The sequence below is a fragment of the Daphnia pulicaria genome, chromosome 1, assembly GCF_021234035.1.
Source record: "Daphnia pulicaria isolate SC F1-1A chromosome 1, SC_F0-13Bv2, whole genome shotgun sequence".
In the NCBI taxonomy this organism is placed as follows: Eukaryota; Metazoa; Arthropoda; class Branchiopoda; order Diplostraca; family Daphniidae; genus Daphnia; species Daphnia pulicaria.
In genome coordinates, this window is record NC_060913.1 from 5,956,845 (window position 1) to 6,095,047 (window position 138,203).

General features: G+C 39.3%; 17 protein-coding genes, 5 long non-coding RNA genes and 1 other non-coding gene across 31 annotated transcripts in view; 17 read left to right on the forward strand and 6 right to left on the reverse strand.

Annotated features, from left to right (window-relative positions):
- Positions 1-534, forward strand: part of LOC124328831 (ribonuclease 3-like) — a 757-nt gene extending 223 nt beyond the window's left edge. Inside the window, exons 2-3 of the mRNA XM_046787673.1 lie at positions 11-103; positions 380-534. Coding sequence (XP_046643629.1) covers positions 11-103; positions 380-534 — 248 coding nt within the window. The remainder of the gene's footprint in view (positions 1-10; positions 104-379) is intronic.
- An 11,733-nt stretch (positions 535-12,267) lies between these two features.
- LOC124326561 lies at positions 12,268-14,742 on the forward strand. 2 transcript variants are annotated; one of them, XR_006915572.1, is made up of 8 exons: positions 12,268-12,452; positions 12,513-12,632; positions 12,701-13,187; positions 13,264-13,655; positions 13,725-14,107; positions 14,183-14,332; positions 14,400-14,566; positions 14,634-14,742. It is a non-coding gene; the product is annotated as an uncharacterized LOC124326561 (long non-coding RNA). The 2 variants fall into 2 exon arrangements; XR_006915571.1 differs by having other exon boundaries at positions 12,268-12,398.
- Positions 14,743-14,827: 85 nt separating this feature from the next.
- Positions 14,828-15,875, reverse strand: LOC124326533. Its single transcript, XM_046785436.1, has 2 exons — positions 15,543-15,875; positions 14,828-15,476 (listed from the first exon to the last, which is right to left on the reverse strand). Exons 1-2 carry the CDS (start codon positions 15,653-15,655, stop codon positions 14,906-14,908), a joined length of 684 nt encoding a protein of 227 aa, XP_046641392.1. The 5' UTR covers positions 15,656-15,875; the 3' UTR covers positions 14,828-14,905.
- Positions 15,876-19,759: 3,884 nt separating this feature from the next.
- On the forward strand, positions 19,760-20,193 carry LOC124326579. Its single transcript, XR_006915577.1, has 3 exons — positions 19,760-19,861; positions 19,929-20,047; positions 20,106-20,193. It is a non-coding gene; the product is annotated as an uncharacterized LOC124326579 (long non-coding RNA).
- Positions 20,194-20,931: 738 nt separating this feature from the next.
- On the forward strand, positions 20,932-26,421 carry LOC124328908. The gene is made up of 4 exons (XM_046787783.1): positions 20,932-21,121; positions 21,188-22,111; positions 22,157-24,543; positions 24,646-26,421. Exons 1-4 carry the CDS (start codon positions 20,932-20,934, stop codon positions 26,419-26,421), a joined length of 5,277 nt encoding a protein of 1,758 aa, XP_046643739.1.
- Positions 26,422-26,459: 38 nt separating this feature from the next.
- On the forward strand, positions 26,460-27,841 carry LOC124326570. 2 transcript variants are annotated; one of them, XR_006915576.1, is made up of 5 exons: positions 26,460-26,561; positions 26,629-26,747; positions 26,806-26,895; positions 26,954-27,152; positions 27,248-27,841. It is a non-coding gene; the product is annotated as an uncharacterized LOC124326570 (long non-coding RNA). The 2 variants fall into 2 exon arrangements; XR_006915575.1 differs by having other exon boundaries at positions 26,954-27,841.
- A 52-nt stretch (positions 27,842-27,893) lies between these two features.
- LOC124326544 lies at positions 27,894-29,436 on the reverse strand. Of its 3 annotated transcripts, none has more exons than XR_006915570.1 (5): positions 28,988-29,436; positions 28,741-28,923; positions 28,562-28,680; positions 28,365-28,494; positions 27,894-28,248 (listed from the first exon to the last, which is right to left on the reverse strand). XR_006915570.1 is itself a non-coding variant. In XM_046785448.1 (5 exons), exons 3-5 carry the CDS (start codon positions 28,619-28,621, stop codon positions 28,067-28,069), a joined length of 372 nt encoding a protein of 123 aa, XP_046641404.1. In that variant the 5' UTR covers positions 28,622-28,680; positions 28,795-28,923; positions 28,988-29,425; the 3' UTR covers positions 27,894-28,066. The 3 variants fall into 3 exon arrangements, 1 of the variants encoding a protein (XP_046641404.1); XR_006915569.1 differs by having other exon boundaries at positions 28,795-28,923; positions 28,992-29,427; XM_046785448.1 differs by having other exon boundaries at positions 28,795-28,923; positions 28,988-29,425.
- Positions 29,437-31,453: 2,017 nt separating this feature from the next.
- Positions 31,454-33,677, reverse strand: LOC124313102 (protein AATF-like). Its single transcript, XM_046777835.1, has 6 exons — positions 33,472-33,677; positions 32,598-33,409; positions 32,470-32,537; positions 32,008-32,404; positions 31,785-31,936; positions 31,454-31,722 (listed from the first exon to the last, which is right to left on the reverse strand). Exons 1-6 carry the CDS (start codon positions 33,560-33,562, stop codon positions 31,521-31,523), a joined length of 1,722 nt encoding a protein of 573 aa, XP_046633791.1. The 5' UTR covers positions 33,563-33,677; the 3' UTR covers positions 31,454-31,520.
- Positions 33,678-33,773: 96 nt separating this feature from the next.
- On the forward strand, positions 33,774-43,951 carry LOC124313111 (sorting nexin lst-4-like). The gene is made up of 11 exons (XM_046777848.1): positions 33,774-33,910; positions 40,884-40,923; positions 41,080-41,241; positions 41,392-41,499; positions 41,566-41,926; positions 42,005-42,157; positions 42,223-42,457; positions 42,524-42,667; positions 42,731-42,926; positions 42,980-43,186; positions 43,265-43,951. The coding sequence occupies exons 2-11, from the start codon at positions 40,912-40,914 to the stop codon at positions 43,310-43,312; spliced, it is 1,626 nt and encodes a 541-aa protein (XP_046633804.1). The 5' UTR covers positions 33,774-33,910; positions 40,884-40,911; the 3' UTR covers positions 43,313-43,951.
- On the reverse strand, positions 34,732-39,391 carry LOC124313126. The gene is made up of 9 exons (XM_046777870.1): positions 39,300-39,391; positions 38,820-39,203; positions 36,220-36,279; positions 35,954-36,140; positions 35,743-35,893; positions 35,554-35,672; positions 35,347-35,484; positions 35,128-35,239; positions 34,732-35,057 (listed from the first exon to the last, which is right to left on the reverse strand). The coding sequence occupies exons 3-8, from the start codon at positions 36,261-36,263 to the stop codon at positions 35,237-35,239; spliced, it is 642 nt and encodes a 213-aa protein (XP_046633826.1). The 5' UTR covers positions 36,264-36,279; positions 38,820-39,203; positions 39,300-39,391; the 3' UTR covers positions 34,732-35,057; positions 35,128-35,236.
- On the reverse strand, positions 39,756-40,733 carry LOC124313134. Its single transcript, XR_006910675.1, has 5 exons — positions 40,668-40,733; positions 40,414-40,509; positions 40,205-40,345; positions 39,968-40,136; positions 39,756-39,896 (listed from the first exon to the last, which is right to left on the reverse strand). It is a non-coding gene; the product is annotated as an uncharacterized LOC124313134 (long non-coding RNA).
- An 18-nt stretch (positions 43,952-43,969) lies between the features above and the next one.
- LOC124313117 (very-long-chain 3-oxoacyl-CoA reductase-B-like) lies at positions 43,970-47,063 on the reverse strand. Its single transcript, XM_046777858.1, has 6 exons — positions 46,654-47,063; positions 46,205-46,251; positions 46,052-46,127; positions 45,302-45,639; positions 44,406-44,618; positions 43,970-44,324 (listed from the first exon to the last, which is right to left on the reverse strand). The coding sequence occupies exons 1-6, from the start codon at positions 46,799-46,801 to the stop codon at positions 44,142-44,144; spliced, it is 1,005 nt and encodes a 334-aa protein (XP_046633814.1). The 5' UTR covers positions 46,802-47,063; the 3' UTR covers positions 43,970-44,141.
- A 4,423-nt stretch (positions 47,064-51,486) lies between these two features.
- Positions 51,487-58,002, forward strand: LOC124320543 (cytosolic 10-formyltetrahydrofolate dehydrogenase-like). Its single transcript, XM_046783405.1, has 18 exons — positions 51,487-51,658; positions 52,204-52,342; positions 53,668-53,902; positions 53,983-54,037; positions 54,105-54,215; positions 54,753-54,857; positions 54,992-55,246; positions 55,308-55,808; positions 55,881-55,996; positions 56,077-56,207; positions 56,273-56,363; positions 56,442-56,468; positions 56,540-56,706; positions 56,769-56,962; positions 57,031-57,150; positions 57,217-57,467; positions 57,534-57,733; positions 57,804-58,002. Exons 1-18 carry the CDS (start codon positions 51,650-51,652, stop codon positions 57,857-57,859), a joined length of 2,763 nt encoding a protein of 920 aa, XP_046639361.1. The 5' UTR covers positions 51,487-51,649; the 3' UTR covers positions 57,860-58,002.
- Positions 52,571-52,642, forward strand: Trnad-guc. Its single transcript has one exon. It is a non-coding gene; the product is annotated as a tRNA-Asp (tRNA).
- A 117-nt stretch (positions 58,003-58,119) lies between the features above and the next one.
- LOC124320624 (ETS domain-containing protein Elk-1-like) lies at positions 58,120-63,290 on the forward strand. 5 transcript variants are annotated; one of them, XM_046783790.1, is made up of 6 exons: positions 58,120-58,430; positions 59,591-59,918; positions 60,130-60,362; positions 60,427-60,672; positions 60,742-60,974; positions 61,044-63,290. In XM_046783790.1, the coding sequence occupies exons 2-6, from the start codon at positions 59,614-59,616 to the stop codon at positions 61,911-61,913; spliced, it is 1,887 nt and encodes a 628-aa protein (XP_046639746.1). In that variant the 5' UTR covers positions 58,120-58,430; positions 59,591-59,613; the 3' UTR covers positions 61,914-63,290. The 5 variants fall into 5 exon arrangements, with proteins under 5 accessions (XP_046639746.1, XP_046639677.1, XP_046639468.1 ...); XM_046783721.1 differs by lacking the exon at positions 58,120-58,430 and adding an exon at positions 58,669-58,794; XM_046783512.1 differs by lacking the exon at positions 58,120-58,430 and adding an exon at positions 58,862-59,100.
- A 1,124-nt stretch (positions 63,291-64,414) lies between these two features.
- Positions 64,415-69,003, forward strand: LOC124320446 (calcium-activated chloride channel regulator 3A-1-like). The gene is made up of 16 exons (XM_046783349.1): positions 64,415-64,678; positions 64,792-64,910; positions 64,985-65,172; positions 65,311-65,488; positions 65,575-65,719; positions 65,780-66,010; positions 66,082-66,249; positions 66,349-66,765; positions 66,835-67,077; positions 67,147-67,318; positions 67,383-67,544; positions 67,632-67,793; positions 67,861-67,961; positions 68,041-68,146; positions 68,247-68,464; positions 68,554-69,003. Exons 1-16 carry the CDS (start codon positions 64,496-64,498, stop codon positions 68,623-68,625), a joined length of 2,865 nt encoding a protein of 954 aa, XP_046639305.1. The 5' UTR covers positions 64,415-64,495; the 3' UTR covers positions 68,626-69,003.
- Positions 69,004-69,176: 173 nt separating this feature from the next.
- Positions 69,177-70,782, forward strand: LOC124328990 (PR domain zinc finger protein 2-like). Its single transcript, XM_046787908.1, has 3 exons — positions 69,177-69,276; positions 69,324-69,556; positions 69,629-70,782. The coding sequence occupies exons 1-3, from the start codon at positions 69,177-69,179 to the stop codon at positions 70,493-70,495; spliced, it is 1,200 nt and encodes a 399-aa protein (XP_046643864.1). The 3' UTR covers positions 70,496-70,782.
- A 2,213-nt stretch (positions 70,783-72,995) lies between these two features.
- On the forward strand, positions 72,996-78,527 carry LOC124320359 (calcium-activated chloride channel regulator 3A-1-like). Its single transcript, XM_046783257.1, has 16 exons — positions 72,996-73,261; positions 73,375-73,493; positions 73,568-73,755; positions 73,894-74,071; positions 74,159-74,303; positions 74,364-74,594; positions 74,664-74,831; positions 74,936-75,346; positions 75,416-75,658; positions 75,728-75,899; positions 75,964-76,125; positions 76,213-76,374; positions 76,442-76,542; positions 76,619-76,724; positions 77,759-77,985; positions 78,075-78,527. The coding sequence occupies exons 1-16, from the start codon at positions 73,079-73,081 to the stop codon at positions 78,372-78,374; spliced, it is 3,096 nt and encodes a 1,031-aa protein (XP_046639213.1). The 5' UTR covers positions 72,996-73,078; the 3' UTR covers positions 78,375-78,527.
- Positions 78,528-78,614: 87 nt separating this feature from the next.
- Positions 78,615-79,904, forward strand: LOC124320948 (protein XRP2-like). The gene is made up of 4 exons (XM_046783893.1): positions 78,615-78,821; positions 78,895-79,360; positions 79,428-79,587; positions 79,660-79,904. The coding sequence occupies exons 2-4, from the start codon at positions 79,132-79,134 to the stop codon at positions 79,823-79,825; spliced, it is 555 nt and encodes a 184-aa protein (XP_046639849.1). The 5' UTR covers positions 78,615-78,821; positions 78,895-79,131; the 3' UTR covers positions 79,826-79,904.
- A 17,957-nt stretch (positions 79,905-97,861) lies between these two features.
- On the forward strand, positions 97,862-102,586 carry LOC124320282 (calcium-activated chloride channel regulator 3A-1-like). The gene is made up of 16 exons (XM_046783129.1): positions 97,862-98,136; positions 98,250-98,368; positions 98,443-98,630; positions 98,769-98,946; positions 99,034-99,178; positions 99,239-99,469; positions 99,539-99,706; positions 99,782-100,192; positions 100,262-100,504; positions 100,575-100,746; positions 100,811-100,972; positions 101,068-101,232; positions 101,300-101,400; positions 101,480-101,585; positions 101,679-101,905; positions 101,993-102,586. Exons 1-16 carry the CDS (start codon positions 97,945-97,947, stop codon positions 102,404-102,406), a joined length of 3,222 nt encoding a protein of 1,073 aa, XP_046639085.1. The 5' UTR covers positions 97,862-97,944; the 3' UTR covers positions 102,407-102,586.
- A 264-nt stretch (positions 102,587-102,850) lies between these two features.
- On the forward strand, positions 102,851-103,549 carry LOC124329050 (protein XRP2-like; the record flags this gene model as incomplete). The annotated part of the gene is made up of 3 exons (XM_046788041.1): positions 102,851-103,113; positions 103,198-103,370; positions 103,437-103,549. Coding segments are annotated over exons 1-3 (519 nt in total), but the record flags the coding sequence as incomplete, so codon positions are not given.
- Position 103,550: 1 nt separating this feature from the next.
- LOC124321046 lies at positions 103,551-104,524 on the forward strand. Its single transcript, XR_006914124.1, has 3 exons — positions 103,551-103,596; positions 103,669-104,180; positions 104,286-104,524. It is a non-coding gene; the product is annotated as an uncharacterized LOC124321046 (long non-coding RNA).
- A 33,434-nt stretch (positions 104,525-137,958) lies between these two features.
- The window catches only part of LOC124329195, a 762-nt gene continuing 517 nt past the window's right edge, over positions 137,959-138,203 (forward strand). Inside the window, exon 1 of the mRNA XM_046788285.1 lies at positions 137,959-138,203. This exon is cut by the window's right edge and continues 517 nt beyond it. Coding sequence (XP_046644241.1) covers positions 137,959-138,203 — 245 coding nt within the window.

A 138,203-nucleotide genomic window follows, 5' to 3' on the forward strand; every position in this document is an offset into this window, starting at 1 on the left:
TTTTAAATAGTAGGCGCCATGATCATGGTAAAATACTACAAAACATATCCTACTTATGGGGCAGAAGAATTGGCTAATCTTACGTCAATGATCACCTGTAACGGTACGTTCGCGGTGCTAGCAGTAAAAATGGGACTGCATGGCCACTTAAACCATAACATGAATCCATCAAATGTGCTGGCTTTAAATTAATTTGTTCGACGTCGAAACCTAAACGGACATCTGTATCCGCACGAATACGTAAGATTTTTGAATTTTTAGCGGAAAGGATATTATAACATATTTTAATCATATTTGATATATATTTTACTAAATAAATATAAATATATAATGTGTACCATGATTAAAAATTAATTGATCTTAATACATATGTATTTAGGTTCCTGCAGTAATCCAAACAACCATTCCAGAAGAAGGATTGCAATTGGGATTGATTATCCGAAGGTTTACGCTGATCTTTTCGTGGCGGTTGCAGCGTCTATTTACGTTGACTGCAATGAAGACTTTAATACTTTTCGCCGTGTCTTTTTTTAAATCATGAGAGAAACTATATGTAAATATTTTATGTCGTTAAAGTGACATTCACTCTAAGAGGTTTCGATTAACTTCAAATATATTATGAATTTAATAACCCTTTTTTAGATAACTTCATGACCAACAATCTGAGATGCCCTGTAAGCCTAAGTTTTGCAAATGCACGCGGAAAAAAAATCATTTATAAGTAATAGCAATGAATTAAAAGTAAGTAAAAGTAAAGTAAAGTAAGTAAAGTAAAAGATATTATTGTTTTATTTTTTATGTTAAATGTTCCATTTTTCACAACAGCACCAAAAAACCACTGGCGGATGGAAGAACCTGTGTTTTTGATGAAAATCGGAAAAAAATTCTTCAAAGGAACCGGGCCAACATTCAAATCGGCAAAAATTGCGGCCACTTAATTTGCCCTGGCTTCCTTGCCCTGAATGAAGTGTGTTCAAGAAAACGAACCCAAAGAGAAGCAGTACCGAGTACTAGTGGGTCGGAGGAAAATCTCAAAAGGTCAAGGAACAAAAGTGGATGTTAAAAGTGTAATTTTTTTATACTCCTTCACAAAATTCACTGACAAATGTAAAACAAATTATCGAAATTTATGAGGCAGTTGCACAAAAATCTCCGACAGAGGTCCGAAAAATCACTTATATTCTGAATTTGTGAAGGGAAAATAAAAATAAGAAAACTCTACGCCAAATCTAAAACATTCAACTCTTTCTTTCTGGAAAAAAACAACAACTAATCTCTCTCATTGTGCTGCGAGGAAAAACACAAACACACACACAAATTCGAGCGCTTGCGTGTGTGATGATAAATTTTTTTGGGGTGGAAAAAATTTTCCCTCACAAAATCAGTCGAAAGAAAAGACAATCAGTGTTTTTTTGTGTTTTTTTTTCTCCTGTGTGTGCATAACTTCAATGGGATACGCGATTCGAGATAATAATACCTGACTGTCTCTCAAACGTTCAGTACCCTACAAAAAAATCCGAACAGCGAATTTTGTTTTAAGCCACCTATCCATACATCTGGAAACTGTGTTTGGCTTTTTTAAATAAATTTAGGGGGCTAGGAACAAGGCGAAAGGTGGGAAGAAAGTAATGTATGGAATAGCCTTAGGCTCGTTGTTAATTTTTGGCTTTTGACGAGAAAACCTAAAAGCTGCGGGAATAGTTCGTTGTTCATTTTTTCACGCCATGACAATTCCAGACAGCCTGTCTGATTTTGTTCATATTTTTTGGGGGGATGGGGTGGTGACATGGCCATGGGCTAATTTAGCCTATAACTCCTTTTTTCATTCTTCCCAGTTCCACCATTCGCTTTGTTCCTTCCCTTCCGAATTTAAGTCTAAAGCCAAACACAGTTTCCCGAAATATGGATAGGTGGCTCAAAAAAAAAATCGCCGTTCGGATTTTTTTGTAGGATACTGTACTACCAATGAGGCATACAAATATCGGTACACCAATATTATGCTTTACAATGTTAGAAAAAGAAAACAAACAAACGAGGCAAATTAAAGATAGCATTTTATTGGTGTTCGACACACGTTACTTCACATAAACTGCCTAATCTCATCTTTTTCAGCAAGAATCTTGGCTAATGCTGCTTTTCTCCTTGCCGTTTCAGCTTTCGCACTTTTACCCCTCCATTCTCATAGGCAGCATTGTCGAAAACCGCAGAACCCATTTCTTTCTAAATGGTTTCTTCGGTGAGATCCTCATCTTTTGCGCCAGACCAAACCCGAATGATGTCTGAAGAATAAAAGAGAATTATTACACCATGAACTTCTAAATTTATTGAATGAGACCTTACTGAGAACTAATTTAGAGAAGAGTTTATGTTAAATGAAAACATTTTTGCCTTTGTTGGCCTTTCTCACCACGTAAGTGGTTCGTAGATTTTTGCTCATTAGATTTCGCATAACAGCTCTTATGACAGATTTTAGATTCTTTTTGCTGCCAACAAGGCTTAAAGAAGCCTTCAGTTCAGTTGGTAAAGCAGGATTGTTGTGTAAATTTGTTTCTAGTTTACACATCGCTTCATGTGTTTAACCGGCAAGTCAAAATCGAAAATTGACGCGGCAGCATCAACGGAGGGCTGATTTCCAGCTTTTTGGTCTAAAATGGCCTGTGCTGTAATGCCCAACTGCTCTGCTGGCTTCCCGTCTCTGCCGTATACAGCAACTGCAGTGGCAGGGTTAAGTGTGCTAAGCAATTAAATTTCTCTTCTCACATCTTCTGCTTTATCATTCCATTGTCTCGGTTATTTTCAGTTTATTTCTTCTTCTTTTTCTTCCTCTCTGTATTTTTCTTTCTCTTCCTCTTCGTTTGTGTCTTCGTCATTATGTTCTACATTTTCTTCGTCTGTGTCTTCATCTTCGGTCTCTTTTTTTCTTCGTCATCAACTGCTGAATTGATAAATGCTGTTGTTACACTAATAGGGCTGAATGGTGAACTTCTGGACCATTGCTATCTTGACTGTTGTAATTAACGCCCTTAGAAAATGTAGGCAGTGGTGCTTTATAAACTGAAGTTTTCTCACTGGCACGAGCAACGGACTGTGAGGCTGGATTTTTTTGAGCTTTAGTTTTCCCTTCTAAATAAAATAAATATAATATAGATACAGTGTCATAATTACTCAATATTGTAGCTGGAAACGTGTGAAAATTTCTCTCTCCTTTACCGTCTGCTTCTACAGTGCGGCATACTCAAATTTAGCAAATAACTAACGTAATTAAAGTCGCCATTTCATTTCAGTCAACTTCACGATTTCATGACATGTCCAACAGAATTGAATAGAGACGTAACTTACCACGAATCACATTAGCAACATCTCGGCAAAACACGAAGAAAAAGTAAGCTGATTGCGTAATTTTTACTGGAAAAACCTAAGCGAAAATTCAACTAGCGTGCCGCATTCCAGACGTGGGAATTATTCCATTAACTAAGAACAATCACCAGCCTACCCAACAAAGGCAAGATTGCTTTAGCCTTTAAAAAACCTGAAGTTATTTGCATACACATAGGATGCAGATTCTTGAGTCCGATTCAACTGACAGGTTGACACGGGTCAGAAAGATTTCCCTGTCAGTGTACCTATGTGGATATTAATTTCTCGTATTTAGTTCAGATCCCTGCTTATAGTAATCAAATGAAAACTTTCTCTTGCAATTTACTAGGACGAGAGAGGTCTGATATGTATACTCTGCAATGAATTTGTTTCTACTACTTTGAAAGTATGTTGCTTAAGAGGGCCACATTTTACATTGGGACGTAAAACTAACGGCATAACTCCCCGAAATAGCCACCCCCATCTAAGAGAAAATATTTTTTGGCAGCACTTCTTTAGAATGATTTGTTTTAAACGTACCATTTATTTCACCAATTGCGCCGATGTAGGGGGGTGGGGTTGAAAAGGTTGAGATATTTGTGAATGTTTTCGAAAAGGCATTGCAAGTCTTCTAATGAAAGATTGAGCGTGATAGATCCTTAATGACTTCTTTATTTTCAGATAGCCGTAAAAGCCGACAGCAAAAAGTAGGTCAAAGTGCTGAGACTGTGACCATTTCAGTGTTCAAGAACCCAATCAGTCACTCAATTTCTGTTGACTTTCTGACGTCCTTTTGTAACTGCAACACCAGGGATATCCCTCCAAAGCAATCACAGCTATACCAAAACTACCAAATAAAAATAACGCGTTAGGTGCAATGTCAATTCAACTTGTGGACGACGCCTGAAAAACTTAATTAACTGGCAGAGATCACTACGCAAAATGCGGGACGTGAGGTAAAGCTAGGCAAATCTTGTAGAATGTAGTAAAAGACAGAGAGTAAGTAAGTAAGTAAGAGAGTGGGAAACTTGCCAAGAGGAAAACAGACGACAGGTATTTCAGCTTGCGAATCAAGCAGAGTGTTATGAGAAATATCGTTATGATTGCAATGAAGGATGAATACTGAGCATGGCACTGGGCATGTTGTGAGCCACCACCTGAACAGGATCAAACTAATCAGCTGTTTAGATTGATTGCCTTTACAGGAGATTTAAATTCACGTTTTTAAAATTCGTTGCTGCCAAAAACATGTAAACACAACACTCCAAATTGTGTAATGCATGGGAAAGAATTGGTTGAATAGGGCAACTGACTACATAGATCCAAAATTGGACCTCACTCTTTACGACGTTTATATGGTAGTATAGTATGAGCAAATGAGCCAACATTCGTTTGCAACGAGATAAGAAGTATGTACTTTTCAATACAACTTTGAACCAATATTTGCCAGATGAGTGGCCATATATTGCAGTCGAGATACGATTGCTAATATCGCAAATTTATTGGGCAAGACTGAAAATGCGTTTAGAAACTCAGTAAATTCTCAATTCAGTTCAAAACTTGTAGAGAAAATATCCATTTACTTGTAGGGTAATAGATTGTTCAATGATGGTGGCCTTTGGTGAAATATAGTTAGATTAACAAGCATTTCACAAACCAAAGCTTATGTCTGATATGATGAAATAAGTGTTAATATTTACCTTTGACAGTTTAGATAGCGATGAAATACTCATCCATGTCTCAATATTCAATATTCAATTCAATGTCCGTTGTGTATCTCAATATGAAAATTGGAGGATAGAGGGGACTTTGTTTATGTTCCCAGTCTAACGGTACAAAAATAGGTGCAAAACTATTAATAAAAAAAATAATGGTAAGCCTATAAAGATTCACAGTGAGATAACAAAGCGTTATAAGGGGAAATATATAATGGATATATAATGCATTATACGAAACATCACGGTGTTGAATTTTACTATCTTGTTCAATACTTCCTTAATGGGAGCAGTCTGCTATTGGTGAATATCCAAAAATTGAAGACGATTTTACGTTGGGTAGCAGATACGAGTCCGACGTAGTGTAACTATTCTCTTTCTATCAAATTTGCTTCTTTATATCAGATTCCGTCTAACCTGGCTTTCAGCTATTGGTGGCGTTCCGTAAATTAAATGGTGGTTGCGTATTCGATATTACTTTTACAACCGTATCGTTTCTCTGAGATACTTTCAACTTTGGCTCATTGTTATTCTTGAAGCGTGAAATCAATACATTTCACAATGCAATATGTTTTTGTGGACCAATGAAAATTTTAATCTGATATAGAATGTTAGAATGTCGAATAAGTTAGAATACTGGCACAGTTACGGACTTACCGATGCAAAACCAAACAGAAAAATTGAAATTGTTTCCATAATGGAGCAATATTGGCAATATGTTAATGGGTTGTGATATGTTGTGATACATAGCGTGGGAACTGAAATTTTGAAAATTGAATAACAGCCTTGTACCGAGAAAAAGCTGAAGCTGACATTTAAAGAAAACATTCCAAATATTGGCCCCTCCATGGTACAAAAACATATTCTTAATACATGAAATTCATCATTAACCCGATTTTCAACAACATTGGCTTAAAAAGCTCTATCAAATGGCGTTAAGTTTGATTAGATTTTAGATTCCGTGCTACTCTAGGTTACATAAATGATATTTCGTTTGTTATTTTTGTATGTTAAGGTTGTGCTTAAATAAATTTTTTTAAATGTAATATCACATTAAAAATCACAAAATCAATGTCCGTCTCGCTAAATTCGTCAATCATTACTTAAAAGGAAAGATTGATAACGTCAAATATTTCTTTTAAAATTTTGATAAGTAAATAATGCCCTTGCCTAATCAAAAATGCCCAATTTACAATATAACATTTGTTTACTTTATTTTACTTTTTATCCATACAACACTATTTTAAATTATATATTTGTATTAGAGATAATTAAGCATATTCATATAAAATTACATACAGAAAAATTACCTATGATAAGGTCTTAAACCAAACTAACACGAGAATCTTTTAATAAAAGTGGGAAGGGGGTAATTTCAACTAAAATATCTGTAACACTATCATTTTTAAATCCGAAAAATTTTTAGCAGTCAAGATAATTACAAAAAAATGACAACAACGATTATCACAACTTCTCCAAGAAATAATAATCAGTAACCTCCTCAATCATTTGTGTCAATTAAAACATAAAACATCTAACAGCATATACAGCAAAAATGAGGAAGCTGCTGATGCTCGTGCCAGTACTAAGGCTGTTGCTGATGCTAACTTCAATTCGAGACGTTCTTTCGTCAAAGCAAACAAAAAATACAACACTTTAGTTATTGGACAAAATTCCTTACAAGAAGTAATTTGACAAAGTAAGAACCAAGGTTTAATGTACAATTTTTATAATTCACTTTTGACTTGTTTCTTAACTTGATTTGTTCTGTGCACCTAACTAGGCTTATGTCAATTTTCTGAAAATGTCTAATGTGATAGACGAAAGCACTTTCCAGTCCAATTTTGAGGGACTCGTCGCTTATCTTAGACGTTACATACTTTCAGCTAAAGGCTAAAATTATGTAGAAGTAAATCAAGGAACTATTTTACTCCTTATGGATATAAAAGAGTTGTGTGCATCTAAGCAGGGAGCAAAGGGCATCACGTCATTATTGTGCGAAGAATTGGTACGTCTAGATTGATTACTTACAAAAAAAAGTAAGAAGAAGTAAGAGTAAACTCGGTTGTTTACTTTTCAGAAAGGACACCCGATCACTGTAAATTATTCTAGGTTGAACCCCAGTGCTGTATTGATTATTCACTCTGAAAAGAAAAATCTTCGTTCCAGGTTAATGGTAAATGGAGAAGTGATCAACTACAAAAACATCAGGGTAATTTGTCAAGCAACGATGAACTTGCTCAGCATATATTACGTATTTGATCGTAACTACCCTGCAAGATACGGCTTGCTGCTGTTGCTGGAATAATACTGCCTTATCAGAACGGGAACTCCTGCTGCTGCTAAAGGAGGAAGAAAAGCGATCCAGGAAATTTCAAGAAACCCGTCAACAATTTCGAAGATTATTTACTAGTACCATTACAAGTAAACAATCCTATAATACATTGTGTAGTTTTCAAACACTGATTTGACAACTTTTATTTCTAAAATTGATAACAGTGAAGGGGATATTTTTATATTTAATCCGATGGAAATTCAAGGCAAATTTATAATTATTATTTTTCCAATGTTTCTCTAGCTTTTCCCATAGCTTCACGTTTTGAAATGGATTAGTTGTACCTTTTTATAAAAATATATATCTTTTAACTTATAAAATGAACAGTTGCAGTACAATTTTTTTTTATTTACGTACAGAAGTACAGCATGTTTCCTTATATATCAACTAAGAAATAATGAATGAAAAGATGTATTTTCAAATACTTCTAGCAGATATTTATAAGACACCAGTACATAAACTTCTAAATAAGATGTCTAAAGAAGGACTCAAAGATATCTTAGCTAAGCAAACACAATAGCAAGACAAATTGATATCTTTAAGATGTCCAAAAGATAGCATGTTCTACTAGGGTAGTCGTCTAGTTTTTTATTGTTCTTTTTTCACTTGAACTTGAATTTTGTGGAATTTTTACCCATTATAGACCAGTTGCCACTTTCGTAAAAACCTTTCAAAAACTTATTCTAGCGTGCAGCAAAAAAGTCCTTATCTTAGGTTCTGGTCGCAGACGACTAGTCCATAAGTTGCGACAAATGGCGCCGTCACTTTCTAGTAGTGGATGTTGATGCTTTTTCACTAGTCGATGCCTATAGACTAGACGATGAGAATAGGCTAGTCAATGCCCGGGAGCTGCGGTAAAACTTACTTTACGCAGCTTTACAATTAATGTACAAAGGACGCATTAAAAAACCCTGAAGTAAGATAAGAAAATTACAAAAAAACCGGAATTTGTAAACATAAATTGACGACTAAAGCCTCATTTTTCTACTACTGGGTCAACTTCATACAAAGGTTCGCACTTATAGATCATTATTTTTGTCAACATGATACATTTTTCATGGAGTAAAATTGTTTAACTCTTTTGTTTACTGTTTCGTGTCTTGCTAGAATGTTTTTTTTATCTGATCTCCGTTGGGATTTACAAAACAATTATTATCTCGGTAGCTCGATCTTTTCAGCCAGGGCATTTTCGCCAATTTCAAGATGATTGATGAAAGAATCACGAGATAATCTCAAATCAGGCCATTCGACGAAATGGTATCCACCGGGGCCCAAACAATATTCCCCGTTCTTATGCAAAGTCCAATTTCATAGCGAAGGTCAGGTCCTCTGAATATATGCGAAAACCAATTTTAGTCGAATTCTGTGGGCTCCAATATTGGAAAGTTGTGCAGTCAAGAGAAACTAACGTAGTGGTGCCAGCAGGCACGTGTTCAAGACGCTTTTCGAAATTAAGCTAATAAATTTAAGTAAAAATATATTTTTATCTCTGAATGTGTAAACATTTTTTAAAAATCGTTACCACGGGAAGATTGGCTATAATTTGAATATAAAGTAGGCACCAAAAGTATACGGACACCCGAGAGAACCTTATAGGAAAACGCTGTTTTAGCAATGCGAAAAAGTACTCAAATTTTCATCCAATTTGAATGAAACTTTTTTTGTAGGTTTTCTCTAGTGCCAGGAACAATCCTAATTTGTTTTTGTTTTTTTTTTATTTTAAAATAATGTTCGAGGCAAAAGTATCCGGACAGAAGAGAGGCCCATATGGAAATGGGCTTACTTTAAGTTAAAATTGTGACTCACTGAGAAATGCTAGAGAAACGCAAACGGTCATAAAAACAATTGTTTTTTTACAATTAGAATTCTTTTTGGACCCACTTCAAAATTGATTCCGTTAAGATATCTGGTTATAAGAGCCATGCAATGCTGCCGGGTCTACGGAATTGTCTACTCTCCCCCCAGTCCCTACTAACCCCTTTGTTTCAGAAAAACGTGGGGGGGGGGGGGGAGTAAGCAATTCCGTAATTCCTACTTTTCTTTTTATTCCAAGAAACATGATCCAACTCACAATTGAATTGAATATCATATACACTTTAATTAATTGAACACTTTAATGCCAATGAATAGCTGAATTGTTAGTGATAGAAAAAAGCTGTCGTTTTGATGCTAAGCGTCAATTTCCGAAACGTGGCATTTATCACATTAACCATCACGATTTTCGTTCTTTGGTTTACAAAACATGTGAATATGAATGCAATTTGTGTAACAACAACCAATTTAATTCGTTGCAAACTTATCTGGTTAACTGCTTGAAGGTTTAAAAAAAAGTTTTAATCATTGGTCGATTGAAATCATAGTGACAATCAGAAATATTATTTTTATCGTTAAATTCTGCGTAGTCTTTTGATAAATCTGAGCATCTTTTTGGTAATGAGACATTCAGTTTAAATCAAATAATTGATAACATTGCTGACCGTTAGATGGTACTAATAATGGGAAAGCTTCCGCTAAGCAGTCTCCGCTTAAGCTCAAAGCTCGCGTTTTTTTTAATAGAGCGGTTTATTGCTTGTCGCTCAGTGAAAATCACGAGCCATATTTTTTCGCAGAAGCGTAGAGCAGTGCAACAAAAGCTCAAAAGTATTGGTTTGGATCTTTTTAGTTTAGCAGTCAGCCAGAGGGTAGAATACAGGGGGAAGAAAGTTTTTTTTTTCAAACGGCATCGTCTTTCTGATCTTTCCTCTTATATTAAACCGTCGACAGAATAGAACCTCTCCGTATAGAACTCCCATCAAGCAGGCTATGGTTGAGGTAACCAGGGAATATTGGATAACATGGACTTTTGAGAAATATTGTGAACTGGTTTGCAGAGATGGGAATGTCTTGTCAGTCAACCATGATGCCTTATATTTATCGAACAGATCAGCAATGACGGCATATCTGGTGTACCTGCAACTCGTGTCACGAATATATCAAATATTTTAAGAATGCTTAGAAATGTTTGTGTTTTATCAACATTATTATATAAAAAGATCTCTGAGTTTATTGCATATTTCAATTTCAAAGATGTATGTTTTTCTTGTTGAGTTAGTTGTGTAATACTTATTTTTCAGATCAAATGAGACGAGATAAGACTGCATTGATTTAATGTTATCTTTATGAGACGAAAACTGCTTATAAATATCCTGCATTATGGAAAACTCCTATCCACTAACTCAATTCTACTTTAATTTATTTCATTTTATTTTCTTTACAACTATATGATCAAATGACGCTTTAGGTAGTGAATGCCGGGTTATGTTGGACGTGTCCAAGGTATGACAAACCAATTTATTATAAAACTAGTAGGAATTAATTATTTTAAAAAATATAGGTGTGTTAGAATTTATATTTTTAGTAAGTAATCTCCAATAATAAAAAGTGTGGCTTTCTTTCGAAGAATATTTTTTTACATTATTTTGGTATAGATTAGGGGAACTTCCGAAGTTGCCAGTTCTATTAAAGCCACCCTAAAAATTTGTGCACTAACTGGAAGTTGGTCTTGCAAGGCGGCTTATGGAGTTTTCGCCGGTTTCGAAGAAAAATTCAGTTTGTAGTATTGGTTGATTCTGTCTAGAAACGTCTGCTACAGGAAGCAACAACAAAACCATTCACAAACAAAAATTAAATAAAAATTAACTAGATTGAGTTTGGGCTCGAAATAAAAATAAGATAATAATGAAATGAATAAAGTATTCACTGTTAGGAGAAAAAGGGGGTAAAATCAAAGTTATATATAAGAAAACAACTTTTTAACGAGAAGAAGTTTGTTTCTCCATAAGACGCTGTAGGCGACACAGACCAACTCGAACACCAATTTGATTTTCGCATTCGCGGAGAATGCACAACGCAGGATGTCCAACTGCTCCGTGGATTTCCAATTTCATCTCCTTTAAAATTTACGATGAAATTATTCAGGTGTTTGAGTAGTAGGTTCTGAGCTCTGAGGGATGTAGCCTACCGATGTAGCCTACCGTAGAATAAACGAAGAAAATTCCTTTATTATTATTATTAATTATATCGTTAATATTAATATTAAGAAAATTTATTTCTATTTTTTTCCAATTTCATCTCCTTTAAAAATTAAGATGAAATGATTCAGTTTTTAGTAGGGGGCTCTGAGCTCTGAGGCATGTAGCCTACCGAAGAATAAGCGAAGAAAATTTCCGTGGTTGGGGCAAGAAAAGGGAATTTTTGCATGTAGTTCTATATTTGACCGCTAGATGGCGCGCAACTTTTTTTTACCCTTTCGGCGTGCCATAAATGTCTACATGCCCAAATTCAGTTGATTCTAGGCCATCTAGTTGCCACTTAACAACAGAATACGAATTACAACAGTTTATTTCGGAACAAGAATTTCGGAACCGTGCTGTGCTGGACTCAAAGACCTAAGTAAGATATTTTCTGGAGTATCCCCTTTGATGGCGTGGAATAATGTGATTCAGTGGATGGATTTTCCCAGCCTGAAACAAATTCACTTCGTTCAATCCACAATGGTAAAAAATTATGGTCCAGCATCTTCTGGTCTCTCGAACTCCACGAACATAACCATTTTCTTTCTGCTATTACGCTTCAAAATCGAGAAGTCCCTCAAATGGATCCAAAATTTTTAGAACGAAATAAACTGTGCTGGGCAGTACAGTACCTTTAAAAAAACGACTCGCGTCAGCTGTTCTGAATAATTTCTTGGTCTTGGCACCAGGTGGCCAAATCCTATCTTTCTTTCTTTGCCGAAAAGAAGAAGCGGAATTCCCATATTTTACTGTTCTGCATTTTAGTGCCCAATGTTGTTCTCGTTGTCAGTTTGTGGTGGGTCGGCCGTGTTATTGGACGATATCGAGATAACATTTCAGAACTGCAGACTGCATATAGAGATGAAATTGCAATGTGAAGCAAATGTGGACATTGCTGGCCTCCATGACCAGACTAGCAGGAAAAGTGCCAACACCCCCGTAAGATATTTTAAAGATCTAAATTGTGTAGCATTATTGAACTAAAGTCTTTCAGTACGAAACATTATTGAATTCAACTACATTGCTTTCAACCCCTTTTTTAAATTTTTCTAGGTTGAGGTTTGCCCCTAAATTGGGATTCATTGTTTGACGTGCCAAATGTGTGAGAAACACATGCAGGACCTTGAGGCTTCAGGTGGACTGTAGATTATCGATCACACTTCACCTCCTACTGTAAGGGCACTGTTGAGTTTACATCCCTTCTACATTTGCTAAAGCAACTTTCTTTGGGCTATTTGCAGATCCACTGTATTTCCCTAAGACATCGCTATGACTATGGCGGGTGTCAAGCCGACGACGGCTCACAACAACAGCCCACAACAACGGCCCACAACAACGGCGATGGCAGAGGAGGCAACAATCACAGCAATGGTAGGACGGTCGTCAAAAGAAATGCGAAAATGCCGTGCGGGCCATCCAGTCGACTCGCTCGTTTTGAGAAAAGCCCAACGAACCGATTAACGACATGTCTTACGTATTTTGAATGCTTGGACACGATCATGGAGAAATCTAAGAGCCCGGGCGATGGAATGACCGGCATCGCTAACAATGCCAAGAAATCCGAACACGAGCCATTTGGCGAAGCTGTCAAAGACGTTTCGAATGCCATTACTGGACTTGTCGAGGCTGCTCTAACAAGCCGCGTACCTAGTTGGTGTCTCTGATCCGTCAAGCGTAGCCGGAGGATCTGGTTTGGTCGATCAAACAGCCTTTGCCAGAGCTTCACAGGTAAAGATTCTTGAATATTTTCCATGACAATTGCATTTTTTAATTTTTTTATTATTGCAATTTTGTATCAATTTAGGCCATTCAGTCAGCCTGTCACGCACTGTCCACGTCCAGTCCCAGCAGCACACAGCAACAAGTTCTGTCTGCCGCTACGGTTATCACCAAGCACACCAGTTCTCTGTGCCACGCCTGCAGAGTGGCCAAAGACGACAAATCCGGTGGCCAAAAAACACTTCGTCCAATCAGCCAAGGATGGGGCCAATTCGACGGCTAAATTGGTCAAGGAAATCAAAGCCCTGGACCAGGATTACAGCCAGCGCAATCGCGATAACTGCGCCGCTGCAACTCAGCCTCTCATCGGAGTGGTCGAGAATTTGTGCACGTTCGTCAACTCACCCGACTTTGCCTCCATCCCGGCTAAAATTTCACCAACCGCCTGCCAGGCCCAAGAACCCATTACTTCAGCCGGTAAAATAATTTTTAAATGCCTTGCCAAGTTTTTCCTGATATTTATCTCTTTGTATGTTTTTATTCCAGGCAAATCCATCATTGACGGTTCCTGCTCGATGATTTCGGCAGCCAAGTCGCTGGCCCTCAACCCCAAAGATCCACCCACTTGGCAAGCTTTGGCCAATCACAGCAAGAGCGTCTCCGATTCGATCAATAAACTGGTATCTTCCATCCATGATAAGTTGCCAGGATAGAAGGAGTGCGATGATGGCATCTCCATCATGTCGAATTGTGTCCATCAGCTGGATCAAGCTTCGCTGTCTGCCATATCTCAGAACCTGAGCCCCCGTCGAGAGAAATCGGCCCAGGCCTTTGCTGAACAGACAACCAACTGCGCTATGGAAATCGCGGATCGCATCGACAGCGTCCGCTCTGCCGCTAAAGGAGAAGCCAAAAAACTTGGTCACGCGGTAAGCATTTCCAGTCATTCCAAGTACAAATTCTTAAAGATCCATTTCAACCACGGAAAACTTAATCTACGTTAGGTCACCCAAATATCCCATTACTTTAAGCCGATGGTGATCGCCGCCACTGGATCTGCACAGCAAATGATGATGCTTGATCAATCCAAGACAGTCAGTGAATGCGCCGTTCAGCTTGTTCTCGTCGCCAAGGAAGCCGGAGGAAATCCCAAAGTAATTTTTTTTCGGCTGTTTTTAGTGATTATGTGACGCGAATTAACTAAAATGTGCGTTTGTGAAGGCTGTTCAAGTTAATACGGATCTTGACGAATCTGCCGAGTCCATGAAGGAGGATCAACGCGACTTGCTGTCGACAGTCGAGACGGTGGCCACCGAGGCCGGTGTGATTTCTGGGCTCGTATACTCAATTACCGTTCCATGAATCAAATGGAGAGCCGGGCGCAAACGGTAATCCAATTATCCGGTCATTCAAGCCTCGTGTTTCAAATATCTTGAATTGTGCTCCTAATTTTAGGGCTCTTCTGGGGATGAAGCCGACGGTACTAGTTTTGTTGATTACCAAACACGAATGGTTCAGGCCACCAAAGAAATTGCTCGACTATCCATATAGACACCGTTATGACTTTTTATATTATAAATTCTATAAAATTTCACTGTCAATTCAATGTATTTCTTGTTGTCATGTAATACAAATGTTTCATTTAAAATTAAAATTAAACGAGTTACTGAAACAAAAAACCAAACAGAATGCGCCTTCGACATGATAAACAAACAGAAAAAATAACACTAATAAGGCACCTGATTGTAGTAATTGGCCATCATTTCTCCCTCCATTCTTTCGCCACGTAAAGCAGCGATAACCCGCAATTTTCTCTGCATATTGAAGATTGCACCTCTCCAATATACGGGTCTGTCGCTCATTCTCCCCCACACCATTTCAATCAGGTTCCACAGCTCTACCGGATCTTCTGGCTGGAAACGCTGGATTCTAATAGTTTTATCTATTCTGTGCCATACAGTGAAGAACGGGGAAAGATGGCTAGAATTGCATGGCCATTTGATTTCTTTAATGTTGATTTTGCTCTCCAATTTCTTGAAACACTCGAACGACGATGTTGTCAAGGCACAGCCACTGTCGTCCACGAACCTGAGTGGACCAATCCCGAAAAGAGCTGCTGCTTTCGCAACGAGATAGTTGTCCACCAGGTCTGTGATGTCTGCATCGTCGTCAAGGAGGGCGATTTCTCTAGCACCATGAATAGAAAACCAGGCCCAAACGCGGATGCTCCCGACTGTTTTTTTAGGTGCACTCATGCGGTTGTTGGACCCGAGAAACACGTAACCTGCCTGGTGAATACTGATGATGAAAAAATGGGAATTTAAAATTGAAACAGTGAAAATAAATAAATAAAACAACTCTCACCTGAATATTTGGATGTCGACAAAAATTACGTCGTCCCAGGAACGACAGGAATGTTCCGTAGCGAAAGAAAAGCGCTTCTCTACTTCGTACTTGTTTAAAAACCACGAGGCCATTTATACTATGGAGACGTCTTCACAGGATTATTGTTAGAAGGAAATGAGGAAGAAATTAGCTTTCTGAACAAAGTAAAAATTGTCTGTGGGACCAAAAGGCTGGGTGAGCAATTGATGAAGGTCGCATTGGTATCCTTAAAGCGCTCATGTTACGCAGGGCTGGGTAAGTATTTTAAGGACTTAGCACTTGACCAAATGAGAAATGGTTTTTGTAATTTTCTAGATACAGTGGGTACCGAAAGTATCCGTACGGCTGAGAGGATCAGTAGGGAAAACGCGTTTTTCAAAACGCTCCCAAAAATAGAATTCTCGGTGGAATTCGATAAAATTTTTTCCAAGGTTAATATTAGGGCGGGGTATCATGTGATTTTTTTTGGGAATTTTTCGACAACGCGATATGTAGTTTTTATCGCGTTGCGTAAGTATCCGTACGGCCGAGAGGCCTAGTAGGGAATGGGCTTACTTTGGAGGCCTGTCATTCGGTATCTACGTAATATTATAGGGTGGGAAAGTTCTTAAAAAAAAGAGCTGCATTAGCTCTATGTGTGGTCATAAGATCACATTTTTCAAATTTCATTTATAGTAATGAAATCGAAATTGAAAACACGAATTATAAGTTTTCCGTTTTCTTCCCCTCGATTCCCTATCACCAGTGTTGCCATATCTCAAAATCTCTTTCTTCCCTTGGACGGAAGAGGGAGAAAGAGAAAGGATAAATATTTTTTGATATGGCAACACGAAAACGGAAAACTTATAATTCGTGTTTTCAATTTTGATTTCATTACTATAAATGAAATTTGAAAAATGTGATCTTATGACCACACATAGAGCTAATGCAGCTCTTTTTTTTAAGAACTTTCCCACCCTATAATATTACGTAGATACCGAATGACAGGCCTCCAAAGTAAGCCCATTCCCTACTAGGCCTCTCGGCCGTACGGATACTTACGCAACGCGATAAAAACCACATATCGCGTTGTCGAAAAATTCCCAAAAAAAATCACATGATACCCCGCCCTAATATTAACCTTTGAAAAAAATTTTATCGAATTCCACCGAGAATTCTATTTTTGGGAGCGTTTTGAAAAACGAGTTTTCCCTACTGATCCTCTCAGCCGTACGGATACTTTCGGTACCCACTGTATGAATTTAAGGGGAGGGAATGGTAATATTCCTTACAATATGCGACTATCATTACAAGGTTAGGGGGCATAGTCTATAGCCTAAAGATCTAAGAATAGAAGTGGTTTATCTTGTAGAATTCATTTGAGAAACATGTTTCAACTGCCCGCTGGTGGCCACTTGTCTTTGCAGCAAAAGTCTGCAATAATTACTCTTCATGAAAGGAATGTTTCTAAAAATGACATTGCGCTTCAAATGCAATGCCATATTACCACGGTGAGGAAATGGATTAGGCGTTATGAAGAAACCCTGGACGTTCATCGAAAAGGGGGATCCGGAAGGCCGTTGAAAACCACTCCAGCGCAAGACATGCGGATATTTCAAGCTATCAGAGCGCGGCCTATCACATCGCTGCAAGAAATAAAAGGTAAATATAATTCATCATCTTGTAATAATTATGGTGACTACACTGTAGCCACATGACCAGCGATTCTCATATTTATAGCATAATCTTTATTATAGATACATGCCAATTGCCGATTTCCCTTTCGACTGTTTCCTGGAGATTAAATAAAGCGGGAGTCTACGGAAGAGTTGCGGCCGTAAAAGAATTCCTCATCCCCGCTCAAAAACAAGCAAGGTTGGCATTCGCGCAAGAATATATTGGCAGAAATCAGCGATGGTGGAATTCAGTTACCTTTAGCGATGAAAAGACATCTCTAGTTTGGAACGGTATATTTTAATTCACCACCAATTTTAATTTACATGGTATATTTTAACTCGCCTCTAATTAGGTATATTTTCAAATGTTGTCTGCTGGGACCTCGGATCTCGTTAGTCTTTAACAGTTAAACTCTCGGTTCTATAAGCCTCACTAAAGCTGTGTTCGTTAGGATAAACGATCAAGTCAAATTCTCATCAAGTTTTAGTGTGTCGACTGTCGAGTCTCATTTCAATTAATTATTTTTAGACCACAGAAGATAATGAAAGATGAGCTCTCTTCTTAATCGGGTGACAAGAAAGGCAACAAGTTCCTCATCCCAGCCACCAGTTTCTGATTCTATTGTAAGCACAGACATCCAAATAATTGAAGTTGAACTCGATAGTGAAAAATCAAATACTGAGAGTGCTTAAGCCTCAACATGTGCAACTCAACGAGCAGAAGTCCTTACACTTGAATCACCTTATGTTGGAAATGAGAAATTACAGCCTAAAAGTAATATGCCTACAGAACAAACAGCAGTATCGAAGAGTGTATCTGAATCAGTAGCTCTATCCTGTGATTCTGATGTTGAAATCTTTGACACCGAAAGTGTATGTAATCAAGAGGCGAGTAGTAAGATCAAAAGGAATTCAAATTCCTCATCTTCAAAAGATGGAGCTCACGAGAAAAGAGGAAAATTTCCCCCAAAGAAAAAGTCCACCAAAACTAACAAAAATGAGCCATACAAACAAAGATTTCGGACCAATGGTTAACTGACCCAGAATGCTCAGGATGGTAGAAAAAAGAATAGTTGGTATCAACAAAAAACCTGTTGCATACTGTACGTCATGTTCTGAATATTTCAAAGGAGGAACTGGCTTATCAGAACTGAAAAGACACAAGGCGACATCAAAGCATGAAAAAAGGGCGCATTTGGCAACTTTAATTGAGGAGCAAAGAAAAAAAACGCTGAAGCTTGTTCCAATTCCTCAGACAACAGTGTTGTCATTCAAGCAACTAGGATGTGTATTTTTCTTGCGGAAAACAATTTGTCACTAAGTTTAATCGACAAATTTATTCCTCTTCTACGATGTTGTTTTCCCAATGATGAATGCTGACGAAAACTGAAATTGGCGAAACAGAAAGCTAGCAACATAATTAGATTTGGTGAGCACTTATTTTATGAATTATTTATTATTCAATGATACTATATTTGAACAATAAAATTAAACTAAGTATGTTGTTTATCTTCATAGGTATTGGAGCTCATCTAGAAAGTGAATTGATCCAACAGCTCATGACAATTTTTTTTTTCAATCATCATTGATGAGACTACTGATGTTCACTACAACGACACAAATTGCTGTTATGGTTCAGTATTGGAGTTCGTTACAACAAAAGCTGATTATCGATATCCTGGATCTGGTTCAGTGTCAAGATGCAACAGCAAATGGCCTCACTTCAGCAGTAGTTAATATTTTAACTAAATTTGCTATAAGCTTTTAAAAGGTAGACTGCGATTGCCTTTAATTCTGTCCGTTTTTTCTCAATTAACCAATTTTTTGTTAGGGTTGTGGGATTTTCAGCTGATACTTTTGAAAGTATTGATGCCAAATCTGTTGACAGTTCCATGTTCATCCCATTCTGCACATTTGTGTGCTTCGCACGCATGCAAACGTCTTCCAAAGAAAATGGAGGATGTGATGCGTGGAATTAACAACCAGTTCAGTCGAATTTCTGCCAGGAAAAGAGAGTTCGCAAAGTTTCAAGAGTTTGTTCATGCCGCAGAACACACCATTTTGTCACCAGGCCAAACAAGATGGCTTTCAGAAGAAGCCTGTGTAAATCGAGCAGAGAGAAGCCTTAATATTATATTTTCAGGTAGAATCAGTGGAGGATCCAACTGCAGGTAATAACTTGATCCACACAATGTTAAGTAACGAAATGACGGTCCCTTTTTTAGAATTCACGTAATATGCTTAACATTGTTTTAACGAGTTCAATACCCTGTTTCAATCAGCCTCACCGAAGCTGCATTTGTTGCAAGAAAGAGTGTCAAGTCTTATCAAGGACTTCGCCCAAAATTTCATGCATTTTAGATATGTAGTTGATTGTAGCCCAACAAAAATCGATCCTTATTTGTCAACCGAATACGTTCCTCTAGAAAAAGTCTATCTTGGGATGGCTGCTCCTGAATCAATCAAAAAACTTTCGCTGGATGGTTCGGCGGATGCTGTTTAGCCTTTGTTAATTTTCATGGCGCCACTTGTCCGACCACTGTTTAGCCCTATTTTCCCCTTTCCCCTGTCAATCAAAGTCATCTTCTTTGTGATATCGTCCTTTCCAATTTTTCTGAACTGAAGTGACTCTTGCCCTGACAGGTATTTTAAGTTGTGACCATGTTATTCCTAACCAATATTGATTTACCATGTCTGTGCTCCCTTTTAGATAATTACTTGTATTCGCGTTTTGAGTATTGTGACCAAATTGTGCTGACGTGCAGTCTCAGACGTCGTCGACACATGCAGTTTGTGACAAGGTGGCAATTCCCACACCTCCTCTTTTAGGTATTACCTTCATTGTTTGTTCTCTGTCGACTTCACTAAGTTTTATTGCTACTCCCAGGTTGTGTGTGTGTTGTGCCCTATATGTGCATGAGTGTGTCCAGGACGGACCACTCTTATTTCCATTTCCCCATCGAAGACTGGTCCCCCAGGTATTTTTATCTCTCGTGCTTTACTTGAATTGTTAGTGACTCCCTTTTACTCGAATAGGATTGATGATGATGGATGCCTGATTATGTGTCGATGTTCTGATTCTGACAGTGACTTGATGTTACACGACAGACATTGAATGTTTTAAATACAGTCCACTACTACTTGTCCAGACCGAGTTATCATCTGGTCCTTCGAGCCGGAGCTGAACCGGCATCGTTTCTGAATTACGCTGTTCAGCATTTGATTCGACTTCGACTGGCGTTGTAGCAGACCTGCCCACGCCTTCAGCGTTTTGATTCGACTTCGACTGGCGTTGTAGCAGACCTGCCCACGCCTTCCAGCATTTGATTTTGATTTGCCTGCCGTTAAAACCGACCGGCCACGCTGATCAGCGTTGAATTGACCTGCGCTGTGGCGCCTTGACAAATATTGTCTGCCGTTAAGCAGACCCGACCAAGCCAACGAGAACCAAGTTGGAAGGAACTGACCAGTTCCAGCTAAGAGGATCCTTGCCCGTCAAGCAGAGCCGACTACTCGACGAGAACCAAGTTGGGGAGTTCAGCTATAGACAGACGGTGTTCCAGGATCCTAATTTTACCCTCATTTGAACTGACTAAGAGTCTGCCGTTAAGCAGGCAACCCAGGAGACGAAGATTCTCCATCGACGAGCAGAGCTGCCATCCACTACGTTGCTGTTAGCTCTGATCCTTCGCTTTCTTCTAGCCATTTTCATCATGGCGGAGGATATTGCAGCATTCACCATCGACCAATGCAGGGCCCACCAGAAGGTACTGCGCTTTAAGATAACCGGATGCTGCACCCGTATGCGGAAAGTTATAACCAACAAGCTTTCACGCCGTGAAGCCACGCGTCTCTTGGATGAGGCTCGCACTCTCCTTGGTGATTCCGGCCCGATTAATGACCGTTTATTGGAGCTGTTGGAGGAGGCTGAAGGAGAGCAACAACAATAATCATTCCTGCGTTACGGAGGAGATGTTGACGCAGTGGCGGACGAGGTGGCTGCTTATATCTCTAGCCGAGAGGGGGATTCAGCTTCCGTCCCTGGATGGGATCCTACAGATCCGGAAGTAATCGCAGCCCGACAACGAGCCCAAGACGCCACGAAGGTTTACGAGGAGGCCGCCAAAGCAGCCGAAGAAGCATTGAAGGAGATGGAGGCAGCAAAGCAGTCCGTTCAGGACCTAGGGGAGGAGAAGGACTTAAATGGAGATCGAGAGGACGATTTTAAGTCGATTATCTCCGTACCCCCGTACAAACCGGTAGCACGAGTTCATGCTCCGGATGAATGGATCACCAACTATTGCAGTGGAAGAGAGAAGCCCTTCGTTTATTCCGGTGATCATCGCCATACATCGGTTCGAGTTGATTTGGAGGTTTACTCTGGGCGCGCTCTGGATTGCTTTGAGTGGATCGACCTCTTTCACTCACTCGTACACCAGACCGGCAAGGCACCTGGAGAGAAGCTGGCGATTTTGAAGAGGAACGTACGGGGAGAGACGGCCGATTTAGTTTACGGATTAGGTGGAGGTGAGCTGGCCTACAAGGAGTCTCTCCGACGTTTGAAGGAGACATGTGGCAGCCGTGCAGTTATCCGTGCAGCACATCTTCAAGCCTTGGATCGAGTCGAGCCTACAACGCCCGCTACATTCCGTAGATTTGCCGAAAAGGTGAGGACTCACCTCTTTAATCTCACCTGGATCGGGGAGACCGGCCATGCTGATTTGATCGAGCGGCTCACGCAGAAGCTCCAGCCCCAGGATCGGTTGCACTGGAATGACGGCCAGCGTGGAGGATTGGAGCGTCGCACCATGAACGAGTTTGGCCACTGGATATGTACGCGAGCGGCTGCCTACCAGAATGCATACTCCATTGCCGCCGAACAGCACCAGAGAAGCAATTCAAAATAGCTTCAATGTAAACAGCATTATTACAATCCAGCACGGCCACCCCAGACGGGAAACAACTCGCATCATCAGAAGAGGCATTCACGGGCCCACCAGGCCTCCACCAATCACCGAGCTGGACCGGCTCGAGGGGCTCCTGCCCCTACGCCTCGTGAAGGAACGACACCAGTATCCAAGCCTCCATATTGTTTAAAATGTGAGGGTGAGCATCGGTTGGCTGATTGCCAATTCTTCAAGAATATGCCCGTGGCCGGACGAATGACCTTCATCATGGTGCGTGGCCTGTGTTACTGTTGCTTCGGCGTACGACATGGAGCTGGCAACTTTAGTTTCAAGAAAGAATGCGGCAAGGACGGATGCAAGACGTTCCACCACCCTCTGATCCACACTGACCGGGGACTTCCGGAGAGAACGGGCACCTCACATTCGGCCAGAGCAACGTCCGGTACCATCGCCTTTGGTGTGATCCGCCTCGACGCCATGAATGCTGACGGGGAGCTGGTGCCCATCAATGTCATGTTGGACGCCGGGAGCAACACAACTTTCATCCGTGAGGGATTGGTTCGTTCGCTACGGATTTCAGGCGAGCGACAGACACTTCGGATCCAGGGAGTAGCTGATGCGGCTTCAACGCATCCGAATTCAGAAGAATTGTTTCTTCAGCTGAAAACGGCCTTCGGTGACATGGTGACTCTGAAGGGCTCGACCTTAAAGACCGTGACACAGCCAGTTCCCGTGTACAATTGGGAGCAGCTTCGCCACCGTTGGACCCACCTTAACGACTTGCCGCCGCTACGCAGCTCCGGCGGAAGAATTGACGTCCTGATTGGTTTAAACCGTACAACTCTCATCACACCGACAGATTATCGACTTGGAGCCGACGACGAGCCAGCAGCTATCAAGACCAGGCTAGGATGGACAATCCTTGGTGTGCTGGGATCAGGATCGACGACAAAGGCCCTCTGCCACCGTGCCTTTGCCTCATCAGACGTACACATCACAGCGGAGCTGGTGGAACAACTACGACGGTTCTACGACACCGAATCATTCGGTACCGAGTACCAGGGTGCCGGAATGTCCACCGAAGATCGACGGGCAGTCGCGAGGCTGGACGCTGAGACCAAGAAGCTGGATGTGGGTTACCAGGCCCCAATTCTCTGGAAGGATGAAGAGCCTCCATTGCTGCCCGACAACCGGAGTGTAGCTGATTCCCGTATTCGTCCGCTTTTGAACAAATTTGCAAGAGATCCAGCCTATGAGAAACACTATCGAGAGTCGATGGCCAAGAACTTTGCTGAAGGTTATGCAAGGCGGCTGTCTACCACAGAGGTCGAGGAGCGGCCAACTCGATATTGGCTACCCCATTTTGCAGTACCCAAGGTTGCCGGCCATCCTGAGCTGCGGTTGGTGTTCGACGCAGCTGCCAAGTACCGTGGGAGGAGCCTTAATGATTACGTCACACCTGGTCCAGCACTTCAAAATCCGCTGCCAGCGGTAATTCTACACTTCCGGGAAGGAGAGGTGTCGTGGTCGGCAGACATAGGAGCCATGTTCAGCCGGATCCGACTAGACGACGTGGATCGACGCTACCTTCGATTCCTCTGGCCGGAAGAAGACGGAACATTGACAACGTGTGAGATGACACGGGTGACCTTTGGTGTCTCATGTTCGCCCTATACGGCTATCCGAACGACCTGGAGAGCAGCAGACGACGCCGCCGTAGACCAGGGTGAGGCAGCAGCCGCCATCCGGAGGTACCTCTACGTGGACGATTACCTGGATTCCAGCAAGACCACTGACGAGGCGTTGCGCCGGGCGACAGCAGTCAACAAGGCTCTGAGCAGTGGTGACTTCCACCTTAACCATTGGGTGACCAACGATGCACGCCTGCTGGAGCAGCTTTCGATTCCGGACCCAAAGGAGAGCGGCGTCAACACGGTCAACCTTGGCGCTGACGACGCCGAGATGGTCCTTGGCGTCACCTGGAGGCCCGCCACTGATGTTTTAGGGTTTCGTGTCCGGTTGGCAGAGATCAACTATACCCGTGCCGGCCTTCTTTCGAAAGTTTCCGGATTGTTTGATCCCCTCGGCGCCGCAGCCCCAATCACCGTTAAGGCCAAGAAACGTCTTCGCCACCTTGGCGTGAAAGGCCTGAAATGGGAGGATTCGGTGACTGGACCGGACCGTGAATGGTGGGAGAGCTATTTTGACACAATGCAGCAGCTAAAGACGGTGGAATTTGCCCGCTGCCTCTTTCCGGATGAAGACCGAATCGTCCGGACCGAACTGGCCACGTTCGTGGACGCCTCTGAGGAGGCCTGCGCCGCCGTATGTTTTATCCGTAATGTTTACCGTGACCACCGAGTGATCGTGCGCTTCATCAAGGCCGTGACAAAGTTGGCGCCGCTGAAAACAGTGTCCGTGTGCAAGGCTGAACGCTGGACTTCTTGGAGCGCGTTTGGCCCGTTTTGTGGAATCTTCATTGACCCGGAAGATCGCAGCGCGTCGTTTCTGGACCGATAGCAGTCGGTGCGCAACTGGGTTCGAGCGTTATCTGGTGACTACCAGGTCTACGTGAGCAATCGTATCGGTGAAATCCAGACCCAATCGGACCCTTCAGAGTGGCGTTTCGTCCCGGGAGTCCTAAACCCAGCGGATGCGGCGACCCGCTCTCAACTGGATGACCGGGCAATCCCAGCGTGTTGGTTGGACGGACCACCCTTCTTGTATCAAGAGGAGACGGCCTGGCCGCAAGACCTCCCCTGGACCTTGGAGAAGGCGGAAATGCGTGGGGCCCGCGCCCATGTGAGTGATGTCGTGTCGGAGAAAATAGTGCCATTCGACTGGAAGACGGTGAAGATAGCTGCCAGCGACGTGCCTACTCTCATCAGATTAGAGAATGACTATCTCGATCTCGTCCGACGGTGCCAGAGGGAGACCTATCCCGAGGAGATAAGCAGACTGGAGCGTGGAAAAGTGATTCGCCCTACATCATCCTTGCAGCCCTTGACCCCCTTTCTGGATGCTGACAAGGTGTTGCGGCTTGGAGGCCGTCTCAGCAGAGCGAATTTACCGTACGAGGTTCTCCACCCGCCGATTCTGAATGACCGACATCTGTTAGCGCGAGCAATCATCCGCGCCTTTCATGAGCAGCTTCATCATTCCGGAACCGACATGGTGCTTGCCCAGGTGCGACAACATTTCTGGATCACAGCAGGAAGAGAGGCGGTCAAGAGAGCTCGCAACGAGTGTCTGGCGTGTCGGCGTTTCCGACCAAAAGCAGCGCTACAGATGATGGCGGACGTTCACAGGGCCCGGCTAGGTGCTCATCAGCCTCCGTTCACCTACACCTCCGTCGACTATTTCCGCCCCATTGACATCGCCTACCACAGAGGGACGGCCAAGCGATGGGGCGTCCTGTTTACGTGTTTAGTGACGCGTGCCGTGTACGTCGACGTGGCGATCTCTCTATCAGCCAACGATTTCTTGCTGGTTTTGCGCCGCTTCGTTTCTATCTACCGCAAGCCAGCTGAGATGTTCTCCGACAACGGAACTAATTTGACCGGGGCGGAGCGACTATTACGTGAAGAGCTAGAGAGACTAAAGGAGAGTTCGGCGTTGGAGACGGAGCTCAAAGCTCTCGGGATTCAATGGTGGTTCCAGCCAGCCCAGACACCCCACTTTGGTGGAGCTCACGAATCACTGGTGCGTTCGGTCAAGCGAGCGCTCTGCCCCGTGCTGGACAAGGAGTTGAACGGTCAGCGTAATCCGAGCGAGGAGATTCTTCGGACGCTCCTGTTTGAGGTGTCAGGACTGCTCAATTCCCGCCCACTGACTTATGTCAGCTCAGATGCGGACGACATTCGGCCCTTGACGCCGAACGATTTTTTGAATCACGCGCCAGTTGCGGATCTACCGGCGGGTGATTTCTCTCGTGCCTTACCACGGGACCACTACCGGTACGTTCAACGGATGGCGTACCGCTTCTGGGAGCTGTGGCATGGAGCATTCCTGCAGTCCATGACCTCGCGACGCAAATGGACAAGACCAGCCCGGAACTTAGCGGTTGGCGATTTCGTGCTCGACGATTGGAAGGATGCACCGCGAGGACGCTGGCGGACCGGAAGAGTTGTGAGAACGTATCCGGGAAAAGATGAACTAGTTCGAGCGGTAGACGTCGAGTTTTCTACAGGGATATTGCGCCGTGGAGCTAATCAACTCGCCTTATTGGAACCAAGCTCACTCGCTCCGGAAGCCGGATCCAGTTCGGGGGAGAATGGTTCGGCGGATGCTGTTTAGCCTTTGTTAATTTTAATGGCGCCACTTGTCCGACCACTGTTTAGCCCTATTTTCCCCTTTCCCCTGTCAATCAAAGTCATCTTCTTTGTGATATCGTCCTTTCCAATTTTTCTGAACTGAAGTGACTCTTGCCCTGACAGGTATTTTAAGTTGTGACCATGTTATTCCTAACCAATATTGATTTACCATGTCTGTGCTCCCTTTTAGATAATTACTTGTATTCGCGTTTTGAGTATTGTGACCAAATTGTGCTGACGTGCAGTCTCAGACGTCGTCGACACATGCAGTTTGTGACAAGGTGGCAATTCCCACACCTCCTCTTTTAGGTATTACCTTCATTGTTTGTTCTCTGTCGACTTCACTAAGTTTTATTGCTACTCCCAGGTTGTGTGTGTGTTGTGCCCTATATGTGCATGAGTGTGTCCAGGACGGACCACTCTTATTTCCATTTCCCCATCGAAGACTGGTCCCCAGGTATTTTTATCTCTCGTGCTTTACTTGAATTGTTAGTGACTCCCTTTTACTCGAATAGGATTGATGATGATGGATGCCTGATTATGTGTCGATGTTCTGATTCTGACAGTGACTTGATGTTACACGACAGACATTGAATGTTTTAAATACAGTCCACTACTACTTGTCCAGACCGAGTGATCACTGGAAAACCAACAATTCGTAATCAAACATTGTCGCAGTTTCTATATTCAAGCAATTTTGGAAATTCAAAAGCGGTACGACTTAAACGATCCTTTTTTGAAATTGTTAAGCTTGTCAATCCAGTCAATGCCAGAAAAAGAAACCCCGACACTTTGATTAATCTATTCAGGCAGTATCCCAATTTGGAAAAACAGTTGAAAAGTAGCCAGTCTGACCGAAAGTGGAGGAGTCACTCTCTTTTGGAACCGATCTTGTTGCTTTGTGACTCCAAAGATGAGGTTAGAGTTCTTGACACCGAAACGTATTGGAACAGAGTGTTGTCTTTAAAGATCGACGGAAAGCCGCTAGATTTCCCAATCTCAGCATTTGTATTGACTTTCTGTTTTCCATGCCGTTCAGCAATGTTATAGCTGAACGGGAATTAAGTGCTTTTAAACTGATCAAAACCGACCATCGTAATCTGCTTCACAATCTAACTGTTTGTTCTCTCCTTCGAATCAAGCATTGATGGTCTAACGAAGATCATTTTGCTTCTAATGTCGTTATCCCTAAAAACTTGTCGATAAAGTTAAGTCCGTTAAGGCTAATGTATCCATTGCAAATGGAATGTTGAAGGGTTTTTAACCTTTTACATGTTCTTACCGTTAACTTCCAACAACCTCCCAAAAAATGTGAAAACTTTTTCAATGTGAGAATGTTATTCGGAAATGTTCAGTCAAACACTAGTCAAAAAGCAATAAAGAAATTCGTTTTGTTTTTTCAATTTCTTTTCTTTTTCTTTTTTTTTAATTGAAATGAACAGGGTTTTTTGGGGGTTTTCCCTAAAAAAAACTTTAAATAAGGTTTTCTGGCAACACCACAGCGTATCCCAGAAACAAGAAGTGGAAGCACTGATTGTCATGGAAAATATTCAAGGATCGTTACCTGTGAAGCTCTGGCAAAGGCTGTTTGATCGACCAAACCAGATCCTCCGGCTACGCTTGACGGATCAGAGACGCCGACTAGGTACGTGGCTTGTTAGAGCAGCCTCGACAAGTCCAGTAATGGCATTCGAAACGTCTTTGACAGCTTCGCCAAATGGCTGGCCAAGCTTCGCCAACGCTTTGTTGGCATTGTTAGCGGTGCCGGTCATGCCATCGTCCAGGCTCTTAGATTTCTCCATGATCGTGTCTAGGCATTCAAAGTAAGACATGTCGTTAACCGGTTCGTTGGGCTTTTCCAAAAGCGAGCGAGTCCACTGGATGGCCCGCAAGACATTTTCGCATTTCTTTTGACGACCGTCCTACCATTGCTGTGATTGTTGCCTCCTCTGCCATCGCCGTTGTTGTGGGCCGTTGTTGTGGGCTGTTGTTGTGAGCCGTCGTCGGCGTGACACCCGCCATAGTCATAGCGGTGTCTTAGGGAAATACCGTGGATCTGAAATAGCCCAAAGAAATTTGCTTTAGCAAATGTAGAAGGGATGTAAACTCAACAGTGCCCTTACAGTAGGAGGTGAAGTGCGATCGATAATCTGCAGTCCACCTGAAGCCTCAAGGTCCCGCATAGATTCTCACACATCTGGCACGCCAAACAATGAATCCCAATTTAGGGGCAAACCTCAACCTAGAAAAATTTAAAAAAGGGGTTGAAAGCAATGTAGTTGAATTCAATAATGTTTCGTACTGAAAGACTTTAGTTCAATAATGCTACACAATTTAGATCTTCAAAATATCTTACGGGGGTGTTGGCACTTTTCCTGCTAGTCTGGTCATGGAGGCCAGCAATGTCCACATTTGCTTCACATTGCAATTTCATCTCTATATGCAGTCTGCAGTTCTGAAATGTTATCTCGATATCGTCCAATAACTGAAATAGAAAGTTTACAATGAAATATGTTCTAGAAGCACACACACGACGTTTAGCTACTCACTCACTCAAACCAGGTTTCTTGAAAAAAAAATTTTCAGTGCTGAAAGAAGCAAGGTTAATTAGTGAAGGCAGCAACTTTAACACAGTTTTCTCCAACTTCACACTTCACTGAAAACAGAAAAGAAAACAAGACGTTCGAAGCGGCCGACACACCACAAACTGACAACGAGAACAACATTGGACACTAAAATGCAGAACAGTAAAATATGGGAATTCCGCTTCTTCTTTTCGGCAAATAAAGAGAGATAGGATTTGGCCACCTGGTGCCAAGACCAAGAAATTATTCAGGACAGCTGACGCGAGTTTTTTTTTTTTTTAAGTACTGTACCTCTGCTGGGACTCTTTCCAAGAGGAAAGATTTTACCCTTTCATCCATGGTCAACATATCCAGTATTGTTTTTGAGATCGTAAATCATGTTCTGTTCTCCTCCATGAAGGCGACAAATTCCAACCTTCGAGCGCGAACGGGTCATGGACGTTCAGGCCCCGGCGTTCAGCAGGCCCTACTTTCTATGTGGGCGCGAACGAGATATCTCTGAAGACGCGTGTTGACCAACTTGAATCTGAATAACACTCAATTCATAAATTTTATAAAATTAATTTTCTTAATTGCACAATCTCTCTCAGACACTTCCCTCACTCTCAGAATCGAAGACTTTTTTGCATTTCAAGAAAGTAAGAGACTGCATTCTGTTTTCTGAAATCAGTCAGTAAGAAGTAAGAGGCAGTTTTCTATAAAATAGAAAGTGGTCTCTTATTAATTTTGTTTGCACTCTAAGATTGAATTGTGAGAACGCTACCATAAGCGTCATTATCATTCGCTATCTTAGCCAAGGTTTTCACAACAATCCCACGTCACCCCAGTCCAAGTGTCTCATCTTTGTGTTAACTTGCCACTTGGGACTTTTGAGTCTTGGAATATGCTGTAATTTTTTTTGCAATTTCCGAAAGTTATATCATGTGTAAAATCAATTAACATTTATTTAAATAAAAAATTCCGAAATGGTTTAAAAAATATAAAAAAAGGAAATAGACCTGGCCAAGAAAAAAGGGTGTGGAGTTCCTTGCCTGGCAAGGTTTTTTTTCAAGAACTTACCAGTATTCAAATAGAATTGTTTTGCTAAAGGTAATCGGCAATAATCATTGCAACAGTCAATGATCAGCCGGTCACAATAGGGCTCTTTGGGATCTGTTTTCTTTAGCCGTTTTATCTGGCAACGCAGCATGGCTGGGCGTTTTGGTAGGGCGAGAAAGGGGAGAAGAGGGAGAATGGGAGGAATGGGAGGGAGGAGGGCGTCCTCCCATTCTCCCTCTTCTCCCCTTTCTCTCCTCCCAAAGAGAAGATCCCAAAGAGCCCTATACACATGGCCAGGAGAGTATTCTGTTTAGCTACCGTTTTCCAGGGGTAGCAAATTGGGGATAGCCAGTGTCAGGTAGCCGGTGTCGGGGTAGTCAGTGTCGGCATTCTGGGTAGCCAGTGTCGGGTAGCCAGTGTCGGGGTAGCCAGTGTCGAAGGTAGCAGGTGTCGTTTTCGCCCACCGGAAGAAGATGTCTTGTCGTTTTTTATACAATGACTTTCATCACATATTATCAATTCCGGTCCTGTTTTAACTAAAGCTCAGTAAATTTCTGTGATAAACAGAGAAAACGCGCGCTTATGAGGGGGCGACAACTCGGCGTGGGTGGGAATGGAGGGAGGGGAGAAGGGGACTAGAACGGGCCAAAAAATAAAATTTATTTTAAATTTACAATTGACTATATATGACGCGAAAAGTCTGAAAATGAAGTCTGTTGTTGAGTTAGTAAAGTTCTTCATTTCATAGTTTTCCGCGTCTTCCTAGCTTAACCCATTTTATTGTTATCCCCCCTTAAAGTACCCTAATTTGCATGGAGCTCTATGCATGGTGTTCCCATTTTCCAAATCTTAGGGATTCATTTAAAATCTACCCTTCCATTGATCGAAAAAATCTAAAAAAGAAATAGCTTAATGCTCTCCATAATGGCTACGGCCAAAAAAAATTCGTCTCGTTCCGACGAAAATTTGATTTTTGGGAACGCCGAGAAAAAACGCCTTTCTCCATAAGGTTCTCTCGCGTGTTCCCAAACTTTAGGTAGGTACTGTATTTACAAAATAATTACAAAAGATATTGACCGTAATGGAAGATGCTTTAGAATGCATTTTATGTAGTATATTAGCGTATTAGATCACGGGTAATCTCTCTTGCCTGTTGCCTTCTTATAACAAATATCGACTACATGAAACGTCCCAAATCAGACACTAGGTAAGATTTTTGCTTTAGTTTTAGGTTTATGCTTATGCGAGTGCTCGTACGTTATACAGCTATTATTGCATTACTTTTAGGTTTGTGCGTTCCCTGAAAAGTGCCGCGAACGGCTTGCCATAATTTCTTGAAGCCTACATTAGAATACTTTAACAAAAACAATGTAGAAAAATAGGCTGTTCGCACACACGAGACTGAAAGTTTATTTAGACGTCTTATATAAAGAACATACATAAAAGACAGTCATCACAATTACTTATCAGTAGGCCCTGACCCGAACAACGAGGCAAACAGCTCATTTTTGGCAATGTCATTCCATGAAGCCTCAGGATACGGAGCCATGAAGGAAACAAGTTTAGGATGCACCTGATATCGAAGTCTTCGTCCTTTGCTTGCCTTTGAATCGACTTTTCGTTTGGCTTTCGATCGCAACTTTTGAATTTCTAACCATTGCCTGCATTTAAAGTTCACACTTAGAAACAACATGTATTAGATACAACACCAAACGCTACTAACCTTCCAAGAGCAATTTGATTTGAGCCAGCTTCGCCAGTTTTTTTTTCAATTAACTCACGAAGTAATTGATGATAGAAATCATCGTCATCATAAATTTCAGGATCGAATTCTTCATAATCGACTTCTTTAGTTTCGGGTAAATGTTGGTCATCCTAAGGAGAATTACTCAATAATTACTTGAGCATATTAAGGGGTAAAAAACGATTGTTTGCTATCAAATTACTTGTGTGTGTTCCTCTTCTTTTCCATTAATTGTATTTTCCTTGGGACTGAGTTTAGAAATAGATCCCAGTATGCGATAGGTAGATCTCTTTATCCGTGTACGATTTATCAACCGTTGCTTGTCGCTAAGGATACCCTCAATTTGTTTCAAGATAGATTGATCAAAAGCCCCAAATCCGGCTTTGCTTCCAGACCCCGTTCTCCCTGATGCTAATCTTGTTTTTTCATTCCACATGTTCAGTGTACGATGCCAAAAACCGCGCAATTTTTCGTGTCTTTCTCCAATCTCGGATTCATATCCGACTATTTTTTGTTTTTTGCGCTTTGGTCCTCCATCATCAATGTCCTCGTCGTCTTCTCCAGCTTCTTCGTCAGTGTCACTTGGAATTTCTTCATCACTATTTGACAAGGAAACACTTTTAAATTTTAATTAATGCCTTTTAGACTGAAAAATTAACATTACCTGCCCTCTTCGTTAGACTTTCGTTGCGTTAATGCTTTTGTTTGTGGATTAGATTTAAGAAGAAGCTCCTGAATTTTTAATTTTTTTATTATTTTAAGTAATTTAAAATACAATAAAACAGGAATTACCTCTAGCTCAAGGCAGTTGTCCAATAATGATTTAATAGCTGCCTGAGCACCTTGACCTGCTGCAACAAAATGGTTTTCTCCACTTGCTTTAGTAAAAAGCTTGTAATTTGAAGGAGCTTGAGGTAACTGATTACATAAATTTATTCCTTTATGCATCTTTATACGACACTCAAGAAGATGATCCCATAATGAGAGTTGATTTTGGATAGATTTTCCCTTGTTTATATCATTATCATGAGAATTTTTTGACATTTTTTTAACTTTTTCATTTTCTTCTCCTTCACTGTCATCTACACTTCCAATGTCTCCTTCCTCTTCTTCCTCCTCTTCTCCCTCCTCTTCTCCCTCCTCTTCTCCCTCCTCTTCACCCTCCTCTTCACCCTCTCCTTCTTCAAAATCAGCTTCTTCGTCATCTTCAGATTTATTCAATTCACTTTCATTACTATCTTCTTCATGAATATCAGATTTCAATGAACCACTTTCGTCTTCTGATTCCTGGAAGATGTTGGGTTTCTCTGATTTGTTGTTTGTTTCTTTCATGAATTTGTTCTTAAATTCCAGAATATTTTCTTCCCCACTTTCATTATCAGATTCTAAAGATGACTCAGAACTTTTGTAGCCTTCTCCTACAGGAGAATTTAGATCTTTGCGACTGACACGCTTCCCAGCATATCGGCTATCTGAAACAGCTAATAATTCCACATTCTTTTGGCGTAGATTAGATTTATTTTTTGGTGCTTTATTCTTAACCACCTGAGTGTTATCATACGACTCATATTGGTCATCAAAGGACTCCAGCCTTGCTTTACTTTCTAGAAAGATTAGAAACACTTTAAGAAAAACAAGTAGGTGTTATTTTGTTTCAATTTGTTACCTTCGTTGTATTCATCTTCTGGATCAGCAAACTGAGGTGTTGGATTGGCAAGTTCGGCTAATCTTTCACTTAGGGATTTGCCTTTCGACATTTCATAAATAAATGTTTCACAATTTATACATTTAAGTTTCAGTATTCTAAAATAATTGATACCGCGTGTCGCGTGTTTTACTACCAATACACTTTGCAGACGAATTCGAACAATCGTACTTCTTTTGTTTTTCTTTCAAACCAATGCAGTTAATATCTTTCTACAGTAGATGGCATTACTTACTAGACAGAAGAAACATTAGGGCCTTAAAATGTCACTCGGGTCTCAGATTTTGTAACTTATCGTTTGGTTTCAGATTCAGCTCTGCTCATCACTGACTCATTCCTCTCAGCTGTTATTAGGGGGCGAGACGAAATCAGTTTGACAGCACACAGCAGCAGGGGTATTGTAAAAAGCGGGTGGCACTAAAACGCGAAGCGAAACGGCGGAACGCGAAACTCCTAAAACGCGAAACAGTGGTGCGAAACGGTCCCAAAAATTGGGGACCGTTTCGCGGGTCCAATGGCCTAAGGGCATCCTAAAGTGCGAAACCATTTGCGAAACCTTTTATTTTTGAAATATAAAAAATTTCCTGTTTTTAAATTTCTGAACGCCCAAGGGCATCCTAAAGTGCGAAACCATTTGCGAAACCTTTTATTTTTGAAATATAAAAAATTTCCTGTTTTTAAATTTCTGAACGCCCAAGGGCATCCTAAATTGCGAAACTACTTGCGAAATATTTTACTTTTGAAATTTAAAAATGATACTATTATTTAATTTAAATAAATAATATGAACATCTTGAATTCCACCGTTTATTGTAGTTTGAACAGATTCAAATAGTAATTGAATAACAAAGATGGGCTTGGTAACAAGTTACCTAGGCCCACATAGCACACATCATCCGTCGGATGTCCGAGCGAGAGCCGCACATCCGACACTCTTCATTAATCCCAACGCGGCTGTTATTTGGATGTCCGATGGATGAACAAGACGGACATCCAGTCTAGGACTCTAGCGTAGATCCTATTTATGTTTCCCCAACATCCGAATTGGACATCACATAACTCGAACTGAAAATATAAACCGAACAGGCGAACATTGTTGGTGGAAGTTTATTCCCTGCCATTTCAACCTTCATTTTGAATTTTTTTATTAACTCCCAGGAAAATTCTTCTAACATCATGCCGAACGTATGGATTCGTGCATAAATCTGAGACTATAGTTCATATGTACGCGATACGTAAAACGACATGCGAAAATTAACAAAAAATCTAATATCGAATTAAAAAATAAAAAAAGTTTGTGTATAATCGCCTCAAATTCGTTTATTTGAGACCAAAGCTATCCATTTACACAACATGTCGTGCATATCAATCACATGGATAAATCTGATTACGAGACAAAGTAGCGAGCAAGGTAAGTGGTGAAGAATGAAATAGGTTGGACGTTGCGTTTCCCATGTTTTTTTTACTATCAAACCTTGGTGATGGAGAAGGCAAAACGCATAACAATGGCTCTTGAAGCATGACGATTCTAGGAAACGTGTAACTCAACTGCAAATAAGAGATCAAAAGTATTAGCACTCAAAGTAATTCAATGCAGAAATGGGAAAACCTACGATACCTTGAAAGGTTGGATGTGGTTCTCCACAAGGTTCTTGGCGGCTATTTTCACGACGGCATCCCGTGAAAATTGTGGACGCCGCAAGTGTCGTGAATGCCAAGTCTTCTGTTTACTATGGGCCGCAATGCCGTACAATAAATAAAACCAAACAGATTATTATAATTCAAAGAAAGAAATCAGAAATTAATATCTGTATTTTGAATTGAATTAAATATTTACGGTAAGGTATCGATAGCCGAGAACGGACACGGTTTCGACAATACTCCCAACAATCATGGCTCCGAATGGATTGATCATCATGTCGGCCGCCGTTCCGATAGCCACGCCTCCTGCTAGAGTTGAATTTTGAATGTGAACCTGCCGGGAAAATAATGATTGATGAAAATTCAAAAAAAACATTCCATTTCGCTTCAACTTGGAAAATACCATATTGAATTTGTGTTCTTTGCTGACTAAAGCGGAAACGGCGAAGGCTGTGACGCAACAGGCGGCCAGCGAGTAATAGGTGTTGATGACGGCCCGGTGCTGGGCGTCGACTTCGGCATCTGTTTAATCGACGCGATTATATAACATTTATACGAGTCAAAGCTGATTGTAATAAGCGAAGTGTTATACCCTCAAGATTTCCAGTCCGAGATGTTCGTTGCTGGCGAAAATGGCAATCTCGCAAACGGCCATAACGGCCAGCTGGAGCGGCGTCGTGACGCCGATGACGGCGCCGAACGAAATCAAAACGGTGGCCGATGCGAAATCGGCGTTCAACAAACTGGAAGAGTTATATTGGGTTTATTATTCCATTATAATTGACCATAGAACTTTATTTTACCTGGTAATAGTGATGTGAATCTTTCGACCATCGAAAGTGTGGTAGAACCCTTGGCAGAGGGTGGCCCACTGAAGGACGATGGCGGCGATCAGAAAAAAGACAGCCACTGCGCTGTAGCCGTACTTCTTCAAAAAGGTCATCAAGAAGCCGAAACCGATGAACATCATGACGTGGACATCCTGGAACACTATGCAAAACAAAAGGCCATCAATTATAAAAACTCAAATAATCCCTAAAAAAATTAATTAAATGGATTCTATACTTACTTGGTCAATTCCCTCAAACAAAGATTAATTTCAATGCTAAGCATAGGGGTTGGTTTTCAGCTGTTAAATATGAACAACACAATTAATTTAAATCCAAGCAGGCAGTTTATAGAAACATTTTTTAAAACTAATGGACAAAATAGTCACATATTTCCATTCACATCTTCCCGCAAGCTATCTCGATCCCCATCCTCCACGTTCCCACGACTGCCGATGCAGTGCTGAGCGCAAAAAAGGGGAACGGTAAGAAAATGTTGCTGCTACGTTACAGTGTTACACTCAACTTGCAGCTGTGTTAATTTAGTCCTGATTTAGTCACTGACCAGAAAACAATGGCTCGTAGAGATAGATTATTAAAACCACTAGTAAATGAAGTGAGCAATGAGATTTTTGAAGATTCAAAAATTATTTTTTCTAACCCGTGTTTCCAACCAAAAGGAGGATTTATCTACGTGTTCGAATGGAAGGAGGAGTGCCAAAAAGGTAGAAATTAACTTTCCTCTATTTCTTTAGAAAAGTAACCACATATTTCACTGAATTAGAGGATTGGAGGGCTGACGGTTTTCGTTGGCGTCAAGGGGGTTCTGCTAAATATTTAATGCCGGGATCGGATAATTCAATCGGCATAAAACGCTATTTTCAATCGATAGAAGGCAAAGATGACGAAGGTAATGATTTGCTTTCTGTACAATTCACTAGAACGACATTCCATCACCCAACGCTGCAGAAAGTACTAGTTGTGTATAAGGGGGACGAAACTATTTCGTCCAAATTACCGCATGGAAATTCAAAGTCCGACGAACTAAAAAAAAGGCCCTTTGTCGCTACAATGCCTTCTTTATTGCGCAAAATGGAGCAGGAGATGGGAGAAAAGCCTTCCAAAATCTACCGTAAAATGAACGAAACTATTCCCCGTGACGTAAAAGTTCAAGCAGCCCAAGGGCCCCGAAATTTGAAACAAGTTCAAAATACCATTGTAAATGCCAAACAAAAGTTGCAGTTGACCCGGGACACCCTTTACAACCTTCACGTAAGAGCGGTTGACGGGACTTTTGTTAAACATATCATTACTTTTCCCGACTTGATCGTCATTGGATGGGACGACAATCTGGCCGATGTTTTCTCTTCGCTTCTAGGGAGAGATGAACCTATCGGTCTATTTTATGATACCACGTTCAAATTAGGAGATTTTTATGTCTCAATTTTGTCTTATGAAGAAACAGAATTTGTGAAAAAGCCAACAATTCCTTTGATGTTTATGCTTCACGAGAGAAAAAATTTAGAAACACACAATACATTTTGGAGGGAGGTGGCAAATAGATTTCCGGGACTTGCAAAGGCAAAAAATGCATTCATAGTAACCGACGAAGAAGCAGCCATTATCTCAGCAATGACTCAAAATCTGCCCCTAATTGAAATCTATCGATGCTGGAATCATGTGTTACAGAATGCCAAGATGCAACTGAGAAAATTTGGCTTTAAATCAAACGTTGAAGTAAGTGAGTATCTCGATGACATAAGACAGCTATTTTCTCAGTCGGACAATCAAAAATACAACGATCTTCTACTGGAATTTTGTACCTCATGGAATAAGGTATACATAAAAGTTTCTAATAACCTGTAAATATTTACTCTTATTATTATAATTTTAGGAATTTGCCAACTATTTCCGGAAATTTATACATAAAGATGTACAACGCATAGGATTGTGGGTTATAAAAAAACATGGACTAACTAGCGCCACGAATAATAGGGCTGAATCCATGAATGCGCTATTAAAGCGATTTGTTGGTTGGAAGGAATCTCCAGTGGATACAATGATTTTAGCTGTAGAGGAAATTTCCGCCTCTTTCTACTCCGAAATTCTAAGAGGTAGATACGGCCGTGGGAATTACCACTTGCATCAGGACTTCACATCTCTATACGACTTGGAAAAGGATTGCCCATTCCTACCGGAAGTAAGACACGAGGAAGAAATTTTCAAAAGCTTAAAGGATGCTGTTGGAAAAGCAACCGAGATGGTAATTTCTTAATTTTGATTTGAATCTACAGAAAACGATCTTTTTTTTAAATATATTTCAAGGGAGCAGACGACACCCCAGTCATTAAATTGGAAGAAGGATCAGACTTTAGCTTGACATGCGCGTACGAACGGGCTTTAAGGGTTATTGAAAAAAAACACATTGAAATTAATTTCAACAGAATCGGAACTTTCAACGTTACCGGATCAACAGCCACCCGCGATGTAAGGATATTTCCGTATCCTTCATGTTCGTGCCCAGAAACAAAAATTTGCTACCATGTTATGGCGGCACGTCTAGCTTGTGGCCTTGCAAACACTACTACCAAAAAAAAACCAAATGTAACCAAGCTTAGAAGAAATGCTAGAAAAAAGGCGGATAAGACATCTGGGAGAAAAAGGCCTAGGCCAAATGATGTTACCAACCCGCAATCTATTTGGGAGGATTTAAATGGAGACCGATGTGGATCGGATGGGTACGATCCGTTCAACGCTAATGTCGCATCACCCCCAAGAAAGAAAAGTACAAGTAAATCTACAATAAAAAAAGACTCTCAAAAAGATGCTGTGAAAATTGTACCTGTTAAGTGGACTCCTAAATCACCAGCCAGGCCAATCACATCACAACCAAAACTTGTCACCTTACCGCCAGGAAATTCAAAAGCTACCTTAGCACCGGATTGCTTTTCTTCATCCATTAAGTCGACAGCCAATTCACCGGCCACCAGTCGCACCAAGTCGCAAGCGAATTCAACAGCAAGTCTGACTTCAGCCACCACATCATTGGCCATATTGTCTTCAATCACCAAATCACCGGGCAGATTGTCGTCAGCAAATTCGTCCCCCGCCAAATCGCCAACATTGCCGCCACCAAATTCATCGGCCAGCTCGGCTTCCAATTCGCCGACCACATCGGCTAGTTCGTCACCAACAAAATCACCGGCCAGCTCGTGTTCCAATTCTTCTGCAAATTCGCCAACCACAAAATTACCAGCCAAATCGGCTAGTTTGTCGCCACCACTGGCCAGCTTGGCTTCCAATTCGCCAACCACAAAATTACCAGCCAAATCTTGCAGCTTGTCGACAACCAAATCACCGGCCAGCTCGTGTTCCAATTCTTCTGCAAATTCGCCAACCACAAAATTACCAGTCAAATCGGCCATCTTGTCGCCAACTAATTCTTCCATCACCAGCTCGCCAGCCAATTCTTCGGCCAACAAGTCGCAGGCTAATTCACCGAATGATGTTCAACATCTAAAAACGGCAATTTATTTAAAATACTGTAATATATTTTTTATATTAAACATGTACCTAATTATCTATTTAAATTTTCAGACTCCGGTCTTTCACTATCAGACCCGTGGGTCGCAGAGATCAAACCAACAGGTGAATTTGTCAAAAGCCGAAATCGAAGATATTACCGTTCCGGGGTATTGGCTTGAATCAAGCCATATCAATGCAGCTATAAACCTGATCAAACATCAGTTTCCAAATATTGGTGGATTATATGATACGACTCTCGGCTGGGATCTGGAATTTCCCGCTGCTACTAGTGAAAAATGGATACAAATAATCCACGATGGCAAGGGGCATTGGGTTGTGGCATCCAAATCGAAAGGAGAAGATTCGGTTTCCATTTATGATAGTTTGGGAGGATCTGCTGTCAATGAGCATATAATAGGATGTATTTCATCCCTTCTACGAACCAACAGCAAAACTTTTAAATACCAAAGTGTTGGATGTCAGCAGCAATTGCCGAATGATTGTGGCCTTCATGCGATTGCAAATGCCATAACTCTAGCATTGGGCGAAGATCCATCACAGTCCATCTATAACAGGGGCGTCATGAGGCAACATTTGAAAAAATCCCTGTTAAGTAAAGTCATGTCAGCATTCCCTAAATCAGATTTGAAGAGAGAAAAGATTATGTCAGTTTCAAAAAAAGTCAAGAAGGTCAGGGTTTACTGCAGTTGTCGAAGAATAGAGTATCAGCCACTGAATTCCACAAGAGCACAGGCTTGGCACACCATAGAGTGTACGGGATGTAAAGAGTGGTTTCACAGGATGTGTGAAAGCTGGCCTCCAAAAAGTACTCGTGGGGCTTGGCTATGCAAACAATGCAAAGGTGTGTATATTAGTAAAATTTTTAGTATGCATGAAATATTTTAACTTACTTTGTGCTTTAACAGGACCATGAATGACCTCTACATGCAACTACACACATTGGCAGTGTGCCATTACTGTAAGCTGAGAAGTGATAACCTAGAAGGCTAGAATCATAATTGTCATAATCAATAATAAGAATCATAATGAATAATTGTTGTGTAGAACAGTAATATGCACTTCTCGAAACGAAGAACTTAAAATACACGGAAATTTTTGAATTATATTCTCGTCTTTAAATAAATAAATTAAAAAAATAACTTACTTTCAATTTATTATTAACTTCTAGTTCGACACTTTGACGACTACTTTTAACAATGCACTGACGTCGACTGTTTCGCGTCTACGGTTTCGCATTTTAGTAACTCTAGCGCCTAAACTGCGAAACGGTCCCGAAAATTTTTGGGACCGTTTCGCACCACTGTTTCGCGTTTTAGGAGTTTCGCGTTCCGCCGTTTCGCTTCGCGTTTTAGTGCCACCCGTAAAAAGCTGAGTTTTTATTCTTCGAGATGGCTGGTCAGGTAACTTTTGAGTTTTGATTCCGGTTTTTCTAATTATCAGTTTCGTCTTCTAGTTAGAACTATAAATTTTCTCACTCCTGTAACTGCTGTTACCATTTCATTAACCATATCCGGTTTCGAAACCATCTTAATTTACAAAATGAATCGTTTTTCTAGGCGCGCGTCCTTTATGATTTTGAAGGCCAGCCTGGCACATCTGAACTATCTATTGTTACTGGTGAAGTTCTAACTGTCACTAGTAAGGATGTTGGTGAAGGATGGTGGGAAGGTAGTAATCAACGTGGAGTTAGTGGAATATTTCCTGCAGCCTACGTTGAGGTATGAATGTCTTCCTACTCCTGTTATGTCATGCATGCTAGTGTTAAACCAGAAAAGAATTTTGAATCATTTGGATTTTTCCGTATTAATAACATGTAAATTTAATTATTTTAAATCTCAAAAAACCATTTTATTGTATTAATTCAACAGGCTATTGAACAAAATTACAATGCACCTCCTGCTATGCCTCCTCCTCCATTGCCTCAGATATACGTAGAGGAAAATGTAGCTCCAGCGATTCAACAGCAACAATCACAGGTATTCCAAAAACATTGTGGAGATTCCTGGTAACTGTATTAATAAGGTATTTTCAATCTACTTCAGTACGACGATGATTGGGATGACGACTGGGATGATGACGTTTCTGAAGCCAACCAAGGTAGCAATCCGGGAAACCCTGCTGCAGGTGGGAGAAGCAATAGCGACGTTGGTAGTGCGCTTGATGTCAACATGGCAGGGTTGAAATTGGGAGACGGTAAAGGAACCGTTCGTAAAAATTTGAACCGGTTTTCTCACTTCGTTAAAACTGGCGGAGAAGCTTACATTCTGGGGGCAAACAAAGTGACGTCCACTGATAGTGACCAAATCCACATCATCGAAACCAACAACGGTATCACATGGGCTCCGAATCCTCAACCTTACTCGTGTGTAGTGGCTTCACCAAAGAAAGAATCAAAATTGAAAGGTAATATTTTTACAACCTAGCCGACTAATTTTTAAATATAATTTAATGTGTGAACTTGTTTCTATGTTTTCATCATAGGCCTAAAAAGTTTCATTGCCTACCAGTTGACACCGTCGTTAAACAATATCCAGGTTTCTAGGCGATACAAACATTTCGATTGGCTTCACGAAAGGCTTGTGGAAAAATTTTGCATCATTCCCATTCCTCCCCTTCCAGACAAGCAAATTTCTGGTGATTTCTTTTTTTGTAGAATTTTTGGTTGAAGTCGATTTGCTAAACTTGTGTACTTAAAATAGGTCGGTATGAAGAACAATTTATCGAGCGAAGACGTCTACAGTTGCAATCATTTGTTAGCCGTGTGTGTGACCACCCAATTCTCTCACGCTCCGATGTCTGGTTGCACTTTTTAACGTGCACAGATGCCAAACGATGGAAAACGGGCAAGCGGAAAGCTGAAAAAGACGAAGTAATTGGCGCCGCAATCTTTGGTGTTGTACAAGTACCAGAAAAGTCGCTTGACCCACTACAACTGTAAGTTTTTGTTGTTGTTTTTTAAAACTATTTATTTGATCGCTTTTACATTTTTCTTGATCATAGTGACTCTCAGACCGAAGCTTTTGGGCGTTTCGTGCAGTCGTTTGATACAGCTGTCCGCATGATGCAAAGCAACTTTGCCGAACAAGTAAAACGACAGCAAGGTCCATATAAACGCGACTATCAGCGTGTTGGCCAATCATTCAGGTAGGTTTCAAAGAGAAGTGCTCCGCCCTTGTATTGTTCTTAACCAACTGTCTGTCTCTGTAGAACTCTTGGCACGGCTATGGAATTGCTAGAGACAGCTCCTCTGACCAGAGCACTTTCCCATACTGCTGACACGTATGATCAGATAGCTCTTCTTTGTGAGGACCAACCACGATTGGATTTCGAGCCGATGGGAGATTTACTTCACGATTATCGTGGACTACTTGCCTCATTTCCCGACATCATTACCGTCCACAAGGTAACCCAGCAATTTCGGCAATTTTTAAAACAATACTAATATTTAATTTATAGGGGGCCCTTCAAAAGCGGCGCGAGTTGGAACGCTCCGCAATTGAGGGTAAAACGGAAAACACCGTTGTAGTTCGTGCTCAACAACGAACAGATGTTGTTTCCTACACGCTGCTGGCTGAAATGTCCTATTTCCATCAGCAACGTGTCCACGATTTTAATGCAGCCGCAAAAATCTTCCTACAGGAACAGATCACTTACTATCAAAAGGTTATTATTTATTTTTTCTTTTTTTTCTTTTTGCAACTTCTCTACTAATACCAGCTGTTTAAAATTTATTTCATTTAGATTGTCGATCATCTGCAGTCCACCTTATCCCAGTACAAGGATGTCTAAGAAAAAACAACAACCGCAGTACTCGGATTTTAAAGTCGCATTCTTTTTTTTTTTTTTTTAATTCCATTCCTTCATGCGAATGAACGAAGTTTCTCCTAATTACTTTGGAATCCTGGCCGCCACGGATTTTATCTTTTGTTTTCTTTCTTACGGGAAACATTCCCTCAGATGGTTTGAAAATAGTCGCATGTTAAAATTCTTTTTGCTTACTTTGTTGTTTCGCTTTTTCTTCTACGTAGCTACGTTGTCTATCTTAATGAGCGGGCAACCGATTTACGAAGCCATTCTCCCAAATTGGCAAGAACGAAGGCTATCAAGTGCAAACAGTGTCATAGTCAGACTGTGTTTCTGTGTGCAGCTCACTGCCGAGTTTTCGTTACACGAGAGTTGTCGTTATTCAGAGAGAAACGGTAGAGTTGTGTAGATGAGAAAAATGGTTTAACGTGCACATTGCTCGCGAGTCTTAAAAGTTTATGTGCTGTTAATAAGTTGAGAAGCACAAGAACCATAACAGTGAGCTTCTATGTCATTTACATTTTCCTATTCAATTGTCATTCAAGTTTGTCATCTCCATCGATGGTGCGCTTAGCCAGCCTTACTTTTCAAATGGTACGGAATACATAAAATTTGTATCGATAATATCATAACCTGACAGAATATTGTGTATGAATTTTTATTAATGATTAGCCGGTGAAAAAGAAGAACAATTATGTGAGCCTAGAATTGATACAGTCATAGTCATTTACACAACAATGAGCAGAAGAAAGCGTGAAGAGCCTTAAGGCTACTACTGCCTTTTGATGGATTCGATGAAGTGTGGAATGAAAATCTATTGGATCGGCTGGACTCCAACAACATTAGTCCCGTTAAGCGTCTTTTCGGGGTTGACTTCCGCCATCTTGAGTCGCTGCTGGCGCCTAACAGCCCGTGTGCGGATGGAAAAGAGACCGTACCAGGCGACGCGTTCAACGACCGGTCGCACGAAACTCAGTGCCACGTTGTAAAAGCCGATCTAAAATAATTCCCAACCAGTAAAAGATTAGATATACACAATAAAAATAAATCAAAGCTGATAAGAAAAAACACGTTATACCTGAATCTTGTGAACCCAGTAACCGGGAGAAGATACTTCAAGCCCAAGTGTGTTCATGTGACCCCGGACAAACTGGGTAGGACTGGGTACGGTCAGACTGGACTTGAATTTGCTCATGTTTGTGGCCACAAAGCTGGGCAGCACGCATTGCACCGTCACACCAAAATGTTGAGTTTCCAGTGACAGATCACGACTGAATTTCTCGACGAATGCCTGAAAATCCAACAAAACCGCCAGTATGAAAGACCCGCCGGGCATCGAATTAAGACTGCGTGACGTAATTGGTTACAAAAGCAACCCACAACATTTTTTTTTTCGTTGTTGATTTCAGTCTTCATTCGGTGCCTGAAGCTATTTTGTCCAAACACGCCTATAATTTTCAAGGTTTTTCGCAAAATCCTACCAGTTGCTGCGTGTATACTTCCAGCAGTTAAAACATGATAAGTGACTGGAAAATATGATTTTTCAAATAAACAATAAAATATCACATTTTCAAGGTCCTGAGTCACACCTTTGTAAAGAACTAAATATAGTCTCGCAAATGATGGCCAGGAAAAATGCAGAACTGTTTTAGATTTTCATTTCATTTTCCTCTTTTTGTAATTAAACTTGTCGAATATTTATCCCTATTGTTATCTGTATAAAGCCGAAGGCCATCACCCGAATATAGACCTAAAGAAAGGCCCGACTACCTTATTAAAATGCTGTACCACCATCAACAGATTATTCCTACAAAGGGTGATTATCTGATTTGCTACTATCTAACATCCTCATTTACCCCGAATTCGACTTCCCCATAGATTCCCATGATGTAAAGATATTCTATGAGGGTCAATAGGTTAATGTTCTCCATAGTGGCACAGGGCCAAACGTGATACTTTCCCAACTCCCTTTACCTTGGTGCTGGAGTACATGGAGAGTAGCGGGGACGGTAGAACAGCAGATGCGGATGAGACGTTGAGGATAAGGCCTTTACGCTTCTCGGCCATTTTGGGCAACAAGAGGAGCGTCATGCCAGTGACCGACAGAATATTGCAGTGCATCAATCTTGTGCAAAAGGCTCCCGCATCGGGGAGATAGCAGAGGAATTCCGGATAATTATAGGACATGCCGACATTGTTGACCAATACGCCAATATCCAAGTCTTGCAGTTGTGCACCGATGCGGTCGTAGATCTCCCGTCCGCTGGTGAAGTCCACGTCTATAACGCGAGTCTTGACTCCGTATTGGGTTTCTGCAGAGGCAAGTCAACGCATACCAATTAGTTGTGTATAGCGGAGACAACGACCAAGAAAGGTAAACGAACGAAGCGAATTAGGACCGTAACGCACTCGGGGCAACACACTCGTCTTTTAGTTTATTGACCGTACTTCTCACACTCGTATAGAAAGAGAGAGAGCGAAGCAGTCAAGCAAAAACTTCGTTGTCTTTCCAAAATAGCCTCATATGTGTTCCAGGTTCTCGAGGAGAACCCATTGGGTCATTGCCCTTTGGGCCTGGGTTGAAATGACCTGCTATTCCAACTCTTAAGTCGGGGGCTTCCTGACTATTTTCTCCTCGACTACTTCAGAATTTCTCCCCTCCGATTGTTTTAAATTAAAAGAGAAAAGGGGGGAGAAAGAGAGCCAGCGGGGATCTAGACTTACCAATCTCACGTGCAACATTTTGGAGCTTGAAGAGCGACCGGCTGACAAGTACAACATTCAAACCTTGTCTGGCAAACTGGAAAAATAAAAATATTCCAATGTCCTTATTATTTGACAATTTATTCTTTGAATTAATAAAATACGGAAAATTACCTCTTCGGCGTATGCTCGTCCAATTCCATCAGTAGCCCCGGTGATGACTAAAAAAATAAAGAAAAATTCAAAATGTTACCTGACTGGGTTTGTTACAACTTAATAAACTGGTCGTTCGTTTAATGACAAGTTTGGTATTAAAGTATCTTTGGTCGGCGTAATGTAGGTCAGAAATGTAGGTAAACAGGTTGGGGGGAAAACATTTTTTAGTTAGGACGGTGGCCTGAATCTTCCTTCTTTCGTAACCGTGGCGAAAAATGAGGAACAGTTCAGTCAGGCACTTTTACCTGGATATCATGGAAAGAAGCCAAGATGCCTTTTTGGGGTTTTTTTTAGTGGGATACACAAGAGGAAGTAGAGGGGTTTTAAAAAAGTACAGTTGTGACCCATAGACTGGTGTGCAACTATGAGGTAAGAGAAAATGTAAGGGTCGAGGGCAATGAACTCACCAGCCCACGAGCCTAGTTTCTTGACGTCGATGGAACGGCCTAATGCATTTCCCAAGTAGCACGTGTATAGCAAGTTGAACAAGGCACTGACGATGCTCCAGAGTAAATAAATGCAAAAGAGAAAACCAATCACTTCCAAAGCACTCATTTTTCTTTGGCTTTCACAACCGTAATATCAGCCGGTGCAGCAAAAATGTCAAACGTCAGATGCCCAACTGTCAAAAAACGAGAAATTATAGTTTTTCACTTTGCAAAAACGTCAAACTGGCATTCGAAATCAGAGCTCAACAATCTAGGAAATATCCAAATAATTCTCGACACTGCCAATAATTGTTTTAATATGGACGTATCAATAAGACTCGGAAGCCTCCATCGTCAACTTTTGACTGTATTGAGGAACAACAACTGGCTGGATTATACAGAACGAAAAGTATCCCTGGCGTCAAGTGTAGACGAAGCAGTAAATCGTGCCAGGAAAACGCCCACAAGTTGGGCGTCTGTTGGCAATTTCTACAGATAGTATCTCTATCAAAATAACATCAGGTACGCATACAAATCAAATTGTGATTCCGACTAAATAAATAAATGTGAAGTCAAAACTGTTTTTTCTTTCAGGAAAGTGGAGTTCGGTCACTGACATTTCGGGATAAAAAAGCCATGGTATATTTGTTCTGTTTAGCAACAACTTTTTAAACCGACAAGGTAAAAAGAGAGATGCAAAAATCTTCACATTTTGCCGCATTCTGCACGACTGCTCGTGAAATCGATTGCAAAACTTTATCGTATGAGAAAAAGCTGTCCTTCTCCTATGACCACCTTATGACGGTTTTCTTTTATTGGCCAAGAATTTAACCATCACATTTCTACATTATTAGAGGTGGGAAACTTTTATTGAAAGTGTTTTACAACAGTCATCGTTGCACATGAGTTGTCGTTCATTTTTACAGAAATGGGACACTTCGTGTGATAATCGTCTACCTCAAACATGCATGTCTTATGACGTGAATATCTTTTAAAGTTAATAAATCCCAAAACAAAACAAAAAACAGGCCATAACTAATAAAAATAATAAAATGTTGGATATTTGTTTGTAATACAAGGTCCCTTTGAGACAGAGTTAGCAAGTCTTTGGTTGGCTCAAACTCTTGGAATAATGACGAGCCAAAAAGAAGACAAAACAGTCATTAACTTTTTTTTTGTTCTTAATCTTACTGCAAAATAAATCTAAGAAATCATTAACTCATAGTCGGTGGATTACGCGATCACACCACACGCATTGATCGATCCTCCGAGGACTTGGCCGAGCCAGTCAATCATGCCATTGGCCAATATCCTTTCTCTTCTTTGTAACGATCTCAATGACAAAGGACCAAATCTAATGAGCTATCATTAGAAATATACAACAAATCGATGTGTTATTTATTAATACGTATGCCGTTTAAATATTCAGTAGCCAGATGTTGCAGAAATATTATTATCATATGGCTATTTTATAATCCCCGTCATAAACAATGGATAGCCACCGTCAGATGACCGGATTCGAAATGGTAAAGCTATTGACAGGAAATGCGTCGTTACAGTACAGCAATCGAGCAGTCGACCAGAATTTCCCTTTGATGTCGATAAAGACCTTGATGCTATGTGCTCGGAAGTCAAACCCGTTCTCATGGCGAGACGTTGACTGACGCAGTGTTCTTGAAATAGTCAAATGTGCGGCCGTGTATAATAAAAATACCTTGTATTGAATTAAGCGGAATCAAGGCGTTTTCAGTTTTATGTAAAAGGGTATTCATTTCACAATGCGTGGCATTTTTTGAGCTCGCATTAGCGGAAGAACGACAACTAAATTAGCGAAATTGAAAATTCAATGGGTGTTTATTATTTACAAGGAATTCCGTAAAGCGTTAAATTGAATTGGATGGATGGGCTGTGCCGTTTGATTGATTAATCATTTGCGTCTTTGGCATGTACCATACCCAAAACTTCAACAACATATATGTTCACAAACAGGTTTCCTCTTTTCTTTCTTTCTTTTTTCATATGTAAGCATCTAATATACTGAAGCATGATACAAAAAGTCAGGTGCAAGGTCAGGTGGTACAGAAGTTATTATAGCCTAATGCATGTTGGCATCCTCGAATGTTGATGATGAATTCCGTGAAAGCCTAATTCTAGCAATCTTCTAAGTTACCAGAGCCGCCTTCGTCCAATTGTCACGTAACAGCAATTAGCCTGCCTTTGAGCAAAAGAAGGTTTGTTAGCCTATGGCAGAACTTTTTTTTTTTCAAATAATACAAGTGCGCATTTATAGGCCTTTGGGTAGAAATTCAATCAACAAAAGCCGGCGTTAATCTATAGGTACCCAACCAACCATTTTGTAAAATTAAGAACGCGTCGTTAAGCTCAGTATATAAACCTTTCAAACCCAATGGTAATGCCTTGCGTGGAATAGCGCTTTCTTCTTGGCCAACAACTCTGAATTCGTCGAGTTTCCATTTTGTTGATCATGTTTTTGTTATGCGATGATTTTTTTAACGAATTGCGACTGAATTTCCGTCTCTGCCCTGAAACGCAATAAGTAGACGATCCTACGTTATAGCATTTATAGCATCATTTTTTCAAGGGTAAGCAGCAATAATGAATAGCCACACCATGAAGAAGAGAATAAATTCGAAGCAAGCAAAGGGTATTAGATTTTGTAATCGCGGTTAACCGCTGATCTTCACCATAGAGAAAACAAGTAAACAACCAGCGCGGTAGCGATTGTGCTGTATATTCGGTACGCAACAGTGCAGCTGTTGAATCTGAGAACTCTAATTCGGAAGGATAAAAATTTTCTCTTCAATGTAAAAGCAGCGCTATTAAAGGGTTTTGCAAACAAAAATCCCCCCGGATTTCCCAGACGTCTATTGTTTAGAACTCTTCGTTTAGAATATCTAGTACGTTCGGTCTCCACTTTCTTGTTACGGAAGTTTTCTTTTCAGCGTCTTGGTAGAACGAATCTATTTTGAAACAGTGCAAAATAATAAAGGAATTTCTTAAGAGCAATTAAGAAAGTGATTTTGAAAGAAATTTCTTAAGTGCACTTAAGAAATTCTTTTCAAAATCACTTTACTATATCATTTGAGCGTCTGAAGGTGTCACAATGCGTATTAATCATATCGAGTTTCAATTTTTAAAAATTCGGTCCAAGTCATTTTTGCCGTATTGTTTCGACCAAAAAACTCACCAATGCTCTTTGCTGAGTCTCTATATTCCTTGAAATAATAATTACATGTTTTGTTTTGAAATTTAAAAGGCCAAGGTGAAGTGTACTATCAACTAAAGGATGTATGGTTGTAAACAAAGAAACACGCAAAGATGCGCACAGTAAATTATGGTGCGTCCTTGTTCCATTCACCATACACATAATATTACGCCGTGGCCGTGGAGTTTGTTTCTATGCAAAAAAGAATATAAATTTTTTTATTTCTTTTTAGACTGAAAATATTTTTCTTATAGACTGCTACATATGTGACGATTCGTTTTACTTAAAAAGAAAAAAAATGAGAATGTTGATGAGGTACACCGCGGCAGTAGTCTCGTGGTCGTTTCTCCACGTGATCACGCACTTTAACAGGTTTATCGGAACTCGGAAGGTCATGAACACGTTCAACCGGTTTTCATACAAACAACAATTCAACACCCGAACGTCCTATCATATCTCAACTATAACCAAAGGGAAAATCTTGCTTTTGTAAACAAACAATAGCTACTCTTAATGAATTAATCGAAATACTATTGTGAAACTGAAATTTTAAAAGTATTTACCATTATTTTGGTAGGTTGATGGAGCCTAGTCCCAGTTTTTTTAAAAGAAAAGTTTCAAAATAAATATGCAAATCAAGCTGGCTTTCAGGCCGTTCAAGAAAAATGTTTCGTACCAAAGATGGCAATCATAGTGCACGAAGCACGAAGTGTGCTACAACACCTGCTGGCCAGTTGCCTAAGGCTTCCTCTTTTAGTGCGGTTTTTTTTCTTTTTTGCTGTCTCGCTGCCAAGTATTTTTCTTTTTATTAATTTCCAAGCGTGTCCTATTTAAAGGTTAGAAGCGTGCACATCTCTGCACAGTGACTCGGGACTTTTGGGATAAGATATTGTATGCAATGCGACGTTTCGAAAATGCTGAAAGACTGTTGGTAAACTTTCTAAGTAAGTAAGGTTTTATTGTAAAATGTGGAAAATCAAATAATTCTTTTTTCTACTTTTTCCAACAGACTCTTTTATGTTTCATTGACAATATAAAAGAGCATTAGATAGAGAAAGGGGAATACCCTAAATTGTGCAGTAACTTTTGCATTTAAGATAATTTGCATTTGGTTATTATTAGGAAGTTTATTTCGAATTACAGTGATTTTACTAACGATGTGAGAACGCATAAGCAAACTTCATTAAAAAGAAATGTCTATCGGTGAGTCTAGCAGATACAAACTTTGACCGCTTTGGCAATTTTTGATTTTTTGGCGGATGTTGAAAATGGACTCCCGGATTTTAAAAGAAAAGAATTGATCTACGAACGACTTAATCTTCGGTTTTACTTCAAATGTAAAGAAGGCGCGCAATAAGCTACAGCGTACTTGTTTTAGTTGTTTTTTATTTGGCCAAGTCTGAAAAATCAATGGCGACATGCAGAATTCTGTATTTTTTAGTCAACGAAAATTAAAATTTTCCACGTCGAAAGAAAAAGAGCATTCTTCTATGGCGAACGTTAGATGGCGAAAGTAGTTGTTGTTGTGGGAGAACTTTTTATTTTTTTTATTTTTTGACATGTGCCTCTACCGGGACGTGCACACTGCACAGATATCACAGATATCGTTTAGCGGTTCAAGGTTTCGGTCAAGTCTCTTGGGGGGTAAGACGCATATCGCCACACGGAACAACGTGAATCATCCCTTGATCACACCTCCGAAGTCAATCAATCAGTAGTAACCTTCAGATTTCTACCACAAGCGACGTAATGCAATCTGTAAGTCAATTTTTTAGGCTGTCAAGTCTGTTACTAGGTAATCAACTTAGAATGCAACCAAATGCGCAGTAGGAGATAGAGGTATGTAGTATCAGTCAAAGGCAACACGTAGACGTTTACCCAGTCGGGTGAGTTTGAAAAACTACAGATAATGTATCGTATTATGTGTAATTGTGTAGTGTGTACGGTTAATGCCTTATTATTGTCATATTTTTATGGTAACATTTTTAATTCACGTAAAATCAATTCCTCGTATTTCCGCTGCATTGTTGGGAATTCCTACTCGATGAAGCCGGAATAATAACAAAATATTAGCCCTGGAAATATTGTTTTACGCGTGAATCGAGTTACACGGTAACTAGTAAGTCTTGACATTTCTGCGTCGACTTGAGGAGGGTTCAGCCATGTTTTCGTGGGGAATGAGGGTAAAGCCTGGAGGGATAAGAAACTCTAAAACTGGAAAGATCTAGTATATACTGGTTTATTCTTGTGTTAAAACCTTTTTGTTTTTCTTTCTTCCGTTTCCTCCCGCTTCTGCTCCTCAGGGGAAAGAAACCTTACACGTCGCCATCATCGGCCAGAGTCTCTTCGCCGTCGAAGTTTACAAAGCCGTCAAATCTAATGGACATCGCATTGTCGGAGTCTTTACTATTCCTGACCAAGGAAGCAAAGAGGATCCGCTTGGTAATACATTTAGTTGATTACATAGAGTAAATTTACGAAATTTACAATATTTAATGGTATTGATTCGGATAAAAACCGCAGTTTTTCTTTTTCTAAAAGAAAAATCATTTGAAATTAAAGGAAAACATTAAAAAGCTAAATTTCCACACTGAATTCAAACAAATTTTCTAAACAAAAATTTTAGCTTTGAAAATCGAATTACTCTTTGTGAAATGCACGTATTATATATCCTCGATAGTATAGTGGTGAGTATCCCCGCCTGTCACGCGGGAGACCGGGGTTCAATTCCCCGTCGGGGAGGATTTCTTTTTTTCGTGTTATTTTTATTTTTTTATCAGTTTATTATTTAGGGGTGCATCTCACAGTGACGGAATCGCACTAGTAAAGGTGGCCATAAATAACAGCTTTTTTTTTTTTGCTCATAAATATATAGTGTTGAAAGTAAAGTGTTTCATTAGTAAAATATATCACTAATAATTTCATTGTTTAGTAACTCGAAACAGTACCCATTAATAACTAGTTCTTTAAGTAAAATGTCTCATAAGAACGAAGTTCTTGTGGTTCTTGTATCATAAGAACTTCGTTGCATTGATAAATTGTCTCACTAGTATTTCTGTTCACAAGTAACATCAGGTTAGGTTAGGTTAGGTTAGGTTAGGTTAGGTTAGGTTAGGTTTGGTTAGGTTAGGTTAGGTTATAAAATTGGTAATTCCCGAATCACAATCACGGCGAAGCCGTGAACATCATATTATTATCATCCACGGCGAAGCCGTGAACGTAAAGTTATTATCAATCACGGCGAAGCCGTGAACATAATTTTATTATTATCCACGGCGAAGCCGTGAAATTTACATTCGGGATCATCACGGCGAAGCCGTGAATATCATACTGGATCATAGGGGGTGTTACTGTTGATGCCTGTTACTAACGAGACGTTGTCGTTATACTACAAAATACTACTGCATCACTTTCCCTTTTCACACGAAATTTTGAAAAAGAATTATGAAACAATTTACTATTGACCATTTGTTGGTATGAAATAAATAAATTATTTAGAAAATTTTGATTTTCTAGGCGAACGGTATTATTTGAGATACGTTTTACTAGTGATGCACTGTAGCCATTTTCAATTTTACTAGTGATACAAATTACTATAGTACGATACTTAAGCGCCTTTTTACTACTGCGATTCCGTCATAGTGCTACGCACCGTTATTTAGAAGTGCATGTTATAACGATTTCTTAAATTGCAACTTTTTATTCTTGCAAAGTCAGCAGTTATTTTGATATTTACAAACATTTCTGTTTTTCACTTTTTTTACTAGCAACAACTGCTAGTCAAGATGGCGTGCCTGTTTTTAAGTTCAAGGCTTGGAGACAAAAAGGTCAAATCATTCCGGAGGTGCTGGAGCAATACAAATCAGTTGGGGCCAATCTCAACGTTCTTCCGTTTTGCTCACAATTCATTCCAATGGAAGTAATTGACTTTCCGCAGCATAAGAGTATTGTTTATCATCCGTCTATCCTTCCCCGTCACCGTGGCGCTAACGCAATCGCTTGGTATGGATTCCACTTAATTACTAAAATTTCAATCCATTTAATAATTTTTAATCTAAAATATTATTCTATGTCTTTCATAGGACTCTGATCGAAGGAGATGCTAAAGCTGGGTTATCTATTTTCTGGGCCGACGATGTAAGTTAATGGAAATCAGTGGTTAATCGAAGTTACGCACCGCTTTATTTATGTTTCATTCTTTAAGGGACTTGACACGGGACCAGTGCTGCTGCAAAGAGAATGTGATGTTCTCGAAGACGATACCCTGGATTCTTTGTATAAAAGATTCATGTATCCTGAAGGAATCAAAGCCACGGTAAACTTAAAATTCCATTTTTAAAAAGAGGTCGACGAACTAGATCGTATATAGACCATTGACCTTGTCTGAAATTTGACTTTTTCTTGAAGGCTACATATAGGTCAGTTTTTTTTTACCTGTACATTTCTTAGTTCTATCTTTATTTTTTCAAAGTCAAATCTCTTAGATTGTGGTACAGCCCACAAAATGTGTTCACGTTCAAAAATGAGGTCCCGTGAGAGGAAACCTTGAAACCTCCTCTTTGGGCGTTTACGAGAAATGAGGTTAATAAGTTTTCAAAAAGGTCCTTTCAATAGTTTTGCAGCGAAATCTTATTTTTAATGACCATACAGATAAGACAACCAAATTTAAGAAAAAATAAAATAAACCTGACCTCACATCATAACATTTTTTTCAAGATAATCACAAATGATTCTTCCTCCCCCCTCGCAAAAAAGTAACAGCTGTGTTGTTGAGTTTACTCTTTAGTGATTTTAAAATTTAGAAGCCATATCGCTGATATTGTGATACTGACTATCAATAATCTGTCGACAGGTGGATGCCGTAGAACTCATTGCCATGGGAACTGCTCCCGTCCTTGTGCAACCACTAGAAGGAGCCACTTATGATCCCGCGCTCAACAAAAAAGATCTTCAACAGGTAATATTCTAATGATTCTGAATTTGACCTCTTTGATGTTAATTCGAAAGAATCAATCTAAGAAGTCGAGTACGGTAAACTTTATCGGCAATTTTCAATTAGAATTGGTTTGTTATTGTTACTATTTTGTTTAGGTCAAATTTACTTTAAGTGGCCAACAATTGCACAATTTTATCCGTGGCTTGGATAGTTCACCTGGCGCTTGGACTTGCGTATCATTGGAAGAGCCTAATGAATCAACCGTCTGGCAAGAAATCCGGCTTTACGGTTCCCAACTTTTTAAGGAAGCTTCCGTGCCTTCCGGACGACCGATTTATTTCCAAGGAAACGACAAAGCTGGCATACAGTGGGATAATGGAGTGCTTATTCCAGGCCAAGATGGCAAATGGGTAAGAGTTTGTCTATATTGAGATTCAGATTACGTTTGTCTTCAATTTCGGTTTCCTCCAGGTCAATGTGCAACGCATTAGCGTCGAAGGTAAAGTTATGAAGGCGGCCAATTATGGCCAACAAGCGGACAGTTCCGCTTCGGCTGCTGTCGAACTGACGGAAGACGAAAAGGCCAAACAAGAGGTCATTCGTCAAGTGTGGAAGAGCATTTTGAGTGCTGACGTTAGCGACGACACTGATTTTTTCGGTGCCGGAGCAGGTTCGATGGATGTTGTACGACTGGTGGAAGAGCTCAAAGACAAAATTGGCGTCACCTTGGAAAATGAGGACGTATTTATGGCCACTAAATTCAGTGAGCTTATCCAGTGCGTTATCTCTAAGCTACGAGGAGACGGGTCTGATGGATCCGGAAAAATTGAATACGATCCCGTCATTTTGACAGTTAATAACAGGGAAATTCGCTTTCCTCACCAACAATTTATCAACGGAAAATTCATGGATGCCGCCAGTGGGAAAACTACGGCCATCATAAACCCAAACGACGAGTCCGTCATTTGTCATGTAATAATAATCAATTACTTTTTTAAATTCAAGGTGTTACCAGCTGCTTATGTTTTTATTCTTACGTTTCAGGTGTCTAGTGGCGGAGTTGAGGATGTACAGAAAGCTGTGGAAGCTGCCCGATTAGCTTTTGAGGAAGGTGAATGGGGAAAAATGAACGCCCGAGATCGCGGACGTCTTCTTTTCAAGTAAAACATTCCAACGATAGACAATTAAGTTTTTAATCTCAATTCAAATCTCAATAAAATTTTTTTTCCAAAAATTTCAGATTGGCTGACTTAATGGAAGAACACAAAGAAGAGTTGGCCACTATCGAATCAATTGATTCGGGTGCCGTGTACACGTTAGCGCTTAAAACTCATGTCGGCATGTCTATCGATACTTGGCGCTACTTTGCAGGTAAGAACGAACATGAAAATGTAATTTTCTATATTTAGAAACTGTCATTAATTTGCTTTGATAAGGTTGGGCTGACAAGATTCATGGTTCCACAATCCCAGTGAACAATGCGCGACCAAACAAGAATTTCACCTTTACCAGACGAGAACCTGTTGGGTTTGTTGCATAATTTAGAATTTTCCGACTAGCTACTATAGACTTACCAATAATATCCTTACTTTTTTTAAAACATAGTGTCTGCGGCTTAGTTACACCTTGGAAGTAAGTTTTATTTTATTAATACATCACATATTTTATCCAAATAATCATTGAATTTCTTAAATAATATTTAGTTATCCCCTGATGATGCTTTCGTGGAAAATGGCAGCTTGCTTAGCAGCGGGAAATACAGTGGTTCATAAGCCGGCTGAAGTTTGTCCCTTAACAGCTTTGAAGTTCGCTGAATTGGCTGCTAGAGCTGGAATCCCTCCCGGTGTCATCAATATCGTCACAGGAAAAGGTACGATTTGATTTCAAAACAATTTCTTGGCAGCATAAAAATTTATGTTTTTCCACTTTCAGGAAGTATTATCGGACAAGCATTGGCTGAACATCCGGTGGTAAGGAAACTGGGTTTCACTGGAAGCACAGAAACGGGCAAAATTGTCATGCGTGCCTGTGCCGATTCCAATTTGAAAAAGACTTCATTAGAACTCGGAGGTAAATCTCCGTTCATCATTTTCTCCGACTGCGACATCGATCGAGCTGTCCGCTTGGTAAATTGACTAAAATTCAGAAAAATTCAGAATAACTAAACAATAAATTTTTTTTTTTTTCCTGCCAGGGTATGAGTAGCGTGTTTTTCAACAAGGGTGAAAATTGCATCGCTGCCGGTCGTTTGTTTGTGGAGAGAAGCATTCACGACGAATTTGTAAAACGAGTGCTGGTTGAAATCAACAAAATGGTTTGTAGCTGATAAAGTACAAAAAATGTATACAAAAACTAAATCGAGATTTGTGGTAATTGATAGTCTATCGGCGATCCATTGGACCGTGGAACGCAACACGGTCCTCAGAATCACAAAGCGCATTTGGATAAGCTGGTGGAATATTGCGACACTGGTGTGAAAGAAGGAGCGACATTAGTCACTGGAGGCAAACGGGCCGACAGACCGGGCTTCTTCTTTCTCCCGACCGTGTTTACTGATGTGCAAGATCATATGTATATCGCCAAAGAGGAGTCATTTGGACCAGTCATGATCGTTTCTCCATTCGAAAATGGGTATGTAGGAGCCTATTATTCCCATCAATGTTTTCACGTTAATCTGTTTTGTTAATGTTGTTCCAGGGATGTGGATGGTGTTTTGCGTCGTGCCAACGCATCCGAATACGGTTTAGCATCCGGTGTAATCACCCGAGACCTGAGTAAAGCTCTATACGTCACGGAAAAGCTGCAGGCAGGTACCGTGTTCGTCAATACTTATAACAAAACAGACGTGGCAGCTCCATTTGGCGGTTTCAAACAATCTGGATTCGGAAAAGATTTGGGTATGTAAACATATGGTTAGGTCGAATTCGTATCGAGTCAATAATGTTGTTTGCTCTCTATACCTTACAGGTGAAGAAGCGCTGAACGAATACCTAAAGACCAAGTGTGTGACTATTGAATATTGATAGTTTCCATGATATTCTACCCCATTATTATTATCTAGCGTAGTCCCTCTAGTAGCTTGTGCAAATTAATGCCCCATCCCATATAGCTGTGCAATTGGTAATTCATATCTATCCAACAGTTCAATAAATGGAGTTTGGTTAAATTCGGATAAAGCGTGGGTAGATTTCTTATGCGGATGACAAGGGATCTCAAGGATATATGCTATATGCATGATGCGGACGGCTCTATATAACTGTCTACTATTGATTTTCCGATGTCGAATACATGACACTGTATATGTATATATAGATGACACAGGCATCGTGCAGTTCGACATCAACAGAATACTTTTCTCTCAAAAACAGCTTTTATTTACATAATATATATGTTCTGGTCACTTGACAACATCTGCGCAAGTTCAGTCTCGTTCGTCGTGGCACCGAGCGTGATCCATTTTTATTCTATTTCCCTGTTTGTCAGTCCTTTAGTTGTCTAACGCGTCCGTTGCTTTACATGGTACTCGCCGTCAAGAGCAACCTAGCACCAAAACCTGTTGATTAACAGGGTTTCTACTGTGAGGAAAAAACGCGGGTAAGGGCTCCGAATAGCGTTAGAGATGTAAATATTACATGCATCAATATTGACCGATGTGAAGAAACTACAATTTTAGATTATCTTTAAAAATTAGCTTTAGATGTATGCTGATGTTATTTAGTTTCCATTTATTTTTAAAATATAAAAAGGAAATTCGCCATTCCGTGGGGCCATGTTGTCTTCTTCTGATTTGTTTCTGCAGTGTTTTTGTTTGTGACTCTTAGATGGCGCTAGTTGTTTAGCGTTTTTGGCTGCCTGAAAAAGCACTAAAGCAGGTGTCGTTTCTTCTCTGATCCCAATGTCGTTATTACTTTTTTTTCTGATTGAAAGATTGTAAATATTACATCCGAAAGGTTTTTCAGTGAGTCTACGCCATTTGGAATGTTTAATTGTATTCATTAAAAGTATACGAGGAGGAGTTCGTCTACTTTGTGTGTGTTTCGATCCTCATCACAGCATTATTTGTTGCCATGAGTGATGAGCTTGTGTGCTTCTTTATTCGTTTGTGCCTCACTTGAATCTGTTTTCCATCGCCTACTAATATAAGAGAAACTGCTTGTTGTCCCAAGCGAGCTGAATTTAGGCACCGTGTCGATTATCCTAGGTGCTGAGATGAGAGTTGAAGAAGCTGAAGATGAAGATGTTGCAGCTGGTGAGGCCTTATTAGGTATGTGACAGGAAACTAGATAAACACTTGAAAGACCAATTTCTCTTATTCTAAAGAATTCTATCAGAGACGAAGTCTTTTTTTCAATTTCTATCTCAACTACTGGGTTTTCCTGTGTGATTCCCTTTGGCAGGAAGGGACCTATTGAGCCAATTACTACAGTCATGGATGGGTCTTTAAATGAAACTTATTGATGTCTCCAGGCACTTGAAAGGTTTTAGCTTCATTCAGGATCCAGCCAGTCTATTCTCTCTCCCTTATTTCTTTTTTTTTTGTCTTCCTTTCTTCCCATCTAAGAATTTGTCCAATTCCATCTTTCTGCTTAGTCCTGTTTAGCTTTCCGTTGCACATGTGTGTGTGTTGTCTGCAATGTTGTATCAATACTTCCAATCAGGCATCAGGTGAAGTTTGATTCTGAGGACTATTGATGTACATGGTGTAAACAACAAGTTATTCCACTCGGTGTTAATGAGTTATTCTTTTGTTTCAGGTTTTCCAGGTGCTTCAAATGCAATGAGCCAAAGTAGTAGTTTGAACCCGCTGAGCAGTGGAAGTGGTGCAATAGCCTCAGACTCCAATGTGACATTATGGCAGTTTCTGTTGGAGTTGTTGTTGGGTGGATCACAGCATGCTCATCTCATATCATGGACGGGAGAGGAAGGCGAATTCAAACTTTTGGATGCCGAAGCCGTTGCTCGCCTCTGGGGTCAGCGCAAAAACAAAGCCAACATGAATTACGACAAATTAAGCAGAGCTCTCCGATATTACTATGACAAAAATATCATTCGGAAAGTCATGGGTCAGAAATTTGTCTACAGGTAAATATTTTATACTTAATTTGATTAACTTGTTTGTATTCAGTAAATTGAGTAGGGTGCCAGTAAAATAGTAAAGCTATGCATTTTAAAAAGTCAACAGGAAATCATTGAAATGTCAATAACCTCTTTGTACAACATGTCACGTGACTGTCGTAATTCCCTCGAACTAGTCGTGTACGATTTACTCTAAATCTACTTTTTGTTTTATTAGATTCGTGTCATATCCGGAAGTGATGAAAGCGGATAAGTTATCATATTCCTCGCCCTCGTTGGCAAATCGAATGATAATGAAATCTGAGAAGCAGGAGGAAGAAGAGATCGCCGCTGCTCTTCGTGACAGCAACAAACAACATGCCGAGAAAGTGTGTTCATCCAACCCACAGGCAATCGGCCTACCGGGTTTCTATCTCAATGGAATGGGAATGCAGTCCATTGCTAGATTAGGTAATGCGACCCTATGCATTTATGGTATGTCTTGGATTGAAAACAGATATTTTTATTCTGGTAGCGTACGCATCAAGCGGCGAGGTCCCCGGGTTAGTTCGGCCCATCTCCACTACAGCGCCTCTACAGTTCAATAACAACAACAGTGTCCATGTTGTTAATCCATCGCTACCTGCCTATACACTGCCATCTGATTATGGACTCAATTTAAGCTCCAAAATCGCAGACTCCAAATCGAATGATGCAAAAGATTCGGCCAAAAGAAACAGTGAGGAAGAAACAGCGGCTCGTCAAAATAGTGCCAATTCTGGTGAGATTATTCCATTCGTATTTGGCTTTTAAACACAGACTTGTAATGCAATTATTTCCAAATACGCAGCTTATCCAGATGGGGGACAGAACTCAAACGAAAGAGTCGACAGAGATGCAACCGTACCACTCAATTTAAGTGCCGACACGGCTGATGACAAGAAAGCCAAGCGTGTAGCGAACGATGCCGAAAACTTAGAAATGGATCGAATGAAACGGGTCAAAAGTGAACAGACCGAAGCCACGGATTTAAGCATGAAAAACACTGCAACTGCTTCACAGGGCCGCCTTAGCAGCCATTCGGTAACAGTTTTTCATTGGGTTGTAATTGTATTGTTACTTACTGGTCTTTTGTTGTTTTTGAATGCTAAGCAGGAGGCGAGCAACGAATTCGTCGGCAATCGGCTTTCTCGACCGAAAGCCAGACCCAAACCTCGGCCGTTGGTTCTTCCTGATTCATCTCTTTCCCATTTTCGGGGTGGGAATATGCCACCCGTTTCCAGTCCACTGAGCTCTTCGCCGTGTTCTTCGTTGTCGCCATCCACCTTGAATTCACCCGCCCCTTCTTCATCCCCATCAGTCTCTTCGCACAATCACGCCACGATGAGCAAACCTCCTCATTCGCCCTCGCTGCAGACACCGTTCTTCAGCAACTTTCCAGCTCCACTTCCGTCGCCTAGTCTTTTTCCAAACTACCCTTCTCCGTTTATTCCGCTGCAGACACCGCTGCCTCATCCGCACAGTCACGCCCTAAACACGGCTCAACTTCATTTTTGGAGCTCGCTCAGTCCCTTGGCGGTCGCCAGTAGCCCCCGTTATCCCATCAACAGTAAAGGTTCGTCCGGAAGCGTGAGTGGAGAGAGCGGAAGTGAAGGGCCTCCTTCTTCGGCCGCAATGCTCAGTGCCTTCCCTAGTTCGTCCGCTCTCCCGTCACTCTCGCCTTCTCATTTTACTTTTCCCGTACCAGCTTTCCCGTTTACTGCACCGCTTTCGTACTCCAATCCATTGCGGTCTCCCCTTTTCACTCCTGGGCCTCATATGAACCTCAGCAACCACCGGAAAGAGCGGGAAAAGGTCAAAGAGGAACCCAGAGACGAAATGGGCCATGCTGATAATGAGGAATTGGACGAAAAATCCAAATCTGTTGTAAAAAGGGAAGAAGAAGGTGATGTTGCAGACAAAAGTGATGAGACAACTTCCGCGCGGACACGGTCCGTTTCATCTTCCCCTTCTGAATCTTGATTCATAGGATTGTCGTCTTCTTTTTTCTATTTTTAATGGTTGTTTAGTTGGTTTTTTTCATTATTACTTTTTGAGTGAGTTTCGGCCGATCAGACTTGGTGTCTGGACGATTTTATTTCAATTTTTTTCTTTCGTTTCTATAGCCTTATCAACAACAAAGTCCTGCGGTCTTCCATTCTTTTTCCTTTCTTTTTTTTTTGTCATTCATATTAAGTTGGATTTTCCCCCTTTCCCAAAATTACAACGATTGGTTTGTAATTATGGTCAAATTGAAATTTTCATTGCGAGACTTTTTTTTAAAACTATAAACTGTTTCAGACATCCATCAGATAGCCGATTCTAGTTTCTGCTAGAAGGTTCTTTTTTCTCGTTGTTGCTTTTATCGTTGATAATAGCGTATAACTTACGTTAGTTTCCTTTTGTGTTTGCCTGCATTTGTTGTCGTTTTTAGAAATCACCGATTTTCTTTTTTTTTTTTTCAATCTTGATTTGGAGTGGGTGGCGAATGTATCAAGATGTAACTTGTTTAGTGTGTTAAGTTGTATATTGACGTGCCTTGACTCGACGGTTCAATCTTTCACCTATTTGGGATATGAAATCGCGATGCGTTTCTATAGCTTGGCATTATGGTACGCTAGAGAATGTGAGGATGTGCCGATCAAGAGGAAATACCTGAGGGATCTTCCCCAATTTTTAAAACAAGAAAAAAAATTCTGAATGTTGCCAATTATTGAACGACTTATTATAAGAAGTGCCATCGCGTTCCGATGTTGCGGACTGCGTTTTTTCCCCCTCTTCTTACTATCATCGCTCCTTTCTATAATATTTTTTTCTCCTTTTTCAAAGCTAGATTGATGAAAGCTTAGTTGAAATTATGGATAACTGTTTAAAACGCCAAATTTTTTGAAAATTCATCGTAAAAGGGGACACCAATCTGTTCTTATATCCCAGAAAACCACCAGCTCAAACTATCCGAGGGTTCATTGCTGTGATAGTTAGGCGACTTGTTTTTGATTGATCGCAAGAGGAGAGAAAAAAAAAACTACAAAAGCTGTTTCATCCTCGTTTTGAAGAAAAACAAAAAAATTATTCTTTTCAGAAATCGGGGGTCATTTGAAAACATCATTTTGATCGGTGTCGAACGTACGCCTCTTCCTCGAATACCTGCTCCGTCTCTCCCACCCCTCTCTCCTTTGATTGTTTTTAAAAACTCGTTTGCAAAATACGGTTAATTCCTCATCATCTTTTATATTGTCTTGCTGATTGGAATGTGAAGAAAGAAACCCGACGGCTTAGCCGGTGTGGTGTTTCCGTTTTCTCTTCGAATCGATGAGTGTCAAATGAACGTACTCAACAATACACCATCATTACGCGGTACAATTTTCTTTATTACACGACGGCTATTAACCACCTGCATTTTATTTCATTCGTAATCGGCTTAAATCTAGTTTGAATTTACGGTATCGTTGCAAGAGATAACCAAGGCGCCATGGCACCTACCTAAAAAACAATTACGTATCGCAGACAGACCGTTAAGCGCCATGAACAAATTTATATCGAGACCGTTTTCTCCACATTTTTTCTTTCCTTTTTTCTAACCTATTTGCCAAGTTGAACTGGGCAATCGGTGGTCAAGTGATATCCTGACTGCTTTACTCATAGGTATCAAGAGGCTTTACTGGTTCATGGTTCGTATTTCTTATTGTTATTGCACCTTCGTCACTTGCGTCACATTTCTTTCATAAGCCACCATTGTAAAAGATTTAGGTGAGCCGACTTATCATCAGCAGGTGGTCGACAAAAATTCTGACCGTGGGAAGTGAGGGAATCAACTTTAGCAGCATCCAAAATTCGGCAACAAAGTGTTTGGTAGAGATAGTATATTCGGCGTCAAGGATACCAGGCCTTCAAACTCCTGAGTCGCGACTGTGCGATTGCAGTTTGACAAATGTCATTTAACTACTTTTGTTTAAACAAAAAACCACGGTAGTCATTGAACATTGGAAGAGGGAAAAACTGTTTTAACTTGTCACGGTCTGACAGACAGCTTCAACCTTTGATAAAGGAAAAATTCTATTTGCCTTGTAAATAAGGATCATAGATGAAACGATTTATGGCGATGGAGTGATATCACTTCACAAACTCGACTCACCATTACACAAGCCAGGCTTACAGTTCGAGTGCGTCATCCGACAGAAAGGCGAGTCAACAAGAACAAAAATAAGATAATATCGATAATAATATCTTGTGGCCTTAGTCTCGTAATTATAGGATGCTCTGCAATAAGTCTGATTCTATATAGTTCCGTTTTCTTCTGACATGGTCTTTCACCACACCCTCTATTTCAAGCAATCTCGAATACTGTAACATGTTCGATTAATCAAAAGCCTGCCGTCTGTCGGTTGTACGTCGGTCGAAAAAACCTTTCCCCTTTCTTATCTTGCTACTGTTGCAGGTGTCAAAATGGGATTTTGGGTGGCGACGCGTAAATAGGACACAGTCAACCAACACTAATTTAGTTTGTTCTCGACGGCGGAATAGAAAAGATCGTTTCGGGTATCGTTGAATATAATTTGTTTCGTATGCGAAACATCATGTCGATTAGGACAACTGTAATGTTGTGCTGGGTTGCGGTATTCTGCCTGATCGGAACTATACATTCCGTCAGCTTGAACGGTAATGGCTATGAATTTACGGTTGCCATCTCCGAGGACGCTCTACAACTCGACGCCGAACAACGAGTTCCCTTCCTCGATGCTCTCAAAGTAAGCTTCATCTATTTCATTCATCTCGTCTCATTCAAACTTCATTCTTTCGTTTTAATTCATTTATCGAAAAAAAATGCATTCATTACGATTTATGCTTTCTCGTTAATTAGAAAACAATGACGAATACGTCAAAAATGCTCTTTGATGCGACTGATTCAAAAGTCTTTTTTAAAAAAGTTAACATTTTACTGCCGCGTGCTTGGACTCTTACTGGCGCACCAACATCGACGTAAATAAATCTGTTAAGCTGTCTCTACCTAGTTTTCGTTAATTAAATTTCAATTGTTTCTCATCGGTTTCAAGGTATAATTACTTGAACGCTGATATGCGAATTGAAACCACCATGACTGCCAATGACCCCGAGACAGTGGTCCAAGCAGCGCGCTCCTACAATTCCAAAATGTGTGGCCAACCGGGTGAATATATAATTGCGCCACCCCAGTTTTTCCTCAATAGCAACGGCGCAACTGTGAAAAAGTATGGTGATCCAGGTAAGCAAGTGATGAGCAGGAATGAAGAAAGGAATGGGGATTTTTATTGATAATGACATGGAGCCAAACTAGTTATTGTAGTCTACTGTTTATAGCAAAACACTACATTTGTATTTGTATTTCATTATTACAAAATAGCTAAGGTGATGCTCCACGAATTCGCCCATTACCGATACGGTGTTCATAACGAAAATGGAATTCCAGGAATGTTTATCGAGGACGGTGATAAATTTCCCTACACATTTAAAAATCCTCGTGGCGAATGGCAACTTACTGGATCCAATAATAGCAAAATTGAGGGATCGTACGCATATCCGTAAGAATATATATATATTTTATTATTTAGCATTGCACTGCTTTTGACATTATATATTCAGTGATTAATTGTTGCCAACTTTTTAGGGAAGACCACACGCGTTACTGCGAGTATCCCAATACTCCCGACATGACAGGCGTTCTGACCGATCTCAATTGCAGATTCATTCCCGATATGTTAGCTACAACCGGACCGACGACGTCTTTGATGTTCATGCCATTTTTACCTACAGTAAAATTGCGCTACTATTCTCGTTTGTTCTTCATTTAATTGATTGTTCTTTTACTATAGGTGACTAAATTTTCCGATGAAACTAATCATGACCGAGCAGCTCCCAACATGCAAAACTACTGGTGCCGCAATCGTAGTACCAAAACAATAATTTCGAAACATCCAGATTTAATTGACCTTAAACCTTTGGATGCCTCCACCAACACGGTACCGGAGTTCAGTTATCTGCTCCCAGCATATCAGACTGTTTATATCGTCATGGATACCTCAAGTCACACCTTGACCGATGATGTACGGTATTTAATTAAAGGACGACTAAGTGAATTTTAGTATTCAAGTCTAATTCACATTATTATTTTTAGACGGTTTTCAATTATGTCAAGTCGGAAATCGCAAATAAATTAATTCCGCAATTGGCTGCAACCAGCCCCAGGTCTTTCGTAGGCATCGCAACCATGGGTGGAACTAATGTTAGTAGTTCAAATGGTCGTCTAGGAGGATATCTGACCGAAATACAAGCTCCCATTCAAGTAAATTATTTTTTAGAAATATTACTGCTTTGATGAAATATTTATTTATTTTTTAATTATTGTTGCTTAACTGCAACTTTTTCTAATTTTTCAATCAAGATCAAGGTCGATAACAATGAAAATATATTAGCCTCTAAGGTGAAGGGATTGACTCGATCATCAGGGCAAGGTTTGTTAATAGAGAAGGCTTTGCTGGACGTTGGAGACGTTTTGACAAACTTCACATATTTGTCCGGGTCGATCGCGCTCGTCATCAAATTGAATGACATCACGAATATGAATGAAATGAAGGTCGAATCTGAGGCTGTCCATTTATTCAATTCTCGAAACGCTCGTTTGATAACGTTCGAATACAACGACGACAGCAGTAAAAACGTAATGGAGAGAAGCACATTACTGACTGGAGGGACTCATTTTCCCGCCAACTTAAATAGTTACCAGACTGTCATTTCGAGCGTGCTCAATAAGACCGTCGAGCTGGTCCGAGATCCGGAATTTCTCAACAGAAGAGTTCAAGTAATAATTACGATTTATACTATACTTCATTTAGATGTTTTGTTAAGCGCTAATTATCAGTGTATTTAGCTGCTTCGAGATCCGTTTACGAGTAATTCTGCAACGCCTTTCAGAAAATTTTACACCGTAGACTTTGTTCCAAGCTCAATAGAGATGCACTTTTTCGTACCCGTTGGAAGACCCAGTGACTATCAAATCTTGGTAAACGGAACGGATGGAAAAACAACATATAGCTTGACATCTCCAGAGCACGTCCAAAAATACTCAAGTTGGGACAGAAAATACAAAATTCACACCTTTACCATACCATCGGTTAGAAAAATTGCTAAGTTCGCTTCTTGCGGCTGAAAGAAACATTAAAAATTCCTGATTCGAATACAGACATCAAGCTCGACAACTGCTACGTTCATGGTCAATACGACTGGAGAACCGTTGTCAGGCTTTTACGAGGCTGTTGAAATTCTGGGTGAAAACGTTCCGGTTTACGTTGGCGGCGGAGGCCAAACCAAAAATCGAGTAATCGATGTCGAAGTCTATACATCTGGAAAAAACGGTATTTGATTTTTCCACAAAACTTCGTGAGGTTTTTACATTTTTGATTCCATTTAAATCGAAAGGTGTCCTCAACATGGCTGACATTTACGAAGACCCTTCGTTTTTGGTCTTCGCTTCAATTCGAAAGGGCTATTCATTTGCTCGAGCACTTTATTCTGCTGTTGCTTCCGTTCATGGACCAAACGCAATCCAGCAATCCGTGTCTTTGAGAGACGACGGCCTTTGTACGTGTATTCCAATATGCCTTAAACAAATAAGCCGAAATAAGTAGTGAGATTGTTCGACTAAAGCCAAAATTTGATTTTCAACAGACCCTGACTTACTGGAAAAAGACGGCATCTACACGGGTTTCTACAAACCGACAGTGGATGGCATATTTCACGTTTCTGTTCTCTTAGACGGTTACCGAAGATCCGATCCACTTGCCCAATTCAACAATAATCCTTCCAGTCGTTCAATACCCATCGATCAGAGTACGATACAATTTAATGAATGTGTGAATTATTTTGATAATAAGTAATTCTCAATTTCCGTGAACAGACGAAGATTCGTCCTATCTCGAAGGGGGTTCTACCACCAGTTTTCAACGTTGGATTCCCTATGCTGCCAGCCTTGACGTGCGGTCGGCGATTTTTTACGAAGTACGTTATTCAGCATCATCATGCGACACTAATAATGAATAAAAACGTTTGCTAACCTACGAATAATGATTTTTTACAGGAACGACCGGCTCGCATCATGGATTTCCGAATCGACAATTACGATTCGGAAAACCAAAAAGCAACTTTTTCTTGGACTTCTCCTCAAGATAGTTACGGCAAAAACAGTAAATCAATTTCGATATTTTATAAGTTTATAACACCAGCATTCAGTAACGTAAAATAATTAATGGAGCTTCTTATAATCTTTTTTTTCTCTCTTTACAGCGTCGGTTGCTTCCTATCGACTGGTGTACAGCTTAAACCCAGATCAGATTATCAATGATGACGGACAAATTCCGGAAACAGCTGTAGAAGTAGATCCAAGCACCATCGTAGAGGGATCTTTAGATCCTTTGCAACCTTTTGTTCGTCATTCGGTGAACGTCAACCTGGTACGAGATGGATCTGCGATGTATTTTACCATTAATTCCAAGAGTACATTGGTATGTTGGCTCACGCGCGCTATTTATATACATATATATTTTTTTCTTATGAACTTGACGATATTTTTATTGTTTATTTGTTAACTTAGGGTTTCGAGTCGTATGCTGCACCTATGGTTTACCTTACCGGGTCAGAGCCCCCTGTTACAACGACTGTCTAAAAAAACAACAGTCACTACTCCAACAACAACGGCTGTTACAACTCCAACTACTTCAACAACAACATCCAAACCTACAACTGCCAGCACTGTTGCGAGAACATCAACGGTGACGACAAAACCGACATCGACAAAGGCGCAACCAAATGGTGCTCAAATCACCCGAGTTTCATCAGCCTTATTCTATTCCTTATTCTCAGTTGCATTGATTTTAATTTCCGCTTTGTGAACAACAAAATGATTTTTTTATTTTAATTGTAGGAAATTTTTCTTCTCTAACAGCTTATCGTATAGTTTTTAACGATTAATTGAACAGAATATAATGAAACGATATGAATTATTAGATTGTACGTAAATTCGAAATAAACTGAATTAAATAAATGCACGAATCCCACATACTATAGCCGACATTGAGAAAAGGGAGATATGCAGGTCGATTCAGTAGCTAGGCAACCAACAACGGCTTGGCTTACACAACAACAGTCTTTGTCGGTGTTTTCGTTTGATCACAGTTTGTTAATACTATTTGCGGCTTTGGTTTTGTGTTGTAGCAAATGGGTAACGTATTTAAATTAATTCGAAACCGGCTTAGTAATCAGCCAGATGATGATGCCAAAAATGTTACTCATTTGGATCAAAGCAGTTGTATTTCAAGTGATCCACCAGTTTATTCTTGGTTAGTTCGTTTACTTTCCCTTAAGCTTATCCGGATGGGGGACAGAACTCAAACGAAAGAGTCGACAGAGATGCAACCGTACCACTCAATTTAAGTGCCGACACGGCTGATGACAAGAAAGCCAAGCGTGTAGCGAACGATGCCGAAAACATAGAAATGGATCGAATGAAACGGGTCAAAAGTGAACAGACCGAAGCCACGGATTTAAGCATGAAAAACACTGCAACTGCTTCACAGGGCCGCCTTAGCAGCCATTCGGTAACAGTTTTTCATTGGGTTGTAATTGTATTGTTACTTACTGGTCTTTTGTTGTTTTTGAATGCTAAGCAGGAGGCGAGCAACGAATTCGTCGGCAATCGGCTTTCTCGACCGAAAGCCAGACCCAAACCTCGGCCGTTGGTTCTTCCTGATTCATCTCTTTCCCATTTTCGGGGTGGGAATATGCCACCCGTTTCCAGTCCACTGAGCTCTTCGCCGTGTTCTTCGTTGTCGCCATCCACCTTGAATTCACCCGCCCCTTCTTCATCCCCATCAGTCTCTTCGCACAATCACGCCACGATGAGCAAACCTCCTCATTCGCCCTCGCTGCAGACACCGTTCTTCAGCAACTTTCCAGCTCCACTTCCGTCGCCTAGTCTTTTTCCAAACTACCCTTCTCCGTTTATTCCGCTGCAGACACCGCTGCCTCATCCGCACAGTCACGCCCTAAACACGGCTCAACTTCATTTTTGGAGCTCGCTCAGTCCCTTGGCGGTCGCCAGTAGCCCCCGTTATCCCATCAACAGTAAAGGTTCGTCCGGAAGCGTGAGTGGAGAGAGCGGAAGTGAAGGGCCTCCTTCTTCGGCCGCAATGCTCAGTGCCTTCCCTAGTTCGTCCGCTCTCCCGTCACTCTCGCCTTCTCATTTTACTTTTCCCGTACCAGCTTTCCCGTTTACTGCACCGCTTTCGTACTCCAATCCATTGCGGTCTCCCCTTTTCACTCCTGGGCCTCATATGAACCTCAGCAACCACCGGAAAGAGCGGGAAAAGGTCAAAGAGGAACCCAGAGACGAAATGGGCCATGCTGATAATGAGGAATTGGACGAAAAATCCAAATCTGTTGTAAAAAGGGAAGAAGAAGGTGATGTTGCAGACAAAAGTGATGAGACAACTTCCGCGCGGACACGGTCCGTTTCATCTTCCCCTTCTGAATCTTGATTCATAGGATTGTCGTCTTCTTTTTTCTATTTTTAATGGTTGTTTAGTTGGTTTTTTTCATTATTACTTTTTGAGTGAGTTTCGGCCGATCAGACTTGGTGTCTGGACGATTTTATTTCAATTTTTTTCTTTCGTTTCTATAGCCTTATCAACAACAAAGTCCTGCGGTCTTCCATTCTTTTTCCTTTCTTTTTTTTTTGTCATTCATATTAAGTTGGATTTTCCCCCTTTCCCAAAATTACAACGATTGGTTTGTAATTATGGTCAAATTGAAATTTTCATTGCGAGACTTTTTTTTAAAACTAGAAACTGTTTCAGACATCCATCAGATAGCCGATTCTAGTTTCTGCTAGAAGGTTCTTTTTTCTCGTTGTTGCTTTTATCGTTGATAATAGCGTATAACTTACGTTAGTTTCCTTTTGTGTTTGCCTGCATTTGTTGTCGTTTTTAGAAATCACCGATTTTCTTTTTTTTTTTTTTCAATCTTGATTTGGAGTGGGTGGCGAATGTATCAAGATGTAACTTGTTTAGTGTGTTAAGTTGTATATTGACGTGCCTTGACTCGACGGTCCAATCTTTCACCTATTTGGGATATGAAATCGCGATGCGTTTCTATAGCTTGGCATTATGGTACGCTAGAGAATGTGAGGATGTGCCGATCAAGAGGAAATACCTGAGGGATCTTCCCCAATTTTTAAAACAAGAAAAAAAATTCTGAATGTTGCCAATTATTGAACGACTTATTATAAGAAGTGCCATCGCGTTCCGATGTTGCGGACTGCGTTTTTTCCCCCTCTTCTTACTATCATCGCTCCTTTCTATAATATTTTTTTCTCCTTTTTCAAAGCTAGATTGATGAAAGCTTAGTTGAAATTATGGATAACTGTTTAAAACGCCAAATTTTTTGAAAATTCATCGTAAAAGGGGACACCAATCTGTTCTTATATCCCAGAAAACCACCAGCTCAAACTATCCGAGGGTTCATTGCTGTGATAGTTAGGCGACTTGTTTTTGATTGATCGCAAGAGGAGAGAAAAAAAAAACTACAAAAGCTGTTTCATCCTCGTTTTGAAGAAAAACAAAAAAATTATTCTTTTCAGAAATCGGGGGTCATTTGAAAACATCATTTTGATCGGTGTCGAACGTACGCCTCTTCCTCGAATACCTGCTCCGTCTCTCCCACCCCTCTCTCCTTTGATTGTTTTTAAAAACTCGTTTGCAAAATACGGTTAATTCCTCATCATCTTTTATATTGTCTTGCTGATTGGAATGTGAAGAAAGAAACCCGACGGCTTAGCCGGTGTGGTGTTTCCGTTTTCTCTTCGAATCGATGAGTGTCAAATGAACGTACTCAACAATACACCATCATTACGCGGTACAATTTTCTTTATTACACGACGGCTATTAACCACCTGCATTTTATTTCATTCGTAATCGGCTTAAATCTAGTTTGAATTTACGGTATCGTTGCAAGAGATAACCAAGGCGCCATGGCACCTACCTAAAAAACAATTACGTATCGCAGACAGACCGTTAAGCGCCATGAACAAATTTATATCGAGACCGTTTTCTCCACATTTTTTCTTTCCTTTTTTCTAACCTATTTGCCAAGTTGAACTGGGCAATCGGTGGTCAAGTGATATCCTGACTGCTTTACTCATAGGTATCAAGAGGCTTTACTGGTTCATGGTTCGTATTTCTTATTGTTATTGCACCTTCGTCACTTGCGTCACATTTCTTTCATAAGCCACCATTGTAAAAGATTTAGGTGAGCCGACTTATCATCAGCAGGTGGTCGACAAAAATTCTGACCGTGGGAAGTGAGGGAATCAACTTTAGCAGCATCCAAAATTCGGCAACAAAGTGTTTGGTAGAGATAGTATATTCGGCGTCAAGGATACCAGGCCTTCAAACTCCTGAGTCGCGACTGTGCGATTGCAGTTTGACAAATGTCATTTAACTACTTTTGTTTAAACAAAAAACCACGGTAGTCATTGAACATTGGAAGAGGGAAAAACTGTTTTAACTTGTCACGGTCTGACAGACAGCTTCAACCTTTGATAAAGGAAAAATTCTATTTGCCTTGTAAATAAGGATCATAGATGAAACGATTTATGGCGATGGAGTGATATCACTTCACAAACTCGACTCACCATTACACAAGCCAGGCTTACAGTTCGAGTGCGTCATCCGACAGAAAGGCGAGTCAACAAGAACAAAAATAAGATAATATCGATAATAATATCTTGTGGCCTTAGTCTCGTAATTATAGGATGCTCTGCAATAAGTCTGATTCTATATAGTTCCGTTTTCTTCTGACATGGTCTTTCACCACACCCTCTATTTCAAGCAATCTCGAATACTGTAACATGTTCGATTAATCAAAAGCCTGCCGTCTGTCGGTTGTACGTCGGTCGAAAAAACCTTTCCCCTTTCTTATCTTGCTACTGTTGCAGGTGTCAAAATGGGATTTTGGGTGGCGACGCGTAAATAGGACACAGTCAACCAACACTAATTTAGTTTGTTCTCGACGGCGGAATAGAAAAGATCGTTTCGGGTATCGTTGAATATAATTTGTTTCGTATGCGAAACATCATGTCGATTAGGACAACTGTAATGTTGTGCTGGGTTGCGGTATTCTGCCTGATCGGAACTATACATTCCGTCAGCTTGAACGGTAATGGCTATGAATTTACGGTTGCCATCTCCGAGGACGCTCTACAACTCGACGCCGAACAACGAGTTCCCTTCCTCGATGCTCTCAAAGTAAGCTTCATCTATTTCATTCATCTCGTCTCATTCAAACTTCATTCTTTCGTTTTAATTCATTTATCGAAAAAAAATGCATTCATTACGATTTATGCTTTCTCGTTAATTAGAAAACAATGACGAATACGTCAAAAATGCTCTTTGATGCGACTGATTCAAAAGTCTTTTTTAAAAAAGTTAACATTTTACTGCCGCGTGCTTGGACTCTTACTGGCGCACCAACATCGACGTAAATAAATCTGTTAAGCTGTCTCTACCTAGTTTTCGTTAATTAAATTTCAATTGTTTCTCATCGGTTTCAAGGTATAATTACTTGAACGCTGATATGCGAATTGAAACCACCATGACTGCCAATGACCCCGAGACAGTGGTCCAAGCAGCGCGCTCCTACAATTCCAAAATGTGTGGCCAACCGGGTGAATATATAATTGCGCCACCCCAGTTTTTCCTCAATAGCAACGGCGCAACTGTGAAAAAGTATGGTGATCCAGGTAAGCAAGTGATGAGCAGGAATGAAGAAAGGAATGGGGATTTTTATTGATAATGACATGGAGCCAAACTAGTTATTGTAGTCTACTGTTTATAGCAAAACACTACATTTGTATTTGTATTTCATTATTAAAAAATAGCTAAGGTGATGCTCCACGAATTCGCCCATTACCGATACGGTGTTCATAACGAAAATGGAATTCCAGGAATGTTTATCGAGAACGGTGATAAATTTCCCTACACATTTAAAAATCCTCGTGGCGAATGGCAACTTACTGGATCCAACAATAGCAAAATTGAGGGATCGTACGCATTTCCGTAAGAATATATATATATTTTATTATTTAGCATTGCACTGCTTTTGACATTATATATTCAGTGATTAATTGTTTACCAACTTTTTAGGGAAGACCACACGCATTACTGCGAGTATCCCAATACTCCCGACATGACAGGCAATCTGACCGATCTCAATTGCAGATTCATTCCCGATATGACAGCTACAACCGGACCGACGACGTCTTTGATGTTCATGCCATTTTTACCTACAGTAAAATTGCGCTACTATTCTCGTTTGTTCTTCATTTAATTGATTGTTCTTTTACTATAGGTGACTAAATTTTCCGATGAAACTAATCATGACCGAGCAGCTCCCAACATGCAAAACTACTGGTGCCGCAATCGTAGTACCAAAACAATAATTTCGAAACATCCAGATTTAATTGACCTTAAACCTTTGGATGCCTCCACCAACACGGTACCGGAGTTCAGTTATCTGCTCCCAGCATATCAGACTGTTTATATCGTCATGGATACCTCAAGTCACACCTTAACCGATGATGTACGGTATTTAATTAAAGGACGACTAAACGAATCGTAGTATTCAAATCTTACTTCGCATTATTTTTAGACGGTTTTCAATTATACCAAATTGGAAATCGCAGATAAATTAATTCCGCGATTGGCTGCAACCAGCCCCAGGTCTTTCGTAGGCATCGCAACCATGGGTGGAACTAATGTTAGTAGTTCAAATGGTCGTCTAGGAGGATATCTGACCGAAATACAAGCTCCCATTCAAGTAAATTATTTTTTAGAAATATTACTGCTTTGAACACATAATTTAATTTTTGCATGGTTGTTGCTTCACTGTTTACTTTTTCAAATTCTAAAATGAACATTCAGGTCGATAACAATGAAAAAGAATTAGCCTCTAAGGTGAAGAATATGACTCGATCATCAGGGTCAGGTTTGTTAATAGAGAAGGCTATGCTGGACGTTGGAGACGTTTTGACCAGCTTCACACATTTGTCCGGGTCAATCGCGCTCGTGTTCAAATTGAATGAAATCACGAACATGGATGAAATGAAGGTTGAATCAGAGGCTGTCCATTTACTCAATTCTCGGAACGCTCGTTTGGTTACGTTCGAATGCAACGTCGACAGCAGTAAAAACGTAATGGAGAGAAGCACATTACTGACTGGAGGGACTCATTTTACCGCCAACTTAAATAATTACCAGTCTGTCATTTCGAGCGTGCTCAATAAGACCGTCGAGCTGGTACGAGATCCAAAATTTCTCAACAGAAGAGTTCAAGTAATAATTACGATTTATACTGTACTTCATTTAGATATCTTGTTAATCACTAATTACCCGTGTATTTAGCTGCTTCGAGATCCGTTTACGAGTATTTCTGCAACGCCTTTCAGAAAATTTTACACCGTAGACTTTGTTCCAAGCTCAATAGAGATGCACTTTTTCGTACCCGTTGGAAGACCCAGTGACTATCAAATCTTTGTAAACGGAACGGATGGAAAAACAACATATACTTTGACATCTCCAGAGCACGTCCAAAAATACTCAAGTTGGGACAGAAAATACAAAATTCACACCTTTACCATACCATCGGTTAGAAAAATTGCTAAGTTCGCTTCTTGCGGCTGAAAGAAACATTAAAAATTCCTGATTCGAATACAGACATCAAGCTCGACAACTGCTACGTTCATGGTCAATACGACTGGAGAACCGTTGTCAGGCTTTTACGAGGCTGTTGAAATTCTGGGTGAAAACGTTCCGGTTTACGTTGGCGGCGGAGGCCAACCCAAAAATCGAGTAATCGATGTCGAAGTCTATACATCTGGCAAAAACGGTATTTGATTTTTCCACAAAACTTCGTGAGGTTTTTACATTTTTGATTCCATTTAAATCGAAAGGTGTCCTCAACATGGCTGACATTTACGAAGACCCTTCGTTTTTGGTCTTCGCTTCAATTCGAAAGGGCTATTCATTTGCTCGAGCACTTTATTCTGCTGTTGCTTCCGTTCATGGACCAAACGCAATCCAGCAATCCGTGTCTTTGAGAGACGACGGCCTTTGTACGTGTATTCCAATATGCCTTAAACAAATAAGCCGAAATAAGTAGTGAGATTGTTCGACTAAAGCCAAAATTTGATTTTCAACAGACCCTGACTTACTGGAAAAAGACGGCATCTACACGGGTTTCTACAAACCGACAGTGGATGGCATATTTCACGTTTCTGTTCTCTTAGACGGTTACCGAAGATCCGATCCACTTGCCCAATTCAACAATAATCCTTCCAGTCGTTCAATACCCATCGATCAGAGTACGATACAATTTGATGAATGTGTGAATTATTCTGATAATTTATAATTCTCAATTTCCGTGAACAGACGAAGATTCGACCTATCTCGAAGGGGGTTCTACCACCAGTTTTCAACGTTGGATTCCCTATGCTGCCAGCCTTCAAGTGGGGTCTGCGATTTTTTACGAAGTACGTTAGTCAGTATCTTCGTGTGACACTAATGAATAAAAACGTTTGCTAACCTACGAATAATGATTTTTTACAGGAACGACCGGCTCGCATCATGGATTTCCGAATCGACAATCACGATTCGGAAAACCAAAAAGTAACTTTTTCTTGGACTTCTCCTCAAGATAGTTACGGCAAAAACAGTAAATCAATTTCGATATTTTATAACACCAGCATTCAGTACCGTAAAATAATTTATGTAGCTACAGTGGGTACCGAAAGTATCCGTACGGCTGAGAGGATCAGTAGGGAAAACGCGTTTTTCAAAACGCTCCCAATAATAGAATTCTCGGTGGAATTCGATAAAATTTTTTTCAAAGGTTAATATTAGGGCGGGGTATCATGTGATTTTTTTTGGGAATTTTTCGACAACGCGATATGTGGTTTTTATCGCGTTGCGTAAGTATCCGTACGGCCGAGAGGCCTAGTAGGGAATGGGCTTACTTTGGAGGCCTGTCATTCGGTATCTACGTAATATTATAGGGTGGGAAAGTTCTTAAAAAAAAGAGCTGCATTAGCTCTATGTGTGGTCATAAGATCACATTTTTCAAATTTCATTTATAGTAATGAAATCGAAATTGAAAACACGAATTATAAGTTTTCCGTTTTCTTCCCCTCGATTCCCCATCACCAGTGTTGCCATATCAAAAAATCTCTTTCTTCCCTTGGACGGAAGAGGGAGAAAGAGAAAGGATAAATATTTTTTGATATGGCAACACTGGTGATGGGGAATCGAGGGGAAGAAAACGGAAAACTTATAATTCGTGTTTTCAATTTCGATTTCATTACTATAAATGAAATTTGAAAAATGTGATCTTATGACCACACATAGAGCTAATGCAGCTCTTTTTTTTAAGAACTTTCCCACCCTATAATATTACGTAGATACCGAATGACAGGCCTCCAAAGTAAGCCCATTCCCTACTAGGCCTCTCGGCCGTACGGATACTTACGCAACGCGATAAAAACCACATATCGCGTTGTCGAAAAATTCCCAAAAAAAATCACATGATACCCCGCCCTAATATTAACCTTTGAAAAATTTTTTATCGAATTCCACCGAGAATTCTATTATTGGGAGCGTTTTGAAAAACGCGTTTTCCCTACTGATCCTCTCAGCCGTACGGATACTTTCGGTACCCACTGTACCGTTAATCTTTTTTTTCTCTCTTTTCAGCGTCGGTTGCTTCCTATCGACTGGTGTACAGCTTATACCCAGATCAGATTATCAATGATGACGGACAAATTCCGGAAACAGCTGTAGAAGTAGATCCAAGCACCATCGTAGAGGGATCTTTAGATCCTTTACAACCTTTTGTTCGTCATTCTGTGACCATCAACCTGGTACGAGATGGACCCGCGCCCCCTTCGATGTATTTTACCATTTATTCCAAGAGTACATCGGTATGTTGGCTCACGCGCGCTATTTAAATACATACATATTTTTTTCTTATGAACTTGACGATATTTTTATTGTTTATTTGTTAACTTAGGGTTTCGAGTCGTTTGCTGCACCTATGGTTTACCTTACCGGGTCAGAGCCCCCTGTTACTACGACTGTCTCAAAAACAACAGTCACTACTCCAACAACAACGGCTGTTACAACTCCAACTACTTCAACAACAACATCCAAACCTACAACTGCCAGCACTACTGCGAGAACATCAACGACGACGACGAAACCGTTATCGACAACAACGGCGCAACCAAATGGTGCTCAAATCACCCGAGTTTCATCAGCCTTATTCTATTCCTTATTCTCAGTTGCATTGATTTTAATTTCCGCTTTGTGAACAACAAAATGATTTATTTTATTTTAATTGTAGGAAATTTTTCTTTTCTAACAGCTTATCGTATAGTTTTTAACGATTAATTGAATAGAATATAGTGAAACGATATGAATTATTAGATTGTACGTAAATTCGAAATAAACTGAATTAAATAAATGCACGAATCCCATAAATACTATAGCCGACATTGAAAAAAGGGAGATATGCAGGTCGATTCAGTAGCTAGGCAACCAACAACGGCTTGGCTTACACAACAACAGTCTTTGTCGGTGTTTTCGTTTGATCACAGTTTGTTAATACTTTTTGCTTTGGTTTTGTGTTGTAGCAAATGGGTAACGTATTTAAATTAATTCGAAACTGGCTTAGTAGTCAGCCAGATGGTGATGCCAAAAATGTAACTCATTTGGATCAAAGCAGTTGTATTTCAACTGACCCACCAGTTTATTCTTGGTTAGTTCGTTTACTTGCCCTTCATTTTGGCTGTCATCATTATTTTGATGTGTTCTTTGTTATTCAAATGCAGGGACAACAAATCTGAAGTTGAAACAAACCAACTTCGTCTGAACCATTTGAACGAACTGTACATTTTTCGAAACATCGTCTATCAAGGACAACAGTTTAAGATTGAAAATTGCTTGCGTTCGCTTATCCTCGTTACAGGTTTCTTCGACAGCATTTTTGTCGACGATTGTAAAGATTGCAAAATCATTTTGGGACCCGTTAAAGGCAGGTAGCAGTCCAGCACAGTAGTTCGAATCACATGTCAATCAAGATAGTTAAAAAGGTTGCTGAGATATGTTTTGTTTTGAATTTTAGTATTTTCTTGCGAAACTGCAGTCATTGCGTTATAGTGGCGGCTTGCGGACAGTTCAGAACTAGAGACTGTACTGACGTTACCTGCTATCTGCTTTGCGCAACTCAACCGAGCATCGAAATGTCTACCTTGATGAAGTTTCAGTGTATTTCACTCGATTATCTGGGATTACATGGTTACACAGACTTATCACTTGATGTATCCGATAAGCCGTAAAGTGATTTTATTTTACATGGTTTTAGGTCACCTTGCCAACGCTGGACTAAACTCGATTATTGTTAATCGATGGTCAGATGTATTTGATTTTACGCCTACTTCGTTGGAAACTAACTGGAAATGTTTGGCGATTGAAGATCGTTTTGAGGATAATCTAAATGAAGAAGAACTAATATACTGTACCGAGTAAGAATAATTTTTAGTTTGATTTTGCATGTTTATTATTAATTATTTTCTCGTCTTTTACCGTTTCTTTAGTCACCAAATTGTCTTTGATCGGACACTTTCAGTCTTACCATTCGATCACCCGATGGTACCCGTTAACTGTAATTCATATGCAGCTTCCTCTACTCCCATCGTCTGGGATAATTCAGAAAATTTTTGCAATTTGTTAGCCTCTAGCCTAATCCTAAAAAAACGATAAACTTTTCCTAAAACTATTACATGTCTTATACTTTCAATTTAAACAAATATAAATAAAAAAATTTAGCTTTTTGCTTTCAGATATGCGTCAATTTTCTGTTGAGTAACGGCCCAAAAATGGAGATTGGAGAGTTAGAAAATATTTCAGAAATAATTTCATTCCGACTTCAATGGTCACAAATGACCTGGAAAGAAAATATAGGTTTATAACGCGTGTTTTCACACCTTCATTTCCGCACCTGACGTACATATTAACTAAACAAAATTTCTTCAATGAAAACATAGATAGATGCAAGCGCAGAGCGCGTATCTATCGACGTTAATGTGGTTGGGAACCCCTTATCCGAAAGTATTTAAATTGGTTGTATTTTTTAAACGTTTTTTTTAAACTTTTATTTTTGTAAGGGATATCGCAAAAGAAATAATCGTTTCTTTTTTTGCCTTGCATTATATAGGGGGCTAATAACTATGGCACGCCGAAAGGGAAAAAAAATTCCTTGCTTCATCATCTAGCGGTTAGATTTACAACTACACGCAAAAATTTCCCATTTCTTACTCCAAAACACGGAAATTTTCCCCGCTTCCCGTTTTGTCGAGCCGTGATTTATCGGTAACTGCAGTTGAAAATTGCGGTCGAAATTGGGCTAAATAACTTACGATTAGGCTACTGGAACTCAAATAGGAAACGTACCACGTAGTCTAGAAGGCTAGCATATATTATTGACTTTTAGATATACGTAAGTAGAAAAAATAAAGACTTCTAGTTTGTTTGTAATCTTAAGTTTACTTAGGGACTATAGACTTGGCTTCCGTCCGAAGTTGCCAGTTAGATTAAAGCGAAAAAAAAGTGGACGCGAACTGGTAATGTTCTTGCATGGCGGCTTACGGAGTTTCGCCAATGTCATTACTAGTTGAGTAGTTGGGTCATTCCGCCGAGTTTCGAATTTTTTCGTCGCAAAAATTTTTTTATTTGTTCCATTTTTTTATCGCGTGTATTTCATGTCATGAAGAAATAATGTACCAATGGATTTTTTAAAATGCTAACGGGAAGCCTTCCATAACATATTAAAGTTTAGCGCTTTTTATAATTTTTTTGTGCGTTTTTTAATTTAAATTACTGCAAGAGTCATTTTTATCATGTTCAATATATATAAAAAATTACGATAAGAAAGATAATTTCTTTTTCTTTCTGATGGCGTATTTATTTTTGTAAAAATGTTTTGTGTTTTTGTAGTAATCTTCATTCAAACATTTTTATTTCATCGTCAGCGGATCCAATCTGGTCTTTCGGATCGGCACCAAATTTGTACCAGTTATAATAATATAAAGAATAAGATAATATGAAGAACACATAGTCAAAGAATGAAACTTGTTCCACGATCTGTATAAGAGTTACGAATTTTTTCATTTTAGTTGTTTTCCCTATTTCTTTGGTGCACGCGCAACTCCCTCCCTCTCTTCCTCCCTCCCTTCGCTTGGAAAGGGAGCGCGTGCTCCAAATCATGGGGAATAATAACGAAATAAAAAAATTCATAACTCTTGAACAGGTTGCGGAACAAGTTTCATTCTTTGGTTCTTCATACTCACATCTATAACTACTGGCACACATTTGGTATCTCCATCGCTAGGTGGCTTATAGGATGAATGCAGCCACATAATAAGACCGACATGGCCAAAAAAACGCAAGAAATTTCGGGAAATTTTTTTCCACCATTTCAATCGTTAATATCACTAAGCTGGGCTTCTAAGCTGGGTGGGAACAAAAAATTAAAATGATTTGAAGAGATGGGCTATCCCATCATTTTAAAAGTCCAATTAGATTATTTTTAGGTGCAGTAGTTGACGAGAAAACTGCTGCAGAAAAACAAAAACAAAAAAAAAGTATAAATTTTGGCTACCCCCTCAAAAGTTTTTTTTTTAATATCTCCCAAACTACAATAGCTAAGCGATTGCGGTTTTACCAATTGACTTAGCGAAATTTTAGAACATAACTCATCTGTTTGTTAATTTTTAGAACCCCTATCGACGTTTTCCGCGTAATCAAAAACCCCCCAAACGGTCTCTTTGAATGGCGGACGGCTGGTAAGGTATCAAGCATTTTAAAAGATATTTAATTTTTACTTGCAGGAAAAGGCTGGAGAAGGGGGAGAAAGTCTGCAAGTAAGAAGATTTCATAATCAGCTGTTAATATCGGCAATAAACAAACACGTGCTGCCTTGCATGCACTTGTAAACAGAGCATTAGTAAGAACTTAGGGGTTTGGTGGATAGATGGCACATGAGTCAAGTTGACTTTCTTTCTTTTCTACGAAAAATCAAACGTAATATTTTTTTCCCTTATTTTAATTAAAATTTTAACGTAGCTGAACTCGCCTTTAAAAACTCTTATTTGTTTGTATTTTTTCATTATTTTACTGTAAAAAAGCCTACCCGACAGGTTTTAACACGGCGAGATTGGACTGAGTCCTTAATATAGAGTAGGCCTAGTCCATGGTTAATAGGCCAATAGCCATTTCAGCAACGACACAAGTTTTTAAAATTTAATGGCCACCTTTCTTGTTTGTGCTAGAAGCGCGGATTTTAAAAATGTTTCTAGTAATGATCCTTTAATGATTTGTTCCATTCAATTCTATTTGACTGAAATTGTATTATAATAATATAATCACCAATGTGAAAGAATTGTAAATCGAGGCCAATTATCTCTTCTTTGCTGGATATTTTTTTTCTATTATAAAAAGGCGCGGGTCGCAGGCAGCGAATATAGCCCGGGTGTAATTCTAGTTCTAGTGTGTACAAAGGTGAGATTCAGAGAAGTGTTAGTACAGGATAGTTTAGTTCAGCTAGGTGGTTGATTGACTGGAGTGGATGAGAGGGGTGGTTGGGAGCAGATGAATAATGATCGGGTATTGGCGATTTCTGACCGGCCTCTCCTCTTGCCCTCCCTACCGGCCCGGAGCCGCATATTTTGGTGCGACTGTCCGGAGCGGCGGGAAAGACCTTCCAAAACATACCACCGTTTATGGGTGCAGGATTGAAAGTAAAGAAGAGGCGGGAGATGACAGTACGACACACACCTCCCCTCTTGCCGTTTCCCCCGGCCCGGAGCTGCATATTTTGGTGCGGCCGCCCGGAGCGGCGGGAAATGACCCCTCAAGACATACCACCGTTTATGGGTGCAGAATTGAGGGTAGAGAGGAGGCGGGAATGATGATAGAAACGAGTTTAAAAAAGAAGATAACGAGAAATCAGAAGAGAGAGAAAAATAAAAAAAACATCAAAACGACACGAAAAAAGAGAGTGACGAACAGGCGAAGCAGGGAGAGGGGGTAGTCCCTCTTTAGGAATTTATTTGTGGCTTGGCTAGCCGACGGGACTGCTTAATGAACTTGATCATGATTGTCCATAGCGTTTCGGATTGGCTGATGGCGGAGAGTGATGGTGGCCAGTCCGCCGTGGCTAGAGTGATCGAAGACTGTTCTTTTTGGGTTAAAGATCGGGCAGTAGAAAAGGAAGTGTTGGACCGTTTCGTTGGGAGCTTCACATAGGCACGCTGGGTGCTGGATGAGTTTTATACGGTGAAGATGGCCGTTTAGGCGAGAGTGGCCTGTCAGGATCTGGATTGTTAAGTGATTGATCTTCCTAAGGCCTTCAAACAAGAAAATCGCCGTTCGGATTTTTTTGCTGGGTACTGTATCTTCTGCAGTTAGTTTCTATTCTATCTGGTTATCATTTCATAAATTAACATTTTTTTCAAGTTTTGACCTTTTATTTTTCTGTTGCCACTCTCCCTGACCTATAACTAGCTAGGCTTGTGTTTGGTTGTACTTCCCCTGCGCTGAGTGAAAACAGAGAGGTTGCTAATAAGGCAGAAGTTCTTCAATATCATCTTTTAGATAGTCATGGGGATTGTTACCCATCTTTTCTGTCAAACCCTTGCCTAAACTTTGGGTTCATATTCTGGTTTCTTTAAATAACTGGATAGGTAGGTTTCCTTGTTGGAGTCTATCAAGTCAGTGCTTCCCTTCATCATTGACTATAATGCACTTCGTATTTTCGTAATCCAATAACAGTTGGATAGCAGGAACACAGTAATAGCTTTATGCAGACTTCAACTATTAATTTTACAAGGTTACATGTATATGAATGTGACTAATGTATTAGTGGAACTAATCGTATCAATTTCATACCTACAACAACACCAGATTCTTTTTTATTTATTTTTAAATTTTGGAATGGTTTATCTTTTTTGAGCTGAAAATGACAGCTGAGGCCATGGTCATGAAGGAGGAAGAATAATACCTGAATACTTCGTCATACTAAACGATTGCTACATTATTTTTTTCTGTGCCATTACCCGATAGACAAAAAAAAACAAAAATAACAACAACAAAAACTTCTACTCTTTGACTAATTTTTTCCGTCAAGATTAGAAACTTCGATTCTAGTTCGTAGTTAGCCTGTTAAAACAAAAATTATTCCAGTGATTCTAGATCTAATTGATTTAGATTTTTGAAAGCATGTTGTGTTTAGGAATTACAACCAACCATTTGGACGGCTGGTAGTATGCAGAATCAAGTTGCATATTCAATACTATTTAATTATGTATGCGTGTTAATGTGTTAACTATCTTGTTCAATGCGTGTACTATCTTGATCCCTATTAAATCAGGTACAATCAACAACAGACAGAAAACCCGAGGGAAAAAAGGTAGTTAAGCTACAGCTATTTTTTTAAACAGTACAGCACAGTTAAAATATTTCCTCATGCCCACAAATTACATAAGCATACCTGGAAATGGAGTTTCATTACTCTTCAGTGGCACTGGTTTTCAAAAGCAGATAGGAAAGAGATGATTGCATTTGACTGATTCCATTTGAACACAATGAAATTGAGTCTCATTTTGGCAAAATCATGTCTTATTATTTATGCATTTTTGTTCTATTCATCACTTACGTAAGAATAAACAAAAAATGCGCTGAATTTGATACTTATGGGACGAAGGCAGAAAATGATAACTTGGCCGTCGGAGATCTCAATGGTGAAAAGAGTGAAAACAAAGCTTTTGCTTTTGCCACACAATAATATTTCTTTTACAGGTCGGCCACACTTTTTACGAAATTCAGGCCCGAGGGTGAATGGAATGGACTTGAATGAGATACAAACATCAATCATTAGATTTAAAAGTGGAGTTATTTAAGTTAATTAAGCTTTTTTACTTTTTGACGAAAGACAAGGGATTACATTCCGCAAAGAACAATTTTTTAGCTTTTTATATAATGACGAGCTAAACAGGGTTTCAGATCCCATAAGGAAATTCTTTTTTTAAGTTGGAAAAACCAATTTTCAACTCAAATTTCTCTGATCAAGATCACTAGATTATTCAGGAAAATAAAATATTAAATTAATTTGAGGCCACTCTCAATTTTTAATTTGCAGTAAAAAAACTTACTTGTTCTTTAGGCTTTTCATTAAGTAGTAATGTGAAACTATTCGTGATAAAATACCCCTACTAACACGGCCCATCCACTTTATGTAAGATGTAGGTTAATATGGGATGAATAGATCCAGGTCGCAATTGAGGGGCGGTAGTATAGCGTAGGTATACATTTATTCGGATCTAGGATAGGATCAAATAAAGAATATTCATCGTAGATCCACCAGCGTATATTCATTAATATACTGATTGTACGTCAAAGTAATATACCCGGGGGTATGATTTTGTTGTAATACCATTTGGTACCTACACAGAATGTGCATCACAGTATAACCATATAAGGTACACAGTGGACGAAAAAGCTAAAAAATATCTCTATTTCCACTACACACAAATATTTGTTCCTAAACCGTTGATGAACAGTTGGTCAAGTGGTGAGAGAGGTGAGTAACGGAATTGAAGGTCAGTAGTTCAAATCTGGGGTGAGACTTTTATCTTTTATTTTCTAACAGAAATCATATCTAAAGATGGATGTTATTTCATGATACTGTGTATACACAAACCGGTATATTCAAGGGACATACAAATGGTACGTGCGGGGAAGGGGAAATAAGGATCAACATGAAGCATTCCATGGATATGCTGTTTGTATCTCCCTTATCCTTGGGAGAACGCTGCAGTGATATCCATGGTACATCGCTGTGTTAGTAGGGACACTAACACAACGGTACAGTAAGCAGCAGGAAATCTCAATCTGACAGGTCCTTTGACTTGAAAAACAGGTTGGGAGAGTCGGGTTAGTTGAAAGGACTAATCAGGAGGACAATTTATCATTTAGTTATTTGACTTTTTAAGAAATCTGATTGAAAATTTTTTATTTAAGAAGATCTTTTTTGACATATTTTTGAAAAGTTTCACTATTACACAAAAAAGATATTAATAAAAAAAACTAAAACTAATTTTATTTGACAAATCCACAATATCCGTTCGCGTTTCTTCCTTATCTATTATAACCAAATAAATCAAGAAAACAATTATTCAAAATATTATTGTTGCAGGTAGCAGTCTACTATTTCAAATGGTTCCTTTACTTGACTACATCACGGGTTAGACAAAGTTGATGCATGGCAAAACGTGGTATGTTGGTAGCATAAATTGGAGTGTCAGAGCGTAACAAAATGTAATTCATTTCAGCAATTTGTTCATGAACCTTGCAGTTCAGAAAAATTGCTCATTTTTGACATGTTGTTGACAGTAATGGGATTCGCCCTTATTCAAACAAAACTGATGCAACTAAGAATTTTTCCAGACTTATTATGTCGCTGAGTTACGTTAAAAACGATGACAGCTAGCTGTCATCTTTTTCAATTTCCATTCAAACTTTTTTCTTCGATAGATTTTGATGGATTTGCTGGGTCTTTTTTCCGTAATCCACAGCACGTAATCCACAGCGTCCACAACTAAACCTGCTTGTTCCACAATAATGGCATCCATAACTTTATCCATTTAATCTTCAACAACGTCATCTAGATACTCAGAAACGGCATCGTCCGTAGCTTTAGCTAAAGTATGAACAAAAGCTTCGGTAACAATCTCAGCCAGACCATCAGCCCCATCGTCGCCCACAGTCTCTACAGAAAATTCAACTAAGCTGCGTCACCTAAAATTTCTGCTGGCATTGCCTAAGATTTCTCCTTTAATGTCGCAGACCTTTTTACCAGCAGCCTTTTCTACCGATTTGAAGGAAATAAATGGTTTTCAATTATTTCTGTGACGTCTGCCGAATAGAATCTTAATGCTGTACGTTTCTTCTGAAATAATTGAGATGTTCAGTTTGACGTCTAAGTAGTCTATCCTCATCTGTCTGTTTAAATAAATGGAAGTTGACAGTAGTTGTAAACGTTTGACATACTTATTTGGAAATATTCTTTGATTGTTCCACGATTTAAGAGTTCGGTGGATAAATGTACAATTTTTTAACGAGTTAGAGAGCAGCAGTGAATAAAGTTCAAATTCAGTTTGACTATCGAGTTTGGTAAATTATTTGCTTTTGCACCAGCCAATTTTGTGGAAGAGATTTAGAGAGTTTTAGCAAACCGTGTCATATTTACATTGCAGTAGCAGAAGTAGTAGCACAAATGTGAAAAGGCTGTTATACCAATACTTTCACATACTTAAACTTTCAGTTTATTGGTCATATATTTTATGTGACCAGTAAACAAGCCAGTACCCAATAAACGTGTTCTTTCTCAGAATGTGAACCAAAGAAGAATAAAGAAGGCCAAGATGAACATCTTGTGGTTTTCAATGAGGCCAGAGTTAATGGCTAACGTCTCTTTTGTGTGAGGCATTTATTGCCTTTTATGCTAGTTGCAATATAACTGATTTCATTCATGTCGGACAACCATCCCAACGGTGAGCTTAATCAAGGAAAGAAGTGGAAAGATGATATAAAAGTTTTGAAGGGACAGTCTGTACTACTTCCTAACTCCAATTGCACACAACCAATCTCCAAAATTATTGTAGTCACACAGTATGATTTACGCAGTTCTCGGTCGCAGTTCGGGTCTCGGTATGTGTATTATATATTCAATCAACAAGTTGTTAAACTAATTATAAATATTTTGTTTTGAACTGTTTCGTGTATATGTCATGCCTTTTTTCACTCCGTAGAGAAACAGAATTTCATACACACGCTCTTAATCTCAAGCTTTTGCTTGATAACACTGCTACATTTCTGTGACATCAATATGATGTACTACCGGTATCATTGTAAACACAATTGATAGGTAGAGGGAATGATTCTGTCTGGTATTTTTTCCACTTCTCCCTAGATACAATTATTATGTATGTTTCTCACTATTTTTCTTCTAAATATTCTCTGATGTATGTATACTACCTCCCTAAACTACATTCCTTCCATGTCCCATATTTATAAACTCCTTTTATGAAACTTGGATCATCCTAAAATTTACTCACACGATGACCCTATTTGAACGACAACGAACTATGAATGTCTCAACATATGCTCACCGACTTAAGACATACCTTTGTCTTCATTTTTTCAAAGTAACAGACAAAGAATTGTCTTAAGATTTGTGTGATTTAAATACGATATTATTCCTCCCGCTAGTGATTGGTAGTTGTATTTAAAGTTTACTTATTAATTTTTTTGTCATTATATGTTAAGTTGAAGGTTTTTTCGTCCTTTACCAAAAGGGCTGATTCTGTCTTTTTTTTCAGACATAGAAAAGTATTAAGTTTTTCAATAGTTATTTCAAATTAAATTTAAAAAGTATTTAGCAATTTATCATGAAATTTTACAACGAATAATTTTAAAATATTAGAAACTGAAGATAACGTGGGATTATGAACAAAACAACGAACGATGTTTTATCAGCTATTAATTGTCTTAAGACATTGCATTGTCTGAAAATTATTTTTAATTGAAAAGGGGAGAGCTATTTTACGAGGAAAATCTTTGTTTTTTTTAAATTAAAATTTTATTTAATCAAGAATAACATAAATTATTTCTTTTTTAGTCAAACGATCTTAAGAGTTTAATGTAAGAAGCAAAAAAAAAACAAATAAAAAAAATTCAGACAAAGCCTTTTCAGAAGAATTACCTTGTTATTTCGATTCGTTCGTTCGGTCGACGGTTCTCTATGGGAACCCAAAACCGCCACTTTTTCATTATACAAATATTTTCAAAATATTTATGTATAAATCAGAAAACAATATAAATAAAAAAATTTAATATGAAAACTCGTAAAAACATTACTTAAAGAATTACAATATTCACGAAATTTTGACTTGTCTGAGTCATGGCTACAAAAACATAGGTCAAAACAATATTTTATCTTTAATAAAGATATACTTTAATGGGATGTGAACCATGATCCTCTTCATCATCAATCAGCGCTATAACCCCTACATTAGTTCTTGTATACCAAATGAAACTATTTTGAAACCAAATTGATTGATGTGTGTCATTGTTTTTTACGTGAAAAATTTTTTAACAAGCAATCCACCACTCAAGTGCACCAAATCCATGGACCCCACTTTTTTTCCCATTCCGCTATGGGACCTAAAAATCTGAAATAATTCAGGCATATCCAGTTTTTTTACTCCGGATTCACCTGTTTTTGCAGAATTTAAATATTCTCCGCCGTTCGGGAGATATTTAATGTTAAAGTTTTGGTTTTTTCAAATTTTAACAATTTTGGGGGGTCTTTGGTATCGCTTTATGGATAAATGCTAACCTTTAAAAAAAAACAAATTCTCCCAAAAGTTTGCTCGTCCATTCCTCAATACGAATCCAAAAGGAATTTACATTCTAGATTAGATTGGCCGAGTTATTTCCAATCTAGTAAAGTGTAATTTTTACAAGTTTCCCACCAAGCCTAGTCGCCATTTTTTATCACTCTCCCTCGCGTTCCTGGCGGATGACAGCCGAAGCTACGCTTTCCTGGCCTTCACTTTAGACCGGGGGACATACTGTAGGCCCTTTCATATAGTCTAGTGGCCGGCAATATGAAGCCCGAGGTGAAGAGAATTCGTATGCTTCGGCTGTCATCCACCAGGAACGCGAGGGAGAGTGATAAAAAATGGCGACTAGGCTGGGTGGGAAACTTGTAAAAATTACACTTTACTAGATTGGGAATAACTCGGCCAATCTAATCTAGAATGTAAATTCCTTTTGGATTCGTATTGAGGAATGGACGAGCAAACTTTTGGAAGAATTTGTTTTTTTTTAAAGGTTAGCATTTATCCATAAAGCGACACCAAAGACCCCCTAAAATTGTTAAAATTTGAAAAAACCAAAACTTTAACATTAAATATCTCCCGAACGGCAGAGAATATTTAAATTCTGCAAAAACAGGTGAATCCAGAGTAAAAAACTGGATATGCCTGAATTATTTCAGATTTTTAGGTCCCATAGCGGAATGGGAAAAAAAGTGGGGTCCATGGATTTGGTGCACTTGAGTGGTGGATTGCTTGTTAATACGATATTTGGTAGTTACCGAACCATGGCTACATAAACACTTCCCACAACGCAGATGATCACGGAAACCGATGTTGATGCAAGGTGGGATTGAACATCTTTCCTTTGATTCATGAAGCCAGAACTATAATCACTATACCATCAACCTTTGCATGAGTGCACTGGCCTCCGGCCTTAAATTTGGTTTTCACGCATAGCCTCCGGCGTTTTGCACGACAGAGGTTTGCGCATGGCCTCCGGCGCTATATTTGCGGATATTTGCAGGATAGAGAATTCCCATACACACCTTAACATGACCTTGACATGGCAAGTCTCTGTAAAAATCAAAACGAAGGAAGCTATTGTGGAAAGTGGAATTTAGACCTTAGGTGGTAAAGTTGTAGTCACAACCGCCAGATGTCACCAGTCGTTAAGCAATTATTTTAGCAGTTTTTCATTTTTTATGGGAGTACTAATTAAGTAAATTTATTTTTTTTGATCGCACCGCATATTTTTTTTCTAATTGTTTGTTGTTAGTTTTTTTTTTTTAATTATTACTTTTTGAGTGAGTTTCGTCCGATCAGACTTGGTTTCTGGACGATTTTATTTCAATATTTTTTCTTCAGACAGCACCATTCCGTCTTTTAGACGTCATTTGTCCCAGTGATCGGGACCGATGGTACCGTTTAAAAGACGTCTTTCTGGGTGGTTTTAAGAGGACCAAACTGGGAAACTTGTCCGCTTTTTCGGGGTTTAAATCCGGCCAAAGCCGGTTTTTTAAAGTTCAAACAAAATTAATCAAATTTTTGTTTAAATGTAGCCTAAAAACATGCTAAAATTTTCCTTTTTTTTATTTAAAAGTAAATTTATGGTTTAATAACTTAAATCGTACTTTCTGAAGCCGAATTTCAAATATAAAAGTTCTCTTCTCTCTGTGGTTTGAACGCACATTATCTCATATTTGTATTACTAAATCGACACTCTATCCACTCGCCCATCTCCTGAAATATTAAATTAGAAGTTTAAAAATGGGATTGTTAAGATAGCATTTGGAATTAGAATTTTCGCGCATTTCGTGTCTAAAAACAGAGAAACGAGACCAGTTTTAGACTACTTTGAGCCAAACGGAATTTTATATTTGTGCCCATTAAAAAAAAAAATTTGGGACCACACGAATTGGGAGGACAAAAGCCGTCTTTTTCCCGTCCTTTTTTTCCCGGCACAATAGGGGCGTCAGAAGGAACCCTCTAGTTTTCAAGCGTTTCAATTAGACGGATAAAAACCGTCTTTTTCCGGATTGTTTGTACGGTACGGAAGGGACGGTTTTTATACCGCTTAAAAACCAGGGATGTTGTCTGGGACAAAGTCCTGCGGTCTTCCATTCTTTTTCCTTTCTTTTTTTTTGTAATTCATATTAAGTTGGATTTTCCCCCTTTCTCAAAATTACAACGATTGGTTTGTAATTATGGTCAAATTGAAATTATCATTGCGAGACTTTTTTTTAAACTAGAAACTGTTTCAGACATCCATCAGATAGCCGATTCTAGTTCCTGCTAGAAGGTTCTTTTTTCTCGTTGTTGCTTTTATCGTTGATAATAGCGTATAACTTACGTTAGTTTCCTTTTGTGCTTGCCTGCATTTGTTGTCGTTTTTAGAAATCACCGATTTTTTTTCAATTTTGATTTGGAGTGGGTGGCGAATGTATCAAGATGTAACTTGTTTAGTGTGTTAAGTTGTATATTGACGTGCCTTGACTCGACGGTTCAATCTTTCACCTATTTGGGATATGAAATCACGATGCGTTTCTATATCTTGGCATTATGGTACGCTAGAGAATGTGAGGATGTGCCGATCAAGAGGAAATACCTGAGGGATCTTCCCCAATTTTTAAAACAAGAAAAAAATTCTGAATGTTGCCAATTATAGAACGACTTATTATCAGAAGTGCCATCGCGTTCCGATGTTGCGGACTGCGTTTTTCCCGTCTTCTTATTGTCATCGCTCCTTTCTATAATATTTTTTTCTTTCTTTTTTCAAAGCTAGATTGATGAAAGCTTAATTGAAATTATGGATAACTGTTTAAAATGCCAAATTTTTTGAAAATTAATCGTAAAAGGGGACACCAATCTGTTCTTATATCCCAGAAAACCACCAGCTCAAACTATCCGAGGATTCATTGCTGTGATAGTTAGGCGACTTGTTTTTTATTGATCGCAAGAGGAGAGAAAAAAAAAACTACAAAAGCTGTTTCATCCTCGTTTTGAAGAAAAACAAAAAAATTATTCTTTTCAGAAATCGGGGGTCATTTGAAAACATCATTTTGATCGGTGTCGAACGTACTCCTCTTCCTCGAATACCTGCTCCGTCTCTCCCACCCCTCTCTCCTTTGATTGTTTTTAAAAACTCGTTTGCAAAATACGGGCAATTCCTCATCATCTTTTATTTTGTCTTGCTGATTGGAATGTGAAGAAAGAAACCGGACGGCTTAGCCGGTGCGGTGTTTCCGTTTTCTCTTCGAATCGATTAGTGTCAAATGAACGTCCTCAAAAATACACTATCATTACGCGGTACAATTTTCTTTATTATACGACGACTATTAACCACCTGCATTTGATTTCATTCGTAATCGGCTTTAATCTAGTTTGAATTTACGGTGTCGTTGCAAGAGATAACCAAGGCGTCATGGCACCTACCTAAAAAACAATTACGTATCCAAACAGACGTTAAGCGCCACGAACAAATTAATATCGAGACCATTTTCTCCACGTTTTTTCTTTAGTTTTTTTCTAACCTATTTGCCAAGTTGAACTGGGCAATCGGTGGTCAAGTTATCCTGACTGTCTTACTCATAGGTATCAAGAGGCATTACTAGTTCATGGTTTTCTTATTGTTATTGCACCTTCGTCACTTGCGTCACATTTCTTTCACAAGCCACCATTGTAAAAGATTTAGGTGAGTCGACTTATCATCAGCAGGTGGTCGACAAAAATTCTGACCGTGGGAAGTGAAGTAATCAACTTTAGCAGCATCTAAAATTCGGCAACAAAGTGTTTGGTAGAGATAGTATATTCGGCGTCAAGGATACCAGGCATTCAAACACACGAGTCGCGACTGTGCGATTGCAGTTTGACAAATGTCATTTAAACTGCTTTTGTTTAAACAAAAAAACACAGTAGTCATTGAACATTGGAAGAGGGAAAAACTGTTTTAACTTGTCACGGTCTGACAGACAGCTTCAACCTTTGATAAAAGACAAATTCTATTTGCCTTGTAAATACCCTTACGGAAAAATCTCATTAAAAATCAGAAAGAAATACATGAGAATAACCTTAATTCTCATTTATTTTGTCTTGATATTTTGGTGAGATTTACAGCAAAATGTCATGTGATTTGTGATATTTGATGAGAATTTGGGACATTTTCAAGTTTAAAATCAGCCGTTTATCATTAATTTCATGTGAATATAGGGTAAAACAGCGAATCCCGGACAGCGATCCGACTTATGGCGTTTGTGTGTAAACCCAAAATGCGAATTTCCGGACAAAACGCGAATGCCCCGGACATTTTTTCGAATTCCGGACAGAAATACTTTTGAAAACTAATTATATCAATCGACGCAGTTTTTTATTCTTAGTAAAATTGCTTAAGACATGTAGTACAGTGCAATGAAAGTATTTTGAGATATTTTGATTTAAAAAATCAAAACATTGAGCTGTCAAAAACTGTTTTCGTCTGCCCAGACTTTTCGACTTGGGATCAAAACGACTTAACAACCTAAAATTAATATTTTGCAAATCACTTTCGTTTCCTATATTTCACTAGAACAAATAGATCTAGAATTCTAAAACAAAAAACGAAATTGAAATCTGTTTTGGAATTCTGAAGAAATTAATATTGAAAGTCGGCCTTACGTGACGCGAATGTCCGAAAACCACCAAAATTTGAAAAATTTCTAATAATTTTATAGTTATGCTTTTTCAAGAAAAATTAGTATGAATAAATGTAGAATAACGTCCTCTTTATGTCTAGCTGCATAATGGTTACATGACGTTTATATAATTCGTCTAATTAATAACGGTTCTCTCCCCTTTAAGCCCTGATGCGAATTCTGGACAGCAGACCGCAGCAGACGAAACAAAAATACGTCTTACGCTGCATTTTCGTTTAACATGTGAATTTAGCTCAGCGGTATGACATCAGACTACTAATCAAAAGGACTGACGTTCGGTCCTAGGAAAAGGTAAACCTTTCTATGAACAAATAGCTTAATCTTTTAGTCGATCACTCAACGCTATGCAAGCCACAGACATATAAAAAAAAAGGTAATATGGATATAGATATCTTCATACGTAACAATGGCATCTTATCTTCATACGTAACAATGGGCATCTTAAACCTTAAATATCTTCAATAATCCATAATTGTAACAATTGATGCAATAAATAAAATAGTGTTAATTTTATGCATTACGTTACATAATTATTAAAGTTATAACTTTCGATTAATAGTCATAGCAGTAATGAAATTTGAACCATCAACCTTCACGTTTATAAGCCTGCATTAACCCACACTGCCATAGGGACACTTTACCAAATCCATAATGATCGATTGGTGAGCGGACAGTCTATAGTCTGTCCGGAATTCGCATCATGGCCCCTTATGGGAGCAAGACTGAAACTACATATAAGTGATTTTGAAACTTTTTGTACTCCATTCGAATATTTTTGGTGGATTTCAAGCGAAATGGGGGTTACGGGCATACGAATCAAATTAAAAATAGTAAAGACTTCAATTATTTTACAATAACAAACATTCCGGACAAAAGATACACCATTTCGGGGAATGGTAGTCATTGTAAAACTAACTGCTCGATTTTTTTCAAAAAATGTTTCACTAAAATTACTGATTCATTACAACTTTTAAAAATATTGATAAACAAGTGGAACGGGAAAGAAAAATTATGACGACAGCTTTTTTGGATCTGCTAAGATTCGATCCTCTGTCACTCAAATATTTTTTTTTAAATTATGCAAAAACCACGCAAAAAAACTTAAAAACATTGCACATCAATCGATTCGCCTCACAATTCTGCGTCGATTGATGTACAGACATATGAAAAAAAAAAAAAAAATTTTTTTTCAAAATTTTCTGTCCGGAATTCACGTCAGCTGTCCGAAATTCGCATTTCGGCCTTTTTTCTATTTTCATTGATATTTAAGAAAATTCTTCAAAATAAAGACAAAACCTTATATAATATTGTAGATCTTTCAATTCTCTATCGATTGATATAATTAGTTAAGGGATTTTTCCAGTTTTAACCTTAGAAATTCCTTACCCCGTAAAATTTTTTACTAAGTGACAACACAGAGCCAAAATTGCCCAGCCGTCAGCTAAATTGAGAAATTTCAATTCATGATAACTCAATTAATACAGCGTATTTTTAGATGCCCTTTGGCTCAATTGTGTATCCCCTGTCATATTTTGAAATTCATTCATTAGTTTTCGTTAATATTTCGTCGTTTTTTATAATTGTAATTTGAAAAAATCGACTTTTTTGTCCGGCATTCGCGTATCCGAGATGCTGTCCGGAATTCGTTGTTTTACCCTAGTGAGAATTATGTTATTTCTCATCTAAATATAAATGATTAGTCGCGTAAATATAATGATATTTGACTGAGGTTTCACTGTAATCTCGCTAAATTTCTCTTCTCACCACTAAAATGTTAATGATTCTCTCACTAAAGTTTGAATGAGAATTTAAGCGCTTTTAAATGAGATTTTAATTATATAAATTGAAAAAAGAAATGCCCCGACCAGGATTTAAATCTTGACTTCCAGGATGGCTCGCCAATCTGCTAACCACTACACCACCAATTGATATAATAAATGAAGCTTTTCAAGATGCAACTTGATAAATTGGTTAGTTTAGTTAGATAACAACAGGATTATGGGACTTAGAATAATTCCCACAAAAAACACATACCAGAGTCAAATAGAAATTTTGCTCAAATTTACTTAGCGCGTTAAAAAACGTAGTAAAAATATCTATGATCCGTTTTGACATATACCATATAATAAATTGGTTAGTTTAGTTAGATAAAAGCCGGATTTCGGGCCTTAGAATAATTCACACAAAAAAACACACCAGAGTAAAATAGAACTTTCACTCAAATTTACTTAGCGCGTTAAAAAAAAATAGTTATCCCAGCCATTTTATGATCATAAAAACATCATGTAATTTTGTTGAGAATTAGATAGCTACCATATATTTACGAAAGGTATAAAATAAAAATGTTAAGTTCAAAAATAATTTAAGGTAAGAATATTTCATCCCAGGTAGGCCTATATTATTGCTGATTTTAACTGATATTTGTGCGAGCAATCGATAGATTTTTAAATCTTAAACCACGTATTAAAAGAATACAAGAAAATATTTTGATGTCATATGAAGAAAAATTTTCCCTTGATTTTATGCATAAACATCATTACAAAACATAAGAAAATATTTACGATTAAATAGTTAAAAATTTCACATCTGTAGCCTATCTCTTTAATTTAACTGATTATTACTGACTTTTTGTTATGAATTTGAAGATTTTAAAGCCCAAAATTGGGTAAAAATAATACCAAAAAATCTTTTGATTCCTTAGTGGGAACTGATTTTCACATGATTTTAATGAAAAATCTCACTATAAAGCATTAGAGTTATTATTGATACAAAGCTCTTAATAAATGATAATATACAAAATAATAATAATTAAATATCATGATCTCACACCTAAAACTACCTGATTTCTGATAGACATTTCATAATAAATTTAATGATTTTTAAGCCAAAAAACTGTATAAAAGAAAACCAAAAAAATCTTATAATGTCATAGGTAAAATTGATTTTCACATGATTTTATACAAATACAAAAAATCAATAGAAATTCATGATTGATAATTACTAGTTTCTTGCATATTTCTCATGCGAAAAGTCTGTGGTAAAATCATGAAATTTATATGATTTCTGATTTCTTACTACGAATTGGGTTGTATCTCATATAAAATGAGACAAAAATATTTTAAACACTTTAAATGATAAAGATGAGGGTGAAAATTCTCATAAATTTAATGAGAAATATATGAGATGATCAAAAATTATTAAAAAATCATTGATGTCATTGATAAACATATGATTTCTCATATAGTTTGATGAGATTTTTCCGTAAGGATCATAGATGAAACGATTTATGGCGATGGAGTGATATCACTTCACAAACTCGACTCACCATTACACAAGCCAGGCTTACAGTGCGAGTGCGTCATCCGACAGAAAGGCGAGTCAACAAGAACACGAATAAGATAATTTTGATAATATCTTGTGGCATTAGTCTCGTAATTATAGGATGCTCTGCAATAAGTCTGATTCTATATAGTTCCGTTTTCTTCTGACATGGTCTTTCACCACACCCTCTATATCAAGCAATCTCATATCCTGTAACATGCTCGGTTAATCAAAAGCCTGCCGTCCTAGCCAGCCGAACGTCGGTTGAAAATACCTTTCCCCTTTCTTATCTTGCTACTGTTGCAGGTGTCAAAATGGGATTTTGGGTGGCGACGCGTAAATAGAACACAGTCAACCGACACTAATTTAGTTTGTTCTCGACGACGGAATAGAAAAGATCGTTTCGGGTATCGTTAAATATAATTTGTTTCGTATGCGAAACATCATGTCGATTAGAACAACTGTAATGTTGTGCTGGGTTGCGGTATTCTGGGGAGGTGTCCTGATCGGAACTATACATTCCGTCAGCTTGAACGGTAATGGCTATGAATTTACGGTTGCCATCTCCGAGGACGCTCTACAACTCGACGCCGAACAACGAGTTCCCTTCCTCGATGCTCTCAAAGTAAGCTTCATCTATTTCATTCATCTCGTCTCATTCAAACTTCATTCTTTCGTTTTAATTCATTTATCGAAAAAAAATGCATTCATTACGATTTATGCTTTCTCGTTAATTAGAAAACAATGACGGATACGTCAAAAATGCTCTTTGATGCGACTGATTCAAAAGTCTTTTTTAAAAAAGTTAACATTTTACTGCCGCGTGCTTGGACTCTTACTGGCGCACCAACATCGACGTAAATAAATCTGTTAAGCTGTCTCTACCTAGTTTTCGTTAATTAAATTTCAATTGTTTCTCATCGGTTTCAAGGTATAATTACTTGAACGCTGATATGCGAATTGAAACCACCATGACTGCCAATGACCCCGAGACAGTGGTCCAAGCAGCGCGCTCCTACAATTCCAAAATGTGTGGCCAACCGGGTGAATATATAATTGCGCCACCCCAGTTTTTCCTCAATAGCAACGGCGCAACTGTGAAAAAGTATGGTGATCCAGGTAAGCAAGTGATGAGCAGGAATGAAGAAAGGAATGGGGATTTTTATTGATAATGACATGGAGCCAAACTAGTTATTGTAGTCTACTGTTTATAGCAAAACACTACATTTGTATTTGTATTTCATTATTACAAAATAGCTAAGGTGATGCTCCACGAATTCGCCCATTACCGATACGGTGTTCATAAAGAAAATGGAATTCCAGGAATGTTTATCGAGAACGGTGATAAATTTCCCTACACATTTAAAAATCCTCGTGGCGAATGGCAACTTACTGGATCCAATAATAGCAAAATTGAAGGATCGTACGCATATCCGTAAGAATATATATATATTTTATTATTTAGCATTGCACTGCTTTTGACATTATATATTCAGTGATTAATTGTTGACCAACTTTTTAGGGAAGACCAAACGCGTTACTGCGAGTATCCCAATACTCCTGACATGACAGGCGATCTGACTGATCTCAATTGCAGATTCATTCCCGATATGACAGCTACAACCGGACCGACGACGTCTTTGATGTTCATGCCATTTTTACCTACAGTAAAATTGCGCTACTATTCTCGTTTGTTCTTCATTTAATTGATTGTTCTTTTACTATAGGTGACTAAATTTTCCGATGAAACTAATCATGACCGAGCAGCTCCCAACATGCAAAACTACTGGTGCCGCAATCGTAGTACCAAAACAATAATTTCGAAACATCCAGATTTCACTAACCTTAACCCTTCGGATGCCTCCACCAACACGGTACCGGAGTTCAGTTATCTGCTCCCAGCATATCAGACTGTTTATATCGTCATGGATACCTCAAGTCACACCTTAACCGATGATGTACGGTATTTAATTAAAGGACGACTAGGTGAATTTTAATATTCAAATCTTAATTCGCATTATTTTTAGACGGTTTTCAATTATGTCAAATCGGAAATCGAAAATAAATTAATTCCGCAATTGGCTGCAACCAGCCCCAGGTCTTTCGTAGGCATCGCAACCATGGTCGGAGCTAATTTTAATAGTTCAAACGGCCGTCTAGGAGGATATCTGACCGAAATACAAGCTCCCATTCAAGTAAAGTATTTAAAATATTACTATGGTTGTTGTTGGTTAACTGTACTTTTTTCAAATTCTTAAATGAACATTTAGGTCGATAACAATGAGATTTTATCAGCCAATAAGGTGAACGGATTAACTCGATCATCAGGGTCAGGTCTGTTAATAGAGAAGGCTATGCTGGACGTTGGAGACGTTTTGACCAGCTTCACACATTTGTCCGGGTCAATCGCGCTCGTGTTCAAATTGAATGACATCACGAACATGAATGAAATGAAGGTTGAATCTGAGGCTGTCCATTTACTCAATTCTCGAAACGCTCGTTTGATAACGTTTGAATACAACGACGACAGCAGTAAAAACGTAATGGAGAGAAGCACATTACTGACTGGAGGGACTCATTTTACCGCCAACTTAAATAGTTACCAGTCTGTCATTTCGAGCGTGTTCAATAAGACCGTCGAGCTGGTCCGAGATCCGAAATTTCGCAACAGAAGAGTTCAAGTAATAATTACGATTTATACTGTACTTCATTTAGATATCTTTTTAATCGCTCATTATCCGTGTATTTAGCTGCTTCGAGATCCGTTTACGAGTAATTCTGCAACACCTTTCAGAAAATTTTACACCGTAGACTTTGTTCCAAGCTCAATAGAGATGCACTTTTTCGTACCCATTGGAAGACCCGATGACTATCAAATCCTGGTAAACGGAACGGATGGAAAAACAAAATATAACTTGTCATCGCCAGAGCACGTCCAAAAATACTCAAGTTGGGACAGAAAGTACAAAATTCACACCTTTACCATACCATCTGTTAGAAAAATTGCTGAAAATCGCTTCTTCTGGCTAAAAGAAAAATTATAAATTCCTGTTTTGAATACAGACATCAAGCTCGACAACTGCGACGTTCATGGTTGATACGACTGGAGAACCGTTGTCAGGCTTTTACGAGGCTGTTGAAATTCTGGGTGAAAACGTTCCGGTTTACGTTGGCGGCGGAGGCCAATCCAAAAATCGAGTAATTGATGTCGAAGTCTATACATCTGGCAAAAACGGTATTTGATTTTTCCACAAATCTTCGTCAGGTTTTTACATTTTTGATTCCATTTAAATCGAAAGGAGTCCTCAACATGGCTGACATTTACGAAGACCCTTCGTTTTTGATCTTCGCTTCAATTCGAAAGGGCTATGCATTTGCTCGAACACTTAAGTTTGCTGTTGCTACCGTTCATGGGCCAAACGCAACCCAGCAATCCGTGTCTTTGAGAGACGACGGCCTTTGTACGTGAATTCCAAATTTTCAATATGCCTTAAACAAATAAGCAGAAATAAGTAGTGAGATTCTTGGACTTAAGCAAAAATTTGATTTTCAACAGACCCTGACTTACTTGCAAAAGACGGCATCTACACGGGTTTCTACAATCCGACAAAAGTGTCTGGCAAATTTCACGTTTCTGTTCTCTTAGACGGTTACCGAAGATCCGATCCACTTGCCCAATTCAACAATAATCCTTCCAGTCGTTCAATACCCATCGATCAGAGTACGATTCAATTTGATGAATGTTTGAATTATTCTGATAATTTATAATTTCTAATTTCCGTGAACAGACGAAGACTCGTCCTATCTCGAAGTGGGTTCTACCTCCAGTTTTCAACGTTGGATTCCCTATGCTGCCAGCCTTGACGTGCGGTCGGCGATTTTTTACAAAGTACGTTATTCAGCATCATCGTGTGACACTAATATTGAATAAAAACGTTTGCTAAGCTACGAATAATGATTTTTTACAGGAACGACCGGCTCGCATCATGGATTTACGAATCGACAATTACGATTCGGAAAACCAAAAAGTAACATTTTCTTGGACTTCTCCTCAAGATAGTTACGGCAAAAACAGTAAATCAATTTCGATATTTTATAACACCAGCATTCAGTACCGTAAAATAATTTATGTAGCTACTTATAATCTTTTTTTTTCTCTCTTTACAGTGTCGGTTGCTTCCTATCGACTGGTGTACAGCTTATACCCAGATCAGATTATCAATGATGACGGACAAATTCCGGAAACAGCTGTAGAAGTAGATCCAAGCACCATCGTAGAGGGATCTTTAGATCCTTTACAACCTTTTGTTCGTCATTCTGTGACCATCAACCCGGTACGAGATGGACCCGCGCCCCCTTCGATGTATTTTACCATGAATTCTAACAGTACATTGGTATGTTGGCTCACGCGCGCTATTTATATATATATATATTTTTTTTATGAACTTGACGATATTTGGATTGTTTATTTGTAAATTTAGGGTTTCGAGTCGTTTGCTGCACCTATGGTTTACCTTACCGAGTCAGAGGTCCTTGTTACTACTGTCTCAACAACAACAGTCACTACTCGAACAACAGCGGCTGTTACAACTCCAACAGCTTCAACAACAACATCCAAACCTACAACTTACCTTACCGGGTCAGAGCCCCCTGTTACTACGACTGTCTCAAAAACAACATTCACTACTCCAACAACAACGGCTGTTACAACTCCAACAACATCCAAACCTACAACTGCCAGCACTGCTGCGAGAACATCAACGACGACGACGAAACCGTCATCGCCAACAACTGCGCAACCATTCCAACCAAATGGTGCTCAAATCACCCGAGTTTCATCAGTCTTATTCTATTCCTTACTCTCAGTTGCATTGATTTTAATTTCCGCCTTGTAAACAACAAAATGTTTTATTTTATTTTAATTGTAGGAAATTTTTCTTGTCTAACAGCTTATCGAGTTATCTTATAGTTTTTAACGATTAATTGAATAGAATATAATGAAGCGATCTGAATTATTAGATTGTACGTAAATGCGAAATAAACTGAATTAAATAAATGCACGACATTGAGAAAAGGGAGATTTGCAGGTCGATTTAGTAGCTAGGCAACCAACAACGGCTTGGCTTACACAACAACAGTCTTTGTCGGTGTTTACGTTTGATCACAGTTTGTTAATACTTTTTGCTTTGGTTTTGTGTTGTAGCAAATGGGTAACGTATTTAAATTAATTCGTAACTGGCTTAGTAGTTAGCCAGATGATGATGCCAAAATGTAACTCATTTGGATCAAAGCAGTTGTATTTCAACTGATCCACCAGTTTATTCTTGGTTTACTTTCTGCCCTTCATTTTGGCTGTCTTCATTATTTTGATGTGTTCTTTGTTATTCAAATGCAGGGACAACAAATCTGAAGTTGAAACAAACCAACTTCGACTGAACCATTTGAACGAACTGTACATTTTTCGAAACATCGTCTATCAAGGACAACAGTTTAAGATTGAAAATTGCTTGCGTTCGCTTATCCTCGTTACAGGTTTCTTCGACAGCATTTTTGTCGACGATTGTAAAGATTGCAAAATCATTTTGGGACCCGTTAAAGGCAGGTAGCAGTCAAGCACAGTAGTTTGAATCACATGTCAATCAAGATAGTTAAAGGTTGCTGAGATATATTTTGTTTTGTATTTTAGTATCTTCTTGCGAAACTGCAGTCATTGCGTTATAGTGGCGGCTTGCGGACAGCTCAGAACTAGAGACTGTACTGACGTTACCTGCTATCTGCTCTGCGCAACTCAACCGAGCATCGAAATGTCTTCCTTGATGAAGTTTCAGTGTATTTCACTCGATTATCTGGGATTACATGGTTACACAAACTTATCACTTGATGTATCCAATAAGCCGTAAGTAATTTTATTTTACATGGTTTTAGGTCACCTTACCAACGCTGGACTAAACTCGATTATTGTTAATCGATGGTCAGATGTATTTGATTTTACGCCTACTTCGTTGGAAACTAACTGGAAATGTTTGGGGATTGAAGATCGTTTTGAATATAATTTAAATGAAGAAGAACTAATATACTGTACCGAGTAAGAATAATTTTTAGTTTGATTTTGCATGTTTATTATTAATTATTTTCTCGTCTTTTACCGTTTCTTTAGTCACCAAATTGTCTTTGATCGGACATTTTCAGCCTTACCATTCGATCACCCGATGGTACCCGTTAACCGTAATTCATATGCAGCTTCCGCTGCTCCCATCGTCTGGGATAATTCAGAAAATTTTGGCAATTTGTTAGCCTCTAGCATAATCCTAAAAACGATAAACTTTTCCTAAAACTATTACATGTCTTATACTTTCAATTTAAACAAATATAAATAAAAAAATTTAGCTTTTGCTTTCAGATATGCGTCAATTTTTTGACGAGTAACGGCCCGAAAATGGATATTGGAGAGTTTGAAAATATTTCAGAAATAATTTCATTCCGACTTCGATTGTCACAAATGACCTGGAAAGAAAATATAGGTTTATAACTCGTGTTTTCACACCTTCATTTCCGGACCTGTCGCACATATTAACTTAAAAAAAAATCTTCAACTGAAAATATAGATAGATGCAAGCGCAGAGCGCGTATCTATCGACGTCAATGTGGTTGGGAACCCCTTATCCGAAAGTATTAAAATTGGTTGTATTTTTTAAACGTTTTTTTTTAACTTTTTTTTTGTCAGGGATATCGCAAAAGAAATAATCGTTTCTTTTTTTGTCTTGCATTATATAGGGGGCTAATAACTATGGCACGCCGAAAGGGAAAAAAAAAGTTCCTTGCTTCATCATCTAGCGGTTAGATTTACAACTACACGCAAAAATTTCCCATTTCTTACTCCAAAACACGGAAATTTTCCCCGCTTCCCGTTCCGTCGAGCCGTGATTTATCGCTAACTGCAGTTGAAAATTGCGGTCGAAATTGGGCTAAATAACTTACGATTAGGCTACTGGAACTCAAATAGGAAACGAACCACGTAGTCTAGAAGGCTAGCATATATTATTGACTTTACGATATATGTAAGTAGAAAAAATTAAAACTTCTAGTTTGTTTGTAATCTTAAGTTTACTTAGGAACTATAGACTTGGCTTACGTCCGTAGTTGTCAGTTGGATTAAAGCGAAAAAAAGTGGACGCGAAATGGTAATGTTCTTGCATGGCGGCTTACGGAGTTTCGCCAATGTCATTACTAGTTGAGTAGTTGGGTCATTCCGCCGAGTTTCGAATTTTTTCGTCGCAAAAAAAATTTGATTTGCTCCATTATTTTATCGCGTGTTCTTCGTGTCATGAAGAAGCAATGTACCAATGGATTTTTTTAAATGCTAACGGGGAGCCTTCCATAACATATTAAAGTTTTGCGCTTTTTATAATTTTTTTGTGCGTTTTTTAATTTAAATTACTGTAAGAGTCATTTGTATCATGTTCAATATTATAAAAAAATTCCGATAAGAAAGAGAATTTATTTTTCTTTCTGATGGCGTATTTATTATTGTAAAAATGTTTTGTGTTTTTGTAGTAATCTTCGTTCAAACATTTTTTATTTCACGGTCAGCGGATCCAATCTGGTCTTTTGGATCGGCACCAAATTTGTACCAGTTATAGATGTGAATATGAAGAACACATAGTCAAAGAATGAAACTTGTTCCACGATCTGTTCAAGAGTTGCGAATTTTTTCATTTTAGTTGTTTTCCCTATTTCTTTGGTGCGCGCGCAACTCCCTCCCTCTCTTCCTCTCTCCCTTCGCTTGGAAAGGGAGCGCGTGCTCCAAATCATAGGGAATAATAACGAAATAAAAAAATTCATAACTCTTGAACAGGTTGCGGAACAAGTTTCATTCTTTGGTTCTTCATACTCACATATATAACTGCTGGTACAAATTTGGTATCTCCATCGCTAGGTGGCTTACAGGATGAATGCAGCCACATAATAAAACCGGCATGGCCAAAAAACAAAGAAATTTCAGGGAATTTTTTTCCAACATTTCAATCGTTAATATCACTAAGCTGGGCTTCTAAGCTGGGTGGGAACAAAAAATGAAAATGATTTGAAGAGATGGGCTATCCCATCATTTTAAAAGTCCAATTAGATTATTTTTTGGTACAGTAGTTGACGAGAAAACTGCTGCAGAAAAACAAAAACAAAAAAAGTCTAAATTTTGGCTACCCCCTCAAAAGTTTTTTTGAAATATCTCCCAAACTACAATAGCTAAGCGATTGCGGTTTTACCAATTGACTTAGCGAAAAATTTAGAACAAAACTCATCTGTTTGTTAATTTTTAGAACCCCTAGCGATGTTTTCCGCGTAATCAAAAAACCCCAAAACGGTCTCTTTGAATGGCGGACGGCTGGTATCAAGCATTTAAAAAATATTTAGTTTTTACTTGCAGGAAAAGGCTGGAGAAGGGGGAGAAAGTCTAACTCATATGCCATCTACCCACCAAACAGCCTAAGTTCTTGTAAATTGGTGTCTGCAAGTAAGAAGATTTCATAATCAGCTGTTAATATCGGCAACAAACAAACACGTGCTGCCTTGCATGCACTTGTAAACAGAGCATTAGTAAGAACTTAGGGGATTTGGTGGATAGATGGCACATGAGTCAAGTTGACTTTCTTTCCCTTCTACGAAAAATCAAACCTAATATTTTTTTTCCTTATTTTAATTAAAAATTTCAACGTAGCTGAACTCGCCTTTAAAAACTCTTATTGTTTATATTTTTTCATTATTTTACTGTAAAAAAGCCTACCCGATTTAACACGGCGAGATTGGACTGAGTCCTTAATATAGAGTTGGCCTAGTCCATGGTTTATAGGCCAACAGCCATTTCAGCAACGACACTAGTTTTTAAAATTTAATGGCCATCTTTCTTGTTTGTGCTAGAAGCGCGGATTTAAAAAATTTTTCTAGTAATGATACTTTAATGATTTGTTCCATTCAATTCTATTTAACTGAAATTTTATTATCATAATATAATCACCAATGTGAAAGAATTGTAAATCGAGTCCAATTTTCTCTTCTTTGCTGGATATCATTGTGTTCTCTATAATCTTCTCGGTATTTTTCTTAGTAAATTTATCCACTATACTACATCAATAATTATGTCCAGTGACTCTTCAATATTACATCATCAACGCCATTTAAAACTGGAATGAAGTGAAACGTAATGAAGTGAAACGTAATATGACGTGAAAACGTAAACATAAACAACGGTTTTGATCAAAGCCTCATCCATAGTTTTGGCCTCAACCTTATCCACAGCCTTCCTCGCCAACTCATGCACAGTATCTCCCACTAACTTGTCTATTCACCGATCAGATCTCCCATGTCAACTCGTATAATATCTCCCATGGTATTGCAAACCTTCTTTCCCACATCATCATCCACCTTTCCAACAACGTAACACACTATATTTCATGCACGGCGTAATACAAGACATAAAGTACGACATCATACACGACATCATACACGACGCCATACACGATGTGCTGAACTGTAAAACCCAAATCATATTGAACTTGATGATAAACTTACTATGTGGTAGACTAGAGTTATGAGCAGGAATATCTTCATAATTTGGGGATTGGGACTTTTTTGTCTTGTATATTTAAAGAAGATGAAATTAAATATTGAAATTTAAATTTAAAATCCTCAAAACTGTGGGGATTTTGCTAGACTAAAATAGCATGTGAAAAGGGATACTTGATTTTCTAAATTCACCCTCACTATTTAAAAGATCCAATGCCAAGAATAACTGTATAAACTAGACTATAACTGTACTAAATGCTAGAAGAACAAAATTTAGAACCCTATAAGCCTTTCTCAAAATGTCTTCCTTGTTTGGCGACATAGCCAAGGCCAAGAGCTTACCCTACATAATACAGGCCTTTCTCAAACTAATTAAAAAAGCATAATAAATATAGCTATTAACAAGCGATTCGCGACGCAAAGCGTCCAAAAAATCCAATTTTTCCGGAGGTAGTTTTCGGATCGTCATCCGGAAAGAGACTTTAAAAAGCCAGATTTCTATCTTTTTTTGTTCCCAAGATAATCGGGATTGAAATTCGTGAAATATTGTTAAGAAACGGAAGGCCAGGCTTAGACTGTTTCAACGTGACATAGTCTATTTTCCAGTCTAAAGCTAACATTTAGACACAAGTAACAACAACCCAGGCTCACGCATTACTGCCGTGCAGCCTCCAGTGCCCGCTGGCCACCACGGCGCACCACACGAACCGACCGTCACCACGGCCGTTCGTACTAAATTAACGCGCTGGCCATGCTTTGTGTCATTCCAGCTCCAACACACACACACAGATGCACTCACTGGCCATTCTTTGGGACATTCCAGGTCCAACACACAAGTACACATTCACACACTAACACAGATTAAACAACAGGGCACAACAGCCCGACCATTAACCGATAGCTATTATGACCGAGGTAAGTTGAGGGGAGGTGCTCCTAGCGCACTTCGTCCAGGGCAGCTTACAACCAGCGAGAGAGAGCGACTTCCGAGTCTCTCAGTAAGAGAGTGAAAAGGAACAGGACGTTACTCTTACGTCCAGGGGAAACAACTAAAAGAACAAAGGGACAGTGAACGGGGAATTATAAGGAAAAGCAACGTTTAACGTTGCGTCGACGGCAACACGTTACAATATCACGAAAACCCAAAGCCAATTTCTTTATATATTGTAATTTTACCTTTTCTGAATGAAATCCACTATTTTTTTCTATATTTTTTAAATTTGCGCTTTTAATTTTTCTGCCTTGTACAATATGACATACGATGTGGTCATGTGGATTCAAGTTCGGAAGCGGTAGCTGCACTCGTGTAAGTACTACGTGGGTGGGCATTGAACATTTTTCTTGACGTTTTCTATAGTAATCAAATTCCTAATTTGATCATATTTCATTCAATATGATTACATATAAAAAGTAATTGATGAATGACATATATACATCATCATCATCGTCGTCGCTTGATTAAATCGTAATACGCTTTACTCGAAGGCGGGGTCGGGTTGCTAACTCCTCAGTGTTTTGTTTCCTTCAGTGATTTTTAAACGAATTTTTATGTTGATTAAAAATATACTTAAAACACATGTACATATTTAACACTTACTAATTCATCTTCGTCTGGTTGGCCGATTATTTTCTCAAAGATCCAGAGTACCGCTGAATGCGCTGCAAAGGATTTAAAGACCATTTAAAGGAGGAATTCAGAGGAGCTGTATCTGAAATAAAAACATTCAGATTCATTATACATCTAAAAAAATTAATTTTCCACATTTTTAAAAATTTACCAGAATACAGAAGATGTGGGGCGATAGCATTTCATGTACCTTCTGCAGTTAGTTTCTATTCTATCTGGTTATCATTTCATAAATTAACATTTTTTTTCAAGTTTTGACCTTTTATTTTCCTGTTGCCCCGTTTCACGTTGACCTATAACTAGCTAGGCTTGTGTTTGGTTGTACTTCCCCTGCGCTGAGTGAAAACAGAGAAGTTGCTAATAAGACAGAAGGTCTTCAATATCATCTTTTAGATAGTCATGGGGATTGTTACCCATCTTTTCTGTTAAACCCTTGCCTTAACTTTGGGTTCATATTCTGGTTTCTTTAAATAACTGGATTAACTGAACAGGTAGGTTTCCTTGTTGGAGTCTATCAAGTCCCCAGATAGGAATTTTTGTCCCAAGGCGGGACCAAAGCCGTGCGGCTGGTGCGGTGGGCACAGGGGAATCTCTAAGATGTCCCATTGCGAGCCCTTATTTGAATACGTTACTCATTTTTCATCTTGTCGGATACGTCATTTTTTACTCCCTCTCGTATAAGTCTCTGATGCGTCCCGTTTTTATTTTTTGGCTCCTTCTCGACACTTAGAAAATTTCGGAGAAACTGTCTTTGTCTTTTCGCGGCAAAGTTTGATTCTAAAATCTTATCATGACCTTTATCTTCACGCATAAAGACATGAATTCGTGGCCCATCTGTATAGTACTGGCTTCTCACCACGACGATCCGGGTTCGATCCCCGGTTCAAGCTCCGTATTTCTTCAAAATTGCTGTTAGTACGCAGTCGGTTTATGTAGTGTGCCCGGTAACCCTTTGCATACTTTGACAAATAAACTTGTCGTCCGGATGTCCGGATCAGCGTTCGTGAAAAAATGTCGGCACAGCAAATAAGAAAAAGAAGAGGAAAGAAAAAGGGAACGAAATTCAAAGTCCAGAAAAAGATTTATTATTAATGACTTCTTGAGATCCTTTTTCCGTCCCAAGTACGTCTAAAGTCCATCCAATGGGACGGGATAAGGACCGCTATGAGATCTCGGCGAAGCGGACATTGGCCATACGTAAAAGACGTCATAGGAATGTAAACTTGGGAATCTGCTATGTGCCAAGTACATCTCAGACGTCTCAAAGTGACGTGTTTTGGACGTCTATGGGACTACATTGTGCTATCTGGGTCAGTGCTTCCCTTCATCATTGACTATAATGCACTTCGTATTTTCGTAATCCAATAACAGTTGGATAGCAGGAACACAGTAATAGCTTTATGCAGACTTCAACTATTTATGTTAAAAGGTTACATGTATATGAATATGAGTAATGTATTAGTGGAACTAATCGTATTAATTTCATACTTATAACAACACTAGATTCTTTTTTATTTTTATTTTTAAATTTTGGAATGGTTTATCTTTATTAAGCTGACAGTGACAGCTGAAGCCATGGTCATGACGGAGGAAGAATAATATCTGAATACTTTGTCATACTACGATTGCTACATTATTTTTTTCTCTGCCATTACCCGATAGACAAACAAAAAACAAAAATAACAACAACAAAAACTTCTACTTTTTGACTACTCTTTTCCGTCAAGATTAGAAACTTCGATTCTAGTTCGTCGTTAGCCTCTTAAAACAAAAATTATTCCAGTGATTCTAGATCTAATTGATTTAGATTTTTGAAAGCACGTTGTGTTTAGGAATTACAACCAACCATTTGGACTGTTGGTAGTATGCAGAATCAAGTTGCATATTCAATATTTTTTAATTATGTATGCGTGTTAATGTGATAACTATCTTGTTTAATGCGTGTACTATCTTGATTTCTATTAAATGAGGTACAATCAACAACAGACATAAAACCCGAGGGAAAAAAGGTAGTTAAGCTACAGCTATTTTTTTTAACAGTGCAGCACAGTTAAAATATTTCCTCATGCCCAAAAAATACATAAGCAGACCTGGAAATGGAGTTTCATTACTCTTCAGTGGCACTGGTTTTCAAAAGCAGATAGGAAAGAGATGATTGCATTTGACTGATTCCATTTGAACACAATGAGAAGTTTAAGTCTTATTTTGGCAAAATCATGTCTTATTATTTATGCATTTTTGTTCTATTCATCACTTATGTAAGAATAAACAAAACACGCGCTGAATTTGATACTTATGGGACAAAGGCAGAAAATGATAACTTGGCCGTCGGAGATCTCAATTGTAAAAAGAGTGAAAACAAAGCTGTTGCTTTTGCCACAAAATAATATTGCTTTTATAGTTCAGCCACACTTTTTACGACATTCAGGCCCGAGGGTGAATGGAATGGTCTTGAATGAGATACAAACATCAATCATTAGATTTAAAATTGGAGTTATATAAGTCAATTAAGCTTTTTTACTTTTTGACGAAAGACAAGGGATTACATTCCGCTCAGAACTATTTTTTTGTTTTTTATATAATGACGAGCTAAACAGGGTTTCAGATCCCGTAAGGAAATTCTTTTTTTAATTGGAAAAACCAATTTTCAACTCAAATTTCTCCGATCAAGATCACTAGATTATTCAGGCAAATAAAATATTAAATTAATTTGAGGCCACTATCAATTTTTAATTTGCAGTAAAAAAAACTTCAACTTTTTATCAACTCTCACTCGTACTTGTGGTTTTAATTAAGTAGTTATAAAATGTGAAACTATTCGTGATAAAATACCCTAACACAACGGTACAGTAAGCAGCAGGAAATGTCAATCTGACAGGTCCTTATTTGAATTGAAAAACAGGTTGGGAGAGCCGGGTTAGTTGAAAGGACTAATCAGGAGGACAATTTATCATTTAGTTATTTGACTTTTTAAGAAATCTGATTGAAAATTTGTTATTTAAGAAGATCTTTTTTGACAGATTTTTGAAAAGTTTCACTATTACACAAAAAAGATATTAATAAAAAAAAACTAAAACTAATTTTTATTTGACAAATCCACAATATCCGTTCGCGTTTCTTCCTTATCTATTATAACCAAATAAATCAAGAAAACAATTATTCAAAATATTATTGTTGCAGGTAGCAGTCTACTATTTCAAATGGTTCCTTTACTTGACTGCATCACGGGTTAGAAAAAGTTGATCCATGGCAAAACGTGGTATGTCGGTAGCATAAATTGGAGTGTCAGAGCGTAACAAAATGTAATTCATTTCAGCAATTTGTTCATGAACCTTGCAGTTCAGAAAAATTGCTCATTTTGGACATGTTGTTGACAGTAATGGGATTCGCCCTTATTCAAACAAAACTGATGCAACTAAGAATTTTTCCAGACTTATTACGTCGCTGAGTTACGTTAAAAACGATGACAGCTAGCTGTCATCTTTTTCAATTTCCATTCAAACTTTTTTCTTCGACAGATTTTGATGGATTTTCTGTTTCTTTTCCGTAATCCACAGCGTTGTCTACAACTAAACCTGGTTGTTCCACAATAATGGCATCCATAACTTTATCCATCGAGTCTTCAACAACGTCATCTAGATACTCAGAAACGGCATCATCCGTAGCTTTAGCTAAAGTATGAGCAAAAACTTCGGTAACAATCCCAGCCAGACCATCAGCCCCAGCGTCGCCCACAGTCTCTACCGCAAATTCAACTAAGTTGTTTCACCTAAAATTTCTTCTGGCATTGCAAAAGATTTCTCCTATAAACGCTATGAATGTCGCAGACCTTTTTACCAGCAGCCTTTTCTACCCTGCCACCCACCTTCCAACCCACTTCGTCATGCGCAATATAATGAATGACATCTTGCACAAAATCAGGCACGACGTGCTGTACCGCCAGAATTGCTACAATTGGAATGAAAAATATAATAGTCACTATAGTCGTGATCGAACTTTTAATCATTATTTTTATCAAAAATCAAATTACTTTATTTTAATTTTATTCGCGAACAAATGCCAAAGAAAGATTTGAAGGAAATATTGGTTTTCAATTATTTCTGTGACGTCTGCCGAAAAGAATCAAAATGCTGTACGTTTCTTCTGAAATAATTGAGATGTTCAGTTTGACGTCTAAGTAGTCTATCCTCATCTGTCTGTCTAAATAAATGGAAGTTGACACCCAGATAGCACACTGCCGTTTCAAAGACGTCCCAAACACGTCACTTTGAGACGTCTGAGATGTACTTGGAACATAGCAGATTCCCAAGTTTACATTCCTTGGACGTCTTTTACGTCTAGCCAATGTCCGCTTCGCCGAGATCCGATGGCGGTTCCTATCCCGTCCCATGGGATGGACTTTAGACGTACTTGGGACGGAAAAAGGAAATCAAGAAGTTATCAATAATAAATCTTTTTCTGGACTCTGAATTTCGTTCCTTTTTTCTTTACTCTTTTTTTATGATTGTTTGTTGTGCCAACATTTTTTCACGAACGCTTATCAGGATATCCGGACGACACAAGTTTATTTGTCAGAATATGCAATGCGGTATGCTACCAGTCACATTATAAATCAACTGGATGCATTTAACAAATTTGAATAAATATGTTACCCGAATCGGGGATCGAACCCGGATCGTCGTGGTCAGAAGCCAATACTATACAGATGAGCCACGAATTCTTATTTGTAACCCTAAAGATAAAGATAATAATAAGATTTTAGAATCAAACTTTGCCGTGAAAAGACAAAGACCGTTTTTCCGAAATTTTCTAAGTGTCGAGAAGGCACCAAAATATAAAAACGGGACGCATCAGAGACTTCTACGAGAGGGAGTAAAAAATGAAGTATCCGACAAGATGAAAATGAGTAACGTGTTCAAATAAGGGCTGGCAATGGGACATATTAGAGATTCCCCTGTGCCCACCGCACCACCCGCACGGCTTTGGCCCCGCCTTGGGACAAGAATTCCTATCTGGGCAGTAGTTGTAAACGTTTGACATACTTATTTGGAAATATTCTTTGATTTTCCCACGATTTAAGAGTTCGGTGGATAAATGGAAATTTTTTTAATGAGTTAGAGAGCAGCAGTGAATAAAGTTCAAATTCAGTTTGACTATCGAGTTTGGTAAATTATTTGCTTTTGCACCAGCCAATTTTGTGGAAGAGATTTAGAGAGTTTTAGCAAACCGTGTCATATTTAAATTGCAGTAGCAGGGGGGAGGGAGACATCGTCTGCTAAAGTGTACGTCAGTGGTGTTTATGCTCTTGTTTAACTGCAAATTTCTACGGTTTATCAGTTTAATATCTCCAATAACTGTGATTTCAAACAAAGTTTAGTTCGCCGTGCACAGTTTAATCTCCCTCTAATCGCCTTTGCTCTGTGTTGTGTGTGTTCTTTTTCGCAAATTAAAAAGTCAGTTCAGCCCAGTTCATCGCTCTACACAAAGCTTAAAGTTTACGTCACCAGGCTACCCCTTCTCCCCCTCCAAAATCACTGTGTGTGTGCTTCGCGCGCTTGTCTTTCACTTTCTTCACCTCTAAATTTCAAAAATTCACAATGTCAGTTCGGCGCTCACCTGTCCGAAATGAAGTACAATGGAGAGAAAGCACAGCAGCTGCTACTCCGGACCCACGACCTTCAAGTCAACAATCTTTTGGGCATCATTTCTCAACGAAAATCTGCGTTACATGTAACAACGACTATACTCCAACGGCCTATCACCAGAAATACTGCTCCACTTGTGGTCGTAACTCAGCGCGCAGAAAGAGCCAAGCCTTGGTTGATAATACCCAAAATCCTCCTAATGCTGACATACATTCTGATATCGACACTCAGAGTGATAATCAAAGTGACAATGTCTTCGGTCAATACGCGACTGGGTTCACGCTTTCTACCCCGTACCAACTCTCGTACTTTACCATCGATCCTTCAGCAAACACAAAGCGAGGAAACGCACACTTCTCTCCACTGGACGATGCAGCAGATGGCAAGCGTACATGAAACGATTGTCACAAAGAAGCGGAACTCACAAAACTTCCCTTGCAGCAGCTTATTGGTATTATTCTTGCGCAGCAGTCCAAAATGAATAAATTAATCGCCAAACGTAACAGCAGCGAGGACGCGCTATACGCCGAGAAAATGAAGACCAAAGAATTGGAAGAAAACTTCAACAAGACTTCAGCTGAATTACTGCAGGCCAAATTGTGTTTTGCTGAAGACTTCCTCTCTACCATGAAAAGACCTGCAACCTACGCGGACGCAGTTAAATCGAAGCAGCCCGAGTCTCCCGGTCCAGTAACTCTAATCGCTGACCTCTGCAATGGTGAATCAAACGTTCCTGAACTGAAAGCCATTGAAGACCTGCTCGGATCTAGAGATGGTGGCCCTGTCGCCCAAAGCTCGTTTCATCGGGACGGAAAACTATTCATTACCTTCGGTCAGCAAAAAGAAATGGACACATCTATCCATATCTTAAACTCTGCACCGAATGCAAAAGAAATTTTCAGCCCCACATCACTCCCGAAAAAGCTGTATCCAATGATCATCCGTGATGTCATGACGACCAACTACTCCGGACCGGCTGACATTATCGCAGACCTCAACAGCGTTGACGGAAATCGCTGCCTCAAAGGTCATGTGACCAGAGCCAATGTAATTTTCACCAACAAAAGGAGCGGGAAATCACTAGTCAAGCTCCTGATCGACAGTCGTGACGCCAGAGATGAAGCTTTATCCCGTGAGCGAATCTATTCAAAAACTGGAGCTTCCTACGCTACCGTGGCAGTCAACCCTGAACACGAAATCCGTCGTTGCTACAACTGCTGCCGCTACGGTCATCTTGCCTCAAAATGCCGCAGTAAACTACGATGCGGAAGGTGTGCCATGAACACCCGACCCACGAATGCTGCTCCGAAACTCTACGGTGCTGCAACTGCAACGGTAATCACATTTCGGGATGCCGATCCTGCCCAGAACAACAACGAGAGCTAAGGCGGTACGAACAACTCTTCTGTTAATCATGTTCAAAAAAAAAATAATAATAATAATAATCAATCAACTTTCTCTTGTCTCTAAATTAACACTCGTCATTGAATAGCTGTTTCCGCCTCTCTAGCCCAACATACAACTGAAAATTACGATATTATATGTGTACACGAACCCTATGCCTCCTTTCTCATGTTAACCTCCACCCTACGCCAAGTCCAAAAATATCAAATGTCCCACCTGCCTATAAATGTTACCACAACTTAAACAGCGATCACGCCTACGGTGCTCTTATTTTTGCTCAAGCCTCTCTAAATGCCCACCTCTGCCCTAAATTTGTCAGCAAAAAATGTCTCCGCTATCGAATTTATACGCAACTCCGTATCCATTTACATCATATCTGCCTATATCTAAGACCGACAATTAAAAACCCTGACGAAACTTTATACGCCCTCTGCAATCTCCTGAAAAACGACACCCAAACCACCATTTTCTGTGTTGACTCTAATGAAAAGAACAAACTTTGGGGCAGCTCGCAAACCGACTCCAAAGGCGCTTCTATTGAGTGCGCTATCACAGCTAAAAATATTATATAACCTAGACAGAGACCCCGACGAATGTGAATTCACCCTGTAGATACTTCCTTTATTGATATTATACGCCTGCCGGCAACAAAATAGCAATAGCTTTCGCCTGCCACTTTTGTAAACCCGCTCTACCCTTCTCCGACTGCCATGCACCCCAAACTGAAAAAACGACGATATTCTATCTCACCCCACTTGTTCACTCTCCTCCAATCACTATGTACGAGCTAGAGTCCGCCATCTCCACCCTATAACTCACAAATTCCGCCGGAATCGACCAACTGTCATCTTCGTTAATTCTTGCTACCCACCCATATTATATTCACATTCTTCTTGAGACACTTACGTTTCCCTTCATCCTGGATATTTGCTAATATCACCATAATTCTGAAACCGAACAAATCCAACCATGAGCTACTCACCACCCACATTGTATCCTAACTAATTTGTTTATTTTTATTTTTTTTCCCTTTTTTTTACGTTTTGTTCTACTCCAAACATGCCCTTCAATGTATCCTAGTCACCTCTAAGCCATAGTATTCTCTTTGATGCTCTTTGCTTAATAATCCTTGTAATACAAAGAGGCAACTATCAATTTTTGATAACGCCTCTGCAATACAAGAAAAAAAAAATTGCAGTAGCAGAAGTGGTAGCACAAATGTGAAAAGGCTGTTATACCAATACTTTCACATACTTAAACTTTCAGTTTATTGGTAATATACTTTATGTGACCAGTAAACAAGCCAGTACCCAATAAACGTGTCCTTTCTCAGAATGCGAACCAAAGAAGAATAAAGAAGGCCAAGATGGACATCTTGTGGTTTTCAATGAGGCCAGAGTTAATGGCTAACGTCTCTTTTGTGTGAGGCATTTATTGCCTTTTATGCTAGTTGCAATATAACTGATTTCATTCATGTCGGACAACCATCCCAACGGTGAGCTTAATCAAGGGAAGAAGTGGAAAGATGATATAAAAGCTTTGAAGGGACAGTCTGCACTACTTCCTAACTCCAATTGCACACAACCAATCTCCAAAATGATTGTAGTCACACAGCATGATTTACGCAATTGGGTCTCGGTATGTGTATTATATATTCAATCAACAAGTTGTTAAACTAATTGTAAATATTCTGTTTTGAACTGTTTCGTGTATACGTCATGCCTTTTTTCACTCCGTAGAGAAACAGGATTTCATACACACGCTCTTAATCTCACGCTTTTGCTTGATAACACTGCTAAATTTCTGTGACATCAATATGATGTACTACCGGTATCATTGTACACACAATTGGTAGGTAGAGGGAATGATTCTGAGTGGTATTTTTGCCACTTTTTCCTAGATACAATTATTATGTATGTTTCTCACTATTTTTCTTCTAAATATTCTCTATGTATGTATACTACCTCCCTAAACTACATTCCTTCCATGTCCCATATTTATAAACTCCTTTTATGAAACTTGGATCATCCTAAAATTTTATCACACGATGACCCTATTTGAACGAACTATGAATGTCTGACCAGAGGCTAAAATAATAAAATTGAAATTAAATTCAAGAAAAAAAGTTTATTATAAAACGTGTTCCACGTCAGTACACGTAAACACGAACACATTGTTTTTTGAATCAAATGATCCCAGTCAAATCGATGGTCACAAAACAATGTGATTTATAAAAATCAAGTGAGAAGAAAACTTCAGGTGCTTGAACAAATGTTCAGTCTCTTTTTTAACATAGCATCGTTGCAGGCAGAATACTGCGTAGCTGATCTTTTTCCAGCAGAAGAAAAATAAATAGTTAAATGTATAACGGTATTGGGAACATAATCAGCAGCAGTTATCCTGATTAAATACAGAAGCGGTACTGTTTTTTTTAGTTAAGTCTTATGGTTAGGTATTTTTATAGTTCAACTAATTGTCTAATAGACAGGAAGTAGCACCTGTGTCAATTCCGGTATTTCAGGTATCAGAATGTGGTTCTCAAAGTCCGTGAATTCCCGGATGAAGAACAGGTGAGCAACGAATTCCCCGTCGTCACTAAGGAGAGGTGCTGGGTGCCGTTACAATGTGTCCTGTAATCAATGATAGTAATCGTTTCCCAGGCTCTAATCACAACATTCTAATCTCAATTTTCACCAATGTGTTTGAGGAATGCTACGAAAATGTAATCAAAATATCTTCCAGAGGAAAATCTTGTAATAGCTTTAACTGCAACTGCCAGCAAATTTTATAGATGTTAACTATTTTGAAAGAACTTCCCCATATGGAAATATGGATGCTGGTTGCTACTCGAAAAACACGAACTTATCCACGTTGCGGATAGAAGTGAAATTATTCCTGTTGAGATAATTAGTTAATCATACTAATTGTCTATTCCAACGATGTTACAACCATTATTCATTTTATAGGTCGTTAATAAAGATGGATCAGTAACCAACCAATATGCTTTTTCAGCATGGGGTGACAGAGACGTCACAGTAAGAAACTTTCTTTTCACCACAATGGAAAGAGCTCATATGGGAGAAAGAGCTCACTGATCAATTGTTTCAAGTTTCAACCCGAACATAATATGATAGCACACATCGCCGAAGTGAAAAACCATGGCCTCCACTCTAAACGAGATTGGAGCTACGACATCCCCAGTCAAATGATGACGAAGATAGAAAACAATCTTCAATCTAGATGTCAAAATATCTTTACTGCCTGGAGCAGCGTCCCGAATGAACACACAAACATAGCTCCACTGACTTCTTGGCTGCTAAAAGAAGAAAGCATGGTAAAACGATGGAACGAGGATGATAACATCGCAAGGGACGCAGCTCTCTTGGCAAAAGATATGGCTTTATCTTCGAATTCCCGGATCATCACCACCAAGTTTTCCAAGAAGGTGTCCGTGGATCATGAAGAGGGAAGAGTCGTATTTCCCCAAAGTATGAACGTAAAAGTAAAGAATAAAGTCACTGAGGCAAACCTGGACACACTCCGATCGTCTGCAGAAAGAGAATTCGAAGAAGCACTGAGTAAGAGAAAAACAATAGCAATAAAGAAGTATAATTCATCTCTAGCTACGTATCAACGATGATCAAGAGTGTGGGTATTTATCATCTTCATCTTTTCTTGTGCGTAATTCCATGGACTCGTTTGCAGACTCTGCAGCCAGTCGACAAATGACGGACCAACTATGAATGTCATCGAACTTTACACCAATCAACCCAGGGACCTGGCAATTCAATTGAAATGGTGGGATACGATTAAATGCTCTCAGTCAAGGAGACGTTTAGGTATCAGCTACAGTAAATGAACCCAAAGTAACCTAAAGTAAAAAGTACCCAAAGCAACGTAACATTAAAAAAAGACACTATAAATTCCTGGTCTCGCGGCCAATCTGCTGTCAGTCCCTGCTGCAACCAACCAAGGAACTACAGTCACTTTCTCTGACACACATGTCGCCTTTAATCAAGATCAAGAGACCTAGATGATTGGACAGCGTGTTGGTGCTAAGCTCTACAGACTGGACTCAAAGAACATTAAAAAGATGGACTCTCCTAACCTGGTTGACGGCTTTAGCAGCCTAATCACACCCAGCATCATACCATCTATGGTATGCTGGGGTCCAAATCCTACCCTGGGTGTGGATTTGGAAAAATGTACCTCCCTTTCCCAAAGGACGAACCAAAGCCACCGCAGTAGGACAAATCACCCATTTATACCTATGCGGTCCCATGCAAGTTGCCAACCTTGAAGGAGCCGTTTATTTTGTTTATTTACAGACGACTTATGTGGATGGAGAGTTGTACTTTTCCCGAAACAGAAGTCGGAAGCTGCTGATCGTTTAAAGAATATGTCACCCTACTCCAAAACGAGACAAGCAACACGGTCAACCCATTAAGTTCAGACAACGGAGGCCAGTACATTAGCCGTAACTTCAAGGAGTGGCTGTCAGAGAGAATCGTCCGACACGATACAAGCAGTCCACACACACAACATAAAATGGAGTCGCAGAAAAAGCCAACTGAACCAACAGGGAAACAGCACGTATCATGGTACACGACAGAAAACTACCTCTCTACCTCTGGGGGGATGCTGTTGGTTGTGCGTTATATACGCTGAATCGAGTCATCAGCACTGCGTCACTAACAACGCCGTTCTCAGCCTGTCAAAAGAGAAAAAAATATTAATAATTATATTAACGTATAATGTATTAACATTACTTGGTATACTATCAAAGACACACAGTTTGACGAGTTACATTACTTATTTTATGTTGTCTTTCGCCGTCTTTTTCAAAATTTCATTTAAAGACTGGAAAGTGAAACACGGTGCTGTTTCCCACATTTAAAGGCGCATTTTGGCGCGAAAAATTCAGCTGAAGTGAATTACAAGTGTGTATTTTGGCGTGTATTTGAATTTTTAATTCACTTCAGCTAATTTTTTTAATTTATGTATCCCTACTACTTTTTTTACTTCAGCTGAATAGAGGTCTTGACCTCTATTCACCTCTCCCGATTCAACATTCACCCATCGATTTGTGCACCTCCCTTTTCATCTTGCAATGTTGCATGGAAAAAACAGACGGAATAAAACAAAAACAATTTTTTTTTAACCTCATGAGTGTTTTGTTAATTTCATTTGTTCTCGTAGTAATTTTTTTGTTACTTTTTAAGTAGTAGTGTTTTAAAATGGCTTTAGAACCTGACATTGAGAATCAGTTTGTTATAGAACTCCTTTTGGACTCAAATGGAAATGTGATAAATAATGATAATATGCCTATAGTTATTCCTGCTGAGAAATCAAGAGAAATTTGGAATGGGAAAAAAGATAGAGAGCAATTACAGCTGGATCACGTTGCAAATTTGATTTTCCTTGGCAAGTCTATCACATATTATCACTTTGAGTCTGTAAGTTATCAATTTTCTATCCCTTTTTTTTGTACAACATACCTCGTTAAAGAAAATTACTCCAAGTTGAGTGCAAACGCCTCAAAGTTTTACCGGTCTGGGAGTCTATTGCAAGTAATCTGCAAGAAGCAGGCTACAATTTTTCTAAAAAAAAAGACCGTGCCAACAAATTAAAAGTTAAATGGAATAAACTAGTGGCTAAACGCAAATAGTATGCAAAACTGATTTCTGCCACAGGGTCTGGTGCTGAGGTACTCAAGAAGAAACCCAGCTATTTTGATGAAATGGAACACATTATTGGTAAATCTAAAATTTTATTGCTACAATCTGTATAATAACACACAACACAAATTTTTCGTCAAAATAGGGAACTCTCTTGTCATTCATCCTTCCTATGTAGGCTGTTCCTATGTAGAAAACAGAATCCAACGAAATTGGATAAAACGTCTTCGAATGAAATCGAATCTCAGATGGAAGCCTGTTGGTCTTTGTTTTTATATTTTTTGGCCGGCATCTCAATTATATTTGATTTTCTTAGCCACTAGTAGAAAAAAACAACATGCGGAATTGGAGAAAAAGATTGACGAAGACATGGCCTTGAATTCAGACAATGATATCAACAACAAACGAAACCCTGATGAAGATTCAAGCAGTGATGGCTTCTCCGAAATGATTCTAAAAAGAAAGAAACAAAGAACTTCTTGCGTATCAAAAGGGCACCTTTTGTTAGAATTAATTAAGAAGACCGCAGAATCGAGAGAAGGCGAGAGCTGAAAGAGAAAAAGTTAAGGCAAAGCAGTATGAAGATCATATGGCACTGGAAAGTAGAAAATTAGATGCAATGATGCTGTTAATTCAAATAGCACTGCCAGAAGAAAAATCGCAAAAGAAAAATAAAAAATCAAGGAGTAAGAAAGAATCAGACTCTTCTTCTGCAGATAATGACTAGAAATCAGGATGCATTTTGAGGAGAAGATCGTTTGAGTTATCCATTTTATTTTCGAACAAATCAAACACATTTGGTTAATCAAGTAGAGTGACATGTATCATGTCTTTTCAGCCAGTAATACATGAAATCTTTAACGCCGAAAGGCTGCAATAACTCTTCGTTGAAATCGTTTCCGTAAGATCTCTCTCTTCGCATTTGCAGTTACATCGTGATCATTGTAGGCCATCAGTGGAGGATTAACATTACAATTAAGTGGCGCATTATCATGCAAATTGTGATCAAGTTACCATTTCTGATGCAAATATCATGAATAACACAACATGTAACAACAATGTTGACTGCATTTTCAATGGTAGTATCAATGTCTCGACATCTACAAGTACGGTTTTTTATATCTGCAAAAACATTTTCTACGATCATACAACTTCCTGATAACCTTTTGTCAAACGCCTTCTGTGAGGGTGTTAAGCCAGCAGGGGTTTTCTTGTACGGTACTAGCATGTAACGTTTCAATGCGAAAGCCGAATTCCCAATTAAATGATACTTATTACTGTTAAAAAGTTCATTATTTTCAAGCTTAGTATATTTTGACGATGTTTGAAAAATGTAGGAGTCATGGCTTCTTCCCGGGTAGCCAGTGAAAATATACGATAAAGTTCTATCAGCGTTCACGATTGCCATAATAATAAAGCTGTGAAATTTCTTGTAATTTCTGTAAGCCATTTCATTTTCAGCAGCAGACATCCGTCAATTTCCCCCACTATCCCTATCCACTATCCGGGACATTTAAAAAAACTTAGCTGCCGTCCTTTTCAAATCGTTACGAGGAGAGAAATAAATGTGGTCAGACTGCAACCGAAAAAAAATTACAAATTAAATGAGCGGATATCAAAATTGTTGACTCAGTTCTATCAAACTTGTCAGCAAGTAAACGAATAGCTCCCTGATTTCCTAGATATTGCAGAGCTATCAATAGCATTTCAGGGTTAGACATCGGGTGGTACCCACCATGGTAAGCAACATTAGTACGAAAATTACCTGCTCTCAAGTGATCTAGAAGTAAGCCAAATGTGGCACGAGTAACCCTGAAGTGTCTCCAAAAATCATTATCAGAATACAACTAAACAACATTCAAGTAACCAACTTGTCTGGGATGACATTTAGGGACCAGGCAGGCGAATGCAGATGTTTGTGTGCAATGTGATGTCAGACAATTGGGTCTAAAAGCAATCATCTTTTCGAAGTTCAACCGCACAATTGTTTTGCTAAATTTATCTGTTCTCCTTTTATCACTTGTGAAAATTGAAAAGTATTTCCATTTTTTTAATTTAGTTTTAGGCATTGTAGTAGTGAAGGTCGCTCTAGTTTTTCAATTTTTTACCGTTCGAATCCCCTATTTTTATTGTTTTCCGTAAGTTTTTTTTTATTTTTAGAAGTAATTTCGTTCCAAATATTCTATTATATCCAAAATGGGAGATGTATTTGTCGGAGGGGTTTAGGGAATTTGTCTTGAAAACTTTTCCGATAGATCTCAACTGGCTTGAAGCCATTTTTTTTTGTTTTGGCTGTATTCTGGAATGGTGTAGAGTAAAATGGTCATATCCAAATTGCCGTGTCGTGTTTCGCGAAGATGTGCATAATTAAGGGGGAAACGAATGGCGTGTATACTTATCCCAACGAAACCCAAGTGAAACCCGTAATTTCTCAACCTTTGCCACAAATTGTTGATGTGGTTGTGAATTTGAATCTTCCTGAGATTCGTAGGACAAGATGAACGCCCGCTCAAAGGAGGCGTAGGCGCGGGTCCAGGAACCGTGCGCGGTTGAACCGATACGGTCGTAACCGTAACCAGGATTAGTCTTGTTGGATTATCTGTCTGTAAACGTAAAATAAGAAGCAAGAAAGTTTTCAGAGTAAGAACAAATTAGTTTAAATTTTCATTGATTTTGATTGAATTCTTTGAAAATCTTCACTGTGAACTATTCAGAATTTATCTTGTCTAGGGACAATTAGTATACAAAATAAGAAAAACTGTAACAACAATGGTTTTATCATTAAATTAAGCTGTGTTTTTCTCACCGAATGAAAGTCGGTGTTTCAAAGTGTAAAAATTGCCCGACAGATTGTGTAATATCACATGGGTCACAGACGAACTATCTTCAGCACAATTGTACTGAGAGGCCACATCACACCGAGGAAGAATGACACAGGATGAATCGACTACTTCGGGAAAAGGACGAAGTAATTCGTCTATTGCGGATTGAAAATTAAGGTAATAAAAACAAAATAAATTTGTATGAATTTAAAGAAAGACATGTAACACGGAATTATTTCGTTTAAATCTAGCACTTCAAGAAGCTCAACGTCCTGAGCCATCATCTCCCACTATTTCTGCTACCTCAAATGCTGATAAAGGCAAGGGGAGTGTTACTGGTTGACACACTTTATAAATATTTTATAAATATTTTATTTAGTCAGTCCTTACTTAAGAGTTTGACAAGGTTGTAAGCGATTGTGTCGTAAAGTCCAATTATTATATCTCGGCCATATAAAAAACTCTGACATTTTTCTTTGTTTTAAAAAATGTTAATTCAATGTGTTTTTTTTTAATTCAATTATTTTGGTAAGGGGAATTTCAAACCAAAGAAGACACCAAAAATTGGAGGCAGCCAAAACATTACAACACAATTTCTTGTTTGACTTCAGTAGAATATTTGGGGGTGAAGATAAATGGCTCTTCTAACAGCAAAGCTTTTTCATCATCCACGTTGTCTTTTTGCCTGAGCTTCTCCATCATCCATATCAACATTAGCCTGAGAACCCAATGGTTTTGAAATGGGGTTCACAACATTCACATTAGGGGATAAGATGATGTCATCAGCGTTATTAAGAACTTGATCAAGGGTATTTGAACTTCGGCAACGGTTTCTTGGTTTCTAATGTTACTTTATCTAACTTTTTTCGATGTTTTCTCCGATAGCTTTTATCAAGCTTTCACCGACTACGTTTCCAAAGTCATCTCATCACCCAGCGTCACCATATCGTCTGCACTTTATGCAAGCTGTGATGCCACCATCTGAAAGAAGTGACGGAATCGCTGTCCAATGTCACAGGGACAGATAACTCAGTAGCGCTCAACATTGGTTACCTACTCTGACTAACATTTAATCAAATTTCTGTATACAAGATTCATGAGATTTTAAGCAATCTACAAAAAAAGTCAAATATGAATTAGAACACTACATTGAATTTTGGAATCGTGCTGGACTTGGAATACCCACAAAAGAAATGTTCTGGTGATTTCCCTCTTATGAGGTGGCAAACATTTATTCTACTCAAGGTAATTACAGCCTTAAAAATTTTTACTTCATTAATATCACAAAAATCAAAGAAACTGGCAGCATGTTCTTCATGACTTCTCATACACCAAGAAAATAGCCCGTTGTTGTTTCTAACGTGAAGAAATTTAATATTCCCAAGTGATCCAAATTGCAAAAGTCTAAAGACCATATTTCTTAAAATTAAACAGGTAATTTTTTTTCGACATTCTGCTACGACACGTCGCTCAATTAGAGTTCGGCTGAAAGAAGTTATGGTATGAATGAAATCTTAGCTTTTCTGTCTTGACAGCTCTTCAAACAACAACAAAAAACTACGGTGGTACCATATATGGTGCCAACGTAGTTTTTTCATCTTCAGTATTCAATTCAGGTTGACAGGCCAAACTCCTGTTCCGTGCCTCGTAGTGGGAGTGGCTCTCAAAATCCGTTTGACGTAGAGTATGAGTCTAATGATGAAACACAAAGACTTGTGTTGACTCAAGTCGTTCGGGAGAGGATCCTGAAGGTTATCTTTTTTATTGGAATGTCCACGATAATGAAATTATAGATTTCGATGGTCAAATGGAGATAAATATCAGGATCAAAACAAATGATAATGCCAAAACAACTACCGCATCAATATTATTCCCAATTACAGAAGATTAAATTACTGAAGGAAGGAAGTAAATGAAAAGGTCCATGTCATCATTAAGCCACCAGGGAAACCCCACAACGACAACTTGCACGTCATGTACTGACGCTGTAGTTGAATTTTCCTATTTGTGTTTTGATTGTATATGCACATCGTGTGTAAAATTTGTTTTTGTAATTGTATTCTTCATTGCAGAATAAGAGTTAATATGAACTTATCTTTCATTGTTAATCCTTACATACTAATACATAGTCACGATTAGTTTATCTTATTTAACAAATCCCAAATTCTGTTTTATCGTCCCTAAGATACCCACATTCTTATTTTGGGGTTTTGACCCGCTTTAAACCTCGACATCCCGTACAGTAAGACATGATTTTCGATGAATCACAGATTGACGGAGAAGACAAGATGGCAGGCAGATCTAGGGCACAGAATTCTAGCAGAAACTTACGATTCAGTGGAGGTGTGGATAGTTAACAACAAAACATAAAAAAGATGGTGGTGACTGCAGATACAATTCACAGCTGAGAGGAGAAGAGAGGTAGAGAGGCAATCTTGATGACTAAAACTACCACAATATCAGAAGCAATCACACAATAACTGACTTTGAACCCCGAACCACCCCCCACCCCCTACGTTCAGATTTAGAACCTGAAAACCCTTGGATCAAGCGAAAGCAAAGGATTTAAGGAACCACGGCTCCAAAAATAAATAATTTGGGAATATTTATTCTCCATGGAGGTTGATGTGGCTGACTGAAAACAGTGATTAGAGTAATTTTTAGAGAGATTCAAATAGCCGTAGTACGGATGTCCAGCAATATTATGGATGCGGGAGGAAAGCAGTCGACAGGTTATATTTGACAGATACCTGTCCCTGCTAATTTCAGTAGTTGCAGATGCAGCGGAAGCAGTCTGGCTAGTACAAACAGTAATTCGGGTGGAGCAGTTTTGAAATAAAGAATAGTAAGATGAGCGACGAAACGCTGGAAGGATTTTAAAGTTGCAATATGAAAAACATCCTAAGATATGCCTTTCCGTTCGAGTTTCTAAAATGTATTGTACAACGATGTTCAACCTAGCTCCTCTCCCATTGTAGTCGATTGCAGTCCATTAAATAAGAAGGACAGACAGACACTGTTAGTAATCTTACCATCGTTTGTATAAAATATACGTCCTAAAATTCAGTCTTACACTGGTGTCAGAACAAGTTCGACTACGCAATAACAAGGTATGGGACAACATCCAAAAGAGACCAAGAGAACGAGTAAAAGCATTTCATGCGGGAGACGATGAGAAGGAAGAGGCAGGTAAGGAACGGCCGGAAGGTGACTACGAAGCAAATTGGCAGTCGTAGTGAGAGAGTGAATCCGAGCAGGCATAGATGCGTTCCATAAAAATAAAATACTACTAGTCTTAGCAAGAAAGAGTAGGGACGATGTGGGGAAACGGTTGTGGAAAGTGAGCATAATTTTCGATAGAAGATTCTATGACGAACATGAGGAGAGGTTGTAAGCGATATATTTTAGGTTCACGGGAAAGGCAGCGAAGTTTTTTTTAGAGTAGTGGAAAAAGCATTGAAGATTTCAATGATTTCAGGGATAGAACGAAAGAGCGTTGGGGAGCAAATTTCACGGATACCAGCAGCCACTAGGGGAAAAAGTTGTTGACTACGCACAGAGATTCAAAATTGTAATGCTATGGTTGTACGGAGATTATATGTAGGTAAATCCAGTGCAGATGACAGTTCTGAGCCATTTTCTTATTGGGCTGGACGGGGAGATCAAGCGTCCGATTCGATCCGTTGCTTCTTAAAACCGCTTAAACCTATATTTTTCATTGGTTTTGTTTAAAGTATTCCAAGGTAGGCTAAGGGAAATTATGACAAGCCACTTTTCAGAGAATGCATCAACCTAAAAGCAGTGCAAAACAGCTATGTAATTTAAGCATAACCTAGAAGCAAATAAAAAACAAATAGCGTCTGATTTTGACGTCTCATGCAGTCGATATTGTTTGTCACAAGAAGGCAACAGAAAAGAGAGAATATCCGTGAACTAATACGCTAATATACGTTAAAATAGTGGCCTGGAATCTGTAAAGTTTCCCGTTGCTTTCCCCACCACCGAAGCTGTGATAATATAAAAGATCCCGCTCTCCTCGCTCCGTTTGACCAGGAATTACAGGACCAGTTGGCATCGATTACAGATTGGCATAGCATTACACGACGCGGTAATGTTTTTCTGGTTATGGACTATTTTTTAACAATTTTGACGAAATATTGAGACTTACTTTATAGTTTTGATATGACCCATTCTGCTTTTATGTAAAAAAATCATATTCAAATATTGAGCGCGAATTAATCAAAGAGTTTTTGAATGTTCAGTCGCTATAGGGATGTTTGAAATATTTTCAAACAGTTGTTTATATCGCGCAACGGAGTTGAAGTAATTTTCCGCCTGCTAAAAGAGCCTCAGGCATTGCCCCTTGTTTTGTCGGACTTTGTCACTTAGTCACAAACTAAAAATACGCTATTAGTAGGCTTGCTTTTCCCTTTAGTAAGCCTAGTGGCGCAAATTATTTCAAATCTCCTCTGCAGACAAACGATAACTGGCAATGCTGTATATTTCGTCTGCAAACTATAATACACCACATTGATTCTGCGAGTGGTCGAGTAAAGAGCTTACAGATCTTGAGACAGAAATCCATTTATTAAGTCTCATCGGAGGTATAGAGGGATCCCTCTATATACCCATGGTCTCATATATTTCAAAATGAACTCAACGATAGTCTTCTTTTGTTCATACCAAGGAACAAAAAAGCCGAAATTAGATTGCATAAATTTTTGTTATTTGTTTAAACTGCGGTTGCAAGAGCAGAAAAGTTTACTGGAATTCATTATTTTAGTTTTTACGTTTTATGTGATATTGTAAAATGTATTGTAAATTTTGAAATAATAAAATAATAAAAGAAATGATTTTTCAATCAGTTCATTTCCTTTTCCAAGGCAGTGATAACTTCAAAAAGTTTCGATTTAAAAGTAATATGATTAGAGAACAATGTGCCGCTCCTCCTTTCCATCTGTAAAAAATGTAATGGTGACATTTTAATTTTAAATGTTGAACCATTCCGTGAAAGGGTTTTTTACGCGTTTGACCATTTCGTCGTCCCAGTCTGCTTTTGATTCCACTTACGATTCTGATATTTGATTATCTTTTCCGTTATTTCTAATTCATCTTACATTTTTTGACGTTTTTTTGGGATTCTGATCCGTATCCACGCTGTCTTTAACCTTAGCTTTTTCATCATCCTCGTTGTCTTTTGTCTTAACTTTTCCATTATCCACATTGTTGGTAGACTAAGAATTAATTTTTTTAAAAATAGCGTTGACGACATTTACACACGTACTTTCCATATTTACATATGTTGATTTTTCTTAACTCTAAGGCTTTCTTCCAGCATTGCCGGCCCTGTTCTCGGGTGGCAGCATTTCCATGAATAATTAAAGCCCAACCAATCAGCTCCATTACTTCAATATCCTATTCGACATCATAAGTTGCTTGAATCAAACTGTCTGGATCATCAGGGTTGATAACCAATTCTGGGTACTTTGAAAGAAGATTTTGCAAGGATCAATATGTCCTTGCAGATGGAGTCTCTTAGTTTGCCGCCGGCCACATTAATGATCACTTGAAGACTATTCAGCGATGTCTCGATAGTTGTTGTGTTGATCAAGACGACACATTCTTTTTCCTCCGATAGAAGTGGGCGGTATGGAAGAAGGACGCCAGCTTTAAACAGCTTGATGGCCATTTTCGTGTATGCTGCCACCTTAGCTTCCTGTTTTAGTGGTGCTTCCTCAATCTCCACGTGAGGATCAAATCTGTTACGTGGGAAGACCTCTAATTTGCATTTGTACCGTGGTACAGTTCCTAGCGGAAATCCTCTATTTGGTGTGATTTCACATCTTTCCGCCATTCCTTGGAAAGCTTGATCCAAATGTAGGATGGCAACATGGGGATGGTAATTGCCAATCTCGGCCAATCTAATTTCCATGCTTTGCTTATACTCATCATCATAAACCATATGGAATCCTGGCCTGAAATCATTGCTGAATAAAGCGGAGGGACGTTTTCAAAAGAGTGTTGTTCATTTTACTTGAAGCTACCCGTTTCTTGAACTTCTGCTCCTCCTTCGACCAATTTCTTCATCTGAACAAAATCTCTTTTTTCAATTGCCAGCAGAAGATAATCTATCTTCCGTTTCTTTGGCAGATGGTGATTATATGATGTAATCAGCGTTATTTAGAACTTGGCCAACGGTATTGTTTACCTGATATCTTACGTTATTTTACCCGCCTTCTTTCTAAAATTGTCTCCGATTGCTTTTCCCAAGCTTTCACCAATAACCTTCCCAAAGTCATCTCATCATTTATCTTTATCGTATCGTCTGCATTTCTTGCGAGCTGTGATGTCACCAATTGAAATTACAAAAAAAGAATCTTTGTATCTTTGAAGACACATGTTGGCTAATTTGAATAACAATAGTACAATAAAAATTTAGTTAATTCGAGGCCATATAGTGTACGACCTGCTGTGGAAATTCTACGAGAAGAGTGGCCAGTTTATCGCGACCGCTCGAGTTCTTTCCCGCCTTGCCGACGCTCACAGCACGGCCATCAGTTTGCCGTTGAGGATCGAGTACCTTTCGCGGGCCATCTCGTTTCTCTCGGATGACTCGTCGCAACAACTCACACATCTCGCCCAGGAGCAACTCGCTACTTCACGCTCGCCATTTGGGAATCCAGCGAAGAAAACCTTCACTGCTCAACCGCATTTTCCACGGGCGTACCGCCGCATGATTGGCTTGCCGATTTTATGGTAGAGACAATCTGATCTCTTTATAGTCAAACTATTGATCGATAAGATGGAGGAGGTGAACTACCGGGACAGCAGCGCCGGGAGAAACGCCCTCCACATTTTGTGCCGGAGTTATTCCAATGCAAATAATTTTTATGATTATTTCCTTGTCTGAATTACACATTTCGGGTTTTCAAGTGTCTGACGGACCGGACGTCTCTCTTGAAGATAAGCCGGACAAGATAGATTTATATATAACGTGACGGCTTTGATCTACTTCAGCCTGCGAGACGAGGACATTGAAAGAAAGGGGAATTGAAGAGATCCTGAACTCGGTTGACAGCTGATGGGTAGTTTTTCCAATTAAACGGGATGCTGTTTATCTAAATCAAAAATTCCAACAATGAGTTACGGAAAAAACATTTTCAGACGCCTGGGCGGTTGACAACGATCCAAGCTGCCACTCGAGGATAATCTAATTCGAAAAAAAGCAGTAAAAATAGATAAGTTGTCAGGAAGTAATAGGAAACAAAATTTACCTGGACTCGAAAGAATTAGGACGGACAGAAAGACGGGCGAAAAAAAGGAAAAAGAGCCAGGTGGACGGGCTGGACATTAATGATTTCTACGCTCCTGGTAATCGCGGTGGTTGATGATCGTTTGGCAAATCTCCCCCCATCCAAACGGCCAACAAAAAAATAAAAGAAAGAAAATTCCATCAAATTCCTTCTACTGTCACATTGACAAGGGCTAGAGGTTCATTTTCAGGTTGAATGCAAGGTGCAACACTTTTTGGGCCACCTTAACAAAAGAATATATATTAGAAATTTTTATTTCGGAATGTAAATTTCGGAACCGTGCTGTGCTGAACTCGAAGACCTAAGAAAAATATTTTCTGTGGTATCCCCTTTGATGAAGTCGATGGATTTTCCTAGCCTGAAACAAATTCACTTCGTTCAATCCACAATGGTCAAACAAACTGGCAGCATCTTCTGGCCTCTTAAACTCCACGAAGATAAGTTTTGTCGCAATTTTCTTTCCTTCCTTAGGCTTCGAAATCGAGAAGTCCCTAATGGATACAAAATTTTTAAGAAAGAAATAAACTAATCTGGGTAGTATCTCTTTCCAAGAGGAAAGATTTTTTCCCTTTCATCCATGGTCAACAAATCCAGTATTGTTTTCGAGATCGGAAATCTTGTTCTGTTCGACTCTTCCATGAAGACGGAAAATTACAAAATTCGAGCGCGATCGAGTTGTTTCTGAAGACGCATGTTGACCAATCTGAATAGCATAAAATTTATAAATTGTATTAGAAAAATTTAAAAATTGCACACTCTCTCTCAGACACTTCCCTCACTCTCAGAATCTTAGAATCTTATTAGCATTCCAAGAAAGTAAGAGACCGCTTTCTATTTTCTGAAAATATTTAATAAGAAGTAAGAGACCGTTTTCTAGAAAATAGAAAGTGGTCTCTTCATTCAATAAGAGGTAATAAAGTGTTCTCTTAACTCTAAAAAAATTAGTTCTCATAATTTAATCCTCATTTGTGTTGAAACAAGTTGGGAAAAGCACTCAAATGGAAACTCAGATAAAACCACTCCGGTCAGAAATTCTTTCCTGTGGAAGAATGAGTTGGTGGTATGGCTGACTTGTTTGACTTAATGATTAGAAATAGCTATTATTTGAAAGACAAAGAAATTCCATCCCACATACTGTCCATAATGGTTTGATTCAAAAGTCATCAACGATGCTTCACTATACTCATTTAGAAGCTTAAGTCTATCACCTTCTCCCTCTCTCCTCCTCATTACTGTTGGTAACTTGCGTTATCAATTATTCATTTAACTTTTAACACATTCCATCAAGATCCATCAACTACCAGAAGAATTTCAAGATTTTCAAAATTTAGCTTCGACGGAGTTCAAACCCGGGTAGACTGGACCAGATGGTTAAACGATAACCACATAGCTAAATAGTCGACAAAGTTAATCTAACAATATGAGACCCTTATCCATAGCAAATACTACTTTAAAATATTTAAAAAAAACTTACTGGTCGTCCACGTCCACATTTAACTGGTTGATGAGGCTCAGTACTCACGATAACTCCACCAACACATTTCACGCACTTGAAATTGAACGCCTCCCTGTCTTTCTTCATTCGGACATATTCAGTGATGGACAAAGACGTCAGCATACACTGAAGATGCATGAATCCCCGTCATGACACACACTCAATAATCTAGGTTTACGACCAGTGATGGAAATTTCGCAAATGCAGCAATCCATTGTGAGATATAAATGACGTAGATATAAAGTGAGTTGTAAAGACAATCAATCTTTAAAAAAACCAATAACATTCAATTAATAAAGTTGTGTTGATGAACATTAACTCGCTTGTTTCCAGATTGTATAAATTGTACTTGGACGCAATTCACTGTTATCTAAAAAGTTATAGTAAATAGTAAAAGGTAAAATTGAAAGTTTTTTCGTCTTGCATAATTAAGATGAAATTAGATAAGAATTTTAGATCTTCGAATCAATACCATGGATAGTGTTCTTCAAACTATTAGCGCCAGCAGCACGGCTTCTGATTCTAGATTTTCTTTAGTGATGGTATTCTTCAATTTCCACTCCAATTTTTTTTGGCTTGGTTTGTATAGATTTTCTCATTCTCCCTTTCCTTATCCACAGCGTCGTTCTCAACCAAATCTATCAATGGATACACACTGACATCCCTAACTTTATTCACCGACCAAAGACGTCGTTAGTAAATCTTCATGGAAAGTTTCGGCTGCTCGTCTTCAGAAGAGTCAGAGCTTTCTGAAGTGATCTCTTAATAATCTAGGCCAATTTTCTCTTCTTGGCCGGATATAATTGTTTTCACTAGAATCTTATTCAGTGCTGTTCTAAGCCAATTTATCCAATACTACATCAATAATTATGTAAATTGACTCTTTGATACATCATCTACGCTACTTAAAACATAAACAACGGTTTTGATCAAAGCTTCATTCATAGTTTTGGCCACAGCCTTCTCCGCCAACTCATGCAAAGTCTCTCCCACTAACCTGTATATTCACCGATCATATCTCCCATGTCAACGCGTATAATACCTCCCATGGTATCGCAAACCTTCTTTCCCACTGAATTATCCATATTTCAACCCACGTAACACACGATATCATTTACGGCGTCATACACGACATCATACACGACGCCATGCACAAAGACCTGAACTTTAGCACTCCAAATTTGAGTGATACCTTTAACGGGATCTAGCAAAAAATAAAACCAAATCATATTGAACTTGATGAACAACTTACTTCGTGGTAGACTAGGGTTAGCTGGAATATCTTCATTATTTGGCAATTACGACTTTTTGTCTTATATAATTAAGGAAGATGAAATTAAATAGCAACATTCAAATTTAAAATCTTCAAAACTGTAGGGATTCAGCCAGCCTGAAATAGCTTGTGAAAAGGAACACTTGACTTTCCAAATTCACCCTCACTATTTAAAAGAGCCATAGGCCAAGAATAACTGTTAAAAACTAGACCATAGCTTTACTAAATGCTAGAAGAAAAAATCCCTGGCCTTTCTAAAATGTCTCTCTTGTTTGCGGACAAAGCCAAGGCAAAGAGCTTACCCACAAAATACAGGCCATTCTCCACCCAATTAAAAATCCGTAATAAGTAGAACTATTAAAAGACGATTTGTTTCCCAAATCTTCTTCAGATTACTTGTGTAGTCCACACTCTTCTGAATCCTCCCTTAGAAACTTATCTTAGAGGACTATCCATATCTTCCATACTAGCATCCTTCCCTTAAATTATCAATTCCCTCTGGAATCTTCCCTTCTTTAGTGTATTTGAGAAAATGCGGTATAAATATACAAGATTGCCTTTATTACATCTCTAACCATAATCCTTATGCTAATAGTGTTCTGCGCGCACTCAGCGTACCATTACAAAACGAATTAAATAAAAAAAATAATAATAATTAAAAAATAAAATAAATTTAAATAGTTTTTTCCGACTTTTTTTTTTGGCCAGCTCGTCTCTGTCTCTGGGGGTGGTATTCTTTATCAATTGTCACTCCGATTTATTTTGCTTGGTCACCCGTATGAAACGGTAAGGTGTTGTCTAGCTTTTTTTTAGCTATATATTTAAAGGGGAAAAGATACCTGCTCCCAGGATTAAATGTTGAAATAACAGCCTAGAATTTCAGGGTTAGAATAGGCTTTAATATGGGCAAGGGAAAATAGCTGATCGTTAACAGCTACAGAAAAGCTAGTTAAATCTACGATTTAAGTAGCATACTAATAACAACCAAGCCTTAAGCTAGTATATTCTTCCTATACATTAAAATATAGTCATACAAATGAATACGTTCAAATTTGTTTGTATTGAAGATAAATGCAACAAAGATTCTATACATATTCTTTTGATCACGCAAAAAATTAATAAGAACATCACTTAATTCAAAATTGTTGCGAGATTCCGAGGGAAACAAGACAGAAACTGTATTGACTCCGCAGACGACGAGTCAAGCAGACGACGCTGAGAGGAGCAAGGCAGTCAGTCTTGGCTAGCTAGCCTATTCATCACGTTGTGCTCTCGTCCCCTCCCGATTCGACTTAAGGTAATACACTGTTTACCCCCATTACGCTGGTCTAAACATGGCGCAGTTGGTGCTTACCTATTTCTATCGACTTTGAGTTGTTCCTAACCGTGTTGTCTTAATATCCTAGTTGTCTTTTTCGTGTTTTCGCCAGCAAACGTTCACCTCACGTGGCGCCACACATTTCGGCCGCTAGGTACGCAACACCAAAGTCCAGCTCCCAACGCGGTTAATATTGCCCCCCCCCCCCCCAACAGTTACCTTATTGTACAATCGAGTTGACGAGCAACGTTTTATTCCCTTAACAGCGTGTCGGAATTCAACCTTTCTCTCCCATTGACCGCCATCGTCAAACCGGGCCTCACGCGCGACAACGGTGACGCTTTGTCCGCCATTCGCAGCTTTCCGCGGTAGTCCACGCCTCCGCCAGGGGCGCCACAAGGTACACACCACAGCATTGCTTTTGCTTTTCATTTGATTCCGTGAGCCTTCACACAATCACAGCCGAGTGACTTATCATTGTGGCACTAACAATCTCAGGTAGCGAGATTATCGACTATCGCCGACGCAATAGCAGCAGCCGCAGCAGCCCATAAAGCACCACCAGTCAATCCACCAAGGGCGTTTAAGCCTTACGGCTCACCACCGCCGTTCGACCTGGAAGCTGAACGCGATTCTTTTCCGGTATGGGAAGAAAGATGGAACATCTTTTTGGCCCTTTCCACAAAAGATGAAGTACTCGACGCTGCCGCACGTCCCGGTGAGAGCGAACCCAAGAATGTGGGCAGCATTCACGTTCAACGAGTGGCAGCGATCACCGAGGAGGAGTCAGTGACCATTAGCATCGTGGCCCATCCAAATGGGCCAACAGTGACCACCCGAGGGCTACCAGACACCGGCTCTCAACTAGATGCCATCCCACACTCGCTCTACCACATTTCATTCCCAGATATTCCACTTCGCCCAGGTGTCGCAGCTCAAACCGCCAGGGGAAACGCTATCACTTGCGTCGGATCATTCGCCGCAACAGTCTATTGGCTGACGGGGTGTCCCGCCAGGTCGCCACCACCCTATACGTGCTGGAAGACTTACAACAGCCGGTACTCTGCTCAGAGACTCAGAGAAAACTAGGCATGCTCCACACCAAATACCCGCACGCCCGCATCAACCACATAACTTCTAGACCCACGTTCCAGCCGTCGGAGGCGCAGAAAGAAGCGGACCTGGCGTCACTCATGGCAGAAGTCCCACGCGTATTTGATGGAGTTTGTCGGGTGATGGCTGGACCTCCTTGCCATTTTGTGTTGAAAGAAGGAGCAGTTCCCATGAAAATTCGTGGCTCCCACCCGATATCGGAACCACTCCAATTACCTTTTTGCGACGAACTGGCGGGCCAACTCAAACAAGGAATAATCCGGAAAGTACGACCGGAAGAAGTTACGCCCTGGATACACAGAGTAGTCGTCGTCCCTAAGAAGCAGGGCGACATTCGCTTCTGCCCCGACTATTGCCCGATCAAAAACTTTCTCATTGGCTTGAAGTTCGACAGCCCGACGCCTTTCCAATCGGTGCGTTCCATCCCCCAAGGAATGAATTTTTTTATGGTGGTGGATGCACTAAAGGGCTATCATCAATGCGCGCTCGACGAGGAATCCATGGCGCTCACCACGTTCTCCACGCCAGAGGGCCTCTACCAGTACACACGCCTTCCCATGGGAATATGCCACGCCGGCGATGATTACGGTCGCCGATTTTCCGACATTTTCGGAGACATCCCCAACACCGCCCGCTGTATGGAAGACCTGGTGATATATTCGCGCACCTATGAAGAACACGTCGACCTGCTACGCATCCTTTTTAAAACGGCCAACGACAACAATGTATCATTCAACAAGAAAAAAACGGTCTACGCCAACACAACAGTTATTTTCGCTGGCTACGAAATCTCAGCGGACGGATTCCGGCCCATTCCGGAACTTACACGAGCAATCCGGGAATTCCCCCGGCCGTCCATCGTCACAGACCTGCGTTCGTTTACGGCCTCTGCCAACAAGTAAGGAATTTCAGCGACAAGATCGCCGCAGCCTTGGCCCCCTTATCTCCACTATCAAAGAAGAATATCACCTGGGAGTGGTCCGCCGATCATGAACAAGCATTCTGCGCCGCCCGCAGTGCACTAACTATCGTTCCAGACCTCGCCTTTTACGACCCGGGCCGTCCAACATCTTTAGCAGTCGACGCATCTCTGTTAAACGGCCTCGAATTTATCCTAAAACAACAAAACGAGTCTGGTACGTGGCACGTCGTGCAAGCTGGCTCCAGATTCCTCCGTCCGCCTTAAACGAGATAGGCCATGATAGAACCGGAATGCCTGGCCGCCTCTTGGGGCATGAAACAAAGCCGCCAATTCATAGAAGGACTCCCCAACTTCGACTTGGTTACAGATCACCGCCTCCTAGTGCCGATCCTTAACGACTACGCTTTAGACAAGCTCGACAACCCGCGGCTCCCTCGTCTACGTCTTCAGATGGCGCGATACAATTTTACCGCTCGGTGGGTTCCGGAAAACCGCAATATCGAGGCCGACGCCCTATCGCG

Bases quoted from the DNA above. Each gene is read 5' to 3' on its own strand.
- LOC124320282 (XM_046783129.1), top strand. From the start codon at position 97,945: ATGCGAAACATCATGTCGATTAGAACAACTGTAATGTTGTGCTGGGTT. The intron at 100,505-100,574 runs GTTAGAAAAATT...TTTTGAATACAG, and splicing joins ACACCTTTACCATACCATCT to ACATCAAGCTCGACAACTGC. The intron at 101,233-101,299 runs GTACGATTCAAT...TTCCGTGAACAG, and splicing joins TTCAATACCCATCGATCAGA to ACGAAGACTCGTCCTATCTC.
- LOC124328990 (XM_046787908.1), top strand. From the start codon at position 69,177: ATGGGTAACGTATTTAAATTAATTCGAAACCGGCTTAGTAATCAGCCA. The intron at 69,277-69,323 runs GTGATCCACCAG...CTTTCCCTTAAG, and splicing joins TCAAAGCAGTTGTATTTCAA to CTTATCCGGATGGGGGACAG. The intron at 69,557-69,628 runs GTAACAGTTTTT...AATGCTAAGCAG, and splicing joins GCCGCCTTAGCAGCCATTCG to GAGGCGAGCAACGAATTCGT.
- LOC124313126 (XM_046777870.1), bottom strand. From the start codon at position 36,263: ATGCTTAGCATTGAAATTAATCTTTGTTTGAGGGAATTGACCAA. The intron at 35,894-35,953 runs GTAAAATAAAGT...TAACTCTTCCAG, and splicing joins ATTCACATCACTATTACCAG to TTTGTTGAACGCCGATTTCG. The intron at 35,673-35,742 runs GTATAACACTTC...TCGATTAAACAG, and splicing joins TCGGACTGGAAATCTTGAGG to ATGCCGAAGTCGACGCCCAG.
- LOC124320624 (XM_046783512.1), top strand. From the start codon at position 59,046: ATGAGAGTTGAAGAAGCTGAAGATGAAGATGTTGCAGCTGGTGAGGCC. The intron at 59,919-60,129 runs GTAAATATTTTA...TTGTTTTATTAG, and splicing joins GGTCAGAAATTTGTCTACAG to ATTCGTGTCATATCCGGAAG. The intron at 60,975-61,043 runs GTAACAGTTTTT...TTGAATGCTAAG, and splicing joins GCCGCCTTAGCAGCCATTCG to CAGGAGGCGAGCAACGAATT.
- LOC124313117 (XM_046777858.1), bottom strand. From the start codon at position 46,801: ATGAGTGCTTTGGAAGTGATTGGTTTTCTCTTTTGCATTTATTTACTC. The intron at 46,128-46,204 runs GTAATTTTCCGT...TTATTTTTCCAG, and splicing joins GACGAGCATACGCCGAAGAG to TTTGCCAGACAAGGTTTGAA. The intron at 45,640-46,051 runs GTAAGTCTAGAT...TTGCCTCTGCAG, and splicing joins AAATGTTGCACGTGAGATTG to AAACCCAATACGGAGTCAAG.
- LOC124326544 (XM_046785448.1), bottom strand. From the start codon at position 28,621: ATGCGGGACCTTGAGGCTTCAGGTGGACTGCAGATTATCGATCGCACT. The intron at 28,495-28,561 runs GTAAGGGCACTG...GGGCTATTTCAG, and splicing joins ATCGCACTTCACCTCCTACT to ATCCACGGTATTTCCCTAAG. The intron at 28,249-28,364 runs GTAGGACGGTCG...TTGAATGCCTAG, and splicing joins AGGCAACAATCACAGCAATG to ACACGATCATGGAGAAATCT.
- LOC124313111 (XM_046777848.1), top strand. The intron at 41,242-41,391 runs GTATGAATGTCT...TTAATTCAACAG, and splicing joins TTCCTGCAGCCTACGTTGAG to GCTATTGAACAAAATTACAA. The intron at 41,927-42,004 runs GTAATATTTTTA...TTTTCATCATAG, and splicing joins GAAAGAATCAAAATTGAAAG to GCCTAAAAAGTTTCATTGCC.
- LOC124326533 (XM_046785436.1), bottom strand. From the start codon at position 15,655: ATGGCCTCGTGGTTTTTAAACAAGTACGAAGTAGAGAAGCGCTTTTCT. The intron at 15,477-15,542 runs GTGAGAGTTGTT...TTTCATCATCAG, and splicing joins GTCGACATCCAAATATTCAG to TATTCACCAGGCAGGTTACG.
- LOC124320359 (XM_046783257.1), top strand. From the start codon at position 73,079: ATGCGAAACATCATGTCGATTAGGACAACTGTAATGTTGTGCTGGGTT. The intron at 73,494-73,567 runs GTAAATAAATCT...ATCGGTTTCAAG, and splicing joins ACTGGCGCACCAACATCGAC to GTATAATTACTTGAACGCTG. The intron at 75,900-75,963 runs GTATTTGATTTT...TTAAATCGAAAG, and splicing joins CTATACATCTGGCAAAAACG to GTGTCCTCAACATGGCTGAC.
- LOC124320948 (XM_046783893.1), top strand. From the start codon at position 79,132: ATGTCAATCAAGATAGTTAAAAAGGTTGCTGAGATATGTTTTGTTTTG. The intron at 79,361-79,427 runs GTTACACAGACT...ACATGGTTTTAG, and splicing joins CGATTATCTGGGATTACATG to GTCACCTTGCCAACGCTGGA. The intron at 79,588-79,659 runs GTAAGAATAATT...CCGTTTCTTTAG, and splicing joins GAACTAATATACTGTACCGA to TCACCAAATTGTCTTTGATC.
- LOC124328908 (XM_046787783.1), top strand. From the start codon at position 20,932: ATGGCGGAGGATATTGCAGCATTCACCATCGACCAATGCAGGGCCCAC. The intron at 22,112-22,156 runs GCAATTCAAAAT...ATTACAATCCAG, and splicing joins CGCCGAACAGCACCAGAGAA to CACGGCCACCCCAGACGGGA. The intron at 24,544-24,645 runs GTGTGCAAGGCT...CTGGACCGATAG, and splicing joins CGCCGCTGAAAACAGTGTCC to CAGTCGGTGCGCAACTGGGT.
- LOC124320543 (XM_046783405.1), top strand. The intron at 54,038-54,104 runs GTAAGTTAATGG...TCATTCTTTAAG, and splicing joins CTATTTTCTGGGCCGACGAT to GGACTTGACACGGGACCAGT. The intron at 56,364-56,441 runs GTTTGTTGCATA...TTTAAAACATAG, and splicing joins ACCAGACGAGAACCTGTTGG to TGTCTGCGGCTTAGTTACAC.
- LOC124313102 (XM_046777835.1), bottom strand. From the start codon at position 33,562: ATGTCGAAAGGCAAATCCCTAAGTGAAAGATTAGCCGAACTTGCCAAT. The intron at 32,405-32,469 runs GTAATGTTAATT...CTTGTCAAATAG, and splicing joins AAGTCTAACGAAGAGGGCAG to TGATGAAGAAATTCCAAGTG. The intron at 31,723-31,784 runs GTTAGTAGCGTT...CTTTAAATGCAG, and splicing joins AATCAAATTGCTCTTGGAAG to GCAATGGTTAGAAATTCAAA.
- LOC124320446 (XM_046783349.1), top strand. From the start codon at position 64,496: ATGCGAAACATCATGTCGATTAGGACAACTGTAATGTTGTGCTGGGTT. The intron at 67,794-67,860 runs GTACGATACAAT...TTCCGTGAACAG, and splicing joins TTCAATACCCATCGATCAGA to ACGAAGATTCGTCCTATCTC. The intron at 67,962-68,040 runs GTACGTTATTCA...GATTTTTTACAG, and splicing joins GGTCGGCGATTTTTTACGAA to GAACGACCGGCTCGCATCAT.